This window comes from Parasteatoda tepidariorum, chromosome 10, assembly GCF_982258835.1.
Source record: "Parasteatoda tepidariorum strain Cologne lab strain chromosome 10, Ptep-v5.0, whole genome shotgun sequence".
NCBI classification, from domain to species: Eukaryota; Metazoa; Arthropoda; class Arachnida; order Araneae; family Theridiidae; genus Parasteatoda; species Parasteatoda tepidariorum.
Window position 1 is genome coordinate 57,068,776 of NC_141764.1, and position 133,353 is coordinate 57,202,128.

Sequence of the window (133,353 nt, forward strand, 5' to 3'; positions counted from 1 at the left end):
GTATTAAAAGTAATACTGAAAACCCTTAAAATTAATTCATATTTTCTCTATGTTACTCAATACTCGAATCAGTATTTAATATATTGCTACAAATGATTACATTTTCAATGTTCCTCCTTCAAGTTTTTATTCTAAGTGCATATAAGTGTTAAGTACATCATTTCATTTAGAAGTCTTAAACTATTCTAAATTATCTGTGATAAATTTTTTAATAAAATCACAGAAAGGGCCAAATTAAAGAATATTTACAGAAGCAATTTGAACTAATTATATTAATTAATTCTAAGTAAAAAAAAAGTTAAGGAAAAGATGTAACGCTCTGAGCAGTACTACATTAATGAGTCCTAATTTATCTCAGATCAAATTAACAATGGAAATAATAAAAAAAAATATGAGTTAAAAATGATACAAATTATTACAAAGACCAAAAACGTAAAAAACTTAACGAATTTTATTTTTAAAGAACCGTAAATTTTTCTGGTTTAATTGGCTGTGTAACAAAATTTTAATTGCTTTTACGTTGTGTTTCAGGGGTGGAATAAAAAAAAATCATTTCAGAATAAAAAGAAATTCTAAGATATAATAATAATTTATTTTTTCACGATGTAAAATAATCGATCACTTCAGGTTAATTCAATGAAAAAAATTTCATTATTTTACTGTGCAACAATCATTTTTCACCTTTATAACTTTTTTCGCTATTATAATTATTTTCACTGAGTTAAAACATACTTTCATTTACTTGATCATTAGCGAAAAGCAGATTAGTTCAATTACAACTTCGATGCATCTATCTCAATTAAATTTTTTTTTCTATTTTTGTGAATGCATATTTTTATTTACTTCTCAAGAGGATTTTTTTTATTCAATAAAGGTCAAATATGAAAAATGAGACGCTTTATAAAACTACTATTAATTTTAGTATTAGAATTGAAGGGCAAGAACATCGTATTTATAGTACAACAAAAAGTCATCATTAATCTTTGGCTTCTTCTCACAATGATGAATTGAATGAAAAGTAATATTTTGTTAGGAAATGCCTTTCATTTTATTTTTTACCTCCCTGAGATTGAAATATGAACAAATAACTTTTGATCTTCTATCAATTTAAGTTCTTTTATAGAATGTAATATGATCTCTAAATTTTACAGTTTATTATGCTTTATAGAATTTTATTGCTGCTTAAATAAGGTTGAATTTCCATTTATATAAATGTATAAAATTACTTTCTTGTTAAAGTTTCTTAGTATTGCTTCAGTATTTCTAAAATATTTACTCTGCATGTACCCGATTTATTAATGATTATATTTATTTATGTACATAGATATTAACCGATACAATGCAAATTCATTAAGAATTTAATTTATAAAAGTTGACGTAAACGATTTTCCCCATAGTATTGCCATTATTTTCAAATGTTTCAAAAAATAGCATTATTATATAAAGCAATTTAAATTCCTTAACTATAAAAAACTTATTTGCCTTCTGTACAAGGATACTTCAAGTTTAAACTCCAGATTTCATATCTCAAGTCAGTAATTTTTTTGTATTTTATCTTTATATCAATAAGGTAGTATATTTTGCCTCTTTTTTAATTATGTTCTTGTTTTAGTTTGTCTTATTTGATGAAATTATCTTGACCTTATACGAATCCTGACCTTATACGATTTGAACTAGAGGATTTACTCCAAGTTAAATTTCTAAAGTAAGGAAAAATTCTGATGTTAGTTTTTTTCCCCAGCCAATATACTAATGTCCATAATTTCTAATTCAATATATGTTTTAGATTTGTAAACAAAAAGGAATCTTTTGATATAATAATAAAGTAGAAAGTGTACAAATTACTTAATATAAAATTAGTAAACGCCGCTCTACTTGCTTTTATTATTTTGGAAAAATTACGAAAATAACTTTTTAAAAGAAATTTTCAATATTTAATCAAGACATTTTCTCTTGATGGTGTAATAGTACTATTTGTAGTGAATTCTAGTTAAACAAGAAATAAACCTGGCATATTTCGTATTAAAATTTGAGATAAAAATTACATACTCTTACTGCACTATAAATGCTCGGAATCGGATTATGGTATAAAGTATTAGTACTTAGAGTACACCAGCCCTTAAATTCATTTTACCATAAAATTCAATTTTACCATAAAATATTATACCGCTATTTTTTCAGTAACATTTATTTAATTACAGTGATTGAATGATTTTACGGTAATTACTTCAATAAATTTTACGATATATTAGATATTTTGTTCCAATAAAAATGGAATGTTTGGTTTTAATGTACCGATATCTTTTACCGTAATTTGAATCGGAATTTTTACAGTGTGAAAGTTAGCACTTAGATTCTATTTTTATATACTGTTTAAAAAAATACTAATGATTTTAAATTAGATGGAGAACAAGTATTTTAATTTCGTATTTGACCTTTTTATGGGATTTGTGGCGTAACTACCACTACGAATATTAAACATCAATTCACTGGTATATAAGACATGCTAACTTGATTCATTATCACCTTATGTAATACTACATGAGCAATTTGCTCATTACTAATTTTTCTACTTTCAATTTTAGATTTACAGCACCAGAAGGAAACACCTCCAGGAACTCATCTCACGATGAAGGGGTAAAGGGCCGTTCCGGCCTCAGGCACCCCGACCAACCAACAAGACAAGACTTGATTCATTCACGAGGTACCTTTTGATAGATGAAGGTTGGCACGGTCGATAACTCCGCCCCCACATTGGTGACCTCCGGAGGTGATTTGTACAAGTAGTAACGCCCACTTCGCAAAAGTCTTGACAGTAACGCCTACTTCGTTGGATTGTCCACATTGAACAGTTGACTTGCTACTTGTGATTGCCTCATAATCAATCTCCTCACGCAGTTGCTAATCAGTTTCGTCTCGATTAAACACAACGTCAGCCTGCATACACTCAACTGATAATAGCAACACAGGAGCAACTACGACTGTGAAGTTAATACACCTCTCACTTTCAGCACTCAAAAACCTGATAACTCTCCCCCCCCCCGGTCTTTCACAAGTACAGCAACCAGTGGTAACGGTAACCGAATTCTATCCATCATAAAATTCTGGTGGGGGAGTATTGTGGCGTAACTACCACTACGAATATTAAACATCAATTCACTGATATATCAGACATGCTAACTTGATGCAAGAGAGATCAACTCAAGCCTTCACAGAGTACGGTTGTGTTGTGACCAAGCTCTGAGCGAATCATGTTTTCTCGACGATCCGGACGAGGAGGCAAGACTATGTCTAGCTTTCCTTCACCACCGATGAGTACGCGTAAAGTTATATATCCTAATCTTATAAGACCAGATTTACAACCGGGCGAAATATATGAAAATCAATATGGAGACTTCATATATAGGAATAAAAGAGGTAACAGCACCGGCATGCTCACGGACTTCCAGGTTCCCGAGGGAGCAACTAGGCCATACTACTCAGCTAATCCAATTCCAGACCCAGTGACAACTATGCCTGAACAGCCGAGTACCCCTGTGGAAACTCCAATTATGGAGATGGAAGAAAATGAACCTGCAACGGAAATCGACATCATCACTCCTATCACAGATCATGAACGGAACCAAGAGCCGATACAAGAGGCCTCGGCCTCCGAATCGGAAAAACAGACCGAGAATATCATAGAACCCCCGGCAAAGAAAAGGAGGAAGAAGAAGAAAAAGCCAACTGATGTAAATAAAACCACTGAGAGCACTACTACAACGACATCTAACAGCATCTCTCCTTCAGAGCCCATTTCACACCCGGAGCCAGTGAACCCTCCAACATCGGAAACTATGGATGTGATCTCAAATAATGACCAAGAGCCTCCCAAAGAAGCAGAAAAAGCTCTTCCAGCTAAATTTGCCAAAATCATCATCCGTGGACTCCCAGATAATTTTAAAACTGAGATAATTTCCCAAGAATTTGAGAAATTGGACCTGAAACTACATAGAGTTACCCAGTTTAAGAAGAGAGTGGGTGGAGCTTATAAGCCCCTCCCCCTGTTCCTTATCATCGCACCAATAGCAGACCAGGAAAAGATCTTCTCCCTGAAGAAAATACAGCAGAGTAACATCAGCACCGAGAGATTCCGTGGCGGCCGGTGGCAGCCACAGTGCTTTCGATGCCAGGGCTTCGGCCATACGCAAAGAACTTGTACCAGCCAGCCTCGATGTATGAAATGTGCAGAAATGCACTACTCGTACGAATGTGTTAAGGATAAAGCTTCTCCCGCCAAGTGCTGCAACTGCGAGGGAAATCACACCTCAAACTTCACTGGGTGCGAGGCCCGCCCCAGTCGAAAAAGACCTCAGATCAAGCCCACACCTGCAACTGCAGCTCACAGATTAGTTTCACTAGTGAAAGAATTGCAGGAGTTACTCAAAAATCAAGAAGTGACCAGATTACTACAATCTCTACTCAACGGGGACTCCCCATCTCAATGATGATCATCTCACCTTCACTCATGCCCTACTCCAATGATGAACTGAACTTTCTTAGAAATTTTATTTCGAACTTTCCAAACATATGACTCCCAAGCATATGTCTACCCAGAATCGATGAATCGGTTGGTGGCCCTTCGGGCCAAATACCGAGTTCCTACTAATATCAAGCATCAAGCATCAAACTTGATGCAATCACGAGGTACCTTTTGATAGATGAAGGTTGGCATGGTCGATAACTCCGCCCCCACAGGATTAAATATGAATTTGACTACTGTATTATGTAGGATAACAAATTATTTTCCCCATTTAAAATGTATATATTTAAAGCTTCATTTTCCTGGCAAATCTAGCATAACTTTGAAAGAAATGCTATATTTTTTGTTTGCTAAGTGTTAAAGTTAATTGATAAAGCTGTCAGTTAAAAAGTGCAGGTCAGTTGACCAGACTGAAGTGTTTATAGAAATAAATCTGAATGTATGATGAATGAATTTCGTATTTAAATAAATAACGTAAATAGAACAATTATTAAATATTTAACAAAATATGAGCTTTCATTATATATTAATATAATTGTTATTTTGCAGATTTTAAAGAAGAATTTAGGAGAGGAGACATGCGAGAGAATGGTGCACCTTACATTGTTTTTCGTTTGAATTAAAATATTTTCGTTGCGCTTTAAACTTTTTTCGTTGTACTTTACATTTTTTTCTGCGCTTAACAATTTTTATCTGCACTTTTCAACTGCGCTTTACCTTTTTTCCCTTATTTTTCATAAGTTTAAACAAAAATCCATTGCAAAATATGATTTTTTTAACTTTTATCTACTGTAAAACTTTATTTTAAGGTTTGTTAAAATATTAAAATAATGTGCGCAAGTACCATTTCCTGCTTCAAGCACATTTGACGCATAAATACTAAAGTTACCTGACGAAGATTTACATTTGAAATCATAAACTTCCGCTCCAGATAATGACATATATTGAAACAATAATATAAAAAACTTCCTGACTTTGAAAATACTCTTTCTCATATGATATCTAGAAGAAAATACATAAGAAAGTGGGTGTCGTTTTCGTTACCCCACTGAAAAATTTGTCAATTTAACACTGTATGTACAGCTGTCTCATAAATTGTTATTTAAATACCTTTATCGTCTTGAATGATATTTTCGAAGAACTGGTAATATTGATGGATTATATAAAATGTTTATTCCTTTCGTAAAGCGATATTTTTTTATAATTTATAATTAATTATCACAGTCATTTTAATCATCTTTTAAACTGAGATATTTTTTTTTTATTTCCGCTTGAATACGTAATAAAAATTAATTACGCTTTTTCTCTTACTTAACTCCAAATGCTGCTTAAACTTAAAATTCATCCTTTTGCAGACAAAAATTTAAAATAAATAAGACATAAAAAATAAGCATAAACGCAAGAATAGTTGCGTTAAAAGTTACAAATAGTTACGAATAATAATTAGGAAGATTAGTTACGAATAAGCGTTAGTTTTGCTGTTTTTATATGTTGCATTATTTTTTCTTTATCAAATTCAAAAAAGGAGTTTAATAGATCTGATCAGTCTCTGATTTATAAAGTTATAAAGTGATTTATAAAGTGAAAACAAAATTAAGGAAGTTTGCAATTTCTTTTTTGTTTTAATTTGCTTTAAGATGCATGTAGAAGAGAAACTACAGTTGAACTGATAATTTTTTAAAATAAATAAAAAATTTTAAAAGAAATATTAAAAAAAAAATTGTATCAAACAATTTAAAATATGTATAATCCTTTTTAATGTGCCTTACATATTTTGCAAATACATTTCAGCAGAAAATGTTAAAATAACCCAAAAAACATACAAAACAAAGACATCTTTTCTAAAAAGTTTATAAGAGATAAACGTAGCGTAGATAAATTAAATCAATTTATTAGTCAATGCAGATTTGAGTGTATTATAGAAAAATAAATTTGTACCATAATACGAATGAAATAACCTATTACAAAGCGGCTGATTTATCTCAAAGCAAATAACATTTTATTTTGTAATAAACAATAAGATAGACAAGCTAAATATTGAGTAAATATAGAGTAAATAATATGAAATGCAACACGTATCGCTAGATAACTTTTAACAAAGAAATATTAAAAAGGAAGTCACGAATGAAATCGTTTTTGTCGAGCAAAAAATAAATAAATAAAAAGATAAAATAACAAATAAATAAAAATATTTGTTTTCCTTTCGATTCACAAGGAAGTGTAAATTTAATTTCGGTAAGAGATTTAGTTTTAACCTGTTTTTCTTTCTATTACAGTAAATTGGATCAGAGCGAAGTGAAAAAAAAATAGGATATATACATATGAGTTTATAAGAATTTCAATGAGATTAAAGGCTCGTAATTCTTACTTTGCTTTACAAGATTGCATTTTTGCAAAAAAGAAAACTTGAATTTGTTTATTGGACAACTTTTAATTTAATCAGGATGAATTTTTATCTTTCAAATAAAAATGAAGATTATACTCGCTTCACTGAACAACGTCTTTTTCTTCCAATATTACGCCATCCTCGAAAAAAAAATGAACATCAAAATCCAATTCATTGTGGAACAATGCAATACAATTCCATTGAGACATAAGTATATTTCAATTTCTCTTTATAGGAAAACTCAATCTCAAATACGATGTTTTTCATTTTGTATAATAGGAAAAATATTGAATTTATTATTTTGATTAAATTGGAATAATTATGAATAATGTAAGATTATTTTCAATAGTTCATTAAATCATTCACTGTTAGAATTTCCGAATGTGTTTAACTATATTATGCTATTTTTTAAAAATATAATTACGTAATTCTATGACTCAACTTGAAGAGAAAGATTGCTTGATTTATCATCTTATTAACTAACCCGATATAAATAAATTTAAATCGATACTACAACGTAGTAATAATTTTATTCGACCCATACGCCATGGATTGAAAAGTTTGTATATTTCCTTTATTTATATTAAAAAAAATTTGTGGCTTTGGGAAATAATACATATATTTTATAAAAATATAGATAAGGAAAAAAAAAATTTGAAATGCCATCTGAAAAGTAGGAAAAAGCTGTCAGTTTACTAAACGAATGTTTAGCTATTTATGGCTAGGTTTGATGCAAATTTTCAATGCCTATAGAAGTATCTATAATTTAAATCAACAATGATTTAATTCGGATTATTAAATTTATTTACATCATATTCAATTGAAGCTTACTTTTTTACGACCTATGTATTTACGTATATAGTTCCTTTCAATTTTAATAAATTATTGAAGAGAAGAGGGAGGAGCTCCAAAACTTGAACATTTGAAGTTACCCATTTAAGAATGTTTCTTCTCCAAGATAACTTATAGTGGAGTGGCTATCGTCGCTTTCTTAAACAAATAGTAGCATTGTTTACTTTTTTGCATAGTTGATTCATGGAAACAATGGACAAGTATCATTAAGAGTACTTAATCGAGAATTAATTGAAATCACAATTTAATTATAAGACTATCTAGGAGGGATAATACCGAATCAAGTTTAAATGACCATGATGGTTAATGCCATCAGAAATTTGTAGTCACAGAATTCGCTTCTCAGACAAGTTTGTAAATATTAATCAGAAGTTGGGTGGTGCTTAAGCTGCCACCATGGATAGAACCCCGATCATTACAATGACAAGTCAATGCCTTAACCACTGTGCTCTTAATAACTCTTTATGATTCAGCAATTTTTGGCATTATTCATCTTTTCTAAATTCTATTCTCCTATTTCTTATATTTCTACACTGGTAGATTATAATTATTACTTTCATTTAGAAATTACTTCCAGAAACAAATTTATGCAATTAAATTTATTCAGAGTACAACGGCGGGTGGGTGACCACTTGGATCAGTCTGCGTAGGGACGAGGGTGTGCGGTATTGGTCCTCGTTAAACTGTGCTACCGTAAAGTGCTCGACTTCGCGCGCAGGTCGTCGGGCTACCGAAGCGGGGGTGCCATCCCCCCCGCCGAGGATCAAAATTGTGATGGCATGTCTTCGGATCATCCTCCGGGATGTTTCCCAGACCGTCACCAATAGCCCATTGTGCAGCTCTAGTGCGACGTAAATTAACAACAACAACAACAACATCAGAAGTACAACGATGTCATTTTAATAAATAGTCATTTATTAATTTTAATTTGTTTGTAATTATCAGTATTCAAAAAATGTTTCGCCCTTAAAAATTTTATATATATATATATATATATATATATATATATATATATATATATATATATATATATATATATATATATATATATATATATATATATATATATATATATATATATATATATATATATATATATATATATATATATATATATATATATATATAATATAATATAATATAATATAATATAATATAATAAATATATAATGCCACATGTACAGTTTGCGTAATTTGCGTAATGTGATAATTTATTCTTTTATTTAAATCTAATCTTTTAATTTTCTCAAGTTAGGGTTTTATTTTCTCGATATAAACATAATTTTCTTGAAGCTTCATGTCAAGCAAAATTTCACTTTTCTTTTCATTAAGTATTAACTTTCTAACATTCTGTTTGCCCATCCTCATAACCAATTCCTTTCATCCTAACCAATCCCTTCCATCTGATTTTCAAACTCTCCCCCTTTAACTTTAATTGGCTAACGTTTTTCAGGGTCTACCAGTTAACGAATTTTAAGATGCTTTAATGCATCAATATTCTCTATTTTGCATGCTTGCTGGTTACACCAGGTGGCGTACCCTCTACATTTTTTTCCGAGGTGTAGACTTTGGTAGAGAGAATTTCTTTTTTACATCCTTTTTCTTCTCAGCCTTTAATTTTAAATTAAATCCGCAAACCGTAATTGATTTCTATAAATTTGAATATCTATATTTATACTTATAATTTCCTTTAACATTTGAGACCCTTTAAAATTTAATCCTTCCTTCTACATTTAATTTTTTCACCAGATAAATTTCTCTTTCTCCTTTTTCTTTTAATATGCATGACGCATTATTTAAATTCTCTTGTCACCCATTTTTAATTCTAGTTTTATTCTTCTTTTTTCTTCTTATATTACTGAATGCGGCATATATATATATATATATATATATATATATATATATATATATATATATATATATATATATATATATATATATATATATATATATATATATATAATTGCTGCTTGTTATTTTACCATAATATTTGAATGAAAATTCTAATAGTGTATAGATAATATCATATTACATAAATACTTAGTTTTGAACTATTTACTTAAAACTATGTAAACGAAGTCTTTCAACATATTTCTCTGTCACGAGATTGGTTCGTCCTAATATAAACATGCAGATTCCACACAAATATATATATATATATATATATATATATATATATATATATATATATATATATATATATATATATATATATATATATATATATGTATGTAATAATATGCCTTTAAAGGCAAGATAATTTAACACTCTTAGGCTTTTTCATATTTTTCTTGGCTTGATAAATGTGTGCCGATTCTCAACATTCCTGCTAGGGAAACTAAAAATGTAACAGACAGTGAGTCCGGAGCTTTTCAGCTACCCGTGATTTATGTTAAATGTAAAAAAAAAATTAATAAATAAATAAATAAAAAAAATAATAATAATAATTTTAAAAAAAATAATACCTGTGACTTGACTAGCTATTTTATATTGTACTGTTATTGTCGATGTCCATCCTTTGAGTCTGTAATGTAACGCTGCTAGTTAATCAATGTAAAATTAAATTCTCGCTACTAGGCAGGGATAGCTAGGTCAGTGGGGCGCCGGGTCCTTGTGCAAGAGTTCGTGGTTTCGGTCCCCCCTGTGTAGTAAATGGTGACTGATGCACGCTAAATCTGTCTGGTCTCAAAGTCCTCCATGTTCCCATAACAAATCAATACCTCTGGGGGTACCGATCCAGGAGTTTCCTTGTCTTCTGAATTGGTTCAAAACTACAAGGCTACGGAGTTGAACATTAGTAGTCGTGAACCCAAAAATTGGGTCGGCTGTTCAACGGCGGTCATAAAAAAATACTTAATATTACTTAATAAAATGCCTTTTTATCTGAATAAGCCGAAGTCTCTTTAATTATCTAGCCTGTAATGGCATATTATTACAAGATATAGAAGTCGGTCTCTCACAAAGAACCATAAGAAATCAAGGTAAACCAGAGGAGGCCAGATAAAAGATTATTTTCTGAAGTTAATGGGCAATAATTCGTAGATGAAGTACGCATTAAGATACTCCCAAAAATACCCAGCATCAGAGTGGCGCTATCCTTTTAGCGAATCAAAATTTGTAAACTTTATCAATTGAATGACGTTTCATTAAGATAAGAATATCCTTGCAACCACCTCCCTTTCAGATCCTCCCTTTAACTATCAAGAGACCCAAACATTCGTGGGCTTTTTCATATTTTTCATGGCTAGATAAATCTGCGCCAATTCCAAACATTCATGCTATGGAAACCCATTAATGTAATAGATGCAAAACTCCAGTGAACAATGTTTTCAATACTTAATATAACTTAATAAAATGCCTTTTTATCTGAATCAGCCTAAGTGTCTTAAATTATCTAGCCTTTAAAGGCATATATATATATATATATATATATATGTGTGTGTGTGTGTGTGTGTGTGGAATCTGCATGTTTATATTGGTACGAACCAATCTCGTGACAGAGAAATATGTTGAAAGACTTTGTTTACATAGTTTTAAGTAAATAGTTCAAAACTAACTATTTTTGTAATATGATATTATCTATACACTATTAGAATTTTCATTCAAATACTATGGTAAAATAACAAGCAGCAATCTGTTCATCCAAATAGCCGTAAATTTTACGGTGATGAGCATTTTTTAACTTTACAGTTCTGAAACCATGGTCTTAATACCGTAAAAAACGAAATTTAGCTGGACATTGGAGATAGGTTAGCAGTTTCATGGTGCTGCCATCTATGTCTGAATGAGAGTATAGTATTCTAACTGACCAGGGTCACAAATCGGGGAGTACAGGACACAGAAAAATTCTCTTGTGTCTCAGCTATAAAATGTAACCAGCTGTAAGAAACTAAGTTAGTTTAAGATGGTGTGATAAAATTTCGATTATTTAAACATATTAGGTGAAAGTAGTTAATAATCGGGTCTTCTCAAAGTTAGTAGTTTGAATATCATTTTATTTATGCTTAGTTGACTGCTTTGTTGGAATGTGGTTAAAATAATAATTAAAAAAATTGCTATTAAACCATTTTTTTCCAGAAATTAGTAACAGTGTATAAATAATTCACTTGTTTATTTTAAATTTTTTCTCCTCCTCTTGTAAAACTGAATAATAGTTTAATAAAAGAAATTATGTAGCAGAGTCTCAGAAAAAAAAATCACTCAAATATTTATAATTTTATTTATAAAAATATAACTTTGACAACATGAAATTTTTACAACAAAAATAGCACACTTCTTCCAGGATAAAACATTTGGATGCTTTTCACGCTAATACTACATGCTCATCTGTCCATTGTTTACTACGTTCGTACTCACAAGATTCGAAGTTTTTCCCTTAAAAAATAATTAAAAACATGTTTAAAAATTATTGATTATAATGTTGTACAGTTTTTCCATATTGCAGTAGTTACAAAAAATGAAATAAATTCTTGTGGACAGAAAATTTAAAGCTATTTTAGACATCTAGAAATAAATAAAATTTCTGTACAAGGTAAGTCTAGGTTAGAATTCCATCGAGGAGTTATGGCCAGTTTTAATATCTTCTATATTTTTTTTTTATGAGATGCAGCATATGCAGTTTCACAGAAAATAGTTTAACTTATTTATCAATTTCGACATCGAATAGTTTTTTTGTGACAGCAGAAAAGTATGTAAATTTTACTGTTTATTTTAGTTATGTAATATTTTAATGTTTATTTTACATTTTGTTTATTAATGGTTAAATATTTTTCGTGATTTAAGTATCACGTCGTTTTTTAATGGGTGAGTTATTATTAATTCGACATTAAAGCACTTATATAGTCCAATATTTGTTTCTGAGTAAAACATAGAGGAATATTATTGAGAATTAATTCGATCAACTTCAGGAGAGATGACTATATTTTATTACTACATGTTGTAACATGACGAAACATGACGAACCGATTCATCAGATATAAGGTATTTTCCGTTAGATCCCTTTAGATCGCCAAAAGCCTCTATACTCACCAGTTCTACAATTTCAGCATTTGATGCGTATTAGTTTGTTAGCTGCGGAGAAAATTACAATTCCACTGCAAAAACCGGTGACTGGTTGAGATGTGTAGATAGATGCATGCAATAGCTCCATGAAATAAGTACACACTTTGAATACCTTTGCCAATAATGTGATAAAGTTTTTTTCGGATATGATGGATAAAATCTGTACTCTACATTTTGTTTATTAGATTCTTTTTTCACAAAACTCTCATTCCTTACGTCTTATTGTATATTTTTGATGCTTAACTTTATGAAATGCTTCATTTTCTGTATTTTATCTTAACTTTTCTTTTACTGTATTATTTAGATGTTTCACCTCATCATTAAGGAAAAATGATGGCTTTTTACTTTAATTTCGAACTTTTTTTTCATATGCTTTTCTCAATATAACAAATCTGTTGAGTACACATATGAGAGATTGAAATATGCACAAATTTCCTTGCATCTCTATTTTTAGTGCTTTTATTTCGATTTAAAAAGTTTATGGCTATCATTATATACTTACCCCAAAATGTATTTCAAAATGCACATGAAAAAAAATCGTTTCTGTGGTCTATTTGAGAAAAATGTCTCAATATTTCAATATTTTACAAATTCAAAGCGAGTAATTAAAGTAAAAAAAAAATATTATACAAAATTTACACATTTCTTAAGTTGGAACGTAATCAGCTTTATAAAACTCAATTCTTCATTATTTCGCGCAAAAGTTCACAGATCTCATTAATATTTGTTCATTCATATGAATTATGCTTAATAATTTTTAATTCTATTTTTTTTTTCATCTCATGATTTTAATGACTTGATGTTTTGGCGGCTGAAGCTAAAATGTGCTTCTTAAGAAAAACATAATTCTTTTCAGTTCAAACCAGCATGTAAAGTTATTAATTTGATAAAACTCATCCTGAAAACGATGCATTCGTCTTTAAAAATAATTGAATTCCCTGAAAATTTTATTTTTATTTCACATCCCATTGAAATAAGTTCAAAATTGAAATATTTATTGAAAAACAACTTGGAAAAAAAGTATAAAGTCCATACTAATTACGTCATTGCCTTAAAAATACAAGAAAGGGGTACAAGAAGCAAATCCTAATTGTATAAAAGCAGATTTTGGTAGTTTGCACGCGCAATACAATGTAATGGGGAACGGAAGACGAATGACGGAAGATGAATGAGGTAGAGTTTCAGCTTTTAAGCAAATGGGCTGGAATGGTTCTCAAATTGCAAAAAAATATGAAGGTTCAAGTTTGCAGCGAATACTTACCTGAGGAATCCTGAAAGCTATGGCAGTAAACATTGTATTGGAATAAATTATGAAGGCAAGTAAGACGAATTTGGAAGTTTTCTTGTCGGACTAAGATGTCCTTTGCACAAAATAAAAATGAACCGTGGGGTAACGGCATTGTTAAAAATTATTTAAGTAACAATCCGAACTTTCAATTTAAAAATAATAAGGGAAAACCTCCGTTTACTGGATCACACAAAGATTCTCATTTAGCCTGTACAAAGAAACATCTTAAGGAAGGAACGAATTTGAGTGATGTGGTTGTTTCTGATAATATGAAGTTTAATTTGGATGGACTAGATGACTATCAGTATTTTTGGTACTACTTACAAAACCACTCTTATTGTCCAAGCGTTAATTTGGTTGTGCGTCCGCTATGGTTTGGAACACTTTCTCTCGCAATTAGCGGTGCAACTCCGAATATAATTATACCAACTACAAGGAACTCAATTTGGTATCAAGATATACTGAGAAATAATTTATTTACTATTGCTCTTCTTATAACATCCGAAAACTGGACCGCTCTACAGGCAATGCGGCAGTTCATACTTCATATTTAACTAAATCCTGGAGGAAAGCAAATGAATTTAAATCCCTTGAGTGGCCCTCTCGTTGCCTATATCTGAAACCGGTAGAAAACATTCGGGACATTTTAGTAAGAGACGCTCACAGATCTGGCCGACAATTCAAAATCAAGTTGGATTTGATTGATACAATCAAGATGCCTCGGAATAATATTAATATCAACCTTTTACAAACTCTATCTGTGTGCATGAATGCGAGATTTATAAATGTAATCGACAATAAAGTATTTCACATTGATTAATGTTTTAATAATTGTACCGACTTTATGCTTTTTTCCAACTTACTTTTTATTGAAATCTTATTATGACACATAAAATAATGTGTATTGTATTTTGCTGTTATTTTCATTTTGTTATTGATACATTATGTAATTATATATGACTATATTATAAAATAAAACCATATGAGTAATGTGTTTTTACGTTTATCACTTTCTTCAGTGGCTTTATATTTCTTTTTTAACATTATATTGATATAAATTTTAATATGTTTGAATTTTAAATATTAGTTTATGTATAATATTGTATAGAATTTTCATGACTTTTTTATGAAATGGAATATACTTTATGCAAAGAAATGTGACTATGAGCAGCCCGGTATAATTTTATATGCAAAATCAGTCGGGAATAATTAAAAAGTCCTTATATTATGGAAGTATAGTAGATATTTTAAATGATTTAAAATCCTTTTTTGAATTTACTTTAGTCACGACTAACATAAATCTAGACCAGAAAAAATTAAATTTATTTCAATAACATCAACTGGGCATCTGGAAAAAAATTATTTTTACATTTCCTGTAAAAATACAATTTTTTTTAAAGTTTTCCTATGCTTAATATATTTACACATTTGTAAAAAACGCAAGATGGAGCACATTAAATGTTAACAATACCCTTAATGCTCACTTCGTTATGTTAGGAGAGCATCAAAACACGAAATGCATTAAAAATACTCACATAACCTGTCACATTCAGTTTCGGACTCTCTTGCTTCTTGAATAATTCTTTCATCAGGATTGCGGTGAGTATACAAAAGGTCTTCATTTTCTGATCCTGTACTAGAATCGCTAAAAAAGGAACAGAAACAAATATTTTATTTAAATGTATTTACTTAATGGCGATTAGCAGTTTAATTCATCGTTGGGGGATTATTGAAAAAAGAAAAAGACCATTTTAGTAAAATGAAGGATTCATAACATACAATTTAAAACTTGTGCTTCTTTAATCAATTTGTTAATGTATCTTTTATGGAACAAAATGATATTAGTTTAAAAAAATATCATTGATATATTTACAGTGAAAACATATATGAGAGCTAGAGTAGGGTATTTTTTACATATATCCTACAAATTCACAGCTTAAATTGATAACAATTTTTTGCAGAAATAGATGAAATTGAAATGTTATCTAACAAAGGATATATATTTACTAAAATTTAAGTCAATAATATTTTCCTAAGTTGATCGGTTATTTTACTGAAGTGTTAAACCAACTCTGCTCTTTTGCCATGGATTCAAATACAATATTTTCAATTTCTTCCTTTAATTTATTAAACAAAAAAACTTTAAATTATATTTACAGTTATTCTAGTTCTTTGCAAAGTTACTTTACTGTTAAAAATACATCAAATAATGAAAAACTAAGGCAATTTCTTCTTTACCATAACAGTAGAATTAAAAAAGAATGAACAAACATTATTTTTACCATGTGATGTCAGAAATTTAATTATAATTTTTAAATTAATCAGAACCTTTTAATCAGAAATTTTTACATTGCAGTTGAAATTTAAAATATTTTTTACAACAAAATATTCTTGAAAAGGAAATATAAAAGTCAAATATTTAGAATATTTCATTAACTTAGATTAATTTAAGTTTCGTAAATATGTATTTAACTCATTTACTGGAGATAAAAGAGAAAATAATGTCCTTCTTGGAATTTTGGTCAAGATTCAAATTAATGAAAAAATATTGTTACTAACGATTTCCCCCTTAATACAACTGAAATATATATTGTGTTTTAAAACTGGAACACTATTAGCATTTTTAGCTGTCAGAAAGCCTTCTTAATTTTCAGTATAAATAAATTAACTTAAACACAAGTCAAAAAAGATAAACCAATTTAAAGCAATAAAAAATGAACGTGACTGATATGCAGAATTAAAAATATATAATACTTTCTAGAGATTATTATTTTTGCTCAAGCTAAGTCTAATTTAATGATATATAGTACAGCAGAAAAAAATTATAATTATTTAATATATTTCTAAATTTTCCAGAAATGTATTCCTAATAAAACAATACATTGATTGAGAGCTACTAATAAAAATATTTAAAAGGATCCTGCTTTTAAACTTTAAAATAAAAATTTAAAATTTTTTTAATGTTTTCGGTCATACCAACCAGCAGCTTTTATAATTGCAGAGAATACTTTTTGAAAATGCAGCTTAACTACAGATAAATTTTAAGAGAAGATACATTTAATGTGAATGTAATTTTTTAAATAACCTAAAAAGCAGCTTTTACAAAACCTCTTTAACTTAACAGAAGTTACAGGTTCGCCTGCCCAAAAACACTACAGTTTTTACTTAAGATTTTGTTTAAAGAACTGATAAAATTTTTTTCGCTGAGTTCCTTCCACTATTTAATCAATGCTTTTATAATATCCGTTAATTGAAACGTCAATCCCGATTACTTCAGTTTCGACAAATCTAATTGATAAGACTGTCACGATTTATTGCGTTTTACGAAAAATGAAAAGAAAATTAAAATAATTAAAGTAGCTCAAAAATTCATATTGTAAATCGAATCCATTACATATTCAGGGAGTGAATAGAATTCAATACACATTCATTATTCATAGAGTTCATTAAAGTGAGATATTACGAAATTCATGCCCTATAATTATTCACTCTTACCCATCTCCTGATTCTCGCCAGGATCTGGAACTGCTGTGCATTTTTCTTCTGCTTATATCGGGTACTTCATATATAGGGTGATCCGAACGAGTTCTAATTTCTATACTTAAAAACAATATAAACAATTACTATGGGAATTAAAGAGAAAAATAAAATTTTTAATTAAATCTATCTGTTCAACTTAAGAATTTTGCAATATGTGAATTATGTAACAAAAATACTGGTTTACAGAGAGTTTGAGAAAAAGTCTTTCTTTCCAAATACTTCAAACAAACAAGCTTTCAAAATAAAATTTTAAAAGACAGATTTTAATTTTGATTTTTAATTAATTATTATACTTAATTAATTAACATCTTAAGCTTCATCAGCTTTTTAACATACAGAAATATATTATTTGAAAAAAGCTAAAATGCAGTTAGTAAATATAATTAAAAACAGTTAGGTTATGCAAAAAAATGCACTTGAAGCATTCCATTAAAAAATTATTCTTTTTTAATATTTGGTAACACAATACTTTATTTAAAAAAGTTGAATTTTGTGAAATTGTAAATAAAAATTACCTATATGTCTGTAACCAGAAAAATATATCACAGGTGATTCATAAATGCATTCACTCTTTTCTACCTGAAATAAATAAGATATCTTTGAATTGGTTCAAGTATAAATCGATTGCTTTCTCTTGAAAAATTTATATTGAAAGGTATTAGTAAGAAACTAAATTGTAATTAGACTCCAACAAACTGTATTTTTAAATAGAAATTTTAAATTCAAATAATGTTTCACACTTTTATATATTTGATGTTTCAAACTAATATTTATCCTAAATATTTTCACAAATGTCATAATTTCATAAATTTATAATGCTTACTTTTGATTTTTCTGAATTTGTACTGGATTAATTATAATCAAAGCATATATTTTTAAGAAAAAAATTCATGATTAACTTTGTCAGACATTAAACTGTTGAGAAATAAAAATGTTTTTTTAATCGATAATGTTTTTTTTAATAGAGACAATGTATGATTAACAAACAACTATATATTTTTAAAAAAAGAATTTTTACGACTTAAGAAATGAATATTTATAAATAATGAAAATTAAATTGCTTGCATGTCTGAAACTCAAACAATAAGTTATAAAAATAATAGTTTTTTAATGATACAATGTACGATTATATGTACATACTTGAGTCGAGATCAGTTGTTACATTAGCTTTCAAGTTATTTTTAAATAGATTTTTCATGTTATATATATATATATATATATATATATATATATATATATAACATGAAAAATCTATATATATATATATATATATATATATATATATATATATATATATAACATGAAAAATCTATTTAAAAATAACTTGAAAGCTAATGTAACAACTGATCTCGACTCAAGTATGTACATATAATCGTACATTGTATCATTAAAAAACTATTATTTTTATAACTTATTGTTTGAGTTTCAGACATGCAAGCAATTTAATTTTCATTATTTATAACTAAACTAGTCAAACTAATAAATTTTTAATACAAAATTTAACAACAGCTTACTTGTCGCGTTTGTTGCGGTACACTGTAAGTGAATCCACTTCTTGTGCTTCCAAATGTTCCAACAATCTGTTCATCTGCAGCTCCCTGTAAAATACAGTGTTCTCTTCCATAACCTGCAACTCTACTTGTAGCGTAAGGTGTTGGCAAATATGCTGGATCATGAGTCCCATCATATGTAACAGAAAGTGGTACATTTTCTCCTTTTACTGGATCTCGGCACTCAATCTCAGCTATTGAACAAATTTGAAGGAGAAAGAGACATTATATATATACATAGCTTTTTTAGAAATTGTTTTAGGAGTTCATTCTAATACTTGTTAATTACCATTAGGCGTTCTTTGTACATTTCCTGATGACCTATGCTTGTTGATAAAACATACTGCACAAAATACTACCACCAAAACTATTATAGAACTAACCACTGGGACCGTAATCGTTAAATGACGATAAAATGATCCACTTATGTCACTTATCTTTGATGGTCTTGGAGGATACACTGAAAACAAATGTTCGAATTATTGTCTTTTAATATTCAGAATATTTCAATTAAAAACTAAAATATTTTTATTTCCATAAGTAATAAAATTAAGTTTCTTGAGAATAAACTAGTATGGGTAAAATTGTCTCAAAACTTCTGAATCAAACTTAAAACAACTTCAAAATTAAACTTAAAACAAAATAGCGATACAATTTATAATGAAAGTTTTACTAAAGAGTTAACTGTAAATTCCACAAAAGAAATCATTTTTCTGAGAAAATAAATCTGTTTTAAGAAAAATAGATTTTTACTGATTTAAGCATCTTTCTCGCACTGTAAAAAATTCCCGTCCTATTGACACTATCTGTATATTTGACGGTTTAAAGCCGCTTTTCTGACAAAACCATTTTTCTCTGTCTCCTAAGCTAGTAATAAACGGATTAAAACCATGAGTTTAAATTCCAGTTTTTGCCGTGCATTTGCTTATACCTTATGAAAACTACATTTTTTAAAATAATTTTATGATTATTTTCTAAACTTGCTCTTAATTTTCAGCAATTAATTTATGAGTCTGAGAATTATATAAAATTGCGATTTGCTTTTATCCTAAAAATGACACTCTACCTGATTATTATACCTTTTTCAATGGTATTTTTTGTACGTTAAGTTGTCGGACATTTTTGTACGGATGGTAAATTATAGTTTTAAACATTTATTATTGTTTCAGTAAATAAGACTTTAAGGATAGAAACCGTTTCGGATTTCAATTCATACGGAGACAGTAGAGCTGCGGTAGTGTGGTTCAGAGGACAGAGTGCTCGCCTCCTATTTAGATTAACCGGATTCTAAAGCCATCATCGTCTTGTCGTACGAATGCTGCTCTCGGCTCGATTTATTTTATAGAATATTTTTTTATTAAATAACGTTTTTTTGTTAAAATAACAGAGTATGTGAGTTAAAGTAACAGTTCTATCCAGCTTAATAAAAAACAGACACTTATTTCTTAATAACAGTATTTTTCTGTAGAATAAACGGTTTTATACTCGTAAACCAGCTGACAGCGGTGTCCTATAAATTTAACAGTTTTTCTTTTTAAAGTGTATTGTTATGCACGATTACCAATGATATTGAAAATTTTTAGTTAATAAGAGGGTATTGATACATTAATATCTTTCGTAATGATAGAAGCATGCAGGAATACCTCCAGAAAGAGTAAGAGTAGCAAAAATATATTCCGCATCTGTTGAACCGGCATCATTTTTCGCAGTCATAAGCATCGAGTACCACGAGCCAGGACTCAAATCCGTAATTGTGATGTTATTTTGCTCTGGTATTACATTATTGCTGACTAATGTCCATTCTTGTTGTCCATTAGGCCTGTATTGTATGATGAAAAAATTAATTGGACATCCTCCATTGTGCCAGCTGTTTAAGTTTACATTCACAGCAGATGAATTGGCAGAAAGTAATAACCGTTTATCTGGAGCTCGTGGTGCTATGAAAGAAAAATAGAAGTTATATTGTCACTTACAAGATTAACGAAAATTTTTCAATATAATAATAATTTTTCAATTTTTCGAAATAATTTAATAAATATTATTCAAGTGAAAATGTGAAAAAAAATATAGCTATATTATTAATAAGTTAAATAAAAATTTCATTTTATCCACTTAGAAAACAAATTTAAAAGTTGTATCAAAATAAATAATTTAATTTAAACTTAACATAATATCACTGGTGTAGTAGAAATGTTTAAATTTATCTAACTAAAAATATTTATTTTCAAGGTACACTGTAGAAGAATACAGGTAAAAAACATAATAGTTCTGAAACTTTTTTACAAAAAACTGCTGCTCTCTAAATCTACAGAAATACATTGTTGAACTATATCGAAATCTGTTGAAACAGATTTTTTCAGTAAAAAAATTAAATATGTTACTATAGATCCAGATTGTAACGGTTTGGTAAAAAATTTTTTTCACTTATGAATATGAAAAACCTTGGTAACAAAATGACAACAAATAATTTGATACATTTCATCAGATTTAGGCCGGCTTGTATGATGGTCAAGGATTTGGGCCTTATAATAAGTTCAAATCCCACTTCGAATAAGTTTGAACTTAATGATGGATGAAGATTCTACTTATTCTAATTCTACTATTTTTCAAACTTGATAGGTTTTGATGTCTCAGAAAAAATTCTCGCAAAAAAAATGCAATGGTTAAGTTTTTATTGATATCTGTTTTACTATGCTAAATAGAGGTTATGCATCTATCCTCAGGACAAGTGTATCTGCCATACCCTGACTAAAGGATAATACGTGTTACGTGCAGATATTTTCTGTTGTCTACTTGTTTTTTCATAAGCAAATGGATGGCAACTTTGCTGTCAGAAATTCATAAGTTTTTCGTAATATAAACGAATGGAGAAATAGATAAATAAATAGAGATGGATAGATATAGATATATTCACAAAAATAAATTGGCTTTAATTTAATATACGGAAACTATATAGTAAATGTCTTCATTATGTTCAAATATGATGATATACGGTGTTTGAACTTTATGAAATGTATTAATCTATTTATTAAATTTATCTTCAAAAACTCTTTCATATTCTATTATTTTAATAAGAAAATGCTATTCTTTTATCATAAATTTGTCAGCAAATCGATAAGTCAGTAAATCATGGAACAATTCATTTGCTGAAGTTATACAGTGGCATTGATTCCTATCAAAAAAAGGTCAGTTATGTAAGGAGATTTAAGTATTTAATAATAAAGGTCGACGTAAACAAATTGTCTGATTGCAAATATAGTCGTCTTGAGAAGTTTTTCAACGTAAGAAAACGCAAATTTTAGTCTATTCCAAAATTTAACCTTTTTCCTACCAATGTTCTTATAATGTAGTGCGGATTTTGAGTTAGAATTTAGGGAGTTATTTCAGTCCAAATAATATTTTTAAGTGATGTAAAAATTTACATAATGATTTTTTTTGTATTTTAGATTGGATCCGTTTCTTCATATTTTTTACAAATTCCTGAAATTTGATGTAATCTGCATTTTTTCTCAAACTTTCAATGCAATTTGCCAGAAATCCAAATTTTGTAAGGTAACTTCCATATTTACAGATGTTTTAAAGTATAGTGCATTCGTTTGTTAGGCATGCATTCAAATATTTATTTTAAAATTTTCAACTGCTTTTACTTATTCGATTTGTATTCTATTTGTGGCACATTAAAGTTTTTGGAGTTCTTGAAGAATTTTTATTCACTTGCTGTTATAACAGTTATTTATGAAAAAAATAATGTTAAAATTGAAAAGAGGAATGGAAATGTCGTGGTTCAACTTTGATTGAATTTACAGGAGGCAAATAACAGATTCACAGCTGTAGATGTAATCGCTATACTTAGGCGAGGATAGAAATTCTGGAAAAATTACCATACTGTATGGTAATGACATTTCTGGTAAAGAAGAATTTCTGGTATTTCTCGTTAATAAAACAAAAATAGAAAGAATTTGAGTCATCCAGTTGGTAATTTGATTTGAATTGAATCATTAATAAAATCAATTATTAAACCATTCATTTGGGAATGGTTTACAGAAAATTAGGGCTTTCAAAATCACAGTTCCTATTACCACAAATTAATTAAATAAATACAAACCTGAAAAGTAAATTTAAAGAAATAAATCGTTTCAATACTTTGTATCTTTGTATGTACTCTAATTTATTATAATAAGATTATAAAATTTTTTCCCATTTTCTAATTTTATCACATCTTAAAATATATGCTTCAGCTAATTTTACCAAAATCATTACCAATTTTTTTGTATTTCCATAGAGCCAGTAACATGGTAAATTTCCCCATATTTAGGTAGTACTGATCATATTTTTTTTCTCTGTATGGAATGGAATGTAAAGTATGCATTCTTTTCTTATCGGTATATTTCTCTTTTGTTCAAATTCTTACAATAAAAAGGAAATACTTCCTAATAAGGATTCTTTCTGAGGAATTTAAGGAGGGCATTATACTTTTTCCTATATTATTTGACAATCATAGAGTTGAAATTTAACTAAGTGTTTTTTCATTAAGTTCTGAACTATGATACTTGATAGATTTCAGCTATTGATGTTTTTTTTTTCTTTTTGGTTATAGTGAATGACAATATTTTCAAGATACATGCTCTTAAAAAGATGCCCTAAGCACTTCTTAGAAACACATAACGGTACAAGGAGCCTCCTTAGAAACTTTTTTCTGATTCAGTCAGAGCGTGACGAATCAGATAATTTAAGAAGTGATTAAGAACATGGATAAAAATATTTTTGATCCTGTTATTCCATGCTACATCTTCGGAATTGCGCTTTTAAAAAATATGTTAGAGCTAATGAAGCGAAAAAGCAATAACTGGGAACAAATGAAAATAAAAATAAAAGATAAAAATTAAAGCCCTTCCCTATCATAAAGTCAACAAGAAAATGAAATTTGATGAGCCAAAAGAATTAAAAAATCTTGAAATATGTTTGCAAAAATGTCCATCTATCATGAATATTGTTCACATCAATTTATCTTATAAACTACACCTAGAGAATATGTAGAATTTTTCTTCATTATCCGTACAATATCAATTTTATCAAAAGTGCAAACTATTATTACTGGTTCTTCCGAATTTAAGTACAGATCTAAGTAAGTACAGAGGTACTGATTTAAGATTTAGATCTATGCTGCTTTTTTTGTTAAGCCAGTAAATTTTCACTATTTTTCTTAAGTGTTTTGTTTGGAAGGCATCTATTTTGTTTTCATGCTCTTTTATTAATTAGTTTCACTGCCGTAGAACAAAATAAATTTGACTGCAGCATTGAATATTAACTGTTTTAATTTCATATAAGAACATTATGATTTTCACAGTATAAAAAGTATACGGAAGATGTTCAATGCCTTTTTAATTCCACCCTTAATATCAACTTTAAAATGGTTAAAATCTTCCGTAAATGTTCGACTTTAAAAATGCCATGTCAAAAATTGAAAATTACTGATATTTTTCAAAATTATTGAACTAATCCGTCATTTCAATTTTTTTTGTAAAAATATTCCAATATATATATATACATATATATATATATATATATATATATATATATATATATATATATATATATATATATATATGCATAAAATATAAATTAGAAAAGAGGTTTTTTAGACGAATATTTGTTAAAGCTCTTTTGACGCATTAAGAATTTCTTCTTAAATTTGTAGTTAGGCACAAGATTTATAAGTTACAAGTTACAGTTGCAAGATTTATAAGCAGTAAATATGTAAAAGAAATCACTCAAACTGAATTGCAAAACTATTCCTGCCAAGAAATAGTAAACACGAGGAATAGTATACACACAAGATTAATGTAATATTTAGAAATTCTTGTATATTTTTATAATAAGGAATTTAATTTTTTTTACATTTTTTTACAGATGCATGAGCATATTGGCGAAATTCGTTTTAAAGCTTCCATTTTTATTTATAAATAAAACCCACTGCACAGCCACTTTAGTCTTTCATGCTTTTCCATTTTGTTCTTTTCTTTAGAATTGGTGTAAATCTTCGATAAAATCCCCAAAGCAGGAACGAATAAAATTGTTTCGTTTCCATTCTTGTATCGAAGAGGAAATTTTATCCTCTTTTTCGTCCCAATGTGTCCTTATTTCGCGTTGAAGTAATAAGAAATACGTCACGTGATATTGTCTCAGAAGATTTTCATTCAATTCAGGTTTGTGGAACAAATCTCTTCAAAGCTTATTCAGTCGTTAGGATATTTGGAAATAAAGCTTCTCATTTTTTATTTCGAAGAAGATAAGTACATGTTAGAAAAATGAATTTTAGGATTCAACTAAATGCCCCAAATGGGGTTCTACGTTTAGGAAAAGTTAATCGCCTTCAAGAAAAAAGAGCATTACGAGATTTTAGAAGTGATTTAGAAGCAGATAATGTTTTGAAATGTATATAAATTAGCTATTGATTTTTATTCTTCTTTTTTTACTCTTTTCCCCGAGGAATATTTCCTATTTTGAAACATAATAAATTCTTAATCACACAGTTTAGAAAACAATGCATTATGTGATTTGATGCAAAAATATAAGAAAAGTTCGTAATAACTATGGGACTTAAAAATAATGACATTCCCTATCCAAAAATAAAGGATATCGTATTAAAGTTCATGATTTTAATTTTAAAAATAAATTCAGGCAAGGGTAAACTTCAATTGAGTTTTATGCAATCAATATAAATCAGACTCCTCAAAGTGTTTAGTTTTATTATTTTAAATTTTTATTGTTAATTTATATTAAATAACTAGGGAAAATTTACTCACATAGTACGAAATTATTGTTGGCAATAAGTGGGAGTATTATAACATTTAAAATTTATAATAGCCTGGACAAGTCATAAGTACTATAAAGTCTTAAAAATATCGCAAAAATACCTAATTAGCACAAGCATGAAATGGAAAACACTACAACGAGATCAAGAAAAAAATAAAAAGAAAGATATATTTTTTGTAACGGCGGAGAGTTGGTTTTTATTGAGAATGATTTTTGTTTGTATTTAAGATTTATACTAACTCGTTACGGGTATTTCAATTTATTTCTGTGTGGTAGTTGTGTCAAATAAATGAGATTTTATGAAAAACTGTTTAATTAGTGCAGCTTGATTCGTTACAGTACGATACGTACAATTAAACAGGAACATCTTCACGTTTTAGGACTCAATCTTAATGATTCAAGAAGATTACCTCAAATAGGCTAATTAATTAGTGCAGACGATATTTAAGGTTGTGAAATCGGAAGCAGAACTTACCCTTACCGAATAAACGCACCTTTTTTTTTCCAACGGATTCAGATTTCTAACCCCCATGACATTGAGGCTATATTTCCCAATCTGGGAAGTATGGTTCCAATAATTTGGAAAGGAGAGCGGTAAAAAGTTTGGACACTTTAATGTTAACTTTGCTTCACGCATATTTCACCCTATCTCGAGAACTTTTTAATCAAATAGGAAATGATTGTTCACAATAACAAAACTCATTTATCTCATGAAAAAATTATTTCATGAAAAAAAGATTGAGTAATTGAACGTTAAGATCCGATTATTAGACCAAAATATATTCAGGGGGTTCATTTTTTTTTTCTTTTCATGCACTGTATTCTCAGGATTATTTAATAAGTGAAAAATATATTATCTTTAGACTTCTTTTCAATTACTATTTATTTAAGATTCTTTATGGAATGAATGTCTAAGGGTAGATTCGAGTGATATGAAATCCGCAGAAATAGGTTTTATGCTATAAAGTCACACAGTTAGTACATTTTTGCTTGATGTACTAAATTTATGCTACAGCTACAACTGAAAATAGCATTTCTCAGCTATAAATAGTTTAAATCTTTCATAATAGTAGAATGAAGAGTCTGATTGTTTGTGTGTGTGTGTGTGTGTCATAGCTCCAGAATCGTTTGAACTAGAGTCCTGAAAGCTAGTGAAAGAGGTTATTTAGTCCCCGATCCTAAGAATCACACAAACTTTTCAATTAGACCATTCAGAAGATATCTTTAAAAAATTGAATTTTTTTATTGGTTTAGTACCTGCGCCATTGATATAAATGAAACGACATAAGGTTTTAAAAGTTACGTCCGTAAAGAATGTTCGTTTATAGCTCTCAATAATCAAATTAGCCTATTACACTTTCTTAGATACTTAATTCCTTACTATTCGTTATGTCAGATCAACTCTATGAGCGTGGTAGCATAGGTGGACTACGTAATTGAATTAGTATTTTTCAAATAATATGAAACAACGCTTTTTTTAAAAATTTTATCTTATTTTTAAAGCAAATTTTGCCAAGAATAAGTAATTTAAAATCAATAGTTTTTGAAATTTTAAAAAAATTAAGTTGCGTACTGAAAAGTAAATCTGTTGGAGGGATAGTACTAAATCACTTAGGAGAAAAGAAAAAAAATCGCCATACTGGTAATGATGTTTCAAGCTAATGATGCTTGTTAAAGTTTGGTATTATGTACTAATTTGAATTAAAAAAAATACCTTACGTTAAGATAAAATAAAATGAATAAATGCAATTGTTTCCTTTAGAAGTTCGGTAAATAGCCATACTATTATTGAAGCCTGTAATGCTAAATTAATTTAGGTGATATGTACTAAATAAAATTTGAAAAGAAATGTGTACTAAAAAGCTTAATTAGTGGAGAAATTGAATTTATTCAATCATTTTTTTTAAAGTTTAGTATTCTTTTCTGTATATTTCATAAACGTGTAAAGGGAATTAAAACGTCGAATTCTGAAGGTTTTTGAATTCTTGTATTTTAACTCCAGCATGTTACTTTAAAATAAGTGCATAGTTGATTACGGGAATAAACTGGTACGTACGAAGAATAATCATAGCAAACTTTAGTGAATAATGTAAGCATAGCCATTTACATAATATGATATTATAAGCTGATTCATTTACATCATCTTATTTAAATATACTTACGTCCACCATCAGTTTTAGCTGTCATGATTTCACTGGCGTTTCCTTTCCCAACGCTATTGAAAGCAACGAGGTAAAAAGAATAAGTTGTTCCGCATTGCAAATCGTGAAGTGTGTGCGTCGACTTATCCCCAGAAAGATGCGTTTCTTGCCACTTTGCATTTTCCATTTTATGATGTAGTATATAACCTATAAATAAACGTAAACATGGCAAATAAATTAAAATATAATAAAGTTGATACAGTAATTCATAATTTCGTATAGTTTTCACAGTTAACGATTTCAAGATCTATTCACCTTCTTAATTAACAAGTTTTCAATTATTTATGTCTAAAACAAAATTAAATCATGTGTGAATTTTTCCAACTATCATGTTTTGTCTAATTTATGTATTTATTTATAAATAAATTTTAACTATTAATTACTTTCTTTTTATGTTTGCTTTTCACATTTGTTATGAATCTACAAGGCTCAACTCTTGCTTGATTCACTCAGTGTTTGCTTCTCATGCCTTATATTTTTTTCCCGTAAAATGCAAAGTTTGAAAAAAATATAGGTTCAGAACCACAATAAGAAAGAGTTTATGAAACAGGAGTGTCTCTCGCGGTAGATTAAAGCATTTCCGCTTATTGATTCCCATACAATTTAATTCTGATGATGTGACTTAAATACTCTAGAAGTTTGCTTCAGCATTTATGTGTTCTCCTGTTAAGTATATCTAACGTTTTGAAATTTCTACATTTCGACAAAAAATTAAACTAAAAATGTTGTTAAAAAACTGTATCTTGAGAGTAGAGTAATCGGTGACATATTTAAAATGAGCGAAACCAAAGCATCTGAGCTAGTTTAAAAATCTTCTGCAAGAGTTAACTAAAACAATTTATCCCAGTGTCATCCTAGAATGTTTGATTTTTTTAAATTTCCGTACTGAGTTTTTAAGTTGTTTTTTTTTTTTTAAAAAAAAACGTGATTTTCGGAAGGTTAAAAGTAACTTTAGGCAGTCTGCTACAATAAACTACTCATTTAAAGCTCGTATTCGAATATATTAATGTTCTTTTGTATAAGCAAAAAATTTTGCACTATCTCTTCCATTCCTGATTCTCAAATAGTCGGTAATTTATTACTCAAAGGAAAAGTTACATTATTTTTGTCAAAGTGGGGAAGCTTGCTGGCTCATCCATAGCAGTATACAATATAGAGTTAAAGCTTGGAAAGTTTAATAGAACGTATTTATATTTCATTAAATTTTTTGTTACATCATTTAATTTCTACTTACCAGAAGTGGGTGAATTCGAAGAAATTCTAGGCTCCCATGACAACTTTAAAGTTTTTGACGTTGCAAAATATGTCCGCATTATTGGTGCATTCGGAGGATCTGGAAACAGCATTCCAAATAATTTAAACAAATATTATTAAAAATAGTATTGTGTATTTTAATTAAATTTATTAAAAGTTGCAATATGAACATTCTGTAACTTAAATCAATACTCATGATTTATCAATTTCTGTTCGAATTTTTTACGTTGTTTTGAAAAAATAAATTATGTAATACTGATATTTGTCGATGTTCCGACAAATTATCTCCCCTGCAAAATCAAATTTAAACTATTTTCCAAGGTGCATATTATACTCATTAAAAGATTCAGTAGCTAACTTCAAAGTTCTACGAAGTGCGATTTAGTCAAATTCTCAAAAATATATAGCTAATTTCAATGTTTTTAAAGATTAAAAAATTATTTTTCTTTAATCATTAACAATTTGAAACAGTTTAATTGCTGAGTTCAGGCTTTATAACTAGATAAAAGTGTATGCAATATATTTAAGAGAATAAAGCTTATTTTAATGTCTTGCGAAAAAAAATATATCAAAGAAACTCTCAACAATATTTTTCAAACATAGTAGTAAATATCCACACATGTTCCCTAAAGATCTGATTAAAGGATTTTAAAAATAAGAAACAGAATCAACCACTTACGCTGAACGATATCGGAATTTTTATATTATTACAATTAGTAAAAGAAAAAATAAAGTCGATAAGCCATAGTAAATATTTATTTCAACAAATTTTTATTATTTTTTAAATTTAGGTATTACTAAATTTAAAAAAAAAAGATTTTGATAATTTAAGATATAGTGATGCATGTCCAATTTTAGAATTTTTATACATTGCTTAAAATATCTTACCAAATTCCAGTGTTCTGACATACGCTTCCTCCGAAGGTGGCCCCGCACCTCTACCATTGTATGCTTGAACTACGACAGTGTATTCCGTATAGCGGTTCAAATTACCTATTTCAAATTGTTGTAAGCCTCCATTCGAGAGTTGAACCGGTTTAAAAGTGAATGGGTCTTTGCTAGATCTCATTCTGTAACCAACGTAAAAGCCATCTATGCTCTTTGCATCTTCTTTGGGGATCTAAAAAATAAGAACTTTATTTTTAATTCAACGATATATTTAAAAATACAGTTTAAACGAGGATGAATCTTCAAGAAACACAACGCAGTATGATAATGATGCAAAAACTTTAAGATAACCTAGATTAATTAAAAATTCTCAACCTCTGTCTGATTGCCTGGAATTGTCAAATCACACACTGAACAGATGGCAGGCAAAACTTTAGGAATTGGAATTTCTTTCTCCACCTAACATACTAGACCTAGCCCTTCACTGACTTTCACTTCTTTCTAAAATTGGATAACTTTTAATAGAAAAGTAATTTAATTTCAAAAGTGCTATAAGACTTGCTTTTCAGAAATTCATTGACTCTGGTCAGCCAGGATACAAGACAAAATTGTAGAGAAAATATGCGTGCACACGTTCTTGAATGAAATAGTTCCTTGCATTTGTGGGATATCAACCAACAATGTCTCTTCTTTAACCAATCTCATACTTCACGATTTAATATTAATATATAAAAATTTCTCCTGTTAATTATAATTTAAGAATTGTAGTTACTTTAAATATTTGTTTCACGGTAAGTTCAAGTGTTTGTATCGTCGGAACGACACAACACATATGAGTAGTGAGATAAGATAATTGTCCTCTGAAAAATAATAAGGACATCTGTTGCCAAATGCTATAATATGCAGTTTACTTTAAAATGTTTATCTTTGTACACTTGTAAATGTATATATGGAAATTAATGCTTTGTTAAATATGAAAGTGGCTTTGTTAAATATGAAAGTAGCTTTGTTAAATATGGAAAGAATGCTTTGCTAAATATGGAGTATGTGAGCATACTATTTTTAAGTAAGTACACCTGTTTCTAAAACGAAAATATACCTATCACAATTCTGAAACTTAGCATGTTTTCAAACTGATACCTTCCTCTAAATTTGTAAATAAATGTAACAGAAATATGGGAATGCGTTGAATACCAATCTTCAGACGCTCTTTGTGAAACAAATTTGAATGAAGTAGAAAAGTTAGAATGAAGTAGTTTTGGAAAAGTAAGTAGATTTTTATTTCAGATAAGAAATAAAATTACCTTTTCGAATATTTGATCATTATAAACTTATTATACTTGAACTTATTATAGTTTACTCTAAACAATGCTTTAGCTATAAATAATTCCTATTTTTATTGAAATAACAGTTTCTTCTAGTGAGAAAATTTATTTAATAATATTCACCAAGCAACTCATTATATTTCATAGCTGACTTTCGTCATAAAATAAAGTATTATTATGTTTCTTCTTCTAACGTATTTTTAATTCTGTTCACTATGAAAACAAGTGTTTTGATAAACTTAAAATATTTCTTCGAATCCCAACTTGAAAAGTTTATCATGAATGATAATTAACCAGCTGTAGATGCCATTTATTTTAAACTTTTAGCTTCTCCCACTTTCTTTCTTGTTTGTTATACAATATATCTGCGTTTTGTAATATGGATCGAAAAATACTGTATTAATTTTCATTCAAAGTCAACATAACCTAGTCATTGCTATTATATTTTTCGAGAATAAAAGCAAATATATAAATTTTTAATTTAGTTTCGTATTCATTAGAACGAGGAATGTTTCGGAAATTGTATATGAATATCAAATATATATATATATATATATATATATATATATATATAGACATAAGACACACAAAAAAGGAATGCTTTTTATATAAAAATTCCTACTATTTATTTATTTCCTACTATTATTTAACAAAAGGTATGATGAAACATTTTTTTCTATATTACGTACTATAATTTAAATGTATAGTTCTGTACACCTATGGCAACTTTTTTAATTTTTTAAATGGTGGGACTTCTTGTTTTTATAGTCATATAGCAAATATGTCCTTTAACTCGTATGCATCAAAACTTCTAGTAATAGGAAAAAATAATTAAATAAGATACTTCGTAAAGTAGTATTTTTGCTAATCATAAATTTTTGCTATTATTAAATATTAATTGAAATTCATAAGTTTTTCCTTTTAAATTTTTTTCATCTTTTCATTTAGAGTAGGTATTGTAAAAAAAGGATTCTTTTAGAATATCTATATTTTTCAAATAATAATGACATAAATATAATTTATATAGCTAACACTTGGGAGTATTTTTAACATTTTATTCAGCTTTATTTAAAAGCTCTGTACTTTTAATTAGATATTTAATTCATCCAGTATAAGTCTTGCACTCGAAATTAATCTTTTTAGAAATGAAAGTTATTGCTGGAAAAATTACAAGAGGTAAAGTGTTATTTAGATTAAAGGACCTATATTCGATGAATTAAACAATTGAATAATTGTGCAGTGAGTTAAAATAAATATATCACGCTGAGTAATTTTATCTAATTCTTGACCTTTCACATACTAAATGCCAATTTCACTTTTTTCTCAGTTCTCGGAAACTTCTACGGAAATGTAAGAAAAATAAAAATACAATAACGATTATAATTATTACATTAATAATGAATAAAATTGTAAAAAAATAAAAAATAATTAATTAAAAGATGTGAAATTAATTTATTCGAAGATGATTCAGATAAAAAGCAATTTTTATTAATTATTTATTCTTTCATGCAATAAATAAATGTTTCATTTAACAAACATTTTTGTAAAGTAATTAAAACAAATTTCTTGCAATTCGAATTATGTAATTTAAATTTATATAATTGAATAATGAATTTATTCGATGGTGGTCGAATTGAGATGAAAAATAAAAGAATAACAAAAATCTCGCACTTTATAATTCTCTCATTTCTCACTGTTCATGAAAATTTATGAATATTAGGCATTATTCATTGATTTTAATAATTTTCATCTGGTTAGGCGAATCTCGCCCAATTGGAGTGTTAAAAAAAGTATATCATGAAGTATTTTATCAGTTTTGAGGTAGGTAAGTACTGTATTTACGTCGCACTGGAGCTGCATAATGGGTTATCAGTGATGGTCTGAGAAACATCCCTGAGGATGATCCAAAAACATTCCATTACAATTTTTGTGATACCACTTCCTCTATTTAAACATAGGTCTGAAGGAGTGAAACTTTCTACAGATCCATGCACCTAGGTTACAGTTCAGCAATCAACCATAGCACTTTTGAAGAAACAGATTCTACGAGTGCGTATATCGCATGCACTCGGTGGATCTTAGCGGAGTCGAGGATCAAACCCCATCCCTTCTGAAGCGGTGTCTGAAGGGGATGGGACATGGCCCGGCCCATATTAGTCAGTTTTGCAGCTCCGAGTTTAAAATGCATAAAAAATGTCATTCTTTATTTATTTATTTATTTATTTATTTTTTTTGCAACAGAGCGTTTAAAATTTATCCTCGGAACTTGATATATTTGATGTGCAAATGAAAATATTTTTGTAATTTACCTTAATGAAAAAGACATTTAAAAATAAAAATATATATTCAATATAACCAATAACTTACTTTTTCTGATTCCAAAAATATACTTCTCCCCTTAAATTTAAACGGCTGAAATTACTTTCCTATTTTATTAATTTTTTAAATATCTTTTTTTTCCTTTATAAATTGCCTAGACTAAATAAAATCTTAACCATTTCAACACTTATTTCTTCAAGATGGGGTCAATTTGATTAAGTTTAAGAGTTAACTACTTATTCTGGATGAAATATAAGACTAATCCCTAACTCAAATATTGCAACATCTTCGGAGTAAAGAGACTTCCGATTTCAAAATAATCCCCAACCCCTTTCTTGGCATAATTAAAATGATCCATCAAAGTCCAAAAGCTCTTAGCAAGATCCACATTTACATTATTAATGGACAAAGAAATAGTTCCAAAATTTTTCCGTTAAGGTTTTAATTACGGGATTCCATTAAATTTTCAGATTCATTCCTTAAACTCCATCAATTTCGACAAAGAGGCATTTTTTCATCAGCTGATTGATCGGCAAGTGCTAACTGAGGAATAATTTCTGAAGCTGATAAGAGTTGTTTCAGAGTTCCAGATCATTAAATAAGGAAAAAAAATATAATCAAAGTAATTTGCATACAGATGAGTTCTATAAATTACAACGCATAAGGAAATATTGTTCCAGTGAAAGAGTTAATTAAGTTAAGATTTGAAAGGAGAACATTTAGAGCAATGCGTTTGTTAAGCACATTTATTAATTTCAGGGATTTGAAATTCATGAAATTCAATCGGAATATTAAATTGTGCTTTTCCAAACTTGCGTTTCATTTTTATTTTCAGAAAATAAGATTTTAAATGGATATATGATTTTTAGCGAATATGATTTTACCGAATTAAAATCAAATTATAATATGTAGCAGTTTTATTAATTTTAAAAACTTACCTGCCATGTGACATTGATTAATTTAGATGTAATTGCTGTAGCTTTAACATACTGCGGAGAGACTGATGGTGCTGAAATTAAAAAAACTACTATTGAAGCAGTAATATACAAGATAAGTTAAATGTAAAGAATAAATAAAAATATCGTAATTACTTTATTTTATAGTTGCTTTTTCAAAATAAATGAGTTTTAATTAATATTTGATGCTATTTAATAATAAGATTGTTAAATTAAAATTGTTTGCAGATTTCTAAGATTACCTTTTCTGATTATTTAATAACATTGAAAATAGTTGATTAATAAGAAGACATAAATACCTTACAAAATAAAGAAATCATTTTTGTGCAAAATCATATTTGTTTCAGCCCGTTTTATTTTTTTAAGTTTTATTGAATTTCGAAATTAAAAAAAAATGGAGATGCCAATGAAACCGAAATTTAAAATCACTACAGAAATTTTTAAATTATGTCATTTAAGGACATTATCATTTTTATATGAAATAAGAACCAAAGCCATTATACCTACGTTCTTCCATTGTCGTAATAGCAACTTCTGCACCAAATTGGCTCTCTCCCAATGCATTTTCACATTTTACACGAAAGAAATATCTAGTATTTGGCTTTAATCCTCGAATAATAAGAGTTGTTTCACTTCCAGGAACATGCAGTGGACCCCCAACAAATTCATCTGAATAAAATATAAACGATAACATTACATTAAATCATTTTTTCTTCATATAGTTTTTCCTTGCCTTTGTGGAGCGAATTATATCTATTTCCAACAATTTTTTAAATAATAAATTTTTAAGTAGGTATACAATGATATCAAATACAATATCTACTCAAGCTATGAATCAATTCCTTAAAGAATGTGTGGATGACAAAACAAACTGTAACTATCAACAACAATCAATTATCAACGACAAAAAATTTTTTAATTACCATTTGAATAAAAAATTATTACCGTCTATCCTCCTCCACATGATAGTGTATCTTGTAATTGGAAAATTTCCATCAAAGGGGCGCTTCCACGTCAGTCGAACACTTCGACTTGCAACATCATAAACCTCTAAATTCTGAGGAGCGTCAGGTATGTCTATAGTAAAATGTAAAATTTACATTCAATTCGTAGTATGCTTCATAATTTTTCAATAAAAAGACTTTCGCAAAAGCACTTTTTTATCGCCTTGCAATTATTTTTTTATTTTTTTTATTGTCTTTCTAAAGTAAACCATTTATGTTTATTTTTCTTCATCAACGCTCCAACAAATATTTTTAAGAATCCCACTTATATTTCAGAAAGATTTTTCTTTCAATTATTTTAATAGGAATAATTTTGTTAGCTTCACACTGTAAAAAATTCCAAATCAAACTTTGGAAAAATACTGTGCTGATTATACCGTAATTTTTAAAGTAATATTTAGTTTTTATATACCGTATTAATTATACCGTAATTTTTACAGTAATACAGCAGTTAATATACGAATCACTGCAATTACATGAATAATAGTGAGAAAGTTACGGTATAAAAGTTTACGATAAAAATGGATTTTATGTAAGTATTATGCACATGGTGTCAGTACATTTTACAGTAACTTTATCCAGAATTTTCACAGTGCATAATAAATAAATTCATCTGTTTGGCTATAATTAGTACCTAAACTTTAATAGTTTTAAACTGGTATTTTCAACGAAGAAATAATAATATCTATTTGTGCCGTAAGGTCTACTACAAAAATTTGAGATCGTAATTTTTTGACCACATGCAATAGACAGATTAATAGATTTCTAACTTAATTATTTGTGATCGTTGGGAACATTTTTCAAAGACTGGCAGCCTTTTATATTCTTTGTTCCAAATCAAGCGGAGCTCAGAAGCTGGGAAATTATTATCAAACAGTAGCGCGCAGCTGTTATATCTCGGCATCAAAAAGAGAAGGTCTCATTGGAGATTATAAAGGCTTTAAAATTTTTTGAGTTCAAAAAATTATTTATTTACCAAGAAAGTTAGAGAATTTCTGAGACTGACAGCTACGTATACTGCACTAGAAGCGCACTTGGTGAAAGCGCAAACTCTTGTCAAAGGAGTCAGTAATTTTTTTTTCTTCTTATAACCGTCGTTGAACAGTCGATCCGACTTATTATTTTAAACCTGATCCAGAAGATAACAGATTTTGAGAAACTTGCTTTCGCGGAGGCCTTTTCGATGAAACTAAACCGCCTTTACATTACATGGAGAGGAAAAACATGAGATTCTGCCAAGGTCAGTCTGATTGCAAAAGGATTTTAACCCATGTCCACCACTGAGGATATTTTGCGTCAACACTGTGGTCAGTGCAAGCCGGATGTGGAATTCGAATCGACTAGTTATTATTGGGTTCGAACTTAGTTCACTTCACTGAAAAGCAAGCTCTCTATGCCCTTAGCCATCACGGCTCCAGTAAAAGAATTTGCTGAAAGTCTTGTCAGAGAAAAATGCTAAAAAAAGAAACTTTTCTTGCTTAATTTTTGGTTTATTTCTGGCATACTATAGCAAAGCCTCTCCTCTTTGTGAGCTGTGCGATATGTGATATGATTTAATAACTAGGCTAGTGTCTCAAAATGTTATAACTTTATACAATTGCTTGATTGACTTGATATGACTTAAATTCCTTCAATAGACCACATCATGAAATAGAAGCGATAAGGTTTGGTAACACGCATCCATTAAATTCTAATTTTTCTCTGCATTCATAAATTTAACCTCAAAAAATATGAATGCTTCAAGCTCTCTTAACATTCTGTTATTGAATAACTAATTTACGCAATCTGAAGTTAGACAAACTCATATGATTTTTTTTCTTATCAAAGTGAAAATATCTCACTGCCATTTTAGTTCAACCCAAAAGAATTGTAAAAAGTAGTTAATATTCTTGTCGAAATTTATTCAGTTCCCATGTTATGAGGGGGGCATGTATTGAAGGAAAAATATTATATACCAACCTTGTACTGTGACTTGAATATTAATGGAATCTTCCCCAAAGTTATTTGTGGCAGTGCACGTTATTAAAGCAGAATCCCTCCTTTCCGCTTTTTCTATCGTCAAGATCGATTTCTCTCCTTTTCCAATGGTTTCCGATGTCTGGGAATAACTGATAAGAAAAGAATGAATCACATTAGTCAATAGAATATCTGCTATCAAATAAAATAAAGATTATAAAATTATTATGACCTGATATATATCAATAATATTATCTTAAAATATTGATTTTATTGGAAAGATTAGTATTAAAAGACAATTACCATATAACTAAATACAATAAAACCCTTTTGAGTTTTTACTTTTCATTAGATTTTATTCACAGAATACTTTCGTATGAAAACTTATTTCAGTTGTTTCTAGAATCTAGAACTTTCCTCGTAAATTTATATAAGTTCTATTGGAAAAATGCAAATCTCTTAAAATTAATTGTTTTAAATGTTTTTAACAATATTTTCTGTATTAGTTCAAGCTCATTGTATTTATGTTGGTTAATAGCAATAACTTATTAAATAGGAAGAATAAAAATGACTAAAAATTTTCGCAGTTTTTTTGGAAGTGCTTGGGAATTGTCTTACTAAAAGCATGCTAGATCTATAAAAGTAATATAGCTTGCGATTTAATATAATTTATCTTAATACAAAAATTGAATATTTCATCTTTTTTTACATATATAAATCACTTTTCTTAGACAAGAATTATTTTTGTTCAGTATTCAAAAAAATAGTTTGTATTATTTCACAAATAATCAAACTGTTGGAGGAAATACTAACATAATTGTTTACACTAGCACATGATCAACGCATGTGACGAATATATTATTAATGATTCTAGTTTAATAACAAACTAATTCTTTAAGAATTGTTTATAATACGAACTCTATTGTCTACAGCAAATAGTTCACTTTACCTAGTTAAAAGAGGATGACAGAAACAAATACAGTTTCTTTTCATTCGAATAGTATTTGTGAAAAACTTAATAAAAATCTTAAAAAATTTTGATATTTTACTAAGAAGAAAATCTTGAAAAATGCGCGCCAGCTGAAAAAAAGAAAAACAAAGCAGCTTAGCACAATTATTAGTATACATAACTTTTTATTGCGACTATTTTTTATTGCTTCTCTTTATTCTTTAAGCCTACTCTACAATCTTTTTCTATTCATTTAGGATACAGTAAAAATATGTAGATATTTGAATTCACACTAAGAAAAACTGCTGTATAATATAATATCAGTTTCGATTGAATTGAATGCTTTGACCAACTTTAAGAAAAAAAATAGGTAAATCTAACCACCAATAATGCTGAAAGCGCAAACCAAGTTCACGCGCAATCGCACTGTTCACGAATTATGTCGCAATCGCACTGTTCACGAATTATGTCCGTTTTCAAAATTTTTTGTATACTTTGGGACGTAGTCAGCAATTTTTTTTTTACAATTGAGGACAACATGTCATGAATTTATTGTTGCCCTGCACACTGCTATATAACTGAAACTAAAGTTCACCGTTATAAAATGTATGAATGTTGTTAAATTTGAAACAATGAATGATTAAATTTTAATTTTTAGATTCGCGATCGCAACGAACTATAGGGGGCGTTGTTGTATGAGACGCTTACCTGCGATTTCCATATGAACCGTTATTCAGTTACTCTGGAGACGTCGTTAATGTAGCGTGTAGCATTGCAACGTTCCTTCTTTAATGTGGCTTATTAAATTTAAAAAAGAAAAATGCTTGATCTTCTTTCTTGTACAACCGAAAACAAAATGGTATCTATTTTTATTAGAGAAGGAATATCCAAAACACATCGGAAAAATATTTGTACATTAACAGAAAAAAATATGTATATTCTTATAAGAGTTAAAACCTAATGCCCGAGAAATAGTATTACTAAATTTAATGATATAACATGAAAGGCCCATTTAAACTTTACGTTCTATAGTTTTAAGAATCATATTAGTTCAAAAATTAAAATGAACAAAAAGTATACATAAGCCTCATAATTTTATGAAATTTAATTTTGTAAACAACGTTTTTTGACAACAATTTTTATCAAAAAATTTCAAGTTTCAATAAAAATCATTATTTAGAAACTAAGAAACGTAAAATAAAGAATGCTGACGAAACAAAAACAAAAAAAAAAACAATTCTTTTTTGTCGCCATTTTTAGTGCTACGAATATTCGTCTTTGGGATTTGCCAAAAACAAAACAAGATGCAATTTTATTTTTTCAGGAGGGAAATATTTTACCGAAAAAACGGAAATGTACCAATTCCCACAACATAAAACTTTATCTTGGCAAACGTACGTTTTGGAAATGTTATTTCATTTGGAATCTTATTCATCAGAGTTCATATGGCGATATGATTGTTTTGAATCTATGCTAAACTCTATATCGGCTCATTTTCCACCGAAATCCAATTAACTATTTTGATTTTAAATAAAGTGTTTTATTTTATGAACTGTCGCAAAAATTTTAAGTGTAGATTGGCGGCACTTAAAAACCGCCAAATCTGTAGCGGCGGTGGCGTTAATACGTCGTAAGTACCGAATTTTTATTCCATACTTTTCTGAATCATATTATTTCAAACATTGGAATATACAAGAAGTATACATAAACACATAATGTTATACCATTTAATTTTTCAAAAGTATTTTGAGAACAATTTTTATCAAAAAGTTATAAACTAAAAAACGGAAAATAAAGAATTCTTAGGATAAAAAAAACGATTTTAAGAATTATTAACATTGAAATAAAAACTTTCATATTGTTTCTTTTTTTATTATTCTTATAGTTCTTAATCAGACGTAAAAAACCATTCTGTAGAGAACCATCATCAAATGAAAAAAAAAATATTTACAAGCAAATTTTTTATTGTAAAAATCATTGCACTTACCTGATTTATGATTCCCGGAGAATTCCAAAATGATAAGTTCCTTGTTTGAAAACTTTATTCTCAAATAATAGATACATAGTTTATACCTTCATTACTTTTAGACAACATACTACACAGCAAAATTTTATAATTGATATGAATTTGAATATGTAGCTAAAAACAGAATAGCTGAATTCTAGTTGAACTTATTCTTTCAAAATTAAAAAAAACTTACCAAGAAAACGATTTAAATTAATTAAGAATTAGCACAAATGGCACTATTTCAAGTAACTTGGATAATTTTTTATTGTTGTTTTCCGAATTATATGGATACAGAAATATATACTATTCTATAACGAAGAAGAATATGCTATAATTATTACAATTCTGTATGTTCTGAATTCATATTTATTCACTGGAATGACGAAAGCAATGTTGACTTCACTTTAATTCGTAATGAATTGAAGACAGAAGAAATGCATTTTACCTTAATACACACATCTGTAACAGTATCCGAAATCGGAAGTCATCAGTTGCAAGTTTGTTGATAATAGAAATTAAAAATTATCGAGGAATTTTTCTTCAAATGTTTGGCGTGTTCTGTTCCTGAAAGATTTACTAATATTCTAGAGATTTTTTTCAAGATCTTCGGCCTTTTCCTTAGGGAAATTTTGTTTCTTATTTGCTGCTAAAAAATGGCGTCTGATTCAGTCAATGACTTTGATGGAACTAAATGAAAACGTGATAAATTAATGTCCGATATTTACAGGCTCCCGCTAGACGGCGTACTCGAGCGTTGCGATCGCGAATTCCTATCACTGTATTAAATTATTTTATAACTAACAATTTTTATCTGCTTAGTTTATATTTAACCTATTTAAACTTGTCTAAATAAACTCTCTGTGCTATGTGTATCTCTCTGTGCTACAATTTAATTTCATTTTATAAATTAGTGTGTGTGATCATCTTAAACTAAATGCTATTACATTGAATTAAATTGTAAAAATAACTTTTTGATTTGTAAGTGTGTAATGCTTTGTTTTTAATGTAAATTTTAATGTTAATGAACACCAAAATCATGGAAAAATGGTTACAACAAATTTTAGTCAAATGTAAAAGAACAAAACTGGACGACACTAGATCATCAAGCAATAATAATATAATCTTATTCCTAAAATTTAAATGTTATTAGTTCGTACAAGTTATTTTTAGAACAAAAATAAAAATCTTTGTAAATATTCACAATTAGTGTTATGGTGTTTTCAAGCATAAATACATATCTAATTTTATTCTTCAGAAATTCGGATAAGAATTATTTTTTGCTCCACTAAAGGTACTGAACTGATAAAACACTTAAGAATAGGTGCGAAATTTATAAATTAGTAAATCGTATGTCAATGGTCTCTTATTTGGTTTCAGGAACATGTTATGATTAAATAACACGATTTATAATTTTATAGCAATGAAGAGTAGTTAAATTTAAAAAAAAGTTTTAATACAGACCGTGTTTCTTTTGTAAGATCCAGCAAGGCACCATTTTTTCTCCAGGTAAATGAAATAGGTTGGTCACCCTCTGGTGAGCATTCAATCACTGTTTTGTCTCCACGCCTAGCACTTATTACTAAAAATTTAGTAAGGAAATGTGGGGCACCTAATTAAAGAATTTTAGAGTAAGTATAGAATATTCATGGGCAATAGAAATTGCATAAATAGCACAGCAATATAGTTCATTAAATACTTAACACTGTTTCAATATTTACTAAACTTTATATACAGAAAAGGAGTCTTCAGTATGTTACAAATTAAGAACTATGAATAAAAAGCTCCAGTATAAAAAAACAGCCCGAAAAAAAGGAATAACAAAATAACATTGAAAAATAAAATCATCAGAATAAAGCTAGAAAAAAAGCATCGTAAATTATTTAATTATTTGCTTAATATAAAACGTATGATGAAATTAACGAACGATCGATCTGGACCGTGGGGGACTTTATGGGCTTATTTAAAGTGATATTTTTTTCCATTTACCATACTTATTCACTAAAGTTAAAAATAAACTATAAATGTATATTAAATAATTGTAAAAATATAATTAATAGTTAAAAATTGTTAATTATATTAAAATACAGCGATTTAGCTTGTTTTGTTCGTTTAAAATGCGTTAGAATGATTCACAATTGAATTAATTTAACAAATATTTCATTTAAATAAAATTATGTGTTTGACTCTTACTATTTGAGATTAGCTAACACGCAAGAGTTGTTTATGTTTGTACAATTTAAAAATGACTCACTATTAAAAAAAACATCAATATAATCTGAATGACTTGAAAAAAATAATTGTCAGAGAAATACTTTCAACCCTCTTTAAAAATACTCATACATTGGATGTCATATTTATAAATGAATTCTGTATTGAAGATATTATTACGTTGCAGATGTATTTTTTTCATCAATTCACCTTTTTCTTAACATTTCAGCAACAAAAAATTTGAGGAGAAGGAATTTTCAATGTATATGTGAATTTGTTAAATCCCACTTACTGTGCACTGTTAGACGTACAATAGCACTGAGTGGTGAACCCACGCCATTGTTTGCTTCACACAAATAATACCCGGCATCTGATGCTTCAACGCTTCTAAAATTCAATGAACCATTAACTAAAATGTGTATATGAGAGCTGCTTACAATAGTTCTGAACTGTTCCGGTGGTTGATCTAAAATTAGAAAAATACAAAATACTAATCAGTACTTATTAGAAGGCTTATCAATCTGACTATTTAAGTATTTGCACAGTTTCTGAACAAAAATTATGTAAATTTCATTATACTAGCATTGTATTTTATTGAAAGTACATCTATCTATGTCTCACGTTTTACTTTATCAAAATATTATAATTATCCATATATAACACTTTACTTGATTAAAATAACATTTTTTACTATAGTAAAAAGTAAAAAAAAAATTTTTATAGCAAATAGTAAAAAATTTTTTTTTTTTTTATTTTTTTTAAAAAAGTCAGCTTGGAAATATTAGAGATACGTAAAAAATTACTTTTCAAGAAAAAAACAATTAATTATTTTTATACGTTTTTATTTTAATAGTCACATACTGTAATAAAATGTTTCTTAAATTTTAAATATATTTATTTAATTAAAAGCTATAACTACTGGGTTTAGTTAAGCAAATTGTAGTTTTCATTGAGATCAATACAGGGAAATGGGATAAATTCAATATCGAGAAACAAATGATTGGCGCAGCTTTTAGAATGAGTAAGATTTTTCGATATACTATTCGTTCGATTTAATTAAGCTTTTTTATAAGCTTGGATTCATTAATTGTTTAAAAATAATTACACTAGTTTTAAAATTGAGAAATGCAGTGTTCCACTGACCAGGTCCCGCAGTGGACTGATCGTTAAGACACGGTTCCTAGCAGATCACCGAAGTCAAGCATCACTGGCAACGGTCAGTGTGCGGGTGGTAGACCACTTGGATCGGTCTGCGTAGGGACCGAGGGTGTGCGGTATTTGTCCTCGTTAAACTGTTCTACCGTAAAGTGCTCGACTTCGCGTGCAGATCGTCGGGCTACCGAAGTGGGAGTGCCATCCCCTCTGCAGAGGATCAAAATTGTGATGGCATGTCTTCGGATCATCCTCACGGATGTTTCCCACACCGTCGCCAATAGCCCATTGTGCAACTCTAGTGCGACGTAAATGAACAACAAACAAACAATCCACCGACCAAAAATTCAAAATTTTAAATTTTGAAACGAAGGTAGGTTTTTCTTTTTAGAAAAATATATTTTTCTTATTACGAAGTAAAATCTATTACTACGTGTTTGAAATTTTCGTCGTAATTTCAGAAAAAATTTCAAAGCCATTATTTAAGCTTACTGCAATAAAACTTACTTATCGCCATTTTCCAACGCACATGCGGTTGGGGTACACCATCCGCTTGGCAGTCAATCTGAGATGGTCGACCGGCAACTGTTGAAATGTCAGTAGGTTGAAGAATCCACTTTGGAGGCACTGAAATATTTATTAATATTAATTATTTATTTATTAATTAATATTTTTTTACTTAAGTTTTATATTTATATCTTATATTAATAATTTTCTTATTTTTTAATATTTATTGCTATTAGGAATTACTTTATTTCCTTATTAGTAGTAGTATATCATTGTATATTTAATATTATTAGTTTAATATTAGTAAATTAATTTTTATTAATCCTTGATAACTGAAACACCTTGAGAATTAGACAAGTCAATAGTCTAATAGACTTTTCACTCTTGCCAGTTTTGAAAATTCGAGACGACCTCGTTGATATCGCATTACCTCACTTCCAGTACCTTCATAACTAGTAAAATGAGTTATCCGAAGATGGTAGCACGGTGAGCTGTGGTCTTGTTACTTTTCAAGATTCGATGTAATCGTGGTCTAGCAGTAAAATGTTTAGTTTTATCAAATTAAGCGAGAAACTGAAAGTGTGTCAGATAAACGTAGAATTTATACTTTCTGTCCATCTGTTAAACGCAGAATAACAAAATATGTACGCAATTACTGTCGAATAGTTCAGTAATTTTAAGGGAAATATTATTGTTACAGATACAGTGTTTTACTATTAAAATGTACTTTATAGTAAAAAGTACTCTCATCCTGAGTACTAGAGCTTTTTGCATAGTACTTAATACAAATATAAAGAATTAATATCGGCAGAAAATAATCAGAATTTTATTAATTTTGGTAATGCAAATTTACTGTGATTTGATGGTAAGGGCAGCAGATAAAGTTCTTCTTACTCTTTGTGTATTTAAACCAAATTATTTCCTAAAATGAAAAAAAAATGTTTTTGTTAAACTCTTGCATTAAGTGCGACTTATATATGCATTCACAATTTCGCTTTGACAAATATTTAATTTGTTTCATGAATCTAGTGCTGAGGAAAATCCTGCCATATGGAAAAAGATTGCCGACTTTTGACGTCAAATTTTCTTGAAAAAATTAATAGTTTTAATATTATTTTCAATTAAAAATATTTATTGTAGGCAGAAATAAAAATATATCTTACAAGACTTTGCATGTTTTAAACTTTTTCGAGTTTCAAATGTAAAGTTTGCAAAAAATATCGTTGTCAGAGTTTCCTTATTTTATGCGGTTCGTAAAGCAGTTATTAATGCTTAGAGACTATATGTTCATAATATAACTTAAAATACACAATTTTATAAGCAATAGTTTTAGCAACCTTTGACAGTGAGTGTGGCACTGCTTGATTCTGAAGCCACATCATTGGACACAACGCACGAGTAATTTCCATTATGGCGATGGGTTAAGTTCTTAAAGGTCAATATGGAAATGGATCCATCATCTTCTTGAAGGATATTAACGTCAAGCTCTTGTTCCGAAATTGGACGACCATCTTTTAGCCATTTTGCAGCTAATGGACCATCTCCGCCTAATACTATGCAAGTAGCAACTGTTCTCATTCCTTCGTGTAAATTTTCTTTAAAAGAGAAACCAGCTATTTTTGGACCAGCTGTAAAATAAAATTATACCGTGAGAATGAAGTGAGTTATTGGGAAAATGATGATTAATTTCTCTCTAAATTAGTTTGTCGTCGTTGCATGTGACTTAGAAACGGCAAGGTTAGTCTCAGTGCACATTAAATTTTATTTATTTATTCCAAGTTGACTTAGTTATTTTATGATTTAATAAAAAGTATCAGGATAATCTTATATTTCTTTATATTAGGATAATTTTATATACGAATTTAGTTGTGCCCAATTTTGGCGGTTTTATTGTTGTTCATTGGTTTTCTGACTAGCTTGTAGAGCACGTCATTTCGGCTGCCAAATCAATAAATTTTGATGAAAAGAGCAATTTCTGGACATATTTATGGGTACTTTTTTCCAATAAGTATTAGAAAATACGAAACAAAGATATTACAGATTAATAAAAATGCATGTTAGAGTCCATGCGAACTGCTAATGGGCCAGAGAGAATCTCTCATACCGGCGTAAAATGACATTTCTGATCATGGGTTGTTCAATTGTTACAATTTGCTCCTCGTACCCTTTAAACTTGTAATCATCATTTTAGCAAACTGAATCAAAGTTTTTATGATAAAGCGTTGAATTGTGATGCTGCAGAGTCTAACAGAATTTTGAATATGGGACTCTCAAAGAAGACGCTTCCTAGAGGCCAATCATACACTTTTTTTACTAGTGATCGATAATGACCATTCGCGTAAAACTTAATGGTGCATAAATAGTAAAACGTTTTATGGCAAAAATAAAAAAAAGCGTTAACAATAATCACAACATTCAATCTGCAGTAGAACTGATAATATATTTTATTGACGAACAACAACTGGAAAACCGTTCAGTCTTATAGATGACTCAATTCTTATTGAATACAAAGTGGAAATAACAATTATATTGGCATTTATTTTTCGAATTAAATTTGAGAAATCATTAAATTTGTTTTTTGGGAACTTTGTTTAGGAAGTTATAATTTAACTGTACTATTATTTTTTTTTTTTTTTTTTTGTACAATTCGAACCATATTCGACTATGCCTTTTGAGTAATAGGCCCACTTATTAATTTTCTACTTTTGTACCTAGGATACTAAGACCACAAGGACATCAATTCAAGTTCTTAAGATTTCCAAGTGATGAATAGCTTGATGGCTATCATGATGAATATAATGATGAATATCCAGGTGATGGATATCCCGATGAATGGATAAAGGACCACAATGGCCTAAGGCCCCCAGGTCAACTGATGCCGCAGCGACTAAGCTTGCAATAGTAGTAGTGTGTGATACTGTATATGGCGCATAAAATAGGACAAAAAAATATATAAGAACAAAAAAAAAGGAAATAAAGGTAAGAAAGATTCTTACATCGTACAGAAATTCGGAAACTGCGGGAGGCAGGGGGCATTATTCCTTGGTTGGAAGATACTTCACAGCTGTATTGTCCATTATCCTCACTTGGATGCACATCTACAATTTGAAACGTGCCATTTGGATAGATCCGTTGCCTCTGGTTTATTGGTAAAGCTCGACCTCCTGAAGAAAAATCAAAACTTTTTCTTTTTAATTTCCTTAAGTAATATTTTAAATATATATTGCAATATAGTTCACATCTATATTATATAAAACGCTAATACGTACGTATGCATGTATGTATCAATAAAACCGATGATATTTCTTTTCTCGCGCTGGCAACAGTTTTCATTTTTAATTGTTAGGTTTCGGTGCGCAAGAGCACGTAGTGAGCGACCAGATAACAATAACCAGAGTGAGCATTATCAGGTTGTTCAATTCAGATTCATGCACTAAAAACATGACAATATTTAATTTAAACTCAATTAGGAATTAATTAATTAATTGAAGTGAGAATGCTTTAAAAGGCCGCTGTTAAATTGATATTTTTCTACTGGGAGCTACCTAAACGTCTAAAAAACGTTTAAGTGTTTGTATTGAATGCACTGAATATTTTTTATATTTCGCGTTTATTTATGCATTGAATTTTCACGCTTTAAAATGCAGAATATTAGTGAAGCAATATTTGATAATTTATTTTGCTAATATGTTTCTTATTTAGCTAATGTTTTGATTTTTTCACCATGTACAATCTAAATACCTAATATACTTTTTTAATAGCCGATAAGAACATTGGTAGAATTCTTCTACATAAGTACAATACTATGTCTTTGATGATAAAATACTATGTCTTTGATGATAATATATTATGTCTTTGTGCTAGAACATTGTATTAATTGGCGAGCGAGAGTAGCGAGCGAGAGTAGCGAGCCATGGTTCACGACGTGAACCACATAGGATTGCGTAGCAATTCTCGGGGGTTGGCGAGCGTTAGCGAGCAGGGGGCGGAGCCTCCTAGTAATTAATAATCTATCAAAAAATTATATTTGACGAACTGTTTCGAATACTTGAAATTTTATCTGAATTTTGGTATTATTTAATCTTGGACAATTATTCAACATCAAGATTAGTTTTGAGTTTAAATTTTGTTTCACAGATTATTTTTTACTTTGTGAAAATTTAAAAGTTTTAATCACATAGAAATATATAAATAGTGTGAACCCAAATGAAATAGTATGTAAAAAAAGATGCGTTTTTTAATCATTACGTGCCACACTGTTAACACTCTGTTCTTAACATTTTAATCATCTTACAATGGCAAAAAGATTAATTACTAGTTAGATTGCTGAGTTCATCGTTTACATTTATTACTTCGAATTAAATTGATGAAGTGTTTCGAAATCGTTTGGCCATTTGTTTCTTTTTAATTCTACGAAATGCATTAATGATAATTGTTTAAGGATGTCATGTGTTAATGAAAACTACATTTGACAAAATAAATTATGTTTTATAGTAAGTATTATAATTTCAAATGTTTTGATATTTATTTTTAAAATAAACTTTTTACTGTCATGGGATGTAAATTGTTTTGACATGTTTTTATTAATTCTTATAGCTTTCAGCAATATTTTTTAGACATATATTCATTTGAAAAAAAAAAGCCATCAGCAATCAATTGAACCATTGTTTCTCTCCCGGAAATATTAAATTTTAACTATTATAATGAAATGTCCATAATATTGTCAAAATTCTCTATGTAATAAATTTTAGTGATAAGCTAACATCTCTTCGGCAGCCATTAAATCCCCCAACTCATCATAATTATGAGTTCGAGACATTTCACAGGCAGTACACAGTAGAATTATTAAAATTTTCCATCTCTGCCATGAGATCAGATAGAAAACTTATCACTATGCTCCATTAGGAGCTGCACTGCTTCTTCACGTACCTCTCGAGCAATAACTTGAGTATCGTTTAATATTTTATTTTATTTTTTAACCGTCGTTGAACAATCGGCCGTATTTTTGGGTTTATGACTACTAATGTTCAACTCCGTAGCCTTGTAATTATGAACACAATGCAAGAAGAAAAGGGAACTCCTGAATCAAGTATTAGGAGAAATTTGCCGCCATGGAGGACATTTTGATGGAACTAACCCGCATTTGCGTTTCATGGATAAGAAAACCACGAAGAATTCTCACGGTTAACCTGATGGCTAGGGGATTCTAACCCATGATCCGACTACCACTGAGGATATTTCGCGCTAGCACTGTCGTCGGTGCAAACAGGATGTGAAATTCGTATCGACCAGCTATCACTGGGATTCGATAAATCAATACTTAAGACAACCTAACAAAATTAGTTTTTATAGATCGATCATGTTACCAATAAATAATCCTATAAAATTTTCGTTCTTCTTGGTAGAGGAAATCAACTCCGAAATTCGTATATATGCAGAAATAAGTTCATTTTCAGTTAGCTAGTTTCCATTATTACTTACTATTCATACATTTAAAATTCCGAGCACAAATAGGTAAAACCTTCCTATATCTGCAACCCGACAGTGCAGATTCACTCCTTTAAAAAAATTGCCTCCCTTAATAATATTATGTATAAACAATATAATATTATTAAATATTATCCTTGAAAAATGATTATATTATCTAGTGCCTTATCAGCGATTAGGCCATTCTTGTTGACATAAATAAAACAAAGAATTAAATAGAGTGTTTAAGAAAAAGTCGAAAATCATTACTATCAAGCAAAAAAAAAAAATCTAGCTACCATTAAATTATTTCTTTTGGTACGTAAAAGATAAAATTGTATTAAAATTAGAAGGAGGAAAGAATTCCCAGACAACAATGTAGAATACTAGGAGAGAAAAACGAAAATTAAATTCTTTTTTTCTTGGCAAGCTCTTCTCTTTTATCTAATGGCAGCCCAGTAAAATACAGAATTGTTTTGTCACACTACTAAAACAAAGAATTTTTGCTCGGCATTCACTTTCGCTGAGTATCTCTCCGCAACGTTAGCTTGCATATTTCATGCTCCAAATGCAAAGTTAAACGATCTCCAAAAGCATAGAAGGAGGCATTCCTCAGTTATTCACTTTCTTTCCCATATTTATTGAAAAAGATCTGAGTTACAGTGAGATAAGTCATTGCACTCAGTATTTATAGATTTCAGCCGGCTCAATTTTTGTTTGTCGGTTGAATAAATATTTCATTTTAGTAAATACTATACTTAGAATTATCTTAAAGAACCTACATTCACTTGAGCAGACTTGAACACATTTTAAAAATAGTTAGTATTTAATTATATTGGATTACTACAACTAAAGAATAATTTATATTATTGTTAGGTATTTTTTGTAACTAAAGAAAGGGAGGTGACAGTTTCATAATGCAGTTGTAATAAGAATTGTCTAGTACGGAAAAACTAACAATGATTTGGCTGACAAATGGTGCATTCAGTATCATTAAACTGTCTCCATCTGTTTAGTGATCAATCATGTGAGAGATTCACGGAAATCAGAAAAGAATTGTCAAGAGGTGACATAACTTGATGACATGATGATGTAGTGCTACGCTGAAACTGATTAAGAAAGCTATTGGGTAAATCCCTACTTACATGGACACTACAAAAATTCATTTAAAATAAAGCATGAATGATTAAACGACGGTATAAATGCAGTCCCAAAAGGATAAAAACACCCTTGCAGGTGAAAGATTTTGTCAACAGTAGAACTGTCGTCCAAGCAAAGAAATGTTTTACGAAAATTGGTGTTGGCAAAAATTCATCGGAAAGCGTATAATGTGGCAAAACAAGTGGCAATCACTTTTAAATGAGGAGCAATTTTGATTGTTTGGAATTTTTGATAAAATAATCTCTTTTTTGAAAGAAACAGTTCAGACTACGTTATATTCTACAGATTACAGAATTATTTTCTGAAAATACAGAAAATATTTGTCTTATATATAAAATATATTGGATCACAAATTGGATGACTCTGGCCAGGTGTAGAAGAGCCTGGAGTTCAACTCTGTGGAAGGCAAGGGCCCATCATGGGCTGTCAGACCAATGAAGAAGAAGTAAAATAAAATATAAGTCCTAATCTACCACAAATAGCATTTTCATAATTTTATTTTGTACTTGTCCTGTAATAATTTTCTCAATATTTTTACAGTTTGTTCTACAAATCACTGTTCTAAAAATATGAATTTCTGGTAAAATTAAATTTTTGAAGTTCATTCTGTGGTAAAATCTAATATTTACTTCTAGAGATTAAAAACGCTGTCGAAAGATTATCATAATTACGAAAGATTATTATAATAAAACACTTTAAAAATTGATTAAAATAGTTAAAAATAACATATATGATGAAAGATACTTGCAAAGAGTTCTTAATAACAATTTCTCCAAACAAAAGTTATTATAAGCTTCTTTCAGTTAAAAATAGAAATAAGCTGTTTTAATTATTCAAATTTGCTCATTTATCGCGATTAGCTGAAATGTTTTTTTTAATTCAGATTTTGACTAAGATCTTAAAAATATATAATCACTTAAATACAAAAAAACTTCCTATATATAAAATCAATAAACACTGAGTTTTAGGATTATTCTCATGTTTAGAATATCCCTATAGAAATATAGCATTTTATTATAAGTCAGACTATTATCTTGGGGAAGCAGAAAAAAAAAGAATATTTGTTAAGAAAAAGAAGGATACAAATTTTATTATTTACATTTAGAAAATAAATAAATGCTTAACTATTTCTAACAGTATTTATTCTTATTAGAGATAATTGATGAAAAAAATGACAACGTCTTAAACTTAAATCTTTGGAGTCCATAATTAATAGTTGTGCGGGGAATAAAAGTCGAATGGTTATATTCTTGTAACTTTTATTTGTTATTAATGCATAATTGGGAGAACAGGCTTATTTGCGGTTTATAATTACAGTTAGTTTATTTTATTTTACTCAAATAAACAAAGGTTCACCCCGTGTAGCCCATCTAATTGTATTTTAAAACATCCTCACAATCGATTCAGTTGATACATTTAAGCATTTCCTTGAAAAAAAAAATATTATTTGGGGAACCAAAATTTCACGAATCATTTAGATTTATGATTTTTCCCTTCCATTGATTTTGGTGATTTGCTTTTTTAAAGCATACCATTTTCGTTAGTTACGTTTTCAAAAGAATTAGTTGAGTTGATGAATACTATAAAAAGTTTGTAAAATAAAATTTATTAGTAAATTTACATGAATAACAGATTTCATAATTTAGACGTGTAGAGTAGTTCATTCCACCCTAGAGGTATACTTAGGTATGCATTTTTAAAACAAATAGTTTGTTATTTCACCACAATATAGTCAGAAAAAAGTATAGTATAAACTACCACATATTGTAAAAATACATCGGTTTTTTGGCTCTTTGAAAAAACGAAAAAATTCAATACTTTTTATCAAAGGGCTTTGGCAAAAATTTTGTAAAGTTAACAATAAAAAATGGTTTTATAATATGTGATAAATTTTGGTAACTGTAGTAAAATTTGATAATTTTGTCATAATACCTAAAAGAGTGGCATAAAAACCATTTACTGATTGAAATTTACTTTTCAGTTTCGTATTTTGTATTAAATATGTGGTAATAAGAATTACAATACTGAAAATCAAAGTTTCCGTCAAAGTGCTACTACATGAACGAAAGACATTATTGTATGAAAAGTTTAAATACATTATATTTTGGTTTTATTTAACAGAATTTTTATTTCTTTCACCAGAAATGTTATTAATATACAGTACGGTAATTTTACCTGAATTCCTTTCCTTGTGCAGCAAAAATCTTTTGGAAAATTTAAGTTTAAATACTTTTTCTGATTCTTGAAAATTTACACTTATGCTGAATTCATAGTGGTATTATTCATAATAAATCTGGCTGATCTGTATAGTATTACGCAATTACTTTAAAATATTCTGAATATATTCCCCCATCGTCAGCTAAAGACACTTAGCTCTAAGAAAATGACCATGAATCAAATATAAATCATTCCAAATCGGCACTTTTTTGACTTAAGCCAACTTGCTATTTGACATTATCTGTAACACGAAACTGATATTTTTCTTTTTGAACATTTAAGTCACATCATTTCCTTACTTTATGATTCGTTAAAAAAGTTCAAAGCAAAAATCATCAGAATTTGAGCGATTCTGAGAGAGAAATCGATTGATAATGATGTAGCCTCAGGATATTTGCTAAAAGGATGTATAATGGTGCAATTTTGAAGTGTTCTTTAAAGTTTAAACAGCTTCAAAAGTTTAATAGCTCTTTTAAAGAGAACTTTTAAGATCTCGTTTTACTTTGAAGAAAGATAAAATATTGAAAGGCATTTTCTGAAAATTTCAGCGTATTTTAAAGAAGAACTAAAAGCGGTATCAGAAATGTTTTAAAGAATATTGAAATGTCTAGTTGTGTTTTGCAATTTTTGAAACCTGTTATGTTTCATTCTAAAGTAACATAGCAGAAGAATGTTGAAGTTCACGAAGAAAATAGAAACTGTTTTCAATATTAACTGTACTGTTAATGCATAAATGCCTACTTTGTTAGTTAGTTATCTTCAATTATTTAAAAAAAACAATTCAAATGACCTTTAATAAGAGTAAAAATTAAAATTTTTACAGGATTTTTTTTACGGAATTTACCTCAAGTAACGCTCTCCTTTAACTTTACGATTTTTTTACTAATTATACGAAACAAAAAGGACTTTTGATTATTCTAAATTTCGCACCAATTAATTGCAGAGAAAATAAATAGTATTTAAATCTTTTTAATCAAAAATGTTGCTTAAATGTTTTCTTTATTTGTAAAAACGTAGATTTATTTACAAAAACAAAACTGGTGAAAACTACCAAAATAGAGTAAAATTTACTATGTTTCTCGCTCTATCAATCACGAAAAAGTTTGGGAGTTTTTCGAAGCCCATTGGTAATGATTTTTGAATATTAACGATAAAATATGGTTTTATAATATCGGACAAAATTTTGATAAAGCAGTACAATTTGTTAATTTTATTACCTAAGAGCATAACCTTGAGCATGGCATAACCTTGGAGTATAGCATAAAAGCTTTTACGCACTTTTCAGTTTTGTATTCTTACTAATTGTGCTGTAATAGGAACTAAAATTTTGAGAACCTGAATTTCCGTTTAATCGCTACTATATGAAAGGCAAAATTACCGAACAATTAGGTTAACTATGACATATTTTGGTTTTAATTGCCAGAATTGCAAGTTTTTTTTACCACACATATCATTATTATGCCACAATTGTTTTCTCCGTGTGCAATAGTTTTCGTGTCAAATAATAAATTAAGGTCTTAATTAACTCTGAAATTCTTTGCATTTCCATCCAACTAACCGTTAACAACCACAATGGCAGCTTATTTTATTTACTTAAGTAAATAATTTGACATAAAGCGAAAGCTTTTAAGAAGCTTAAATTCGTAACTTTTTAACTTTTTTTTGATTAAGTACAATCAATGAGAATAAATTAATTAAGCAGCAATAGATATTTTTATTAAATTTACAAGTATTTTATGCTGTTACCAAGTTTATAATTTTTTCATATAAATCAACATTCCTTAAAATTCTATACAATTTCTTACACTTTATGAACTACTTTTGAAAGATTCCACATAATTTTGCTATTTATAAATTTTTACTATGATATGCAACTCTCTAATAACTTATATAAATAAAAAAGGAAAGCTACAAAATTCTCAATTTAACATTATTTTTCATTCTTTCTTTTTTGTTTTTAAAATGCTTAGAATTTTAATAAGGAAAGGTCAAGAGATTTCCAGAAAAAAACTAAAATAATCATTTTTTATTACATTATTTTTTATATTTTTCTTAATCAGATCTTTAGAAATCTGAAATTAAGAATTGAGTTTTAAATATAAATCAAAGCTACTATATGCTTTTCAATACTTTTAATTATGTACCATGTTTTAAAGAAACTCTTCAACCATAATTTCAAAAAACACAATAGAAAAAAAAGGATTTCTTAACTACATTTTCTAATACTATTTTTACTTTTTAATTCAAAAATATTTTTATTTAAATTTGTCACTAAATAAAGACTTTTCTAGGATTTGTAAAACATCCCTAAGAAAAAGTTTAATTTTTTATTTCAAATATATTGGTAACAACACTTACTTAAAATACTATTAAAATGTTTAAACCCAAATGACAATTATTTTTACTGCATATTGATGCATCAGAAATCCAACGAAGTACATGAACAAACGCTTTTAACTTAACTGACGTTGTAAAAGTAAATGCTCCGTATTAATATATATATTCCAGTACGGATCAATATCATACCTTTCTTCCAACTGATGGTATCATAAGGATAACCTCCAAATGGGCAGATCATCTCAAAGCTCGCTCCAGCCAAGGCAGTGAGGTTATCTAATGGTCTGATAAATAGAGGTCCGAAGACATTTAGCCTCTTGGAATGTTGAGCACGGCCAGCATCATTGATCGCTTCGCACGAGTAAGCTCCGCTATCTATGATGTCTATCGAAGTGAAATTGACGTAACTTGTCACAACACTTTCGGCACTTAGATAAGAACTGACTAAAATTCCGGGACGGGTCATTACAGGCCAGATGCCATCAAGTTTCCATCTAATGTGTGGTTCTGGATTTCCTGTGGCGGTGCAGGTCAAAGATACAAAACTACCAGGTCTCACTGTCTTTTCTATAAAAACTGTCTTGAACTTTGGAGCTAAGTCTGAAACAACCAAAAGAAAATGAAAGAAGTTAGATAAGAACATTTACTGATCAAAACACATCGTAATATTTAAAGTGCTACTTCTATATATCTAATAAAATGAATATTAATTGCTTATGTTGACATGTACTATTTGAATTCATGCTTTCACTTTTTATGTATTTAAATGTATTATCTTTTTCAGGGAGAAAATATTTATTTTTTCAAGCGTAATTGCTTATAATGAACATTCAAAAATTTATACGATGCTTACAAATATGACTGTTTGTTATAATGATTGTATAAAATAATTTTTTATTTAAAATAATCAATGACAAATATCGTGGAATTTTATTTGGATATTAAGAAAAGGAGCAAACCTCGTACAGTTATATTAAAAAAGAAGTATTCGAATAATTTTTCTTACAATAGCTTACAATTTGCGAATATATTTTTTAGACTGTACGGTAAAGCAATTATAGGTAGATTCTAACACAGCAAAAAATATTAGCATCATAGGTGCACCATCCTCAAAGTCCATTTTTACCGAAAAGTTTATAGCTTAATTTTTACAGTGATATCGATTTCATTAAAGATTCAACGATTTCGCAGTAAATATGATCAAATGTGGTATTTTACGGTAAAAATGGATTTATGGTAAAAATTACCAGCAGCCTGTATGGTACATTTTTGCCGTAAATTAACTCGGAATTTTTTCAGTGTATAAGAATATAATTCTTGGAAATACTTGCATCTTAAATGACAGTATATAAAGTGGTGATTTTAATTGCTTATTTAAATGTTTATTAAATAAATGTCTTCTTTTTATCTTTACGAAGTGTTACCAACAGAAAAAATAATTCGAAACGTAATTACAGAACTTCTTTTTATATAAAATGTTTAGTTTTTATAATAAGTATCAAAATACCACCTACATAAGGAAGCAAATGTCCAGTATCTAAAAAATAAATACACTAATTGCATGCGGATGAAAAAAATGACTCAAATACTAATGACTATTATGACAAAGGACCTCAATTTGATGCTTCCCTTGTCTAGAGAGCAATATAAAATGAATAAATAGTCAAAAAAAAGTCAAAGATTGTACTTTTATATCATGACTTGCGATTATTCCTATCGACTTGGTTTCATTCACTTTATCTTAAAAAGTAGACGCAGGGTGGTTATAATTAATGTTATCCTGCTTAGATCAACATAGACGTCGTTTTGGTTTACGAATGTTGATGAAACTTACTATATGCGCTACATACTAAAGAGAAATCTACAATAAAAAAATTAGTTCAAATTTTAACAGCGAGATGGAAACAAGTCTGCACAAATCAAAGCATATATTAAGTGGGCTCAAATCACTCAACCTTAGTTCCGTTTATCGAGTTTGTTCTTTTCAAATTTGTTCTTACGGCATTCATTGTAGGAAGACTACAAAATTTTGTGACTTGTCAGGAAGAGATGAAGATGTCTGAGATCACACCTTTCTCTCCGAACTTCCACTTAAAGACCAATATGGTGCTTATGAACCTATCGTTTTCTTAGAACACTTAAACATCACTATGTTTGTCAAAGTAGTAAAATGTTTACTTGTAACCACCCTGTAAGGAACGATATATCATCTAATACAATGCTCAAGTGTAGAATATTATGCCGTTTGTGGCCATGCATAAGAACTATCTTTGCAAGCATTCTAAATTGAATTGAGACTTCACATACTTCTTCTACTCTGAAAGTTTCAATTTAGATTCCTATCCAGCTAGTGTTACGTTAAGACGCAACTCCTGTGTTCTAAATTAACTTCAATGTTGTTAAATTAAATAATTATGATTGTTAAATATAAGAAAGTGTTTTTTCTCTAAAAGTCCACACTAAGTAACAGCATAGTATAACAACATCAGTAACTCTAATTTTAAGACTAAAACTTACATTGATACATATTAATTGCTTAGAAACGGTCTTATTTATCGACTATGTAAATTAAAAAGATAATCGCAATCTATAAAAATGCGACACATTTATCGAATGGCTTATTAGCTGTACTTAAGAAATGCCATATTCAAAATAACTAGACAAATATTGGTTTATAATAAATTTTATAAGCATATAAATATGGTTATTAAAGAAGATATTGTTTTCATAATAATATCGAGCTTTTTTGTGAAACCTTGTAAACCAATCACTATGCTATTCGTCAGTGTAGAATATAGAGCATGATAAAAAATGATTTTAAAAACTATAAATAAATCAAAATACTTGTCAACAAAAATATCAGTATAATACTGCTATTTTTGCTCCTTAGTTTGGACTTTAGTTTTGAAAAAAAAGAAGTTTGGTTTTTACTAATACTTTCAGTAAAATTCTTACCTCCAATAATAAGATGTGAATAAGATTGAGCTGAAAACGAGTCTCTGTACACAAAGCACTGATACATTCCAGAATCAGTTCTCTTTAGTTGCCTCAACTGTATCACATACTGATTGGAAAATATCACTCGGGAATTGGATGGCGACAACGATCGCATGTCTTTCTTCCAAACCACTGAGCCCGCTGGACTTCCGGAAACATTACAGTGGAATGTGGCTGTTCTCCCTACATCTGTTTGTATTTCTTTTGGCACTATGGAGACTTTCAGGGGCTCTGTAATCGATCAGAGTAACACGTAAACGTTAGATATTTTCAATTATTTCTTATTTTGTGACGTGAAAATTTATTTAACTAGAATATGTCCTACCAAGTAGTACAAATTTATGGTAGTAATTTTCGTATATCCATTTATTTTAAAATCGTAGTTAATAATCGTCTGGTCAAAATAATTTATATACATATAGGCAGATCTTTGAAACCTTTAACTTTTGATAATAAAAAAAAATAATAAAAAATAACAGGCACACTATTTTTACAACTCCAGATTTGCTTGAAAATGTATCAAATATCAGAAAATAATCGTGAGCATCGAAAATTTTGATGCCCTTATAAGTATGAACAAAAAATTAAAATTTTGGAACTAATTTTTCTAGGTTTATAATCACAAACTGTCATTCGGTGAGGTTACAGTTACGATGTGAAGACCGTAATGAGACTTAGATCTAAAAAGCAAATATTAAAATTAATCAAAATTTTGATCACATGTTTGTCATTGACTAATTTATTTTCTGTGTTGTGTACATCGCATTACGTTGCATCTGAGTAAAGTTTTCGATCTATTCTCTAGGGTGTCCAAACCGTAACCCTGTCAAACCGTAACCTCAGGATTAATTAACTGAATTTAACATATCGGAACTTAGTTTTTTCCCTATGTTTTACTAATTGAAGATATTTTTTGACTGAAAATAAATAAAGTAAGCCTCTTTATACACTTTATAGCAATTTAACTTAATATTAAAATTTTTCAATTCATTTATGATACTAATATTTTTTGATGAAAAATAAAGGGTAAATATGGATGAAATTATTAAAAAGAAAAAATTGCTCGATAAAAGAAAAATAGGTTCAATAAGTTTATATGGTTAATGATACTTTTGTCCTTTTTATGATTTTTAATGAAGTGTATATAAACCTAGAAAAATTAGTGCAAAAACTTTAATTTTTTGCTTATACTTAAAAGGGCATCAAAGTTTTCAATGTTCACGATTATTTTCTGATATTTTATACATTTTCAAGCAATTCTGGCGGTGTAAAAATAGTGTGCCTATTATTTTTCATTATTTTTTTTATTATCAAAAGTTAAAGGGTTTAGAGTTCTACCCATATATATATATATATATATATATATATATATAAATGACAGATTTCTTAGTGAAAGTTACGCATCGAATATTTTATGATGTCGGCATAATTTGTATCTACCAGTCATTGCTAGGTTTTGAACCTAGGTGACTTCATTGGAAGGTGCTGGCACTGTCTTCTACGCAGCTCTAGTGCTCCATTATGAAAACAATGTGATAGTAAAAATTTCGTTTAAACACGGTGTCTGTCAAAAACGTCGTATCACAGTCATATATGCATGATAAAGGAAACTATGAAAAAATTACTAAAAAGTAAGAGAAAATATTGAAAACCACAAAATGATAGGAGAGAAGGTCTAGTCTTATTACGCAATGAAAATCTGAAATTTTATCCGCTAATGATTAGGGTAAAAAACACAGAACAACTATTTTGCTAGAAACAAATCCCGACTTTAAATTGTTAAATGTATGGAGAAATTTCGAAAAAAGCTGTTATATTTTAAATTGTATACGTTTCTATATTTGGAAATGTATTATGCCCTTTTTGCATGATAATAACTTTTACAAAATTCAACTTGAATCGCTAGGTTTCGAAAATGGGTGATTTCATTGGAAGGCATGTGCAGTGTCTTCTGCGCTACTGCAGCTTTAGTGTTTTATTATGAAAAAAATTACGATAGTAAAAATTTTGTTTAAACATTGCTTCTGCGAAAAAAAATAGTATCGCAGTCTTACATGCATGATTTAGAAAACTAGAAAGTAATTACTAAAAAGTAAAAGCAAGTATAGAAAATCGCAAAGTAGTTTGAAGAAAAGTCAAGTCTTATTACGCAACGCAAATCTGGAATTTTAACAGAGAGCTTTTATTAACCAGCATTCAGGGTAAAAAACGCAGAGAAACCATTTTATTAGAAAAAAAACCACCCGACTTTAAATCTTTAATTGTATGGATAAATTCCGAAAAAATCGGGTACTTTTTACAGTGCATATTTTGATATAGTAGGAAATGTATTATGCCATTTTTGCATGATAATAACTTTTGAAAAATTCAACTTGAAATCAAGAAAAGTTTAAAATCCTTCAGTTTCATGAAAAGAAGATCGGTATATTTCAAACAGAAAAATGTGGAGTTATGATGTAATTCCATTATGTAATTATTGCTATTACTTATTTAGGTATTATTTCAGTACCTTTTTTATTGTATTCAATCAAATTTATGCCCAACGCTGCTAAAACAACAGTTCACTCTTTTTTTAAAATTTACTTTTAGAACCATGGAATACTTTAATCATCATGGTAACATTCATCAAACTGGAGTTATGTTTTACAACATTTTGTAAAGTCAATACTGTATTGATGATAACAAGTACAATAACAATTTTTAGTAAAAGAATTCATACCCTTTGAAATTTTTTTCTTAAGCTTTGAAATGTGGTTGCGATATAATTAAGAAATATTTTTTTCACTTTTAATGCAAATAGGTTTCTTATGAAAATACATTATTCATAAAATAATTCCCTAATATAAACTATATTTTTCCGCATTATTTTTTAAATAATTACTCTGATACAAAACCAAACTAATCTTATAAAAATATTTTAATTTATTATGTTTTGCTAAAATTTTTCATAGATGTTAATTTTTTTTATTACTATCAAGTAAGAAAAAAGTTCCAACCCAAAAAAACCTAAATTAAAGTTGTTTTTTTTTTAATCATGATAAATATTTTTCTCATTTAAGTTCTTCAAAGCAAATAAAATGAGTAAAAAGTTTGCAGTTTTCTTTTAAAATTTTTTTTTTGAATGCGAGTCTTCAAATTCCAAAACTCTTTTTATAGAAAATTCTATAGATGAAAGACTCAAAAAACATCATTTGAGAGATGTATTAAATAGAGCACTCTCTTTAAAAGCACAATTTTTTGGAAAATATTCAAAACTGCCCGAATGTTACTGTTAAAATAAACTGTTTTAAGAACATTTCTTTTAATAAAAAAGTTGAAACGCCGAAAAAGAAGTCCTTGAAGGATACGATTTTAAATTTACGTGCTGTTTCGCTTTTCTTCGCGCAAAAAAAGTTAAATAAAAAAGTTTTTGTTCCCTTTTCCTTAATGAGAAACTTACGTAAGTACAAAAATATTTTCTATTGCTTTTTAAACTAAAATGTTTTCATAAGGCTAAAGTGAGAAAAGAGAGAATTTCAAAATAACTTCTTTTTTTTCTAAGATCTTTTGACACGTAATATCTTCATTTGAACTTTAAAAAAGACTTTATACTCTAAAGGTATGGGCAATGCACTTTATTTGAAAATGCGTGACATACCCTTTTAAGAAAATGGAGAAAAAAAAGACGAGGTAAAAATGCTTATCCAATTGCTATGCTTCTACAGAGAAAGAAAGTTATAATTATATTTAAGAAAGAAGCCTCAATCTTCAGTTTAAAAAACTTCGCTCAGAATTATTTAAAAAATATTTTTGTAATCTAGTGATACGCAATAAAATTGAATCGATATAAGAATATAAGTATTTTTTTATTAAAGTATAGTCATGCATTAATCATGACAACCAATAATAAATGATAAAAATTCATTTGTTCAACTATTTGGAGGAATATATTTCCACTCCATAATTTGATTTGCAGTATTTTTAAAATCACGAATCAATATAGTTTAAAAGAGGAATCTGTATTGCATAAATTTCAATAGTACAGTGTTGTTTGCTACTTCATTTGTAATTTATTCTATGTGATAAATAGATTCTATTTCAGTATATTTCCAACTGCTTTTAATGGCAACATAATATTCATTGTATCTCCAAACGCTGTATAATTTAAGTTGACTCTGTGTTATAAATTCAGAATGTGAATAAATTCAATAGATCCGCACTTCAAAAAACATTGGCTGTTATGTAGCAAAAAAAAGAGTTCCCTTGCAGAACAATTTCTTTATATTTTTACACATTTCACTTTTGGTGATAAAACATATTTATAACAAATGATAACAAAGAGATCAAATTTTAAAATACTAAGTTTTTTCATATTTTTGAGTTTAAGCAATTATATTATATTATTATTCATTCATTGAGCAATTATATTATATCCATTATATCCATTTCATTACAAATTTTACGCCATTCAGTTTTTAAATCAATTTGATTTTAAAAAACGTTATACATTTTTATTTAGACAAACCTAATTGAATAATATCAAGTAAAGTTCCGAAGAAAAATGCATAATTATATTAAATAAATTAGAATGAAATGAACTTATGTCTCACCTTAATACTAGCATACGCAAATACATTATAGCCTTCATACTGTCGCAAATTTTCAAGATAGCAATTTCTTTAAAAAATGGAGCTAATAATAAAGCGAATAAGATTATTAAGATGCTAAAAAATTTCCATCTTCATTACTAAATACCTAAAAAAGGTAAAACACACAAGATTGAAATCAACATTTATATGTTATACCTTCAATAATAAGCTCAATTTGCACAGAATCTTCTCCCATTGAATTGCTGACGTGACACACATATCGACCACTGTCACTGGACACCGTCTTATGAAAAACAAGTACACCACCGTCTTGCCTCGCTGAGGAGCTCATTTGGAGGGAAACAGGCTGATTTCCAACTAGTTTATGCCACCGATACCGTGGTACAGGATGTCCTTGGGCAATGCAGGACAAAGTTGTTTTTTGTCCTATTGTTGCTGTCACGATGCTTGATCTTTGAACTATTCTTGGCGGTTGGGCATGATGTGGATCTGAAACATATATGTTTTAATACAAACAATCTCTTTAAAAATTAGATATTATGATTAAATGGTATATTAAAAATAATTATTTCTGTAAATAACTGTTTATTATAATCTCTTTTCCAACATAAATTTGTAAATGACAGTAGAAAAAATTTATCTGAAAAAATTTCAGAATTTTCAAAACTATACACGCATTGATAATATATATATATATATATATATATATATATATATATATATATATATATATATATATATATATATATATATATATATATATATATATATATATATATATATATATATATATATATATATATATATATATATATATATGGAATTGAATCCAGTACAAAATAACTACCTGGATATACATGAAAAACATAAAGTAACCAAATATGATACATACAAGGACCAATTAGTTAGAAACCTTTGATAAATATACATAATTGGACTTCCATTTTCACTGAAAATAGCCCGCTTTCACCAAGGAATCAATTTTGAAAGATTGTGGATTACATTTATGTCCGAAAGTACCATGCATTGTTTATGTACACTTTTAGACTCTTTAAAATAAATAGAATATGGGATATTCGAAAGGTATGCCTTTCCAAATGCAATCAATATTTCTTAGTGAGTAAAGATTTGGGTTTTTCGGGCCAGTGGGAAATGTTGAGAGTCAGATTAGTGTTAATTAAACCGAATTTTAGTGATTCTGGTAAGATATATGTTAGTAAGATTGTTTATAAGGTATCCGTCACTTTTGAAATAAAAATAGCAGAATGCAATGACAATATGCCCAGGTGTTGCTTGGCTTTTTTTCATTGAGAAACACCTGGGTACCCCTTCAATATCTTTCAGAACATACTCCAGATGATACTCTTACCAGATCTTTGAAGAATGCCAACAAGATGAGATGCATTCATAGCTTTATGAAATTCTCACTATATTCGACGTTTTCCACCTCTGAAACATGGTGTAACGTATTTCATTTATTCACATCATCCATTTCTAATACTCGGATGTCCGATATCTTCCTTACTGTCACCACTGCAAATGAAGTCAGATACTTCGAGTAGAACTGAGAAGTTTCTTCTCAGGTATCCGACTACGAATTCCCCTCTTTCGCAGTACTTAGAGGGTGTTTCATGTCGAAAATAGTTGGAAAGGACGTTAGTTGAAGCTTTTTCTCAGATGAAGCAAAGTAGGGTACGTTTTTAGCTTTGCAATTCGTTTTATGATTCTGATCACAGTCTTGGATGATTGTGTTCGAACTTCAGTTAACCAAGTCTGTGTTGTTACCTTTAGAAAACAATATTTGATATCGCTGTTTTTGTTAACCCACTGAGTTTTGTTGCGGATCCGATAAGACAATATCCAACAGTAAGCATTTCATTTGATGATGAAAGATCATATCTGTCTTTTTTACCATTCTACTATATTTATCAGAAAATGAACATACTCTACTTTTACAAGCAATCTGATAAGACTTCAACCACGTCATTAGCAGGTTTCGCATATTATGGAGAGAGAGCTTTTTATAAGAAATTTCTAATGGTTTTTAACACTTTAACAAGTCTTTTTAGTGTTAAGTAAAACAATATTATAATGCAACTCTTCTGAAAGTATAATAATGTCTTAAAATAAATTAAAGTACACAAAATTACAAAGACTTTTGAAGAGAAATAACTAAAAATATTTAAAGAAACATAAGTTTCTAAAAAAACGTAAGTTTCTAAAAAAACGTAAGTTTCTAAAAAAGCATATGTTTCTAAAAAAAACATAATCTAAAGAAAAATATGCATTTTTTGAATTACGGTCACGAGTGATGAACCTGAGTTTTGTTTTGAGATCAAAACTTTTAAAAACTAAATCAGGTTTGTACCTGTTACACGGAAGCATCAGTGAAATGCTCTTATATCAAAGTAGTGTGCTGAGATCAATCTGCTGACATGATCACTTAGCCAACAGAATCCATAAAAAATAATAAAAGTGAAATCTAAAAACAGATGAAAAAAAATGACAAGAACTTAAAAAAAAAACAATTCTTAACTATCGTAAAAAAGTTGTAACATTTAGAAAATAACAGATGAAGCGTACCTGTTACAATTATTCTAGAGTAATTCATACTCATTTTTTTCTCTCGAGTCAAAATGTTCTCGGTGTGGCATCTAAAGCTGAAAGTGTTTGCATGATCTGTGGTATCAATAAGATATAAGTCACCATTTTCCAGCATGCCGTACTTAGCTAAAAAGGAATATAATAAAATTTCTACAATGAAATATTCTCGGTAAAATTAACTAAATAGTAAAATAATTAATTCAAGATAATAATTTTGGTATCTTTACATATTTCAGCTTTCGAGAATACAAATCCAGTAAAAAATACAGTTAAAACATTTAATGCTTTAACTGTAAGGGGAAAACGTTCTAATAGTACCATGCAGTATTACGCGTTTTGTTGTTAATTAAATAAGAAAAATGACCCAAAAGCAAGCACATACCATTCAGAGTTGACGAAGTTATCATAATTCCATCAATTCTTTCCCATGAAACTACTCGAACATAATCACTTACAGAGCTTGGAATTGGACATCGAAGAATAGCCATATTACCTCTCAATACAAACTCGTCAAATAAACGTATTTCGTAATTTTGTACAACAACTGAAAAGAGAAATAGAATTAGAATTTATTCCATAACTTTTAACATTAACTTCTTTAAATTTTAAAATGTTATAAATACTTTATTGCCTTTTGTTGTGTGGTATAGAGTGATTGTACCTCGTTATGCAGGAATTATAAAATTAGAGTTATGTATCAATTTTCAACTACCTACATGGGTAGAGCTATTATGAAATTCAAAAAAAAATTACAGCATTACTTTAAGGAATAAATATTTTCTTCTAATTAGATAAAAAATAAAAATATATCCTTTAACCTGAATCTGCCGTATGTGCATACTCATATAACATGTTACAAATTGAGAAATAAAGTACATTTATAAATTCCAAAAAAATTTGGCTGGAATAAAAGTAAATTATTGAAATTTTTGAAATACATTTATTTAATAATAGTTCTTAAAAAAAGAAAGGAAACAGAATCTCTCAAGGAAAAAAAATTTAAAAGTGAAACACGATGGCATAATTAGTTAGTTGCAGTGATCCATACCACGTTCCATTCATTTATTCATGTTTCAACATGAAAACAAAAGCAAAAAAGTTGGTGAAACATGGAGCTAGTGCAATATTGTTTGCTAACCAGAGAAGCTTCTCCGATACTGAGTCTGGAGCTATCGGCTACAGTGAAAACAATACAAAGCGCATTCCTAAGACGAGGGAATTTTATTCTTCGCTCACCGACCAAACCTATCTGATATTTAATATCACACTCCTACTTGAAATAGATTACCTACACAACAATAGTTACCGTCAGTGTTCTAGATGAGTTGTGAATAAATTTCTCTAGTTAGTGAGATAGTAAGATGCATGTAACCCTGCATGTAATGGAATATGAAATGTATGTAATATAAGAAGTTCAAACTACATTGAATCATAATATGGTTTCAAATATGATGCAGTCTAATTTCAGTGCGAAGTTGAATCGTAATATATGTAAAGAAAATTAATCCTTACTTAACTTGATTATTTGATAAAACACTGTTAAAAGAAATCCAGCATGTTAAACCAAAATATCATTCGCATCTGCCACTACCTGAATCTGATGTAAAATTGATGCATATGCCCATTCTTATTTGATGCATTTTCTTGTGTTTCATCTTAGTTTCATAGCACTAGACATTTTTTACTTGAATGCAAATTTACAAAATATATCTGTTTAAGGTACTCATATAGAAATTAAAAGGTGATCCATTCTTTTAAAAATAAAATCGATTATTCCAAACGGAATATTAGCTCAATTACACTATGCAGTTACATAACACTATGCAGTTTTTACTTGAATGCAAATTTACAAAATATAGTTGTTTAAGGTACTCATATAAGGATTAAATGGTGATCCATTTTTTAAAAAATTACATTGATTATCCTAAACGGAATATTATCTTAATTACACTATGCAGTTGCATAAAACTATACAGTTTTTACTTGAATGCAAACTTACAAAATATAGCTGTTTAAGGTACTCATATAAGGATTAAATGGTGATCCATTTTTTTTTAAAAAACTACATCGATTATCCTAAACAGAATATTAGCTCAATTTAAAAATAACCCAATAAGATTGAAGTAAATCTGTACGGTTTTAAATGCAATGGTCCCAAGGTTCAGTATACAAAAAGGAATAATATGTTGGTAGCACTTTTTATTTGTTATTAGCACAGTTTTTGTAGTACTCGTTTTGTAGTACTAGAATTTCTCCATCAGCTGAATAAAATCGAAATAATTATTTCAAAGACGGACTAAATGACACATCAATGACATGAGAAAACGAATCTCTCCTTTAATGACATTCCCGAATATTAGAGCGAAATGTTTCTTTGATTGAAAGAAAGCAAAATGAAAAAAAAAGAATGTCATATGATAAGACGAGAATATTCTGGTTTCCTTAAGTAGATAATGCCAAAAAGAGATCATCATCTCATCAGAATGTCTTTGAATGGATGATTGGTTAATATAGATAGTTTGCGAGCCCAGAATTTCGGTGAGATAGAAGCTTAACGACTATTCATTTATCAATAGGCTTATTGCATATTGTTTCGGACGGATATTGCCATAAAATGGTTAGTATTTATGATTCAACTTATAACTGCAATAAATGTTTGAAACTCTTGCTAATTATTTGTAATTTCCTCTGTTGATATTTATGTAGATAATTCTTTTTAAATGATTTCAAATGGTTAAATTTTAAATTCTGAATTTAAACTGATGTTTTAATGTGGTCCAGAAATAAATTTCAGAAAATATTTTGCTTATAGTGTATTTGCTTACTGACTCTACGACTTTTTCGACATTAGGTATTTTAACCATAAATTTTAGATTTTCAGAACCTTTCCATGTAGAGTTATTCAAATTTATGATGAAAAGAAAATTAAATTTGAAACTCATAAATGGCAATTTGGTAGAAAAAAAGAAAGAAAAAGCATCACACTGCGTACGTGATGATATGAAAATTTTATTTGCTTCGACAAATATGAAGCCGATAATATATGTTGAGATGTTTCGAGTACTTAAAAAGGGCACTTATTTTAAAGGTAAAGGAAGAAAACAGAATGTATGAGAAACAGAAAGTCTGAAATTGCCAACGAAAAATAGAAAATAAAAGTTAAAAGCATAATTAAAGCACTGTGGTAGCTAAAAATTAAAGATAAAAGAAAAAATTGTAGCGGTGAAAAAAAATGAAAAACCACAGTAGTTGAGAGAGGCAAATCAGATCATAATGCATTTCCACACTCTTTAGAGAGGTAGGGAAAACTTATATCGTTTACAAGGGCACCGGCATTTATATGAATGAAACAAGATTACTGCACGTCACGATGAGCTGATGTAGCAGGGAGGGAAAGAATCTTAGTATTAACAAAACTCAAGTTATATTGATGCTTCCAAAATATACCGCAATAGAATATTTATCACATTTTTGAAGACTGGCATATTTATCGTGTTCTTAAAGGTTAAATTTCAGGCGATTCTGGTTTGTCCAAGGTTGCCAAGGTCGCAGTGAAAAAGTATGTGATAAATTCCAAATCAATTTTCTCCTGATAGATCTTTAAGTAAGTGAAATTTACAGGCCTGAAAAGGACTTTAAAACCTAAGCGGGATAAGATTTCAGTATGGCTGCAGCAAATGACAAGAAAATAGGCAACAAAAATACAAATACAAATACACTGTAAGGGTTTGTAGAACAGAAAGGTATGAGTTGATCTAGTGAATGAGCTATAGCTGAATAGCTGAATGAACTATAGGAGTTAAATCCATGGTTAGCAGTAAAGTGAGAGGGCGATGTATAGTTCGGAAATTAAAGAATAAGAGTCAAAGCAAACATTAAGTGCGTGAAAAATAAAAGGTTGTGTTGTTGTTGTTGTCGCTTGCCTGTTTAGGCAGAGGGGGTGCGATTGTTCTTGTTCTCCAGTGGCGCCATCTATGGTAAAACATTTTGTGTTTTCCAGTGGCCCCATCAGTGGCGCCATCTATGGTCGGTAAAAGGTAACAAGGTTAATTAAAGTTAAAATCAGGGGGTAAAATAACGGCAGAATGTTTGCAATAAGCAAAGGAGAAAAATTGATTCAGATTGTTTAGTTACATTAATATCTAAGAAAAGTAGAACAAAATTTACTTCTGCTTTTAAAGTTATTTGAATATTGGCGTCAACCAAGATGACAACAGAAATTAACACTTTCACAATCTATTAAGGCAAACTAGTCATCAAGACCGGGATAGCCTAGTCAGTAGGGCACTGGTCCCATTTCTAAAAGTTCATGGGTTCGATCCCCGCCCGCTGAAGACTCCCCGTGTAGTAAATGGTGACTGACGCATGTTAAATCTATCGAGTCTCAAAGTCCTTGATGTTCCCATGACAAATCATACCTCTGGGGGTACTGATCCAGGAGTTTCTTTGTCTTCTGGATTGGTTCAAAATTACAAGGCTACGGAGTTGAACATTAGTAGTCGTAAACCCAAAATTGGGTCGGCTGTTCAACGACTGTTGCAAAATAAAATAAAACTAGTCGTCAACATATCTTCTTCATCGTAAGAATTTTAATTTTATTTTTTATTTTATAACCGTCGTTGTACGTCGTTTACGACTTCTCAACTCCGTAGTCTTGTAATTTTGAACCAATCCAAAAGACAAGGGAACTCCTGGATCAGTACCCCCAGAGTTATTGATTTGCTACGAGAACTTGAAGGACTTTGCGACTCGATAGAATTTACGCACATCAGTCACCATTTACTACACGAGGAATCTTCGGCCTGCTGGGTTGGAACCCACGAACTCTTGGACATGGGCCCAGTGTCCTACTAACCAGACTTTCCAGGCCTTCACCTTAAGAATTTGAAAAGTTTAAAGACTTCGAAATATCGGGTTAATGTCACACAGAATGAGAGCGAGAGGATTACCCATGGCTTAGCCCCCACTTAATTCATAGAATTTACCATTGAATTAGAAAGCAGTTTTTGAACAAATGAATTGACAAGGGAGATAATACTTTAAAATTCGTTAAAGAAAAAATTAAATTCTTTTAGTTTAAACAATTAATAGCACTGGAAATAAGAATATTAGTAACGAGAGAAACAACATCAAGGCAGAGCATAATTTTGCTAAAGTTGTCTAATTTCATTTTTTGCTTACTTATTCCTCTGTTTTCAGGACAAAAATGTGTTTGCTTTCAAACTAATACACCTTTGCCCCTTGTTAACAGCATGAGTTCTTCACCACTTTTCTATAGTTTGTGCAATTCTGTCCTGGTGTGTCTCTCTCGGACACAGCTGTTTCTCTAGTTTTGTTACATCTCCTTCATTAATTCATATATATTTCACCTTTTCTGTTTCAATATATATATATATATATATATATATATATATATATATATATATATATATATATATATATATATATATATATATATATATATATATATATATATATATATATATATACAGAGAGAGAGATAGAGAGATAGATACATTTATACAATATATTGAAAGTACTAACGTTAGACGTATAAATCTTGTAAGGTAGAATTCCGTAAGAGTCGTTAGGGAAAACTATATTACTTTTACGTGCCCTCTAAAATAGTTATCTTTGAATTTAAAAGCGATGTTTAAAAATAAAGTAATAATAAACTAGTAAATATCTAATAAATGTATCAAATTGAGGCAATGAAGCTGAAGCAGGATCGGAAGATGTTAGATTAAAAATTTATAAGTTTGCAGTTCTTTTTCAGATGTCGGGTCTAGAAGAACAGATGAAGGTACAGTTCGAATCAAATAGGCCTTTGGGAAATATAGTGTAAGGAAGTTGGACCTTTGCAGAACGGTTTTCAAATAAAGTCCAATAAATTTTGTTTTTCCTTGATAGCTCAATAACAAATTCAAGATTTTTTCTATTTCAAGTAGTTTTGCTAGGCTTTAAGATTTAATTTTCTTCAATGTTTTTATATTGCCTTTGTAGACAAATAATTTTTTAAGAAGTAGGTGCTTAAAATCCAAATTGCGATACATTTGAATTTTTTTTTTGTTTTTTAATTTGTCAGTGATATAAATACTCTAGTAAAAATATTTTAAATTAAATAATAGGCAAATCTTATGGTTAAACAGATAATGAATTTATTTCAGGAAAACAAGCTTATATGCTTCAATTTAATTAGATTTAATGTAAAAGGATGATTTTTTTCTCGCATTATAAAAGTATTTTTATTATCTCAAATCAAAGGAAAATTACATAAAATTTACCGGCAGTTAAATTTTGAAGTTTTTTTTCTCTATATTTTAGTTTGCACTGTGAGCAAAAAAAAATATCTCGAGCAACTCTTGTTCTAATTATTGGAGTATCACGAAGTAAGGATAAATCTAAAATTTTCAAAAAAATTGACTTCAAGCATGCTTGCTATTTAATGCTAACTATTAAAGCTACGGAATACGAAGTTTGTTCTTTGTAAAAATTTACCTTTTCTTGAAGGATTTGGATTTTTGACCATCAAAATGGTGCTAGTCGAAATCTGGAAACATGATTCAATTAAATTAGATTTCAATTTAATTAGATTTAATGTAAAAGGATGATTTTTTTCTCACATTATAAAATTATTTTTATTATCTCAAATCAAAGGAAAATTACATAAAATTTACCGGCAGTTAAATTTTGAAGTTTTTTTTCTCTATATTTTAGTTTGCACTGTGAGCAAAAAAAAATATCTCGAGCAACTCTTGTTCTAATTATTGGAGTATCACGAAGTAAGGATAAATCTAAAATTTTCAAAAAAATTGACTTCAAGCATGTATTTAATGCTAACTATTAAAGCTACGGAATACGAAGTTTGTTCTTTGTAAAAATTTACCATTTCTTGAAGGATTTGGATTTTTGACCATCAAAATGGTGCCAGCCGAAATCTGGAAACATGATTCCGTTATATAAGTCAAGAGATCAAAGCAAAAATTTGTACCCATTTCACTTTTTACTTATTTCGCAATGAGTCAGGAGTTTTCATGTCAATCGAAAATTTTATGGAAGCTGTTATAAAATAAGTTTATCCAAAAATAACGTTAATTAGAAACAACTTTTAAAAGGAATATATAAATTTTTATTATTCTTTCTGTTATTATGTCACAAAAAAATATGCGTAAGAGCTTTTTTCTCGCTATAAACGATATGGATCAGATATTTATTTCTTAAAAGCGAAAAATAAGGAAAGAAAGCAAATTCTAATATTATAAGTTGAAAGCTTTTTGAATTTCAACTTTCCTGGCTGGGACTTAAAGTCTTTATGAATGATGCATAGATATTATTTGCATACTTTCACAAAATATAAAACGTACATATTTCATGAGATATCAACATTATGCAGCCATTACTATATCCCGAAAGCATTAGCTGAACCCCACTCCATTTGAGAAACTCCAGATTTTCTCCAATTTAGTTAAGAGACACTATCTTAGCTTCATCTTTCAGTATTGAATAAGTTTCATAGAAAATTTATGTCTCTTATTTTTGAATATCGATTCAGGATTTTCACGTCATTTCTCTGTAAGTTAGTTCTGCATAAATGATACTACTTTCTTTTCTTAGTAAATATATCTACCCGGTATCTTGTAAATAAAATATATATGTATGATTATTTGAAAATAAGTTTTGCATTTATATATGTTATCATGAGTTGGCAAAATTCGTTTTCTTCCCTTAGTTTCGAATAAAATCCTTCTGAACATGTGAAATTTCGGATTCTTACTAATAATTTTTAGGGATTCTACTGAGGTTAAGATAAATCCAAAATAAAACTTTCGTGTCTTTTATTTCTTGTAACCTTTGATTTGAGTCCGCACTAATTACATATGTTTCTGTAAGGTTTGGGATCAAACAAATTAAGCGTTATAGTGTATCTTTAAATGAAAAAAATCAATAAATCAATGAATCATTTTTTTTTGTCGTATGCCTGTTTTAGGCAGTGGGGGTGCGATTGCTCCTGTTTTTCAGTGGCGCCATCTATGGCCAGAAATTCGACTTCTCCCATGCCATTCACACAACCACAACCCGTTTATAGGGCGGGTCACATTTACACACACTCACGCACAAAGGAGTAAGGACATAGAACCCACAGAGAGATAAAGAAACACCCATGCCTTGTCCGGGATTCAAACCCAGGACCTTTCTGATGCAAGGACAGTTCCCTGCCCCCTACACAGGCCGGTTGGCAATGAATTAGTAAATATGTGATTAAAAATAAAAAAATGAGAAAGTCGCTGAATTAATGAATCAGTAAAAAATAGTAAATCAATAGGAAAAAGAATCAATAAACCAATGAATGAAGGAAAAGTAATCATTAAAAAATAAATTAATTCGATGATTCTTCGCTCAGATGATTTGCTTATCCGTGTATTTTCTGAAATGTATTTGTTAATCCAGGCATTCGTTGATTTATTGATTCGTTTTCGCTAACTCGTTGAGAATTTTATGTTGTTTTTTAATTCATTGATTTAATTTTCATTATCTTCATTCATTTATTCACTTTTTTATCAAATCACTCATCCATTTATTGCTACTTTTTTTTTCTTGATTATTAATTCTCTGACTTTTTTCCCCGCTTATTTATTCATCTGCTGCTTCATATAGAGATTTGCTTTTTTGTTCCATTCTGCTGCTAGAAGTTAATTTTATGCGAACTTTAATTTTATTAGAACCTTTTCTTTTACAATAAAAAAAAGAAACATGACTTCAATGTGGGTCTTTTACTGAGATCTCTGGGAAGAAGGTGAATTTACGAAAGATTTTAGACACTTTGCGCAAGCCGTTCTGCCATCGATTGCGCGTTCAAAAAAAATTTCGCTCTGAGTGGTAACATATAAATCTTTTTAGTATATTTATACTTTTCTCTGCATGCCATTTTAATAAACTGCAATGTTAGTTTCAACTTCTTACCTGCTCTCACATGCACATCTCGACTGCCAATAATTCCTATGTTGTTGGACACTTCGCATCTGTAAATCGAGGCATGGACATCAGATCTGTAATCTTCTGCAGCAAAAGGTCTGAAAACTAATGACCCATCATGTTGGATGTAGCGAAGTCCTGTTAAATCGTGGACAACTTCTCCATCATTCTTGACCCATGTCACGATGGGTCGAGGTCTGCCATCTGTCAAACAAGGTATGACAGTCCCACTTGAATTAGAAAACTCCACTCTATTCGGAGGTTCACTCAGAAATGATGGGCCCTTGCTTAATGGATCAGTTGATAAACCTGTCATTAAAATAAACATTATTTAGTTGTCATGGATCTAGATTGCATTTTGGAATAACTTGAAATAATTACAATTTCGTGAAAAGTTTAAAATAAATTTAAATGAGACATTAATAAATCGTTGCAAATAAAACAAATAGTATAAACAATGCAATAAATTTCTGAAATCTGTTTAAAAAAATAGATAAAAGAAACAGTAAAAAACTCAAATCATACCCCCACGTCTATTGTAAATAAATAAACAAAATATTTACCCTTCTATAGATGTAAAAAACCGTGGGTGATGCAGTTACATTTTCAAATCGAAATCTTGTTAAGTTATTTAAAACAATTTCCTGTATTATCTTGACTAAATGAAATTTGTTATTTACCGGTGATATTTTTTGTCTTAAAAATGAAAGATATTAACGGTCTATTATATTTGCATGTATTCAATAGTATGGAACAAAACATTATATAATAATTAATGATAGCATAAGAGCAAAATAATTTCTTTCCCCCTGAAGTGACCTTGATTCAAATCCCTCAGACGACTGATTAAACCATATTTATTTCGCCAGTTTAGATATCAGTAACGATAAAAAAAAAGTTAGAACAGTGAAGAAAAATTTTGCACGTAAATGACGGAGCACTGCTTAAATATCATTCATTACGTCTAGAGCCCATTCATCGTAATGAATTGGGGACACTTTGCTCTGAAAATGTTCTACGTGAAAGTAGTTTTAGTTAGTCAAAATGGTTTATTTATAAGCTCCCGTTTCTTTTGAATTAATTCAAAGTTAACAAAAATAACAAATTCATCAAAAAGTTGTTCACAATCTTTAGATAATTTTGTAGTTATGGAGACAACATTGAAAAGCGGTCACCATATTAAGAGAAAAAAATAATAGTGATTTATCATTGAAAATCGAGTAAAATTGATGAGAAATGATTGTTAATTTAAACCTAATTTGGGAAAAGATGAAACATAAAACGTGTTTAAAATGGATGGAATATATTTTATGAAGTTGAATTTTTATGTTATTTCTATAATAGGTACAGAAAATAGATCTATTTTGAGAATTTGATTTCCACTTGTCTAGGTTCACATTAAGCTACTCAGGTTCATTAAAAAAAATTTTTAGAGGAATTTAAATGTAATTTGAAAATCTGTAAAATTTGTAATGTCTGTAATGGCACGGATAAATACTGTGGCGCTTTTAGTTGCAAATTTTCACAATATAATAAACCTTTTGTGTGCTAAGTGTGCTAAACATCAGTCAGAAATATTCTAACCAACTTGAGCTAGTAATCTTTATAAATTTGTGAAAAGTAGTATTCCATTTTATTACTTAAATATAGAAAACACTGGATGAACAGTTGTTCAGTAAATTTTGATTGCGAAGCTAACACATTTGACCAGGGCATCATCCCAAAATCCTAAAATAGCAATTACTTTCAAAAGGAATGTCAGTTAAGAAAAGAAAAGAAGAACACTATCAAGGAGAGAAAGACAAACTACTATTTACTTTCACGATGGCTGAGTCTACCATTATATATAATTAAAATAACAATTTACATTTGGATCTGAAGTATCTGAAGTAAATGTTTTATTAAACGTAAAGTAGCAAGTAAATAACCAATCTTCTATATAAATATATAGATACGGTCACTTTTTTCATGTAGGCCTTTGTCAGATATATACTAGATTGTATTCACTACGTTAATATGAACGACGGTCATTCAATAGTATAAAATAGCATAAAGAATTGTACTTTATAACCATTTTATCTTCCTACTAACTATTTAACTATAATTTAACTAGTTATTTAACTATTATGAATCAATAATTTAACCACTTCATTACTAGGACTTATTGCGCAGAAAAAAGATGGCTCTGGCAATCATAATATATTAATAAAACAGCTATTTAGAGCTAAAGTAACAAAAGTTTTATTCAAGCTAAATTAGTATGTAAATGAAGAAATATCCATTTGATATAAACATAATCGTACTGCCATTTTTTCAGGAAGGCGTTTGTCAGATATAAACTAAATTCTATAGATTATATTCACTAGGTTAATAAAACAGACGATCCTGCAATATCATAGAATATCAAAAAGGATTCTGCTTTATTGCAAATTTATCTTGCTACTTCAAAATTCTGATTAAATATCTGATCTCTTTTGGTTCAAAAATGAACTGAATAAACAGGAAAAAGTATAATATATAGTCAAAAGCAATAAGAGAATGGAATGTAAATAAAAAAATAATAATTTCTATCTAGGAAATGGCTTGACTCTTGTCTTTCTAGAAAAAAAAAAGACTTACGCAATCCGTGTATCTTTGTTTCGAGAAAGACAAGATATCATTTAAAGACAATATCACTAAAAAGGCAGGAGCTATACGACTGTAAATATAAATTATTTGAAATTATAATGTACTTAAAATGATTTTGAAACTCGTAATATTGAACAGAATTACTATTTAATTGACAACATACATCTTTGTGTGCTTTGCTTGCAAAAAAAAAAAAAACTAACAACACTTTAAGAAATTCTTATAATAAAATCAACAATATTCTGAGAATGAAATGTAATCATTATTGTGTTGAAATTTTGAATGTCTAAGTAAACTAGAGATTAAATAAAATGAAATTTTTCAGAAATTAAAGAGGTGAAAAACAAGAATCTATGGTGGCTAAAAAAGATTTGACATCGATTGAGAACTTGATATAAATCCCTCTTTTTATTAATTTGAAACTTTATTTCTCACCTTTTGTTGCTGGTAAACATAGCAAATATATGCATCTATGAATTTCTTTTTTACTAAACATTACCCTATGTCACTTGTCTCTATCTTCTTTTTACTTTTTATATAAACTTATACTATCTCCCACTTCCCTTAATTGTTCAAAAACTAAAACCTTTATATCTTTTCCCAATTTGATTTTAAAAACACATTTTGCTAGATAGAATTTAATATTTTTTTTTAAAATACAAATTTATTTTTTATAATGCTATCTAAATATTGTGATTCATTATGATAAATAGCAATTAATATATTCGAGCAAATTTAGTTTATTTCTTTCATCCAACCTATTACTACTAACTATGACCCTTCTATAATTAACTATTTTCTAAACTATTCACATGCCACTTAATTTATACCGCAGTTTCACTTTAATTTGTGACATTCGTTAGAACATTTATTAAACAGAGATTTTATTCCATAAAGCTAATGGAATTCTATTTTCAATCACATTTTAATATGTAATTCATGTAATTCATTCCGCAAATAGTTCCGTGTATTACAAATTAAACTTTACATAGGAATGAACTTTATTGCATTTTTTAAACTAAAAAACAGAATTTATGAGTTGATTTAATTTTCTTCCGCACTGAGAATTCATTAACATTATATTAACTGGGGAGGGGGAATTAACCGTTTAATATCTGTGTGGAAAATATTTATAACCACCATATTTCTTGATGCAAATGATTTTCTTAATATTGATGTCATACGTGCAGGTAGCTTGCCTTTGATAATAAAACATAGTCTGGCATTCCTATCACAAAGTTGAAGTGTTAAAAAATCTTATCATTCTTGTATGGTTGGATTTTAAAAGCATGCTATACTAGAATTTGATAATAAGTTTTGATTTTTTCAATTAAAATGTATTTTCTTATAATATTGTCTAAATAATGTGATTCATTTTGCAAAATTACAGTTAAATTATTAAATATTTAAGGCACGCATTTTTATTTTAAAACTTTCATCTATTCATCTTTCACCTATTTCGAATATTAGCCTATTTCATCTATTTTAAACTTTCATCTATTTTATTACTATTATAAGCCTTCTATAATAGAGCAGACTAAGTATTTTCTTAATTAGCCACTAGTTTTCTAATAAATACCGATATTTTGCATTTACTCAGAGCACATGTTGCAAAATTTATTAAACACCGCTTATGCTAATGGAATTTTATTTTTAATCAAATTTTGAAACGTAGTTCATGCTCTACAAATTAATCTATGTATTACAAATTAAGCTTAAAGTATCACTTACACATGGATGAACTTGATTGCATTTTTCAATTTCAAGAGTACAATTTACGAGCTGAGTTAATTTTATTCCTCACTGAGAATTGATTAGCATTATAATATCTAGGCGGAAAATATTTCTAACCATCATATTTCTTGATACAAATGATTTTCTTAATGTTGATACCATACGTGCAGGCAGCTTACCCTAGAGAATAATACACATTCTAGTATTCCTATCACAATGATGAAGCGTATAAAGTGCTGCATAATTAATACGGATAATAGTTCATCGTTTCACTGAACGGTTTCTGTATCTTGAGAAAATGAGGTTTCCATATTACCATTTTATGCCCGTTAATGATGACAGGAAAAATTTATGAAGTAATTGGTATTGAAGTAATGGGATTTTCACACTTCGTTACAAAAAAAATCGATGAATCCCAGAGGAATGGAAATATTGATTTTTTTTTATCACACTTCCCTTTGTTTTTGATCATTAACGAAAAAAATTATGCCCTTTCTATTCGATTCTTTTTCAATAAAATTGAACAGTAAAAACTACTTTATCATTTACGATTTTGACGTCCTGTTATGGGAATTTTAATGAACTAAGAGCAAATAGTTTTCGCCTAATCGTTGAAACTATTTCAAACAATTCTTTATTAGTTTCATGAAAAAGCTATTATATGTGCGCTTTAAAATTTATTAGTAATGGAGCTAGCCTTTTGATTATAAATCTATTTTAATCCAAAAAAAGGAATATAAAGCCAATTTTAAAGATTTTTACCGTATATTTTAGATTTTTGTGACAAAACGTGGAAAAATACTATTATTTACTGCACCCAATTGCGAAAAACTCTGTATCTATCTGCAGGACTGCTGTAAAATTGTAAGATTTATTTGCTTAACCAGTGATTAGATTACATAATTAGTGATAGGTAGAGTACATAATTAACATTTAAAATACATTTTAAAAAGAAAAAAAAAGATTTTAGAAACTAACTACTTTTCGTACAGCTTGTTTACTATTTTCTTATAGAAAATTTGCGTTACCTATCAGTGACATCGGTAAAAATAAACGAATGATTTAAATTTATTTGAATTGAACTATTCAAAAATCGAATTTTCTTCGAGCTTAATGCATAATTTTTTTTTGAAAGGAACTTTCCACTCCTCTACCAGTTTAACGTTTTTCATAGGAATTTAAGGTCATCATTAAACCTCCGTCTCTCTCTCTCTTTATATATATATAATTTCAGGAGGATTCTTAATTTAGATACATAAACTCTCAATAATTTTAAAAGAAAATATTTTCCGAGCATATGAGAGGAGAAGGTAATTAAGCTTTGCACTGCTGTAAGCTTTGTATAGCTGTTGTTGTTAATGCCACGATTGACGTCACTTGCAGGTACTTAATCAAATCTAATCCGAAAACTTACAGTATGATAATAAACCAAGTCTAAGAGTTGCAACATTAATGCACCGCTTTGTTTACACACGACTATCGAATTTCGGTATTGAATTCCAGCGTAGAATATCATAGGTAAACAATTCAGAAAAATGTGCATTAAAACTAATATTAGATATATTAGAGATTCAAGCAAGCAATTCGTTCATATTATAACATTTTTCTCAATTCCTATGGAAAGCTCTTTCTTTGGGCTATGGGGTGTTACACACAAACCGTTGATCGGAGTGAGTTTCAAAGACGGCAATTAGGTTTACCATGTCTTTGAAAGTCCTCACAATTTTTTTGCGGATCAGTTAGGAATTGAGTATTTGTATATGGAGCATACACATATGCAAGCATTCTGCTTTATTTATCTAAATTTGTTTCAAAGATCTAAACCCAAAACTATGTTGGCTAGATGTTTAACAAGTACTTTTGGTGGTGGAAAATAGAAATTACAAATATTTCTCAAAACCTGAGTAAGGAATCTATAATTTGGCAATTAATACTTCAAATTTCATTAAAAAAAAGAAAGAAAAAAAGAAAAACATTGTAGCAACTCCAAAAACATTTCGAATCTTTATGTAAATGTTATTATCAATATACACTCTTATTATCAATAAAGATATACACTCTTTTCAAACAGTTGTCTGAGAAAAAATAATTGTTAAAATTTAAATTTTTATATACAGCAAAGGTCTTATACTTGTTTCGGTATAGCACCAAGTCTTAGAAATAGTTAGGCAAAAAATTATTTTCGGATCTGAACACTGTTCTCCGATTTCCATAAATTCTAACTGTTAACATTAAGTGAACTCGAAGTCATTTTTAGCATTTTATGTTATAGATGAGCACTAAATGGTGTAATTTCTTAAAATTGAATCACACAATTTGATCAATCGAAAATATTTTGATACAGATTTTTTTCCCTTTTATGAGTTATTGAGGGCTGTTTTTATCCCAGAGGTTTAAAAATTGGATTTCAGTACAAAGAGGCCGAGTTTCGATCTGAGACTATGCTATATCCCACCGAGTGTATTCGATATACGCGCTTGTAAAATCGTGTGGAATCGAAAGTCCCGTGGTCAGTAGCTGAGCAAAACCATGGGTACAGAAATATAGAGAAATGTTCCTTCCTCTTCAGATATATCTTCAAACTGAAGAAAAGGCCACACGAATGAGTAACTCTGCTAACTATCAGTGGTGTTCTGAGCTGAGACAGACTTTAACCATTGCGTTTCTCTCTTGTCAAACAAAAGGTGTACCTTCCTGACTTAGTTTGCAAAAGGCTGATGGTTGGCGAACTTGGCCAAGTGTCATTATAAATAGCAACAACATGTTTTTGCATTTAAAATCATTGTAAAATTATTACACAATTTTGTGACATATTTTGGAATACATGAAAATAAATGTATAAGATTTTACTGTTGCATGATAATATGCTGCCAAAAAAAAAAATTATATTTTTATTTAGTTGCACCCATACACATTCATGTGCGTTAAACTCAAAGAATGAATTATAGTCCCTGATATTTTTGTGTAAATTATAGTTTTCTTAAGAAATATCTAGTGCACTATTTGATAAATTAACTAAAATTGTTTCATTAAATGCGAAATCATGAACTTATACTATTTCTATTATATTCAACATTATTGAAATAACTACGAAAGTTAACTGCTTCAAATAAATTTCTTACCGTAGTTTCACTTTAGTTAAGGATTCAAAAACCCTCACTGCACCCTGATTTCCTCTCCATTATTTATTTTCTGGACAGAATTTTCTTAACAACGTTGCGTGCAAGATTGATTGTACACTTGTCTGAATATCATTGCTTGATGCCCGAGAACAATCACATCATAACATCTAGAAGTGTTAAAATTTAGTAATAACAATCATTACTTGGTACTTTACTTTTTAGTGAGATTTATCTCAAATGAATATATTAGAAAAGCGATAAATGGATTCAAGCGTATTAAAGTATGATACTTTGGGTGCGGTCAAAAACAATCTTCCCATTTACATTTCTTGAGTGTCACCACACCCAAAGAGTATTGTTCTTCAAACAGGTGTTCCGTATTTTCTTATGAACTGACGTTTAGGAGATTGGGTGTCTTGTGTTAAATATATATCACGTCTTTCACGCATTAAAATGCATTAGTTCTGGATTAAGCTTGTACAAATTCTTTTGGAAACTTTACGATTACTTTAGTTGCTATTAATAAGTATGTTACGATGATTACGAGAAAACTTGTAGCTTTGAAAATTACACGGGGTTTGAGTATAATAAATAAAGGAAAGATTTATGATAAAAAATATAAAAAATTAGAGGAGCAAGTGTTTCTTGTTTTTGTTTTTTTTGTTTATTGAAGATTAGAATGCATATTAGGTTTTAAACATAATTTTTACTATTAAAGCAATCACCTATCTAATTCAATTATAGTTTTATTCCCTATAAATAGCCTTCTCTTTTTTTCTTAATTAGGCAACTATAACGGCAGCTTCGATTATGGTTGGTTGGTTCCAATGCCACTTGTCACACGGGCAAGCCTGCTTGGTGAAACTGAGAAAATTTAAGGCAGAGTGTGTGTTTCTTGTCTTTCAGTGGCGGGGAGTCTTCGACCGGCGGGGTTCGAACCCACGAACTCTCGGACATGGTCCCGGTGACCTACCGACCAGGCTATCTCGGCCTGTTTCGATTCTAGCTTTAGTTAACAGAATCATTGCAAAATTTGATAAATTTTCTCCAAATCCTTAAATTTTTGCAACTTATAAAATAATGTACATGATACCTGGAGATCCTTGCCTAATTTTGAAATTAAGAACAAAAAAAATTGGTATCGTTAAAATAATAAAATGCAATAGACTACAATGGCTACACATCTTTTCCGAATTGATAATACAAACCCAGTAAAAAAGGTCACTTTTACTAATCCCATTGGAAACAGAAAATGATTAAGACCAGCAAATAGATGACTTGACTTGGCGAGGAAGGACTTTCTTATAGTAAATAGGGGAGGCTGGAGAAGCCTTCCTGCGGAAAGGACCAGATGGGGCGAAGTTTACTGGGGACGGTCTAATCTGTAAATGGCTTTAGTGCTTTGAAAAACTAACAATATTAAGAAGATGAAAGTAACGTGACCCCTCCTTCCTATACTTTTCTGTTTTCTCTAACGTTGTTGGTTATTTTGTTCAATCTTGTTTACTAGCCTTATTGTTTAATCTCATTTTTTTATTGTAATTTATATTAAGATTTTCCTTTTAAAGCTCTGTTTCTTTATTTCTTGCACTGTGTTTCTACATTAAAGAGAGTGAGTCTGTACCGAAAATTATGTGTGTATATTATTGAGACATTATTTATGGTCTTTTCAAGTCGTTATCAACACTATTTACGTACAAAACAGGATTAATTCTGCTTTATTTTAATAGTTATAAGTAGAATAAAGTAATAAAATTTGAAAATCTTTAAGACTTGATAAATATTTGCGTTTAATATTTGAAAATATACATTAAACGTAAGAACTACATTTGCTATATGGAAATTCTTTATCGAAAAAAAAACGCATAAAAAGTATTTTTAATTATTTCATTGCTTTTTTAATACTTTATTTGAAGTAATTTAATATTTTAATGTAAAGTGTTCAAATTTGAATTTTTTAGGATTTTAATTTTCAAAAAAAATAATAATAATAATAAATAAATAAGTAATAATAGATACATTAAATGGAATCTATTAAAATTGGTATCACAAAATAAATTTTTTAAAGTTTTATTGCTCAGATATACCAGATGCATTGTTTCCATTTTTTTAAACTAGTAAAATTTGCTAATGCTAAAAAAGTAGAAAACCAGTGTTCACACTAGAAAGTGGTATCGCAATTAGCAAAGCAATTTATGATTCAGAAAATGAAGTAAAATCATTATTGTGGGACAAATTGAAATAAAACGATTACTGAATGGTTAATATTAAATATTTATACTGGTATGAAATGGAACTGTTAATACTACTTTCATTCAATGGGACTGCTAATACTATTTTCATTCTAAAATATATAGGTATGTTTCTTTTCATTATATCAAAATAATCCTTTAAATTGGACACATTAGGCAAAATACAAGATTAATTAATTTTCATTTTAGGAATTAAATTTTTGTTTTATCACTGATGTAGTTTTAGGTAGTTTGAATAAAAATACATTATTTTTTATAGCCCGGCAAAGTTCTGAAAGCAAGGTATTACTCTTAAGTTTTCCCACTTTTAGACACTTAAATTTTAATATGAACTTTCCTTATATGGCCTCATCAAATCAAAGTAATCATCATTACATTTGCCATGAAATTTTCTTGTCCTTTTATGAATCTGTGAATCAGGGATTATTGTGCTTAGTTCATTCTAAATCTGTAAAAGATCAGATTGAGAGAAAAGATAGACAATAAGGACACATTATTCTCAAGAAAAGGTAATAAAGGTAACTTTTAAAGACAGATCTTAGGATTGGATTTTCGCATACTACGAATGGATCTGAACTGCAAAAAAAGTTTGCGGGTTGTAATAATTTGTATTAGAATCATCGAGTTTTAATAACCATGTTGAAAAAAAGTATTAATAACTGCCCAAAAAATGATCAGAAAACCCCCATAACTGCAAATATCTCAGAAAAAAAGATTAAAAAATGACCTTGATAAACGATTACAAACTCATAATTATGGCGTGTTAAAATTTATTATTAAAAATTTGAAAGTCTGGTTTAATATATTTGTATTAAAAATATCGCTTGTGGAAAAACCAAGTGAAAAAGACCTCACAGACTATAAGAATTTATTACTGAAAAAATAGTCGGAAAATGTCAAATGGATTAACAAATAGATTTTCCCGAATGAAGAGGGTCTAAAATCAATTAACCAAATTCTAAACTCGAGTATCATAATAATATCAAATCAAAAAATTAGAATTTGAAAAATTACGCAGAAGCAGCATAAAAAATATCCGAAAAACGACGTGGATTTACACCTTTAAACAACTGAAAAGTGCTTCTCTAACTTCAGTGCTTCTTCGAGTCCGTTCGATATTACCATCAGTTTCTAAATCCAACTGTAACAATAGGTCAACATCGAATTAAGAGAATTGCCTGTCAATGAAACTTATCTTTTCGCATTTAAAGTGTGCTGTATTCTTTCTCCGCCAACGAGAAAAGTCATACGCCTTTTCTCTACCATGGATTGGGGGAGAAAATTTTAACTGCAACATCCAAAGTAGCGTCTTTCGATCTTTTTATAGACATTTGCGTCTGCAGTCCTCTGAAATATTACTTAAATTCTTTAAATGCTTCTAAGTATAAGCAGTTCTTTTTCATTCTTCTTTAAAATTTTTAAAATATAAATGAATAGTTAGTTTGTTTAAAAATTTTCATTTTAAACTATTTTGGTTACAGTGAGAACTTTTTCCTTTTAAGATTTTCTTTTTTAAACACTTCAAGCTCTTATGATTACATACTTCAATTTTGGATAAAATTACTTTTTAAGATTTGTCTTGGATCATAAATTTAAATATTCATTGTTTTAACTACTTCAAGGTATTTACGCATCAAAAATCACATGCATATAAAGAAATCAGAAAACGTAAATTTATATCAAGAACTGTAATGAGATAATATAATTGCAATCACCTAGTAAATAATGATAATTATTCAAATATATTGGCAATTCTTATTTTTTGTAATAAAGGACAAACATGATATAAGAGTTACTATTGTTGAAATTCGAATTCTAGAATAAGATTTCAATTAGGAAATTACTATATATATATATATATATATACAAATAGATAATTAGAAATATTTACATTTCCCAATTAATAACTAGCATATACTAATGCTCAATCAGCCTATTTTCCCATAAAATTGCCGCAGAGTATTTGCAACATGTAACAAAAGTCTCTGGCTTGTAACATGATTCAAGTTTTTAATCCTCCTGGTCCCTATACAATACCGCCATTAAATGGAAAATATCTGCTTTATGATTGGTCAGAAATAGTTCCATCGAGCTCAGCCTTCGAATTCAGGCTATCGTACTAACACGTGACACAAAAAACTTTCAAATATTTCATTTGAATCAGGAAACATAATTTTTTTTTTCGAATCAATCGAGCGGAAACAAGTAATTCGATAAAACTTTGTTTCAGTTCTGAAAGGACAATAAAACGGATTTGTCGCGAAACAAGCTGGTCAAAAAGTGATTAACACTCTAGTTCGAAATTCGTGTTTCCTACTAACCTTTTAATTAAATACTTGAATTTTAAAACCCACATGAATATTGCAAGATAGCAATAAATAACTTTCAATAAAGCGATCGTAAAACACGCCGAATGTACGATGGAATCATTGGGAACTACATCATAAATAATAACTCAAATTCGAAACTCGCATGTTGTCGGCTTATTAAATATCTCGGATTTTGAAATACTTCATCATAGGAGACAAAAAAAAAACAGACCAAAAGAGTTTACTAGCAATTTTTGTTACGGCATTTTTCTGTTACAGGAATTTGATTTTTTTGTCATAAATTTGCTATTTATTAATCAGAAAAATCACGACTGTTTTATTCATTTTGGTTTTTAAATAATTTTTTTTTTATAATTATGACATTTTTTTTAAAATCCTTTTACCATTATTGCGTTAGAAGCTCATTATTAACTTATAAATTTTTAAATGCTCACACCGCATTCAAACCCTCATAATTTTTGATCATTCATAATCGTTTTTTTCTCTAAGCGCTGATATATTCCACAAAGACGAAATACATTTAATTATCAAAATATTTAATTATTGTAGTCTTATGTGACAATATTTGTTTGGTCAATGTGCTAATTGTACCATAAAGAACATTTACCTGGATTTTAAAAATACTAATATGTTCTTTAAAAAAATTAATCTTTCTTTTTCTTTGTTACTTTTGGCTTAAATTCAAGTGAATCTTATAAAATAAAGAAATCTATAATTGTTTTTAGAATAAAGACATTTTTTAGAAGAAAAATGACGAAATTTATAATTGCGTTTTCCTTGTATCCATTTTCAAAACTGATCATTTGCTTAAATTAAATTACTTATATTTTTCCCATGAAGAATTGCGAGACAATTTTCTGAAATAATCTGATTTAATGAATACTTTTAAAACCTTTGTCAAAACTGAAACTAAAAATATTTTTATTTAAGCAAGGGGTTAAAATTACATTTAAATCTAATGATTCACTTCTGACGAAGTCGAGACTGAAAACAACAAATATTGCTTAGTTATCAGAGAAGATAGGGAGTTGAAAGCTGATTATTCGAAACACATCAAAGTTTCACCATTATTCAAACCTAATTTCATATCACTTTCCCAACTTGCGACTTTTCAAATGTCGTTAGCATTTTTGATTTTCCCTCGATCAAATATTAATTAACAGTACTTAGTAAGTACATTTTCTTTCTTCAGCATACATAAGGATTCATAACATGTAGCTATATATTTATCTAGGCTGGTCATTATTAAATACCCTGTGTAAAGCATATTTAACAATTAAATCTCTGCAAAATTTTATAGTTTAAAATAACTATAAGTTTATATTACTACACAAAATTATACAAAGCAAGTTCATGCGATTTTTTTCAGGGTCACAAAGCAATTAGTATAAAAGAGTGTGTTGTAAAAAATTACAAATTTAGATCAAGAGCTTGAAGTTAGCGAGGAACGGAAGACAAGATTAATGAAAGCAAAAGCTTTAGAATTATGATAAAATTAGTAATGTTTTTTCCTGTTTTCTGCGTTGATGATAAATAGTCTCTTCTTATAGTCATTCTCTACTCTATATACTAATCTTTGACCTATGATAGAGATTAATATTACATGACAGATCTGTTGCTTCCTTTTTTTCCTCATAGCAAGTTACTGTACATTTTCATAATCCAATATGTTAATAATTTATTGTTTCCCCTAAACAGTTACAATACTCAAAAATTTTTTTAATCTCTTTTGAAAAATATCACAGCCTTCGTTGAAATTATGTGATATAATATTTAGTGAAGATTTAAATTTTTGTCTGTTTGTTATGTTTCTTATATTTATTGTTATGTTTATTTTGTTCATTTAGGGCTATAGTTTAATTTAACTTCGTGCGCATAAAAAATTTATGCTTATAGAAATTAACAATAGCTAAATAGTATATACAGAAAATTTCCCGAGATTATTATATTTTAAAATAAAATGGGCTCGGTAAATGATAAATCAGAGTATTTTGTTGTTTTTGCATTCACCTATGTAATCATTTGACTTTAAGCTCACTATAGAGGATGACAAAAAATGCATGAATAATATCTTTACGAGAAAATGTATTTTCTTTTTCCTCTTCTTTTTATTTTCTCTACCATTCTCTTCTTCAAGACATATATAAAACAATTTTAGATACGAAAATTAAAATCGAAAATAAATTATGATTTAGAAAATATTAAATAATATATTTAGCAAATCACAAAAAGTGCATCTAAAATAAAGAAAAATGCAATTTAAAATTGCGGAATATCAGCTAACGTGGTGTAATAACGTGTCATTATTTTTTTAAATTAATGGCATGGGGGCAAAAATTCACATAAAATTATGATGGAAGAATAGATAAAAATAGAATTTCATAACAGATTAGTTATATGGATATCAGAGACGCATTTAATGTTTGTTGGTCTGTCAAAGTGCAGGGCATCGATGTCACGAGAAAAAAAAATATATTAGCAACTCGCTTCAGTGTTTTTAGTTGGAAAACGAAACAATGCATTGAATGCCAAATTTAAATTGAAGAATCGATAAACAAGGGAAATTAATAACAAATCAGGCATAGTGAACTGAGAAACACATTCAATATTGACTGGGGAAGATCTTATTGATCTTAAGGGAAAGAAAAATGGGAGTCGTGAGCATAACATACGTTTTTAACTCGGTTTAATGTTTTTTGAATGAAAAGAAAACTATGGATGGAGAACCAAATTAAAGTGAAGCAAAGGATAAACATGAAATGTTTTAGCAAATTAGATCTCTCGATTTTAGAAACACATTTAATATTGGTCTTTATAGTTGGAAAAGGAAACGGATGACCGGAAAATACTTCATGACCGGAAAATACGTTTGCAATCCACTTCAACGCTTTTGAACGGGGAACGAAATTGAATTAAAACAAACGATAAACATGAAATTTTATGACAAATTAAGTATAGTGATTTCAGACACATATTCTATGATGGTATGTCTAGGGAAATTAATTAGATGTTACGAGCAAAAAATGTGTTTGCAGCTATCTTTTGCATTTTTTAGTGGAAAAGGATCTATGGATGTCTAGCCACATTCCGGTCCATTATCAACATACATGACGATCAACAATATCAACTGGGGAAAGATCACCTGTCTTAACACCATGATGGTGTTAAGACAATTTTAGTACGAGCAAAATTAGCCACAAATTTCTGCTGTCATCATTTAGGACGCGTAACATCTGTGTTTCAATCGATTTTGAAAGAGGCCTTCACTGGCTAATCCCGGCAATTTATCAATGGTGCCTAAAGTGTATTTTGCCTTGCAAAAGAAAAATTAACGCAATCTGAAAAAAATTTCAAAAACGAAATTACAATATTTGGAGTTTTCATATGATTAACTACATATTACAAAAAAATGTTTAATCAGTTTTCTGAAAGCATTTAGTAAGATAATTGGATCAAGAAAGTCTGAAAGTTGTCTAAAGTATAAAACACATTGCATCTGTGCTTTGATTGATTCCAAAAGAGGCTTTCACTGGCTAATCCCGGCAGTTTATCAATGGTGCCATGTAAAGGAAAATTCAACTAAAGCTGCAAAAAATTCAAAATCGAGATAATTATACATTTGACATTTTAATATAATAAGCTACATATTACAAATTTTTTTTTTATCAGTTGGCTGGAACTATTAATAAGTAAATTGGGGTAAAAAAGTCTGAAAGCTATCTGAAAGTATAAGACGGGTAACAGCTGTGCTTCGATCAATCCCAAAAGAGGCTTTCACTGGCTATTCCCGGCAATTTATCAATGGTGCCTAAAATGAATATCGCCATGCAAAAGAAAAATCAACGAAAGTGAGGAAAATTCAAAATCGAGATTATTATACGTTTGAAATACTCATATAATAAGATACATATTAAAAATAAATAAATGTTTTATCAGCTGTCTGAAAGTATTTAGCGTTCATAGCATTCAATCAGTATTTAGCGTTCATAGAATTAGTAATGGAAAGGAAATCATTGTCAGGACTCTTTTCTTCGAAATCTATCGTGAAACACAAACGTTGTATTTTCAATTACAAGTCTGTATTTCGGCTAACTGGGGTTACTTTAAGGGTAAAAAAAAGGCATTTTGTCAGAAAGTTTACTTACTTTTCGTTCCCATTTAAGGAATTTTTCAACAAAACTTTGTTTAAATTTCAGAATTACGTAAGAAACGTTAAATAAAAATTATTTAGGATTTTATACTTTGCTTATAATAGTATATGCACTAAATTATCAAGACAAAATGTTTATAATAACATTTTGTCTTGATAATTTAGTGTCTTGATAATTTAGTGCAATTGCATGTTAATGACTGCGGATGGAAAAATTACCAAAGTTAAGAAAATCTTCATCCCTAAAAATGTATTTTTAGATTAGTATTGTTCCAAATTAGTTTTTTAATATTTTAAAGTAAGAAAATCTTAATTAGCAAAAGGTTAGAGGCTACACAAACTACAGTACTTATTCTACAGTAAAGTTAATATTTAATTGGTTTTTCAACGTCAATTTAAACTACTAGAACTTAATTAAGTTATCTTTAGAGTAAACTTTCAGGAGAAGTTGCATGGTAGCAACTAAATAATTCTATAATTATTTATACGTTTCATTTGAACGCTAAACTGGTTAAACTCAAAGTTAAATTTTCTACAAAAATGTTTAATTTAACACATTGCCTTTTTCAACATTTACTAGAATTTTCAATTAAATATATTTCACACTGATATAAATTAAAGTTAAAGAAAAGACAGGCAAGGAGAAGTTTGCGCAAATTTGTCGTTTTAGCTGCAATCTTAATTCGAAAAACAATTCGCCTAGTGAAATGCTTTCTTAAGTAAATAAATAAATAAATAAAAAAAATTATTAATTTATTTATTTAAAAAAGCTGAAAAGGATGTATTTTGAAAATACTTTTTCATGTTCTGTGTGATTACAGAAATTATACATCAATATTAATTTCAAAACACATTTTTAAGTGATTCCTTTAAAATGTGATAAAAAAAATTTTCTGGCACAAGGATGACTTCTTTTTACGAAAAAAGAATTCTCGAACCTAAACTCTCGCCTAAACATAACGATTCGCATATATTTGAAAATGTTTTGTATCCATTCAAGTTTGTTGTTCAACACGAGAAAAGCAAACAAACCCATAAATCCTTTTTGAATTTTCAAACTGAGACTTACGCAGTATTTCATGCTGTTGTAAATATATATTTTTTTATTTATTTTATTCAATATTCTTATATTTAACTCTCTAAAAATGCATTTTATCAAAAGTTTGTTTTTTCAGGGCAGAAAATGCTACTTTAAGAAATTGAACTATTTTGTGCTGTCCTTTTTAATATAATAAAGATTAAAAAGACTCATAAATTGAATATTTATAACTACGAAAACATCATCATAGCTGTAAAAATGTAACAATTCCTCTTAAGTTCAGTAATCGAATAATAGAATAGAAATCAGATTTAATAAATTCATTTTTCTTTCAATATTTATGACTTTCACAAAATTATTTCTTGTCGAAGAAAGATAAAAGTTTATGTGATCTAAAGTTAGATAATATTTACACGAATCAGAATTGTAATATAGTGTGAGCACTGTAAGACTAAATAACATTCATACCGTCCCTAATTTAACGATCCTTTCCTTCCTGAATTCACATTTTCATGATTTTTTTATTGATTAAAATGAATACAAAACGATTGAATGAATAAAAAATCAAATGTTATGAGCCATTTTAATAGAAGAGAAATGTTTCGTACTTTTTGGATGATACTTAATTTCTTTAGGAAAAAAAATCAGACATTATTACATTTTGGATAAATTTATGATGAAGCAAAAATAAGAAAATGTTTTATTAATGTTTCTCAAATTCTCTAATTTGAATGTAAAAAAAATGAAACAATAAATAGAATTAAAGAAAACGTGAATAAGTCATGTTTTTTTGTACTTTTAAAGAGTTGGTTTTCTAGTCACATAAATGGAATGGAAAAATATATACAAAATGAGCTGTTGAATAAGAGATGCAAAATTACTTGTTGGTAATATTTATGCGAGAATGAATGCGAATATAGTAAATAAATGCATTATGAATAACCATGATTTAACAAGTACAACTTTTGATTTTGATGAATTTGTAAAATCTGGCACTGACTGAATCTGTTTTTTAAAGATAGATAAAGATATATTTCTTTTTTATTCTATTTAGAAATAAACTGCATGCTATGCAACTTTTAAAATGGGCCCACAGTTTTTATTTTGACGAATATATTCAAAATATTAAGATTTTGAATATCCTGGATATTTGAATTCTATAAATTTTTATCGCTTCCCTTTAAGTTTGTGGTATCGATGGATACATTGATTAACATATTATCGATGAATATATTATTTACAAACATATCGGTATCGAATGTGTTCTCATAATAGAAAAATTACTAAAACTACGAACAGAGCATACAAATTATATTACTGCACTTCAGAAAAAAAGAACCATAACTCAATATTAAACAGAAAATAGGTTTTGTCAATAATTTATACATTTTCTTACAACAAACAATTAAAATCCGATCAAATAACAATTTATGAAATTTAATAGTGTGCATGGAAATATTTTAGAAAAAGTTTCAAGAATTAGGAGGCAACACCTCCTACTCACTCAGGTCACTAAGTCCCGTGCTATGTTTCTTTTGACTTTTTTTTCAAAACGTCGACAAATAAAAACAAAACCGAAATCATTTTGTTACGTAATAAATAACTATTAATTTTATGTCATAATATTTTGTTAATAGATCATCCCCCAAGAAAAGAACTATTACCTATATTTAAAAAATAATCAACACTAATTGAAAAAAGAATTAATCTTTGGAATGCAGAATGGGGAAACAATAATAAGTGATAAACCATTTTTTTTATTAACGATATATAATGTGGTGGAGCGAAACAATGCATTAAATGTCTTAGAAATTCTTTTCTCCCTAAAATTTAAATAAGGACTGTTATATAATTTGTAAATTTTTTTCTGAATTATTATATACAATCGCTATTCTCAGCTAAGTACATAAAATTTTGCAAGCAACATGACATTTTTAGAATTCATAATTTTTTTCCTTCAAAACCACCTAAAAAACAAATTACACTATGAAAGACGGGTATCGAATAAATTAATGCTAATGCATTTCGCCTCAGAGCTTCTACCATTTTATTGTTTCCTTCAATTCTTTGATTTCACAAATTTGTCAATAATTTTGCTTAATAAAGCGACACATTGCAGTTTCGTTGCACCAGTGTAATAATTTCTCGTTTTACAAAAAAAAAAAAAAAAAATATATATATATATATATATATATATATATATATATATATATATATATATATATATATATATATATATATATATATATATATATATATATACTTGCTACGTTATCCGCTACTGAGCAGCTCATTATATCCACTATTCTTGCCTGTCATACATCAAGTAAGTAGATTTAACATGACTTCAACTCGAGATAATGCGAAGTGTCCTTTTACTCAAATGAGCTAAAGACATATTATGAGCTAACTGAATACCCGTTCTTTGAACAAAAAATGTAAAAATCAAGTAATTGGCATTAATCAACACTGCGAAAAAGTGCACAAAACTCGAAAACATATGTCGACACAATTAATGAAGCTGAAAAAATTCAATTATTTCATTATAAATTTTGGTCCCTCCATGTGGTTTTATATTATTTAAACGTGTTCTTAGAAGTTTATCAAATCAGAATAAAGTTTAATTAAAATTAGTATGAAGGCGGTGATAATCAGTCCCAATTTTATTGGTAGTTTAGTTAGCGCCGTTGAAGTATTAAGCATACTTTTGGCCCCGTATGTGATACACTTCAATATGGATATCAAGGAGGAATATTTATCTCAGATAAATAAATAAAATCGTTTTAGGAAAAATTTATTTATTAAATAAATATTAAATTAGAATGTGGCCATGCTCAAAAATAATGAAAAGAAGTCCCTTATAGGGATCAAGATAATCATTTTCTTGACATCGAGAATTTCTGTTAAAATAGATATATTCAGTGGTTAGGGCTTAGAGTTCCAGAAGGGGTCTCCATTCCTATCTCCAATAATTAGAAGTTGAAAGTAGATGAATTGTTCCCAGCGGACAGTAAGGAGCATGGGAAGAGAACCATGGTTGGCGAATTATCGAAATATAACCTAGCCAAAAATAAAGTCAATCCCCCATAATTAAATTTGTAAATAATTTGGCAAAAGCAAATCACTAAAAAGACTGTGAGAATTAGTATAACTATTTAACTGAAAACTTTTTGTTGTAAGAAATAAAGAATAAAGATTTAGAAATAGATTTTCGTCTTCGATTTAGTTGCGACAGTGAATTAAACTATGTAATTACATTTCAGCTGTCTGTAGAATGGCTTGCTTGGCTTGTTGATGCTATTTTACTACGAGTTAAAGATTTGATAATTCTAAACTATTAAGATTTGATAATTCTAAAAATTTGATAATAATCCCCTCCAAAACACTTTCCAGATGTTTTAATGAAAAGCAAAGATAGTATTTTGCCCTCTTCATAGCAGACTTGATTATTATACAATATGCAAAAGTACATAAGGTAGATATGGTGGAAAAAAAGTATGGTTAAAACTACCAGTATATGGTAAAGTTTACCTTGATTGTGGTTCTATAGAAACACCAAAAAGCTCGTAATTTTTATTATGTACTGAAGTGCTTCGGTAAAGATTTTGGTAAAATTAACAATAAAACATGGTTTTTTAATGCAAGATAACTGGAATAAGAACTTGGTAATTGTTGTAAAATGCTACCTTAGCTCATGCAAAAAAAACATTTATTCAGTTTAATTTACCTTTCAATAAATTTAAATTTATCTGACCCGAAATGATTCTTAAAGACTTAAGGTAAAACAAACTTAACTTGAATTTGTCTCATGGCACAGAAAATGTTGATAACAATTTCATTAAACTTTAATGCATTCATTTTTCATTCAACATTCAGACTTCTATGGAATAAATCTGCTATATTTATTCCCCCTTAGTGTGTTTAAGCCGTTAAATTGTAACAGCTTAATTGTTGATATGCTTTTAAACAATTAAGCCATTACAATGTAACGGCTTAATAGATGAGAAGCGTGCCAAGTTGTCATGAAGGTTTTCAAACATTTTTGTGCAGATAAATTTCGTCGTTAGGGTGTGATGATAGCAAAGCTTTAGGGCATGTCATGGGAGGACTGATGATAATGTAGATAAATTCTGTAAAAAATCCACCACTATCCATCTGTACAACTTTTTAGAGATAATGCATTTCAGTTAACGAAAAAAAAATTTTTTTTTACGTTAATCTCTAAGAGATGACGCTAGCTTATATATCAGGGAACAGTTAACTCCTATATCATATGAATGTTTAGTTTGGAAACTGTTTTTCATCTCTCATTATTCTTTCTTAATTTCTTAATTTTGACTTCAATTTAAGCAGAAGATTATAAAATTAGGAAATATTGAGAATAAATAAATTTTTCTACAACAATGAATAAATCGTTGTTATTTAAAACAAAGCGAATGTTCATGAAGTTAATACAGATTTTATAAGTTTTAAATTTGAGCATATATAATTTTTTTTAAAAAATGTAACATTATTTAGTAACAGCAAGTTTTGATAATATAATAAATAAATAAACATTCAAAAAAAAGTGCTTGAAGGAAAAAAAAGAAATAAAATTACAGGTGCATAAAGCAAAAATAAGAAGTAAACTTTTCGGTTCTTGAAAATCAACGAGTAAACTGTCCATGTTATAGCAAAATATAAAACAAAAAAACAAATTTCCTACTTAAATTTAGAGAAAATTGTTTATTAAAAGAAGCAAAAATGCGTACACGTGGGCTTAATTTCTACAATCGTCGATAACAGATACGTCATTTTCAACTTCCGTAAAGTTAGCGTATCTTCATTTCTAACGCATTATAGCCGGCTAAAACATGAAATTCAGTTTTGAAAATTTATTTTCTATTAGTTTCCTCTGTAGTGGTAACGTCTAACAAGTTGAAGCAGGTTTGTCAGTACAAACCCTGCAGAAACTGCCGAATTTCTGCAATTACATTTCAAGAAAACTCTTTCGTATAAACTATCAAGAAAACTATCGTAAAACTATCAAGAAAACTATCGAAAAATTTCGTATCAACTATCAAGCTTTTTAAAAAAGTTTTCTTGCATCTCTGATATTATTATGGTATTCCCCAAGTTTCTACCGTAGGCAAGAGATAGTCATTGTATTTCTCTTTTCACTTTTAAAGCATAGATTGAACTATTTGTAGTGACTTCATCATTTAGGAAATAAGAAAAAATTCTTACTTGTGAGGATTTTGTATCTGATATCGCAATTTTTGAGATTTTCAAAGAATGTTTCAGGTGAAACAACAAATGTGGTAAACTTTAATAGCTTTTAACGCCAATAATCCACTTTATAACTTCGAGTCCAGCTAACGATAATATTCAAATTTCACATAAAAAATTTGTTATGCAATCCCTTTTTTTGTAGAAAACTTTAATAGTGGAAGCGTTTTTTAGCATATTTTACAAATACTTCTCTTTTTTCCCTAAAAAAGTAACGAAAGTACAATTAAATGCATAGGCATTCTACTTATAATTTCAGAGCATGTCCTTATAAACAATTTAGTAATGTCTACTACTCATCTTTTTCTTTTTCAAAATATTTTATTTGATAAAAATGTTGAAAATACGCTAAATCAATCAATTATGTCTGATAACACATAATTACCAAATTTAAATCTTTTAAACCTCCAAAATTTATCATGATAAACTCCCAGTACTTTTTTCGGTCTATGGGTAAGTTCATATGAAAGTATGAGCACATCAACTGAATTATTATTTTATTTTACTTGCCTAGTTTATAATTTGCCTTAGCCGCAAACAAGATCGTGATAAGTAACGCATTTTAATATATTTTTTCACTCATAGGTAAAAAAATCTCCCTCTACAACAGATTACAAATAAAGATAATTCAGATAATGACAATCTCAAAATGTGATTTTCACCGAGCGAAAAACTTTAAGAAATTTGTATCAGTTTTAGTTAGTAAATGTATTCAACGATCATTTTATGCACTTTAAAAGATTTTTGAAAATCAACTTTTTAATTTATTTCTCAGCTTTTAATTGACGAATCCAGACACAGTAAGTATAGCATCTTTTTAGTCATTTATTTTATGACCATAGAAAAGAATAAGACGCAAAACGAAGTACGGTTTTACCTTTTTCTTTTCTTTTTTTCTTTGACCGCAACTGAAAACTCATAGATGCCTCCGACGAAACATAAGTGAAGTGTAGAGTAGTGTATTGCCACAATTTTTATGGGGGTGGGAAGCTTTTCTCCCCATTTGGTAGCGTTGCATAAGACTCCAAGCAACAAAAACAAATCTGCCAAAAGCAGCATGATCAGTGAGAATACGCGCAGTTTTGCTTAAACGAAGATCGATTAGTGTCTTATTAAAGTATTTAGACTCAGTTTACGGCATTATTATTTTTTGTCTACTATACAATCATTGGGCAAAAATCTTATCAAACACATTTAGCAATTTTGCCAAAGATATCAGTGTAGAGAGGCGAAAATATTCTTAAAGACATTTTAGACTGTGAATACAAATTAAATTCCGTATGCTGCATTTTGTTTATGATGCATTTAAGAGTCTTTTTTAATCTAAAGATGTGAGTACGCTAGGAAAGATGAACTGACAGTCAAAGACTTATAGTCATATAACACATCATATATGGGAGCGATTTGCAATTATAGTAGTACGAAATACTAAATGTTATAAAAAACTTAAAAAAAGGTTCTTTGGCTTAGAGAATAGAGCATCGGTCTTCCAATGAACTGACACAGGTTCAAATTTCATTTACAGCTGACTGATTTAAATGAATCATTGGTAAAAATCCACTTTACGTCGGGCTAACCGTATGAGGTTATACATGGTTTCCCTTTCCTTGAAACAAAATGCGGGTTAGTGCCATCAACAATTCTTTCGTGAAGTTTGTACCACTGATTGATCCTAGGATTCCCTTGTCTTCTGAGTTAGGTTTGAAATTTCAAGACTACGAAGTTGAACATAGGTAGTCGTAAACTTAGAAGTTGATTGATCAACGTCAGTAATAAAACACTCAATTTTAGAGATATAGACTAAATGAAATAAATAGTGTTTTTAAAAAGTATTTGAAGTCTCTAATTCACTAGAATTTAATGAATTTGAAAAAGATTCATTAGACCATTGATTCTTAGAAATTTTAGAGCAAAATGTGGCTCCGTATCATAACACTTGAATAGTAGAGTGATGTCCAAGCAATCCAAATTACTCTCAGGAAAAGCCTGATTAAATTATAAATAGTAATTGTATACTACAAAAACTTTTAATGGTAATTTTAAATCTATAAAGGAGTTATTTTGCTAAAATTATTCGATTTTTTTTCTTTATTTTTTGACTGACTATTTGTGTCAGAAAAAATAATTCTTGAGGAGACTTTCTTTACTTTCGAATGCGTTGATTAATCATTGTCATGATGTGTTTTCACTTAGAAATATTAATTTCAGCATTTCCGGAATTATTAAAGTCCTTTGTTTGCTGCTAATCTATTACCAATATATTAACATTACTTATTGCAATCTTGCATGGAAATAAAAAATTTTTAATAAAATATTTTAAATGTATGTATGATAAGTAAAAAGATAAAATTGAGTTTACACTTACCATTTGCTGCTAATTCAAAGAACAAAAATGTAATAAAAAATCCGCATGTCATTTTAAAATAGTGTGTTTTCAATTTCAAAAATCAAAAGTTGTTGCACTAGAAAGTTTAAAAGACATTTTTATCCCTTACGTAGTTCGTTTTTAATAGAGTTGCTTTTCTAGTATCGAATACATTCGAACAACAAAGAAACAGTTTTTTCTTCTAACGATGCATTCGGTATCCAACTCACGTTTCACATCACAGAGGAAACATATTTTTTTCTTTTAACTGAATTGCAAAAAAAAAGCACAAACACTGTGATTTTCCCAAAAGCTTTTCCGTGTTTCTAACTATGTTAAGCACATTTTTTCTTCGCTGAACAACTATTTATTTCTTTATTTACTTTAAATCTCGCAAAGCTTTCTTTGAATTTAACTTAATTTTTCGTTTAACAAATTTCTATCGTTGATTCATCATTTTTCTCTAAAGTGAATTTTATAAGATTTGAAACTGTAATGAATGGTTTCAATTTTATTTTAATTATGTTCAATGCAATATTAAATGTGGTCAAAATAAAATACCATCATTGAACTGAAAATACATTCTCAATACGTTTCCCTAATGCATACTAAACTTGGAACCGATGATATTTATTTGAAATTTATTTCATTTTTACATGCTCATTGAACCAAATAATACTTTCATTGTAAACGAGTTAAATAAATCAAATAATTCCACGGAATTCTACTTTCTTTTCAAAGCGTGATATTCAGTGTATTATTTGATAAAATAAATCGTCTTAAAAATTTATCATTTAATTCTTTTCCAGTACATCAAAAGAATAAACAGCAGGGAGATTAACTTTTCATCTAACTTTTTTATTCACAATCAAATTATCCGTTTTGATCACTGAATAGACCACGTGAAAAAGTATGATGACAATACTTATATCGTACTTGCTGGCGCAGTTAAGGACACAATCACTTCTGGCATACTCGCCAGGAATGACCTAGAGAAGAGAGGATACTAGTTTTAGAGTCTTTACTCCTGAGTCGATATACAGCGCCACCACAAAACAGCACTTGCGCTTTAAGTTAAACAAGTCAGCTTCAACTTTTCTTTTTTCTTTTCAGATTTTATTGACAGATGAGCACAAGAGATTTATTTGAAATGGTTTCTGTAGAGTAGTATAAGAATTAAATTTCCAAAACGACTATTAAATTTCAAAATCGACAATTAACGAAAATTTTATAATTTCATGCTTCCGACTAATTAACTTCAAATTATTTTTATGAGTCAATTTTATGAGTTATACAGTACCAATTTTTTCTTCCGTAAATATTGTTTAATATATTTAGATCCACGTTAGACATTAAATCCTAAAAACTAGTAAAAATATAATACAATATTTTTCTCATTATGCATAATATATTTACAGTGTATTGTTAGATATACTGTTATTCCACATGCATACTTGTACTGTGATATACATATATGTTCTACTTGCAGTGCCTAAAAAATAAAGTTTATAAAAATAAGTATTTAATATTGATATAAATTTTTAATATTTGCCTGCTTTGAGAAATGAAAAAGGAAAAAGAAATCTGTAAGTTTTGTGTTCTACAGAGATTGACATATCTCTATGAGTTTAAAAATTTTAATAAACCTTTCGGTCGGGATACAGAAAAGGGTTAAATTAGTGCATAATTTAATATTATGTGCTATTGATATAACTTCGAATAATGCGACTGCCTTATAAAAATAAATCTGAGTATAGAGTACTAAGTGTTGACTCCTAACTTTTTCCATTTGTTTATTTTTTCAAGGATTTCAAAATGATAAAAAAGAAGAAACATTGTAATTTTATTCACGTACACCATTTTAAATTGTGATTAACCAAATCTTACGCAAAATTTAACTATATTATTATGCTTTTATAAAAACTTCCATTGAACGTAGACTGTTATTTTAAAATAAGAACATGATCGATTCCTTAATTATGTAAGAAGAATCTGTGAGGAAAAACAAGGCTAATCAATACATTTTTAATGTAACACTTCGTTACAAGTTAATTACATCTTACACCATACGATTTCCATCTTTTAGTTTTATTATTCATAAGGTTTCTATTAATCTTTCGAAAAGACATGAGTCTTTTATGCACTTTCTGCATAATACGAATATAATATGTACGAAAAATTAATAAAAACTCATGAATATCCACTACGCTAACACCTATCGACGTTTTTGCAATTCTGTTATAGATAGTTCATATATTATTCCCTCGTCTTTATGTTTTTATATTAGGTTTAATTTAATTCAGTTTATAAAACAGTACCGTAAACCGGGACGAGTCTACCCATCCAGGGGCGAGTCTACCCATTTTAGTTTTATTTAATTTACACTATTTCAAATTGCAAATAAAAATTTTTTTACCGACGGAGGACTTAGTTCAGACTCTAAGGAAGATGGCGCTGTAGTAGTTTGATCCGTTTTTATTTGTTTAGTGTCTTTTTAACCGATCTGTTCAAACGTCTTTTGAGAGATTTGTATTGAAAATCAGCAAACTTTTAGTTGGTGCTCCGTAAGTATATTATTATTATTATTACTATTTTCACTTTGGTTAAGTGATAAACTTATCTAAGCAGCCTAAGATTACATTAATTTTATATGAAAAAAACCAAAAAGAATGTAAGTTTTGCTGTTGTAAACAAAAAGCCAGAATTCGCGGGGCGAGTCTACCCATTCGTATTTAGTTTTAATAAAGCATAATAATATAATTTAGAACTTTGTTTATATTAAAATAAGTCATTTTAAATGAATTTGAGTATATTATTTTAATTCTGCATTGATAAATTTATCATTAATAAGAAAATGTATAGGTTAAATATAAATGTAAATATAAAATATGTTTATTTTACCTATTTTTTCAATTTTTATATTACAAAATTAACTTTTTTTATTTAATGCAAGTTAAATAAATTATTATTTATTATTACAGATGGTTCGAAATTATATTCATACGAAATTTTTCATGATTCCTAATGTTTGAATTTCAATTTTGTTAATAATTTTTAGTTATTATTATTTAGTAATTATTTAATTGCAAATTTATATTAATTTTAATTTATTTTTATCAACAATAATCAGAACAAAAATGTTATTTTATAATGTTAATGATTATAAAAAAAAACTGTGATCAAAATGTGATAATCGATCAAATACTCACACTCATTGTGTTTCCATTTAAAAAATGGAATATATAATAAAGTTATGAATTTTACTTCATAAATATCCTATATAGTAACTAAAATAACAATTTAATAGTAAAATTTGATTATTTACAATGTTAACATTCATTTTAGTAGAATGGGTAGACTCGCCCCACTCGAGAGATTTGTCAGCAGTTCTATAAAAATATACAGTAACAGCGTAACTGTTAATATTTTCTAAAATCGATTTCACAGCTTTAAAGAGGGATAAATAGCGATTCCGAAACACCTATTAAAAGCATTTTTTCCTTAATATTTACAAAAGTTTGACCACTTGAAAGTTGACAAACTGAAAAAATGGGTAGACTCGCCCCGGTTTACGGTATTTCAAAACTAATTTAAATAGCTATATGCAGTTCTAGCAGTCGTAACAAATTATATAACATTTTCACAAACAAATAAAAAGTTCTATCGGGTATATGTCACCCATTAATGCTATAGAGAGCAAAAACTTAGGTTCTTAAGTATATGTTTTCGTTGCTAGAAAAAATTAATACTGTTAAAAATATAAGTATAATACTTTAAAAAATGCTACATTATTACGTAAATATAATTACGGATTATTAAATATTTTTAATATGTTCCTTCTAAAATATTTTATTATTATATTTTAGTTGCTGCTGAGCCATTTTAAAATTTTATTATACATAATTCGGAATTACGGTGAATAATATCTCTAGAATGAGTATTATTTTAATTGCTATAATAAATTTGGGCATATTTCAATGATAAATGTCTCAGACAAGAGTTCGAATTTATGTGGTACACAAAATAATGCAACGCGACTTAAGAATATTTATCTGCAAAATATTAAATTAACTCTGTTATATCGTGCTGCTTTCAGGAGTCTTTTTATAGTGTAGTTTTGCTGGGTTTTTCTCAGTAAGGGATTTGTTTCCACTCTGATAAATATACAGAAACACAGTGTTTGCGTTAGTAACAATATAATTTAGTTATACTTCTAAAACTTCTCAGAAATTTTAATAAAAAAATTATAATATTGTTAGCATTTACATTATGAAGAGTTCGTAGAAACGTGTCTGGAGTTTCATGAAATTTTTAAAACATCAAATCTGTTATAAATTTTTATGTTTATAAGGTTTTAAATTTTACTAATCTTAATGCTGATCTAAATAACTGTAAAATCTCAAATTAAAATCTTTTTTATTTACCTTTTTTCCTGTTTTACTAATAATTCAGTAAAGTCTTACTGTGCAGTGGCTTATTTACAAATATTTTATTTTGACACATTTTTACAGAATATTTCATCACATTTTTGAAGTTTATCTTTGATAAATAACTTAGTAATTAGAAAGAAAATAAAACATTATATCAGTGTTTTACAAAGCGTAGCACGCGTACGTACAGGGTTGCGGGAACAGTTTAGCTGGGGTACGCGTTCTTTTGTGAAATATCTTGCAACAAGCAAAAATTTTGAAAAATTTTATTTCAAAACAAAGAAACCATGAAAATTTACGATTTTTCCATTGGGTATATTTTGCAGAGTTAACAGTTAATAATTAGTGGTGTCAACAGCCAGTTGTGATTTTTAACTTTATAGCTATTTTTTATAGTAAAAAATTCAATCTTTTTTTTATTAGTGGTATACAGCGTTACGAAAAATTTAGAAAGAGTTCAAAAAGTCAAAAGTTTCGGAAACACTGCATTATATGGTAGGAGTTTAGTTTAAATAATTTTAACTTAGGCTTAAAGCCTCAGTTTCATCTCTATAAAATATAGTCTAAGATATTTTCAATAGCTCTTTTAGTTAAATTTTTTGTCCAACTTAAATTAGGATGTCTAAAATATATAGCGCCTTTTAAGCATTTTAGAATATTTATTCGCAGTTAATTAGTTTTCAAAAAGTTTCCATCGTAAATAAACTCTTTTTCATTAGCTATGGATACCTGATAATTGAAGTGTCTCTCATCTATTCAGAAGTTTTACAAAAAGTAACTGAAAAATAAATTTTTAGCCTTCAGGAGTTTTATGAGAACTCATTAAGGATAGTCTAGTTATGCGTAGTTTTACTTTTTAAATTGTTTTAGTTTGGCGGGCTGTTTTATGAAAAGAAGTGAGAATTTGAAAATACATTTTTTAATCTTTTCAATTGAAGTACGTAATATAAAATATATATTATTTTTTTTTGACAAATGAAGTAGAAAATAATTCAGTCATCTCTTCAAATTTTTAGTTTTAAAGCTGTTTAATTTTTACTACGATGTTTCGAATTATTGTGCTTTTTTTTAATAATCATACTATGATCTTCGACAGAACTTAAATTAAACAGATAATCCCTAGAAACTGAAGCGGTAAGATATTACGTGATTAAGAACTTCACAACTGAACCGTCGACTGCTTCACGGGTTCAAAAACAGGTTCTCATTTCCAAAACTTGCCAGGCATAAATAAGAAGGGACAAAATTATTTAAAATGTCAAAGTTTCTCAATAAAAATTTTAAAAAAAAATAAAGGTGAGAAACAAAACCGGAAAAAACCACATTTGTTGAGAAAAAAAAAGAATAAGGAACAGAACAGGAAGAAAATCATTGGTCAAGAGGAGCAAATCTAGGGAAAGTACATTTCTACGCGTAACTCTTTCGTACCACTTCTCCATAGATGGTAAGAAACAAATTTGGTTAAAAAGAACACTACCATGCATATGAATACAACACGATTCCAGAGTATCAAGATGAACGAATGTGATCGGCATGAAAATAATTTTGGAACTATACACAAATTTAATTTATGTACAAGAAGTGCAGCAACTAATGTACTTATGCACAATGTGTAGCTATGTGAAGAAATTGACATTTCAGTGCGACAAATCTTTGTTTTTTTCAATAAGTGTAAAAGGAACTGAAACAAAATGTTTATATATTTTGAAAAGCGAATTGTCCCCCTAACTTTGTCATGGAACAGGAACAAGTCATCAATACACTGTAAAAAATTTCCCGGTCAAATCAAATGTCTGGGAAGCGAATATAGACTTGAATTTTATCTCCCCTGACAGTTGTTTATGAGATTATACTTAAATTTGCGGAGAGTTTCTTTACCCCCTATATTCTTTGTCATCCATATTCATTGTCCTCCATATATTTCATCTCCTTCATCATGCATTTCCTATATCCATCATTTTCTTTATCCTTTAACTCCCATATCCATTATTTCATATATTCCTTATCTCCTATATCCTTTATCATATATATTCCTTATCTCCTATATCATTTATCTCATATGTCTACAGTCTCCAATTAACTTTATCCCGTCCATATTCCTTGTCTCCTGTATCTTTTGAGAAGGATTTTCACAAAATTAGGACAATAATGTTTTTCTAAATTTTATTTGATAAACTCAAAAAATTGAAAAACAGTTATTAACCTTATGAACAAACAACCTCATATTTTAAAACTTTATTATTTTCTTTTTTTTCATAGAAAATGACTATAAGTGAATGTTGATTAAGGTAAAGTTAATTAAATTATAAACAGTGAGGAAGTTTTTTTTTCAAGTTTAAATAGCTTTAGTTTAATTTACAACAAACAGTGAACCAATAATTTTGAATTTTTGAATAAGAGAATTATTTTAATTTTTATAAACACGACAGCAAAGGTCGTTTTAAAAACTTATTTAGAGAGATTTTATTATTAGAGGTATATAATATTCAAATATTCATTGGAGTAAAAAAACGTGACGTTTAAATAAATTCCATAATAAAACATTAAAGCTGAAATTCTCACGTAACGAGATTACCTGAAAAAAATTTAAGTTTTGCTACCAATGAACAGTCCTGATCGGGGGATGAATATGTAAGACACGTTTCGAGCCATATCATTAAATCTTCCAAGTTAAAACTGCCTTTGCTTGCATTAAATATGAGCTTCTATTAATGGCACGCATTAAGTAAATTACACATTTTCATTCAAGCACGTGTTATTAAAAAAAGGAACAAATATTGTAAAGCATGTATATATAAGAATTGATTTCAGAGAATGATCATTTTAATTGCACAATATCACGTCATTTTGCAAGCAATAATATATAGATTGGAGCGTATTTTATACGCAACTTAATAATAAAAAATATTTTTATTATTTTCGTAATTTTAGATAATTAATCTTTGAAGAACTGCATGTAATCACGCACAAAGCAATCATTAAGATTATGTAAGTAAAAAATAAAAATTTAAACGAAGTAACAATCTCTTATTTTAAAGATTTTAATTGAAGGCTTTTTTCCCATTAATCCCGGCATTATTTAATTTCGTTGTATTGTTTTATGCTTTATCTGCATTAATTTTCTTAAATGCTATATATTGTGGCAGATTGGTAATAATGAAATTTTCTTTTATACATTGTTGTTGTATTGAAACAGGGATTCTGCGGAGAGATGATCAAACAAAGAAAATAATCTTTTTTTATTGTTAAAAGGAAATTTTAAAATAAAAAAAAAACACTTTAAGTTCAAAAACAATTATGCTAACAAAATAAAATATTAAGCATATATTTTGGGAAGACGCAAAGGGTTTCTTATAAGGCATCCATTTTATGTAACAATTATGCAAAACTTTCAGCAATCAGACATAGGAGCCTTTGGAGATCCACACCTCCAGTTCTAATGCAAAGAAATTTAATTTCTCAGTAAATGACTGATTGTTAACGGGTGCTTTGGATCATGGGAAGAAAAACAAAATTTTAAGAGCTATCTAGAGGTAATTTAGCCAATGCTAAAGTCAGCACTGCGTTATTAGTACGAAATTTTATATAATCTGTATACAGCTTAAACACCCAAAGGATCGTTAGGTTTAAATATAACTTTGAAATTAAGCATTTTTGTGGTTGGAAAAATAGAATAGATTTTAATACTCGATTTCTCGAGATACAGAATTTATGAATTATTTATTTGTATTGAATTCAGAAGTTACATTGATTAATCAGAAAAGAAGTAGAGTATTTTTATTTGCTTTTTATAAAATGAGATAAAAATCATTGGTTTGTAACTATAATAAGATTAATTATGATTATAAAATTAAATTTATAAAATTAAAGAAAATTTGAAGGTTGAGAAATATGCTAAGCCTAAAATGTTTCATAATATGAAAACTCTAACGCTTAACAAACTCAAATGGCAACTATTTTACAAGGACTTCGATTAATGAAAAAGATTTTGGTTTAATTTATTTCCATTTAAACAGAGAACACTAAGTTTTTTTACTCATTATTTAGATTCTTCTATTAAGAGGGGTTACATTCCTGTAATTCATCTACTTTTAGAACAAAGCCACTGTTCACAAATACGCCCATACATTAGACCAATGACTTTCATTACAATGGCACGTTCTACTTGTAGCAATTGTATGAGACTTTAGCCATTATGTCCCTCGACTAAGTCTTACAAAAGCTTTCAATTAATCAATGTTCAGTTCTCTATTCTGATTATCCAGGGCATTGTAGTGGTAGAGCTTGAGTAACATACAAGCTTGAAAATTATCACCAAATTATTGTGTACGTAATTAAAATATGCTTCAATATCAGGACATAAGTTCTGAGTTTTATTCAACAGTAATGAAGCTCTCACTAAGTGGTGATCATCAAGTATTCGCTTATAATTTATTGTCGCTTCTTTCGAATTGTTTTTGTTATTATTTTAGCGATAAAAAGATAAATAAAATATGCTTCATTATTCTAGCATCATAAAGACTGAATAATATTAAATAATTCCAATCAGCCTTAAAATTTATAAAATACCTTTTAAAATTAAGGCTTTTAATCATAATCGTTAATCCCTTCACAAGAAAATAAAAATGTTATACACTTTAGAAAATATTATATATATATATATATATATATATATATATATATATATATATATATATATATATATATATATATAAAATGTTAATGTTCATTTAATTGTCAGTTAAAACAATAAAAAACATTCTAAATTAGATTTTGTCATATTATAAGATTTTTTTAATAATCAGATTCAATAATATATAATATATATGCCTACCGCTATTAGCCTACCTAAACTGAGCCAGACTGAGTTTCTAAAAATTAGCTGAGGTCTAGCCATGGAAGTCATATCGAAGCAATTTAAATCGGCTGCGCTGAATGAAAACCAAAAAACGGACCACTCGGAATAACTTTTTATTTAATGATCGTATCTTCACGCTCTAGGACTCAATCCTAATGGCTTGAGAGAGTTACTTCTAATATGTTAATTAATAAATGCAGACAATATTTTAAGTTACGAAATCAGACAAAAAAAATATTCTCTGCGAAAACATACCTTTTTTTCGAAGGATTTGGATTGCTGTCCCCAAAAATAAAGCCGCAATCTGGAAAGTGTGGTCCCATTAGTTTTCTCAGGAGAACGCTTCAATGTTTGGACAAATTAATATTAATTTTACTTCTTGCGTGTTTCGCTATATCTCGAGAATTATTTAGGAGACTTGAGAAAAGTTTACACACAATTACAAATTTCGTTTATCCAAAGATAATTCCATGCAAAATTTAGTATTTAGTAAATTTTTTTTTTAGTATTTATTTTTTTTGAAAATTGTCAACAAAAGTTCTTAATTTTAAAGAATAAAATTTTTTGATCATTTTAAGGCACGTAATTTCATATGGCGAAAGACGAAATATTAGCAAAATCGGTCAAATAGTTTCTGAGAAATCAAATTTTAAATATCGAACTTGTTTTAAATTCAGTTTCTCAAGTACATATTTTAAACTGAATATCATATTTTAAACTGATTTTTCTAAAATATTGTGTTTTGCCATGTAAAATTATATTCGTTAAAATGATGCAAAAAATCATTATCCTTGCAATACAAAATTTTGCGTCCATTATTAAATTAAAAAATAAAAAAAAATGTTACTAAAAGTTATTTTTATATGGAATTATCATTCGACAACCAAATTTTATAATTGTGTGAAAAAATTTTCAATTCTATTAAAAATTTCCTCAGATATAGCTAAATGTGCAAAAAGTAAAATTAGCATTAAGGGGTTCAAACTTTAAAGCGTTGTTCTAACTAAACTATTGTGACCACATTTTCCACTTGACTTGACTTGATAGGATGTTGAGCAAAGTACCTGCCCGCGGAGTGGGCATCTCACTTCTTCATCTGGCTGGTAAAATAATAGATGTGAATTGTGGCATGGGTTAAGTAGAGGTTTGAGTGGTGGCAGTGAAGCCTCTGTAGGAAATTTACAGTCATATCTGTATTATACGAGCTGAGCATGGGGTATAAGCTGGGAAGGTCCCATTAGTCTATAGTGAAAGTACTAAAACCACATTTTCCAGATTGCGGCTACCTCCTATATTTTGGTGGTCGGAAATCCGAATCCATCGAAAAAAAGGTATGTTTATAAACAGAAACCACGTGTTCTTATATCGTCTACGCTTATTAATTAGTAAATTTGAAGTCACCCCCACGAGCCAATAAGAAGTCCTAAAACGTGAAGATCCGATCATTAGATGAAAAGTTATTCAAGGTGGTCGGTTTTAATGGCGCACTGTACAAATGTCGTTGTAGCGAACAAAATAAAAACATATCTGGGGTAATTAAATCTGTAATTACATAATGTTCTGATTAATTACTTCTAGATAAAAACTCTATATCATATTATATATTTTCTGGTTCAATGTATGCAGCCGATATCCTTTATAGGGTCAATGGTACTAATTTATATTTCTCTATTATGTATTAAATATTATATAATTGCAACAATTATGTTTCGTTATGCGTGGTATCAAGAGTAATAATTAAATTATTATGAGCAAGATTTTACTATTTCAATTATCATTTCTTTTTTGCAAATCTCTATGCAATCTCTATGCAAATCTCTATGCAACCTCTATGCAAATCTCTATGCAAATGAACATTCTTTTTTAATCTCCACATTATGAGGTTGATATTTACTTTCTCAAATTATTTGTAAGAATTTAGATAAAATATATTTAATCGAATATATTTTAAATATATGTAATAGAATATATACCGAAGAGCCATTACATTATGACCACCCTCCATCTATAACAATGGGCTCGCCCAGGTTTTCAGTTTCTCGCCCAGGAACAATAGTTCATGGAGCACATTAATCCTCATAGAACAGTCCCTGACGTCTGTAAGCTACTTAAACATAGTTTTAGACCAAGTTCACAAATTCGTGGCAACAGTTTTTCCTGCGGGGGATGGTGTTTACCAACAGGATAATGCACCATGTCATAAGGATTGATTCGAGGAACATTCCAGTGACCTTCAAGTTATGTCTTGGCCCCCAAATTCACCCAACCTTAATCCAATAGAGCAGTTGTGGTCCTACTTGGAAAACCAAATTCGTGCAGCCACGCTACCCACACGCAATGTGAGGGAATTGCAGGACCAGTTGGTGAAGGCTTGGTACCAGATACTTCACACTACCTATCAGCACCCTGTGGAATCAATACCACGGCGGGTGCTAGCAGTTTTGAGGGCTAAAGGTGGTCCTACATGTTATTAGCAGGGTGGTCATAATGTAATGGCTCTTCGGTGTATTTAAATATATGTAATAGAATTCATGCTATCTTTATTAACCCACCATTTATAATGCTAAGACAATGGTAAAATATTGCTGTTCGTGAAAATCTCATGAATTATAAGAAATTAATTATATTTAATTTATTTTAAGAATTAATTAAACTATTTATTTCAAATATCATGCTTTGTTTAAATCAGGGAGCGAAAATTACACTCGACAATTCGTTATTGGCCACAGAATATTTTGGACAGGCGAGTAAGTTTGGTCTCGTAAAATGTTATATTTCATATCATATTTTTCTGAGACTTGTGAGTTTTCAGTTAACTAAGTTCAAAAATGGGGAGCAATAGTTTCATACTTGAAGAGAAGATTAATTAAATAAGAAAAGATGTGCATCACAGAAGGATTGTATGTCAACAGTTGTGTAAATATTTCCTCTTATTTTGATGTCTTGGGTTAGCTTTCTAAAGAAAACGGAGATAAAGGAAAAAAAGGATAAGGAGATTAAAATTGTCATATTTCAAAATTCGATTTCTCACAAACTATTGGACTGATTTCGCTCAAATTTCATATTTTGCGGTCTAAAATTTCATGATTTAAAATGGAATAAAAATTGTACGCAATTCAATTACAATTTTCTCCACTATTATTAAATAAAAAAATAAATAATCATTAAAAATTGTTTTTGGCATGAAATTATTTATGAATTTTTTAATTTTACGATCCAAAAATATTATATGTAATTATTTTTGGACCGCTCTACTGACAAAGCTATGGGGATCATATTTTCCAGATTGCGGATATTTTGGGGTTCAGAAATCTTTAAGAAAGGGTTCAGAGTTAGAGTTCAGAGTCTTTAAGAAAGGTATGTTTATTCTGAGAAAGTGCGCTTTTACGCATGATTTAGTAAGTTAAAATAGCATCTGCACTAATCAATTAGCACCCCTTTCGAACCATTAAGATTTATTCTTAGAACGTGAAAGCCCAATCATAAGATCAAAAGTTATTCAATGTGGTCCGTTTATTTATTTATATCAGGCACTGTAAATTTATATGCATCATTCCAGAAATTTTGGTTAGCGCTTAATTTACAAACTGTTTCTGAGAAAATTAGAGAAATGTATTTCTCTGAAATTATTTATTTCATTATCGGATATTTTATAGACGCATATTTTTCTAGTTTTTAAATCATACCTTAATACCATGAGCTCTATTTTCAAAATAATCATTCAAAACTTCGTTATGGGATGAATTACTACAAAATATAGCAAAATTTTGTTCATAAAAGCAACAAAAAGAGTTCGTAAAAGCAACTAAAAATTATTAAATATATCTTTTTCAAAAGTATTTTGAAGGACTTAAACCAATTAATGAAATAATATAATTCCTTTTCAGACCTTGTTAGAACTCTTATTTCTAATAAAGATCGAGAGTTTACTTTATTATGGTCAAAAATACCTCTTTAGTTCACGTAGAAAAGTGTTCGATTTTTTTCTACGAGTTCCCAAAGAAACTTTTTTTATAGGTCGTGGAAAGAAGAGAAAGTAAAACATTAGATTTATTACGAAATCTTTATTGCTTGAGTGGATGAATACTTGAGCCTCTCCTACATCTTGTCTCCTGCTATTGACATAGATGTTTTCTGCTCTCCTCTTCACAAAAGAAAAAAAAAATCTCTCTTGTTCTCTTCTTCAGGCGGAAGATTAATTTTCGAGATATGATTGTTATCTGACACATTTAAGCTAAACTTAGACACAATATACGGAAATATAAATCGCATATTTGCTATTTTATTAGTAGATAGAGAAGTACAATTAATTGTAATTGAAATTATATACATGTATTGAACATTCCAATATGTCATTCTGACTCACAAAAGCTAAACATAGACAATATATATGAAAAAGTAATTGCATATTTGTTATATTATTAGATATCATTGTTATGTGCCACATTTAATCTGAACCTGCTTCTTGTTATTTCATATAAAATTGCAATTAAATGATAAATATGAACTGTCATTTTTATTGCTTTGGAACTGCTACTTATTATGACCAATTACAATAGGGTAAGGGAAAGTTACAGTGATCTACTCTAAAAATAAATTCGAATCAAATTACTGCAAAAAGTACCTTCATTTCAGGCGCATCATGCTAATAATCCGTTTTAATCTTCCTTTTTTCCAGCGTGATTTTAACAGTAATATATATTAATTAACAGTGACTCAGCAAGTTTCGATAATTATTAATGTAAAAATTAAGGTATATGTAAGATTTTTTGTTTCGTAAAATGTTCCGGTAAAAACGGATTCTACGGTAAAAAGTACCAAAACCCTGAGTGCAGGTATTTTTTACTGCAATTTGATCTGGAATCGTTTACAATGTTGGAATTATGCATAAAAAATATATTTAATATTTGTTATCATCTTCACATTAAACTGAACTTGCTTTTTTTTCTTTCATATAAAATTGGATGTAAATGAAAAATATACATTGCTCTTTTTCATAGCAATGTTACTACTACTTTGTATAACTAATTACAATAAGGAGAAGAAAAATAACAATGGTCTATTTTGTACTTATTGAACTATTAAAGCCTTTGCAATCAAGTTTCGTAAAACACACTGATAAGTATGTTCAAAAAAATTTTAATAGTTTAGTTAACTTTAAGAAAAACAACTTTTGCATAGTGCGCCAAAAAAATGGACCAACTTGAATAACTTTTGCTCTAATGTTCAGATCTTCACGTTCTGGGACTCATTCTTTATCCTTCAAGGGAGTGACCACAAATATGCTAATTAAGTAGTGCAGACGATATTTTAAGTTACAAAATCAGACCCAAACACGCACTTTTTATGAATAAAGATGCATTTTGTTTTAAGGGATTCAGATTTCCGTGAAATTTGGTACCAATAGCTTGGTCTTGAGGAGAGCGATCCAAAGTATGAACCCCGCAATGTTAATTTAACTTTTTCATTTCACCGTATATCGAGAGCTTATATGGTGAGGGCTCTGCCTTAGCTCGGGAAGGTTAAGTTTTCAAAGGTTTTTTTTTGTAAAGGGTTTCCAGTTTATACTAACTAATTTCAGTAACCGCAAAACCAAAATATTCAATTCCAATTACATACATTTAGAACATTTTTATGCTTCACTAAAAATAAATTGAGATATTATGTCCTAACCTATGTCTAAATGTTACTATTTTATTCTTAATTTCATATTTTATAACCGTCGTTAAACAGCCGACCCTTTTTTGGGTTTACGACTACTAATTTTCAACTCCGTAGGCTTGTAATTTTGAAACCAATCCAGAAGACAAGGGAACTCTTGGATCAAGTATAGGGTGAAATTTTGCATCGTGAAGGACTTTTTGATGGAACTAATCCACATTAGCGTTACATGAAGATAAATGAATGAAAACCTTCCACGTTTAGCCAGACGGCAATTACTCTTACCCAAGATCCTACCACTGAGATCTACCAAGATCTACCTCTGAGGACATTTCACATCAGCACTGTGGTCAGTGCAAGCCGGATGTGGAATTCGTATCGACCAGCCATCGCTGGGATTTGAACCCATTTCACCTCATTGGAAGACGAACGCCTTATCCTCTGAACAATCACGGCTCTAAATGTCACTGTTCAATTCATCGATTAATTGAACTATGTATTCGACACAATGTTCGTTATTTTTTACTTTGATATAAGAACTTGATAAGAATGTCCGTTATTAAATATTTCACAGATAAATTATATCCCTCCCGATTTTTTATTGTCACAAAATTCTATGTCAGCGATTCTCAATTTTTTTTTTGTTGTGGCACACTTTTAACAATTTTGAAATTTGACGGCACACAATGAAAAAAATTAGATTAAAAGTTTTTTATTTAGCTATTATACACTGTGTTAAATAGTTAGTGATGATAATTTTGAATGTTAAATAAAATAATGTGTACTACAAAAGCACATTCATTAAGGGATTAATTTTTTCTTTCGACTAATTTTTTATTAGTTAGTAACAGTTATTTATTTTTTTGCTTGTTATTAATTGTTAGCTTGTTTACTATAGTTATTAATAGTTAGTTTTTTTTTACATTCACTGTTATTTTTTGTGATTTCTTTTTAACTAGGTTTTTTGCTAATTATTAATTGTTAGCCTACTTTTTTGTTAGTTATCCTTTGTTAATTTGTTTTTTATATGCTTTTTTGTTATCCTTTGTTAATTTGTTTATTAATTGCATAGCTTACTTTAATGATTAGCTTTTATTTCCGTTTGAAAGTTATTACTTAGCTTGCTTTCCTTTGTTAATTAATAATTTTAATAGTCATTAAATTTCCTACTTCTTTTAAAATTTTTTAAAATTGTGTGTCAAAGACAATTTAAATACTTCCATCTTATTTTAACTTATTTTAAGATAGTCAGAGACAAGACAATCTCAGACAAAGATGTTCACTCGGTTAAAGCGTGGAAAAACAATAAAAAGTAATATTATATATATATAATATAATATATATACACTTTTTATTTAATTTAAACTTTACTCATAACAATGAAAATCATCAGGGCTCGAAAAACCGCCCGTCCGCCCGTCCTCGGCGGTCAAAAATTCCCCACGGACAACGAATTTCTCGAATCCGACTTCCGCGCGGACGGCCATTTTCCCGTTAATGTTCGTGATACATTCTTAATTTTTGTTTTCCTACAAAAGTCCAGCTCCTCACTTCTAAAATGACCCTCTAATCTAGATATACAGCAACATACTGCGCATGGAGGAATTGATGTTTTCTTTGTCTGGGAGTACTACAGTGGTTGAAAGGGGCTTTTCAGCTATGAACTTACAAAAAAACACATTACGCACCTTAAACAAATAGCGTTATAAACATGATTATGAACATCTACCTAAATGGAAAACCCCTTTCAGATTTCGCTGCAGAAACCTCAGTAAATCATTGGCTTGGTTGTGGAACTGGCAAACGTCATATTTGATTCATTTAATAAACACAGTACCCTCGGATAAATCGACATTCCAGGTAACTTGACCTTTGTCATTTAAATTATTTCATAAAAGAAATACTAGGTTACTATTAGTAACCTAGTATATACTATAGAATGTAATGCGTATTACTGTAGAATGTAATCCTATTATTTGTAATCCTAGTAACTACTTATTCATTGCGCAATTGATATAAATGTTTGTAATAAATAAGTGAAAATTATTATTTAGAAGCGACGGGTTAGTTTCTAGGGAGGACGGGTGCATTGTTGGACAAGCCGTCCTCGGGGACGGAAAAATTTCGGAGTTTTTTCGAGCCCTGAAAATCATTATAATTTTTATTGTATGATTTCTAATATTTGTCGGTATTTTAAGAATTTGGCGTCACAAAAAGTGCCGCTGCACAGTGGTTGAGAATCACTGCTCTATGCGATAATAAATTTACATATTTCAGGCAATCGTTTTTAATCTAATTGATTAAAGTGTTTCAAAACAAATAAAATGACAACAATTAAATGAAACTGAATATGGAATTTATGAATAGGGAGTGCTTCTTGAAGGGTGTAATTTAGGAAACATATACAAGGACGATTTAATTAAATAACACAAATTCTCAACGTTCTGATCATTGGCTTTATTTTTATTCGTTCAGAGTCTCCTATAAAAGGAAAAGCTTGAATGCCAAGCTCTGAATATAAATCTGTGAAATTAGTAACATAACAATAACTTTTGGAGCCATCCTGCTTCACATTCCATTAATAACTTAATTTCGCGAACATAACTGAGAAAAATTAACATAATGATTTATTGTAAACAAATCTACTTCACCGTTAAATGTAATATTTGAAATTATTATTAAATCTATTAGAATAAATCTTTGCGTAATCCTCTGATGCAAAGAACTAAATAGATAAGTTTTACTCATTCTATTTAATTTATGAAATATTAAACGTTATTATTCGAACGCAATACTATTGATTAATAAAATGCTCAGAGAAAATTTTGAAATAAATACAACTGATTTAATTTTTTGCATGAAATTATGAAATTTTAAAATTTTACTATATCAGAATAATTAGGCAGTATAAGATAGTGAAATTAATGGTGCATTGTACAAAATAGCAGTAAAAAGTACTGACACTCAGGGGACCAGTACTATTTACCATGAAATCTTTTTTACCGGTATATATTACGTAACAAAAATCTTATATACATTAATTTTACTGTAATAACTAGCGTGAAATCTGTATCAAATCGAATCATTCCGATTAAATAAATACTAATGGAAAAATGAAGTTATAATAATTTACAGTAAAAATGAATTTTACGAATGATGCACAGAATGTGTAAGTACTTTATACTGTAATTTGTTCCGGAATTTTTTTACGGTGAACTTAGAATGCCACTAATATAAATGGAAATCATAATTAAGTGCATAAACTGAATTCAAGCACTAACATTAAAGAATTCGGAAAAAATTATCTCTCATGCTGTTTTATTTGAGTGAAAAAAATATATATACTTAAGAACATAAGAGTTTTTTGCAAAAAAATTTAAGGGATATAAGGTTTGTTTCAGTAACTAAAAACTAGTAACTATACAGTAAAAAGGAGATTTTGTAGCATCGTAAAACTTACTCGAACTTAGTATTCCGGAGTCAAAACGTTTCAGTCTTTACAGTCTTAAACTTTGCATTAGTAATCAGTACACAAGAAAACGAAGTACTTTGTTTGCGATAAGAATTATTTTTGAGACTTGGTCAGGCAACTATCAATGAAAAAGTTATGTAACATGTAAATAATAACCGGATTAAAAATACAAAACTGTCCAGTGAGCTGCGAGGGCCCAGGGGATAGAGCATTTGCCATCCAATGAGGTGAACCAGGTTCAAATCCCAGTGATGACTGGTCGATACGAATTTCGCATCCAACTTGCAGTGGCTACACTGCTGACGTGAAACATCCAAAGTGGTAGACGGATCATGGGCTAGAGTCAGTCTTCCGTCTAACCGTGGGAGGTTCTCGTGGTCTTACACTCCATGTAACGCAAATGCGGATTTGTTCCATCAAAAAGTCCTCCACGATGGCAAATTTCTCCCAATATTTGATCCAGGTATTCCCTTGTCTTCTGGATTGGGTTCAAAAGTACAAGGTTACGGCGCTGAACATTAGGATTCGTAAACCAAAGAATTGGGTCGGCTGTTCAACGATTGGGATTATGAAATAAAAACTATTATGTAAATAACGCAATTAAGAAATGCATAATGTTACTTTGAGTGATAATAATTAGATTAATAATAAGAGACTACTAAGGATTTATTACATACAATATATTATTTGAAAAATGGAATATTGTTAATTTATGTAAGTGCAATCCTACGCTACATTTAATGCCTAAACAAAGTCGCATTTTGCATGTTTTCAAAAATTCATGTATTTAAAAATTATTGTATGGATAATTTCCTTTTTGGTTTACAAAAATTAATAAGTTGCATGACATAAGTAGTTGTAACTCTCCCTGAATATTTTTCCGAAACTCATTTTTTTTCTTTAACATAAGGCAGTTTCGTTTAAAGTAAACATTTTAATGACGGATCTGATTTTTTTTAACTTCCAGTAGTAAGTGGAGCAACTCAGTTTTTATGTATGAAATTACGTAGACAATCGTGAATTATATATACATCAGCGAACTTTAACGAGAGTTTATAAGCCGTACTAGTGTTGCACAAGAAAGGTGCGCTTGCCAAAATTAGGTATGCAAAATGAGCAATTACACCATTGCCCTCAACATAAACGCAGTAACAAGATCACTTTATTCTGCAATGTCTCTTTTGATGAGAGTCATGCTTCTAGAAGTAAATGAGAATCTCTCTCTCTATCTTTCAAGTATAAAGGAATAGATTTGAAAAGTTTCTGAGGACGCACTTAATTATACTTGGATGTGTAGTAAGGAATGCACTTAGAAGTATACTAATTAAAGCAGCTATAAACATTTGTAAAATCTCATAGACTTTGTTGTCTTGTCAGACGAATAGACAATTAAATAAATAAAATGCTTCTTAAGCATATGAAACATTATTTTAGGAAGCGTAAATATTTATGACATAGAATGGCAACTAATTATATCAAATTGCATTACTTTTCGTACTTATTGAGGCATTATGAAGTTTGAATTTGAGAGGAGCTTCATTAACTTTTCGTCATCAATATTTTTACTAAGCAAAATCCGATCACAAGGTAGTATTGTATGTCTTATACTTAAAGTTGATATAATAATTAATAATTAAGAAAAAGTAACAGAGGTTATTTGTGAATTAATAGGGTGCATAATTTAAATTTCCTGTAGCATTCGATTTAAGAAATTTTTGCAAAAACTAATTCTCCATTGGAAAAATAAAAATGGTTCTAACACAAATAGATTAATTATTATCAAAAAAACGTTATATTTTTGTTTAATTAGGCTATAACATAATTATTCATTTTGAAAAAATATTCCATGTGAAATTCTGTTTAAAGAAAAAAATGAAAAAAAAATGAAAAAATCGCTACATTATTTTTAAAATTTTCAATAAGTAAAATTTAATAACAATAATACATAAACTCCATGTTTTAAAAATATGCAATGTGCAGCAACAGTTTCAGAATAGCATACTACGTATGAAAATAATATAAGAAAATATGAGCAACTGAGAAGCAATTTATGGTGTCAATCGATTTAAAAACTTTAATTCAACTTAGAATACTATAAATTACTTTTAAAAAGACAGCAAATAATTAAATTTATTAAAGTTGAGGCAACAGGAAAAATAAGTTGCTAATTGCTATAAGAGGAAACTGATGAAGCTGTTTACAGCGGCAAACTATGGCAAATTGCGCGACAAAATATTTGAGTAACGTAAGAAGATAAATGATCTAGTGCAAATAAGCAGCTTGTTGATATTATTTTTTTGAAAATAACACTCTAAAAGTGTTTTTTTTTTCAATGGAAATTTCTGCATTAAGCTATGTGACAAAAAAAAGTCAGCACGAAATTCCTTTACTTTCAGTTTTTACAAATTTCTTAAGCCTTGTACATTTTACATTGTTTATCACATTTTTGGAGATGGAATCTACTATTAACCAAAGTTTGGTTCAAGCAGTCTCATTTCATATATAATAAGCCATATCATATATAATACATTTAGACAGCAATCTCATACAAAGTCTTCAGCCTCTCTACCACTTAGTTATGGACTTTCGTGTGAACCTTGATGTTTTTAAATAAAATGATAATATTTTGATAAATAAAATATACCTACTTATATATTTACCTTATATCTACCTTGATTAAATTGTATTTGATACTACTCCTATTACAGCAGATAATTTTTAAACTAAAGATAAAAAATGAACATTAATTTTATTTCTTTATTTTGCGTTTCATTTTTTAATAAAATAAAATATCCTTTTGCAATGAATAATTAATTTTTTTAACTGATTAATGTGTTTGAAACTTTCGGTAACATGCATTAATTGAGAGAAATATGTTTTCAAATGATTGAACATTTTAATTCCTTCCATATATTTCAGTTAGCGTCTCCACAAAGTTCTGAAAGGAAACAAAGAGGATTTCATTGAATGATGATATATGTCTTCTTTAATTGGAAACAAAACACTTACATAAAATTTTACAAACGCTTCAAAGAAAATGAGGATTGTACTGCTCCTCAAAATATTTTTGAAAAAACTATAAAACTTAATTACATTTTGTTTCGTTGTAAACCTATGCAATACTTTAAGAAGAAGTTGTTTTTAAGTTTTTTTTTATATATATTTCAGTAATCTATATGGCTTGAATGTGAAATGTAAGACATCAGTTATGTTTTGAATAATTTGAAACCATGGCAAAAAAAGCAACATATATTAATATTTTTACAAAGAAGTTTGTTATGTTTTAAAATAATCAATCATTTTGGAAAATATAATTATGTTTAAATATAAGAAATATGATATATATTTTAATCACAAACTGTGTTAATTTCAGTAAAAACAAATTGCTTCATTAATTTTCTTTTATACATATATATATATATATATATATATATATATATATATATATATATATATATATGTGTGTGTGTGTGTGTGTGTGTGTGTTCAACTAATGTTCAACTCCGTAGTCTTCTTATTTTGAATCCTCAATCCAGAAGATAAAGGGACTCCAGGATCAAGTGTTAGGAGGATTTTTTTTAAATGGAAAACAGCATTTACGCTACACGGAGATTAAAAACACGAAACCCTCACAAGGTTAGACTTACGGCAAGGGGACTCTAACCCATGATCCGTCTACCATTGAGGACATTTTTACGTCAGCACTGTGGTCGGTGCGGTACTCATATCGATGAGCCATCGCTGGGATTCGAACTCGGAACCACATTGGAAAGCTCATTGGGATTTTACCTCATTGGGAAGCGGAGGCTCTACTCCCGTTGCCCAAACTGCTCAAAGGTTAGAAGAATATTTATTATATGATAAAGAAAAAATAAATTCAATTTTACAAACATTTAATATTGAAAAAATTATTTAAAAATATAATCTCATTTATACTTCACCCATGTGTTGAAAAACCTATAAAAACTAATTCAATTTGTTGCAATGTGGCCTTATCTTTGAACTTCATTAGTTGAGTTATTGAGGTGTAATGAAGTTTTATTTTAACATGTATTGAAACATTAGTTTAACATTAAATTTCAAAATTCTCTCAAGTAAAAAAAAGCAGACGATTACGACCTATATTCGCACAAGCAAAAAAATCTTCTACATGATTAAATGGTGGAAATTTATAACTTTCGATGTCTTACAGAAGTACAAACTCTGCAAAATATTCTGTGATATATATTTTGCTATGTCATTTGAAATATAAATAGCTGATTCACCAAATAATGAGAGGAAATTGTTTTCTCTAAAAAAAAAGAAGAAGAGACTCTAAGAACAATATGTTTTAGAAATAAATAAAAAAGAATACATTTTTCGATGTTTTTCCTAGATACCATACAAAGAATTTTTATTTTATAATTTACTTTTCTACGAATTAGTATTCTATATTAATTATTATTTCAACGCTATGTTTTTCAAAAAGATTTGTCTAATTTAATCAAACTTGCATAAATCCAGCTGTTTCAAGTTGGTCTGAAGGAAGCTTATTTAACTAAGAGAAATTACAATAGTTTTGAGAAATAAAAATTGCATTTGTTTCCTACATATTTTTGTTAAAAAAATAGTCACAAAAAATAAATTTATTTTTAATGTTGCTAATATTTTAATAAGTTTTTTTAGGCATTTAATAATATTTCAGTAACTGCCGATCAGCGTTTGTTGGCAGTTATTCGAAGTTAATTGTATGAAGTAATATTGTTATTAAAAGTTCCAAATCAAAATCTATATATATATATATATATATATATATATATATATATATATATATATATATATATATATATATATATTTATATGCATATACATACATAACTCCTTAATGATTTGTAACATATCAAAAATCTAAGTAACAGATGCAAATAGCTGCAATACTTTCAGATTATATGTTTAAATTATTTTTAAACAAAACTTGTGTATATATATGAAATATTTGTTGAAGTTAATGCAGTTTTGAAACTGAACATAAAATTTTTAAAACAATTTAATAGTTTAAAAATAGATTTGCCTAGATATTGAAAAAAAAAACTAAACTGTATATTTTTACATAGATTATTTCATATTTCATGTATATGAAATAATCATACGTAAATTATTTCATATCCCCACCAAAAATAACCCTCAAACGCTCATTATGGGTTCTTCAAGGGCCCCTTTCGCAGAAAGAAAAGAAGGGAAACAAGATTTGCTTCCTCTTACTGATTTTTAAATACTTATATGAATGATAGGTGATTTTATTGTATTGAATGATTTATTTCAACTTTCAATTATTATCTGGTCTTGAACTGTAGTTACTGTCAGTTCCACTAAACCAACTACTAAATCATGCCAACTACTACCAGTCTTTTCGGCTAATGTCGTATAGTATTCCATAGTTATGCAATAACAAAGTATTACAATAATAAGGCAAATAACAATAGCATGTAATCACAAATAATAGTTTGCAATCACAATAATGGACCAAATGTCATGCAAGTGGATTTGACACTTTATTATCATCGAATCATATTGCTTGCTTGAGTTTTTGTTATACCGCGTGGAACTTTTCTTCGTTTCTTTCAGGTTGAATTTCAACTAATTTATCAGCATGTTGAGTTATTTTTTTCTTCCTACAATCTAGCAAATTTATGGATAGACGAATATTACTTACTAATGTTTCACGCCCTGCTGTAGATTTAGTGAAACATTACACTGGGAAAAAAGTATGGTTTAAACTACCAGAATATGGTAAAATTTATAGTGCTTCTGTCTCTATGGTAACACCAAATCCCTCGGTAGTTTTTTACGCTGTGCTTTGGTAATGATTTTCATAAAATTAACTGATAAATATGGTTTTAGAATGTCTGATAAAATTTGGTAAATGTGGTGAAATTTATTATTTTTATCGTGATACTTTAGAGAATGACATAAAATCATCAATTTGGTTAGATTTACTTTTCAATTTCGTATTTTGTACTGAACATGTAATAATAGGAACTAACTAAATTTTCTGGCAAATCGTTATCATATCTGCGAAAAAACTACCAAATAAATGTTTTAAATACTACTGTATATTTTGGTTTTATTACTAGACGTGTGTCTTTTTGTACCAGAAATGTAATTAACGTACAGTAAGGTAATTTCACCCTTTTTTGAATAGTTATGAAATAAAACTTAGTCATTGTTCTGCTGAGAGTACTGGTTTAAATTTTATAAACCAGTTGCGGATAAATTAGAGTAGTGTTTTCAGACCAGGGAATAATGCCAAAACCCATAAATGAATTTGCTAAAAAATTACATATTTGAATTGCATATTTGATAAAGAACCGAAAACAAATACTCATAACTAAGTATAAAAATCTTTTATAAACGATGCCCAGAAGATTGTTTTGAATAATTTGAATGCATTAAGGAATTTTCTCAAACAAAAATAGGTTTTTTATACTATCACTGTCTTTATATTGTAAACATGTATTTCTTTATACTTTTTCTGGTCAGTTATTGTGTGGTAAAGTATATTAAATCATATGGCATTTATAAACTCAGCTATATTTCAAACGTAGGTTTTTATTTATATTTATATATTTCTATTTTTATGTATTTTATGGCTTGTTTTCGATATTATGGAATTCGATTTAGGTTTTGATTTTGAGGAATAAAATTCTATAAGCGTAACTTCAATTTGAGTATTAAAGAAGTGGAAAAGGAAAATATTTCTGATAGGAAGGAATCGGAAATTACTTTCTTTGAATAGCCAAACTAGTTTACATTCAGATTAAACATTCACCGGATATCATTCTCTGATATGAAAAATGATCCCTCTCTACTTTCACGACCGGAATTTCATATTTATTCAGAGAAATATTGCTTTTTCAGGCCATATAAATTGGTTTCATTGCTTAGAATATTAAATTTAATACATTATTTTTTTGTCCTAGACATTTCTTATTGCGAAATAAACGCAAGAATATGCAAGATATGCAAATGAGGATTTTATTTGTATTCAAAAGAAGTTCATTTAGATTTTTTTGTTGATAACACATTTTATTGAGAACTTATAAGAGATTTCCATTTTCTGCTGGGATATTAAAAAAATATTTTTTAATTAATAATAACCTAAAAAAATTAAGATTTCTTAAAATATTTTACATTGAAAAATTAGATGATCTTAAAGGTAATAAATTCAAAAGTAGCACAAACTAATTTTTGAAACAAAAAAGTTTATACTTATGAGGGTATAACTTGTAATTCTCATTGTAGGTTTACATATTGATTCCCGCCTTTTAAATTTAAACTGGTCTCAGCAAACAAAACCTGAATACCAGTAGAGATTATTAAACGTTAAATAAACAACAGAATAGTTTAATAAAAATATCAGAGAAATGGAAGTGGTAAGATAGTTCGTGATTAAAAACATAATTCACTTCCAAAATATGAAAATTGGAAATAACTGTCGACATATCTCAAGCACTCAAAACATAGGAGCTCTTTTCAAGACTTGCAATGAGAAGAAAAAGTGATTTTAATTGTTAAATATAAAGTTGTCAACATATATGCGTATCCTTGTCAGCGCGACATTAGCTAGATCGGACAAAAAAGACGCGATCTGAAATTTAGATTTAATGAACACGATATAAGAAATGCCCATTATCAAGAAAACGAGAATTCATTATTTACTGCACATTGCTGGAATCTTGGGCATAAATTCAATTTCGACAATGTCAGAATTATTTTAATCCCAGTCGCATTACCTCATCCTGAAGGCCTGGAATCTTTAATTTGAATGCATTAAATGATTCAATCTCCTCCAATAAAAGTCATTTAAAATTTAAAAGTCACGCTAATACTACTCTGCGTTCTTTGAATATTGAATATTTTAATGCAATAAGAAATGATGAAAAAGATGAATATGTTAAACTCTTTTTAGGTCACATGAGTGTTATTTTTTTTCTTCTTCAGATTTTTAGCCTTCGTAATTTTGCAATTTTTTTCCCTTAATGTTCATTTTTTCATTTTTTTTCCTTCAATTTTATGAGTTGTTAAGCGTAAAGGTGAAATTAGATAATAATGATGTTTCTTACAGCAGTCATATGATTTATTTTTATATTAAAAATTTAGCACTTCATTTTTTCTAGAAGTTTAAAAAAATATGTAAGATAAAAGCTAAAGTCAACGTTAAAATTAGATTCAACAAATTATAAATGTCTTAGCCTTTTTTCCAAAAGCTATGAAAATACACTTTTTAGAAGTATGTCTAGCATTAAACTATATGAAACATGGTTTTAAATCATTATTTACAGAAAAATATGTTAATGAAATGAATTCTTGATTTAACCTTTTAGAAGAAGAAAAAATTTTTTATCTCTGAAAAATTGAGTTTGTTACTTTTTATAATAAGGATATAATAAACAGTTTAATTAGAAAAAAGTCTGATTTTTTTCCTTTTGCGCTCTTAAATTTTTATATCTCCAAAATCCAAACACAGATTTTTACTTTTTAAATTACATATTAGAAAACGAGATACTTATTTCAATTAAATTCAGTAAAACATGCATTTGTTACCAAAATTAAACCTATTACGGTCATTATCATTCAAAATTTACATTCCATATACAAGAAGATTAGAAGCCTTATCTTTTGAAAACACAGCTACCTGGCATCATACCTTTAAATGCTAAGAATTAGCAAGGATTAAAACCGCGTTTTTTTTTATATATAAACTTGGATATTATCATAGTCATTTACATAGAGTTAATGAATTTTCCCTGTCGAAAGGGATTAAAATTATATAATCATATAATAAAATGATGGCTAATACTTTCATCTTTGTTTTTTAACATATATAATGTTATTATTGGCTTACACATATAATTTTTTAAAACATTATCTTTCCTCTATTAAAAATTTACCTAATATATTTATCAATTAAATTACAATTCTTATTATTCCTATTATTAATTTCTTAATGTATATGTATATAAGTCGAAAAAATATGCAATTAAGATTTCTTATGCATTAAAGATTTCTGATAATTACTCTAGGGTGTAATAATACTTAAATTGAAAGTGCAGATTTTCTTGTTATCGTAGCCTAATTTGTTTCTACTGTAGTGTCAAGACAATTTATTGAATGCTAAGCTATTTATTACGCAATAAATAGACGTTAGATTCTCAAATTTTATATGCGTTGAAAAAAAGTACAAACGAATATAATTAAAGATTTGATTTTTCCCGACAAAGTAAAAAAAATAAGTAAGTAATTGAAACAAAAAAAGAAAATATTCTAAAAGAAATAATTCTTTCTTATATTCAGACACATTAATGGAAGTAGTTACACTTAAAAGGCGTAGTTTTCTTATAACAGTAAGATTTTCACGATTGTTGTTAAATATATTGTGAATATGTACTACGGGAAAAATTAAGTGGGAAGTTTGTTAAAAATTACAAGATGATACACTGTAATAAATTTCAGATCAAATAAGGTATGAAGTACCAGTACTTTGGGTGGATTATTAGAATTTTTGTTCCGTTTTATTTTCAGGTAAATTTGGATTACTCGGTGAAAAGTAACTTTAGCCTGAAAGATGGTACCTTAATTTGAACTGGAAGCATTGCTGAAAGATGAGATTGTAGAATGATGATTTTACATGAAATACTATTGGGAAAGTTTCCTCTTAAATTATTTTTTTAAAATTTTATAAAATTGCTGGAATTAAAAAAAATGATTATTGTGTCACTTTCATCAAAATAACATTTATTAGTTCTTCTGTAAAAGTAATTCGGAGTTCAGAGAATTTATTAAAGTGTGGATTTTTTTCACAAAAGGAAAAACAGTAAATAATAAAAAAATAAAGTATTTTTCACTATAATATTCAGGCGCATTTTATGAAATAAAGGGTTGTATAAGATGCAGTAGTTTTATAACAATATTATCAGTGTTATTTTTGTAATTATTGTGAAGATATACTAGAAGAAAAATCATATGAAACGCGTGTAGAAAATTAAGTAATAATAGAATTTTTCAAATCACTGTGGATTAAAGATACTGGTTTATAGAAAGCTGATTTGAGAAAACTTGTAAAAGTTACTTAAGTCACTTTTAAAATTTTATAAAATTGCTGACAGTGTCATTTACATCAAAATAACAGTTAATATTTCTTATTTAAAAGCATTTCAGAGTTCAGAGAAACAATAAAAGTGTAATCAGTAAGTAAAATAAAAAAATAAAAAAATAGCAATTTATTAAAAAGGGTAACAATGTCTTTCCTATGTTAGTGTATAATTTTGAAAGTTACTAGTCGTAAAAGGTGCAATGCGCATTTAATAATAATATTTAATATATAAGTACCAGTAATATATAATAATTACGCATTTAATATATAAGTACGCATTTAATATATAAGTATATATATAATATTTAATATATATAATTACGCATTTAATATATAAGTACGCATTTAATATATAAGTATATATATAATATTTAATATATATAATTACGCATTTAATATATATAATTACGCATTTAATATATAAGTACGCATTTAATATATAATATTATAACTATCATTGTTAAAAAATAATGTGAAAATGCACTAGGGGAAGAAACATCTGGAACATTCATAAAAAATAGAATGTAATAAGAAATAAGGATAATATTTCAAATTTAAAAGGATAAAGAATTCCAGTTTATAGAATGCTGATTTGACATGATATACTCTCTTGAAAGTTACTTATTAAATCGGAATTTTTAAAAAAATGCTGATTTTGTCATTTCTATCAAAAATAACAATTACTATTTTATTTTTAAAAGCATTTCAGAGTTCAAAACTATCATAACACTTCAGACTATCTAAACGAGCATCACAATTTACTTGTCTGCTTTCTAAGTGGAATACGTTCTTGTCTAACAGAACGTCGTTTAATATCAGAATCTCGCATAATGCAGCTTTAATATTTATGCCCCCTAAAGCCTTTCATCTTGGGTATGTCACAGAGATTTCACGTCTCATCTTAGCTGTTTCCGGAGGCGAGGCAGGGATCTTTTCCAAAATTAATAGTTTAACTAAAACACTTCTAGATGCTAGAGATAAGTTTTCAACAGAACTTCGATTATTACGCAACTCTGATTGTTTGTCTTCTCTTGGGAAAATTAATTAAGTGGCACGAGGAATATCGTATATTAAAATAAATATTTTAAAGGAGGACTATTTCTATGAAATATATGCTAGGGAGTGCTATGCATTATTTTTAAGTTGAATGAATTTATTTAAATAGTTTTTTTTCATAAAAGCATATTTATTCTGTAGATTTTATACTTTAAAAGGGATAAAACAGGGGAACATTTTTTTGTTTTTGTGGCAGATCTTAGAAACTTTCACACCACTGATTTAAAATTTGAAATCAGTTTCGCGCTCCCAACCACAGTTTTTATTTATTTATTTATTTTTTTAAATGTCATTTTGAGTATATTCAATTGTACAAGTTCCAAAAACGTTATATATACTTCTGGGGACAAACTTCTAGGGAGTTGGAGCATTAAATTTTTATATTAGATCATGCATGGGATTGTCGTCATTGGCCGCTTGGGGTACTTCCCCTATTTTGAACTATTTCTCTGTGTCCTCTTGAACATGTTATGGAAAGAAAGCGTGTCGTTGTACGTGTTAGGGGGAGCTTCTCTATTATAACTTGTTCAGAGAAACACGAAGAAACAGTTCGTAATAAAGCGGCATATGGCGATATTTCAATTAATGCATTCCTATTCATTTTCAATCCTAATCCTGTGTCCTAATTCCCTTTAACGTTTGTCGCAATATTCACGCAACCCCCTGTTATATATAATATTTTAAAACTTATCAACGTCAAAAAAATTAGACTAAAACGTCATTTAAAAAAAAAATCTGTAACTTTAGGAGCAAAACTAATTTCAGATTTAAATCCCCCATCTGAATCAGGCAAAACCAAGTGTTCGTATAAATACAACAATGAATGTATTTCTCAATTAAATTTGTTCGCAAATTAAATGTTCCGATCGGAGATCCCATTCCTTAATTTTCAAAAAATAACAATTAAAATAATTTTGGAACCCCTATTGGTAGATTTGCTTAAAAATGAAAGGAATAATATTATATTTGTAAAAATTGAAGTTACTTATCTGAGTTTGTTTTCGAACATATTATGTTTGTGACTTCTGTATCCAATATTTGTTTAAATTTACTTTTTATTATCGTATTTACTGCAGTGAATAGACCTTGTAATAATCATAGCATATTGTATATCATAGCAATTGTATCAACATTTGTTGTATTTCAAAAAATGCTTTCTCATTTCTTCGTAAATAATCATCGTACATCACCAAATATAAACTCATTTGTGTATAACACTTTTTTGTTAAAAATCCAGCCCACATTTAAAGTCTATATATAATTCGATGAAGAATATAAAAATAAGTCATGCTATCTGTTTGGTTAACTTTTAACTTCCCGTAAATAATACATACATACGATGTGAGACTCAAACCTTTTAGTGTAACATTAGTGCGCAACAGCGCCTAAGGGCTGCAAGTCATCTTTAGAAATTTCTTGGATTTTACTTTGTAAGCATTAAGATAGACATTACTGTTAATATTTTCAAATATATCTCGTACTCATATTTGAAGCCCATTCGTATATAGTTGGACATGCACTGATGGCGACTTTTACTTTTTAATTTATGACAGTAGCAATTAAAGGATTTAAAACAATCGCTGAGGTTTATGAAATTTGAAGCAAAATTACTTTCTTAAGTCAAGATAAATTTACACTAGTAAACTGCAAATAAAAATTGGAATTATTAAATAAACGCCCTCTTGGAGTATTTGAAAGATTAAAAAACAGCAGTTCTATAAATTTCTGTAATTCTAATTGAATTCCTAAATGTCTTGATAGTTCAAAATGTTTAAATAATTAAACTTTTATGTTTACTTTTCAATAATGAAATCTCTTTAATTACATTTTTTAAACGACAAGGTATGTTCTTTTTTTGAAATGAATAATACCAAGAAACTGGAGCTAATAATATGAATGCTAATATGAAAACTTTATTAGCTTAAAAAAGTAGGAATATTGCTTCGATCACTCGATAATAGGAGCCCATTCTCAAGATTAACGCCATTCACGTCGAAACATGTCATTTGTTTTAAAATCTGTATAGTTTGTAAAGCGAATGAGGTTTTTACATTATAAAATACTTACGGAAACTTTTATTTTAATTTATTAAACAATATTTGTAATAAATTAAATTTGTAGATATATTTTTCTGCCTTCATCCACAGTAGTAAGTAATTATATGAACATACCTTAATAATTTTTACTACTGGGTAATGCAACAGATAGAAGCAGCATAAAATATTTAAATTGCATATTATTGGTAAATTCTGGTTTACATTGCCACTTTTTTTTTAAAATTGAGTAAATAGTCGTCTGATATATATTTAACATCAAACACGTTAATCGTAATGCCCACAAAACATCTTACCTAAGTGAACATTGAAGCTGTCTCATCCCCTAATAGAATATTGCCTAATATCATAGTCCTCTATCCTCGGCACCTTAAATATTTCATATCCCTTGAGAATTCTAATCGTGTAGTTGTCTAAGAGCATTCATAACTCGACCAAAGTGTGTAGCATGCATTAAACTAACCATGAGAAGGGGTATTTCCCAAATTGCAATTCTTAATTAGATTTTTTCCCTCATAAAATCGACATTTCTTGCATTTCACTGATGTTTTACAGTGTAATAGTTTGTAGGAACTAGATATAACGTTCTCACATTTTCGGGAACAAAGGACAACATGACACTCAGAAGATAAAAATAAAAGTTTTATTTTCCGGAAAAAGATACAGTCACAAAACTGAGTGACTAACTTAAAATAAATTAAAATACAAAATAAGTGTATAACACACTGAGTAGTAGTAGTAGTACTTTGCGATTCACAGATATATATAAGCTGGGAAAAGTGCGCAATAACAAAAATGACATTTGTATATTGCAGTCGGTTACAGCTAATTTCCGAGAAGAAAGAATATCAATATGTGATCGATGACAGGATGCAGGTTGGGTATTCCCTTCGATCTAGCGAACTCTACAAGTTAAAACCGAATGGTTTTGTATTATGCCGAACTATGTAACTTGTTTTTTGTCATTTTCTTCTTGTTATAGCAATATAATAATAGATATGATATAATGTAATTTTATTAAGTACAAATGTGTATTCCGCTACTAAGTATTCTGTACATATACACCTTCCAATACAAATTCAGTGTTATAAAAATCACAATTTTGACAGCAGTAAACTGTGCCAGTTAATTTACATTATTCGCCAAATTACATTCTGTATACTGTAAGGATTTTTTATGTGTCATCGGATTTTTTTTTACGGTAATTTCATTATATGCCGGTAGTTGCGGAAACAAAAAACCACAGACTCGCACTCATTTTATAACCTTTATAGAAGTTTCATTCTAAAATTAAGGTAAAACCCATCCGCAATTAACCATAAAGCTTATGGTTAGGAATATTTCTTCGAATAACGGTTTTGAAACCGTTTACAACTGGTAAAACCAAGAATACAAAACTATGCGATTTTGTAAACATTTACAACTAGCATAGTTTCTAAGCCATCAAAATAAAATTTAAGTAGAAATCAGAGCTCTATGGCAGCTACATCAATTATGCGAGTATGATAGTTTCTTATTCTAAAAATCTACGTTCACTGATTAAAGAATTTCTGATTAGTGAGCTGGGATTCGAACCCCTGCTCACCCGGTCATGACATCGACTGATTATCCCTTTCAGTTACAATATGTACCCAACTTCTCGGCACAAAATGCCTTCCTAAGGTGGACCTACAGAAAGTAGTACTACTAGCAATTTTTTTTTGAAATTAAGTTTAA

General features: G+C 28.7%; 1 protein-coding gene across 2 annotated transcripts; it reads right to left on the reverse strand.

The window, feature by feature from the left end:
- Positions 1-11,962: 11,962 nt before the first annotated feature.
- LOC107452964 (cell adhesion molecule Dscam1) lies at positions 11,963-100,973 on the reverse strand. Of its 2 annotated transcripts, none has more exons than XR_015429887.1 (26): positions 99,975-100,973; positions 75,075-75,395; positions 66,496-66,657; positions 66,093-66,239; positions 63,705-63,998; positions 58,879-59,151; positions 56,113-56,523; positions 47,739-47,906; positions 46,080-46,370; positions 44,743-44,862; positions 43,376-43,549; positions 42,337-42,484; positions 37,922-38,070; positions 35,904-36,035; positions 35,466-35,627; positions 34,941-35,011; positions 30,359-30,590; positions 29,451-29,549; positions 28,178-28,363; positions 20,843-21,136; positions 19,489-19,659; positions 19,164-19,393; positions 18,165-18,228; positions 17,605-17,709; positions 15,645-15,754; positions 11,963-12,134 (listed from the first exon to the last, which is right to left on the reverse strand). XR_015429887.1 is itself a non-coding variant. In XM_087153670.1 (26 exons), exons 1-26 carry the CDS (start codon positions 100,024-100,026, stop codon positions 12,064-12,066), a joined length of 4,632 nt encoding a protein of 1,543 aa, XP_087009796.1. In that variant the 5' UTR covers positions 100,027-100,973; the 3' UTR covers positions 11,963-12,063. The 2 variants fall into 2 exon arrangements, 1 of the variants encoding a protein (XP_087009796.1); XM_087153670.1 differs by having other exon boundaries at positions 17,605-17,704.
- Positions 100,974-133,353: the final 32,380 nt, after the last annotated feature.

Bases quoted from the DNA above. Each gene is read 5' to 3' on its own strand.
- LOC107452964 (XM_087153670.1), bottom strand. From the start codon at position 100,026: ATGACATGCGGATTTTTTATTACATTTTTGTTCTTTGAATTAGCAGCA. The intron at 19,394-19,488 runs GTAATTAACAAG...TTTGTTCAATAG, and splicing joins TGTACAAAGAACGCCTAATG to CTGAGATTGAGTGCCGAGAT. The intron at 18,229-19,163 runs GTAAGCTGTTGT...TATTTATTTCAG, and splicing joins TACCGCAACAAACGCGACAA to GTAGAAAAGAGTGAATGCAT.